This window comes from Sebastes fasciatus, chromosome 20 (genome assembly GCF_043250625.1).
Source record: "Sebastes fasciatus isolate fSebFas1 chromosome 20, fSebFas1.pri, whole genome shotgun sequence".
NCBI lineage: Eukaryota > Metazoa > Chordata > Actinopteri > Perciformes > Sebastidae > Sebastes > Sebastes fasciatus.
The window spans coordinates 16,274,702-16,418,880 of NC_133814.1; the positions used below are offsets into that span (position 1 = coordinate 16,274,702).

At 40.1% G+C, this 144,179-nt stretch overlaps 8 protein-coding genes across 14 annotated transcripts in view; 1 reads left to right on the forward strand and 7 right to left on the reverse strand.

The window, feature by feature from the left end:
• Nucleotides 1–5,596: 5,596 nt before the first annotated feature.
• Nucleotides 5,597–11,002, reverse strand: LOC141757954 (endoplasmic reticulum protein SC65-like). Its single transcript, XM_074618884.1, has 7 exons — nucleotides 10,088–11,002; nucleotides 8,590–8,739; nucleotides 8,272–8,443; nucleotides 7,448–7,576; nucleotides 7,220–7,365; nucleotides 6,819–6,902; nucleotides 5,597–5,783 (listed from the first exon to the last, which is right to left on the reverse strand). Exons 1-7 carry the CDS (start codon nucleotides 10,562–10,564, stop codon nucleotides 5,637–5,639), a joined length of 1,305 nt encoding a protein of 434 aa, XP_074474985.1. The 5' UTR covers nucleotides 10,565–11,002; the 3' UTR covers nucleotides 5,597–5,636.
• A 1,231-nt stretch (nucleotides 11,003–12,233) lies between these two features.
• Nucleotides 12,234–19,614, forward strand: fkbp10b (FKBP prolyl isomerase 10b). Its single transcript, XM_074618883.1, has 10 exons — nucleotides 12,234–12,639; nucleotides 13,274–13,419; nucleotides 14,718–14,907; nucleotides 15,116–15,261; nucleotides 16,397–16,586; nucleotides 16,853–16,998; nucleotides 17,099–17,288; nucleotides 17,389–17,531; nucleotides 17,663–17,826; nucleotides 18,675–19,614. Exons 1-10 carry the CDS (start codon nucleotides 12,437–12,439, stop codon nucleotides 18,867–18,869), a joined length of 1,713 nt encoding a protein of 570 aa, XP_074474984.1. The 5' UTR covers nucleotides 12,234–12,436; the 3' UTR covers nucleotides 18,870–19,614.
• A 2,969-nt stretch (nucleotides 19,615–22,583) lies between these two features.
• On the reverse strand, nucleotides 22,584–33,942 carry LOC141757955 (7-methylguanosine phosphate-specific 5'-nucleotidase-like). 2 transcript variants are annotated; one of them, XM_074618886.1, is made up of 10 exons: nucleotides 33,697–33,942; nucleotides 28,042–28,116; nucleotides 27,527–27,625; nucleotides 27,011–27,080; nucleotides 26,206–26,252; nucleotides 25,494–25,579; nucleotides 25,091–25,180; nucleotides 24,098–24,260; nucleotides 23,665–23,865; nucleotides 22,584–23,575 (listed from the first exon to the last, which is right to left on the reverse strand). In XM_074618886.1, the coding sequence occupies exons 1-10, from the start codon at nucleotides 33,697–33,699 to the stop codon at nucleotides 23,456–23,458; spliced, it is 954 nt and encodes a 317-aa protein (XP_074474987.1). In that variant the 5' UTR covers nucleotides 33,700–33,942; the 3' UTR covers nucleotides 22,584–23,455. The 2 variants fall into 2 exon arrangements, with proteins under 2 accessions (XP_074474987.1, XP_074474986.1); XM_074618885.1 differs by lacking the exon at nucleotides 33,697–33,942 and having other exon boundaries at nucleotides 28,042–28,122.
• LOC141759006 (zinc finger MYM-type protein 1-like) lies at nucleotides 29,868–32,363 on the reverse strand. Its single transcript, XM_074620898.1, has 3 exons — nucleotides 31,183–32,363; nucleotides 30,784–30,883; nucleotides 29,868–30,456 (listed from the first exon to the last, which is right to left on the reverse strand). The coding sequence occupies exons 1-3, from the start codon at nucleotides 32,361–32,363 to the stop codon at nucleotides 29,929–29,931; spliced, it is 1,809 nt and encodes a 602-aa protein (XP_074476999.1). The 3' UTR covers nucleotides 29,868–29,928.
• A 1,154-nt stretch (nucleotides 33,943–35,096) lies between the features above and the next one.
• klhl11 (kelch-like family member 11) lies at nucleotides 35,097–43,452 on the reverse strand. Its single transcript, XM_074619488.1, has 2 exons — nucleotides 42,675–43,452; nucleotides 35,097–38,741 (listed from the first exon to the last, which is right to left on the reverse strand). The coding sequence occupies exons 1-2, from the start codon at nucleotides 43,238–43,240 to the stop codon at nucleotides 37,154–37,156; spliced, it is 2,154 nt and encodes a 717-aa protein (XP_074475589.1). The 5' UTR covers nucleotides 43,241–43,452; the 3' UTR covers nucleotides 35,097–37,153.
• A 7,870-nt stretch (nucleotides 43,453–51,322) lies between these two features.
• Nucleotides 51,323–76,835, reverse strand: aclyb (ATP citrate lyase b). Its single transcript, XM_074619261.1, is given in 31 exon segments — nucleotides 51,323–52,693; nucleotides 52,773–52,849; nucleotides 53,109–53,191; nucleotides 53,735–53,848; nucleotides 54,071–54,214; nucleotides 54,366–54,516; nucleotides 54,612–54,766; nucleotides 55,877–55,970; nucleotides 56,061–56,188; nucleotides 56,289–56,399; nucleotides 56,501–56,582; nucleotides 56,679–56,875; nucleotides 57,005–57,033; nucleotides 57,036–57,108; nucleotides 57,205–57,373; nucleotides 58,409–58,550; nucleotides 61,220–61,249; nucleotides 61,846–61,902; nucleotides 62,150–62,243; nucleotides 62,647–62,801; nucleotides 63,074–63,191; nucleotides 63,855–63,916; nucleotides 64,247–64,383; nucleotides 65,010–65,128; nucleotides 65,390–65,520; nucleotides 66,487–66,566; nucleotides 67,894–68,084; nucleotides 68,566–68,628; nucleotides 70,104–70,226; nucleotides 70,812–70,993; nucleotides 76,673–76,835. Coding segments are annotated over 30 exon segments (3,363 nt in total). The 5' UTR covers nucleotides 70,971–70,993; nucleotides 76,673–76,835; the 3' UTR covers nucleotides 51,323–52,598.
• A 2,520-nt stretch (nucleotides 76,836–79,355) lies between these two features.
• LOC141758141 (dnaJ homolog subfamily C member 7-like) lies at nucleotides 79,356–94,369 on the reverse strand. 2 transcript variants are annotated; one of them, XM_074619264.1, is made up of 14 exons: nucleotides 94,232–94,369; nucleotides 90,178–90,266; nucleotides 88,874–88,998; nucleotides 88,144–88,257; nucleotides 87,886–87,960; nucleotides 86,687–86,805; nucleotides 85,339–85,492; nucleotides 84,523–84,687; nucleotides 84,344–84,435; nucleotides 84,179–84,252; nucleotides 83,266–83,412; nucleotides 83,027–83,179; nucleotides 81,086–81,190; nucleotides 79,356–80,784 (listed from the first exon to the last, which is right to left on the reverse strand). In XM_074619264.1, exons 1-14 carry the CDS (start codon nucleotides 94,300–94,302, stop codon nucleotides 80,747–80,749), a joined length of 1,521 nt encoding a protein of 506 aa, XP_074475365.1. In that variant the 5' UTR covers nucleotides 94,303–94,369; the 3' UTR covers nucleotides 79,356–80,746. The 2 variants fall into 2 exon arrangements, with proteins under 2 accessions (XP_074475365.1, XP_074475363.1); XM_074619262.1 differs by having other exon boundaries at nucleotides 83,024–83,179.
• Nucleotides 94,370–98,090: 3,721 nt separating this feature from the next.
• Nucleotides 98,091–144,179, reverse strand: part of LOC141758565 (zinc finger protein 385B-like) — a 77,401-nt gene continuing 31,312 nt past the window's right edge. For 3 of the 5 annotated variants that reach the window (XM_074620105.1, XM_074620107.1, XM_074620106.1), the window contains exons 2-9: nucleotides 139,738–140,016; nucleotides 108,810–108,964; nucleotides 107,004–107,114; nucleotides 102,944–103,127; nucleotides 100,331–100,699; nucleotides 100,045–100,247; nucleotides 99,762–99,860; nucleotides 98,091–98,627 (exon numbers count right to left, since the gene is read on the reverse strand). In XM_074620105.1, the coding sequence (XP_074476206.1) occupies nucleotides 98,397–98,627; nucleotides 99,762–99,860; nucleotides 100,045–100,247; nucleotides 100,331–100,699; nucleotides 102,944–103,127; nucleotides 107,004–107,114; nucleotides 108,810–108,964; nucleotides 139,738–140,016 (1,631 nt within the window). In that variant the 3' untranslated portion in view covers nucleotides 98,091–98,396. Of the gene's footprint in view, nucleotides 98,628–99,761; nucleotides 99,861–100,044; nucleotides 100,248–100,330; nucleotides 100,700–102,943; nucleotides 103,128–107,003; nucleotides 107,115–108,809; nucleotides 108,965–127,366; nucleotides 127,754–139,737; nucleotides 140,017–144,179 lie in introns of those variants that run through there. The other 2 variants (XM_074620108.1, XM_074620109.1) reach the window with 2 other exon arrangements.

Genomic DNA, 144,179 nt, shown 5'->3' on the forward strand with positions numbered 1-144,179 from the left:
TGGGTTTTCTCCTCCTGGAAAGTCTAATTAATATTTGATTAACTGCGGTATGGAAGCCCTGAGGACACATTCCCAACAGATCTGAAAGGCTGTCGGGGATTGTCGACGTTGTCGGTATCGCCTCCGGTTTCGTGCTCATTTTTTATTTGCTTCATTTTGCCAAGGACACACACACACACACACACACACACAGCCCTTAACTGAAGTGTGTTTACTCAACTTTTTGGTTTTCCTTTCACTTCCACTGGTTACAGCTGATCTTCTGCCACATCGACTGTTATTGTGCTTTACCCCTTTAAGTGATTTCATGGAGGAACGCCATGTACTTCTCCTAGTGTGGACTTTCTTCTGTTTTAATACATATTTAACCTCATGGAGAACACATTGGTGTGACTTTAACGGCAATAGAAGTGTATAAATATCACCAAATAGTGAATGTTGACATTACCTGTCTAGATGAGGGTTATTTTTGTGTGCTAAAGGCTTTTACATTCCACAGTAATAGCCATACTTTCTCCTCTTGTGCTGCCTTTCATTATCAAACACGATAGTTCATCCTAAATCAATGCTTCTACATAATATGCATTAATGTATGAATGTATAGTTCAGGCCTGCAAAGATAGCTCGTTGTGTCTCTGCGCCGATGACGTCCAAGTACTTTTCGGTACCACACACTGGATGTTTTATCCTGCTGTATGATATGTTATCCATATACAACCAATATGCATACTAGTATGCTGAACATGGGTGCTGATGTACATAGTGTATCATATGGTTGACTCGTTAAGACAGCAGTGACTCACTGCCGCTCTGAGTGGAAGCACAAGTCTGGAGAGAGAAGCCTCTTCCTGCCTCAGCGTCAAACTGCTCATTTTGAAGATTCAATTAGTGAGAGAGGGTTTGAATCTTTGCAGTTTAGTCCAAGATTGTTGGATGCCTGATTATTTGGGCCACAGAGAACGATGTGCGAGTGTTGTACATGCCTCTGAGGGATTTTCAAGCTGCGAAATTTTGGCATAGATCGAGGCTGGTTGTTTTCGTCTTAGTCGACTAAGATTTCTTTAGTCGATAAGTCGTTTTTTATGCTGAATGACTTATTTCCAAGAAGCATATGAGCACATCTCAAGATTTAAAGTGGTGCTTTTATGTGATTCTTTGTGGAGAAACTCAGTTTTACAGATCTGGGGCCTCATTACAGAAACTTCCTAAGTCTGAAATCCTATCTTATCTCAATTTAGGATCACATTTAGGATTTTTTGGTATTACAGAAACATGTTTCTTAACTGCATTTAGAAAAAAATCTTTATGTTAGGATACAAATTTAGCTATTGCAGAAGCTTTAGGATGGCATAGACCCCATCCTAAATTCAAAATAGGTCTGTATGGCAATGACAATAAAGATGGGGAACAACATGAACACCAAAATATAATGATTGAAAAGCTACTCAAACCGTATGATGACGCTTTAGATTTTATTTATTTATTTAATTAAAAAGATGGTGTTTCCTCTCCTCCACCGACACGATTAATGCCTCCGACTCCTCGTAGCTTTAATTGAACGCCCGTCTTTTTTATCCATCATTGCAAGCCTGCTAGCCAGTGACAAGTGAGAACAGTTGATTTTATGGCATATATGGTCCTTCTCGAGTAGTTTACCGGTACAGTCTAAACATAGATACAGGCATGACGAGACAAGTGCTGAATGAAGAATCAAATGTACAGTTATAGTTAGGATTTCTTTAGTTAAGATAAGATAGGGGGTCTGAGATAGGATTGGACTCAGTCATGACTTTAGGAATTGCTTCTGTGATATGAAGATAGGATTTCTCATCTTTGAAACTTAAGTTAAGATAGGACAAGCAGTTAGGATATTTTTCTGTAATGAGGCCCCTGTTGATTAAAAAAGTCTTATCAATTAGTCGACAAAATCAAATGAGTGTTAGTCGACTAGGAATCTCTTCAGCTCCACATAGATCACAGATTTCCAAGCTCAGATTTTGTATATAGAGATAGTACATAAATTATAATTTGGCTTCTCTGTGCTCAGTCAAGCTGAGGTAATACTAGAAATGGCAATCTCAAATATGCTTTATCTCTAAATGGCATCAGATAATTTAATTCTGACTGAACAGATCCATATGATAAGCAATAAATATGTACATTTAACAAAATAATGTCAGAAACATGTTCTCCCTTAGAAAAAACTGCAGCTTTCATGTGCATCACTCTCGCCGTTTATCCTCTCTGGATGTCTTAAATCAGGTTTAGAAGATATCCTCCTGTGGTTGTTATTATGTACAAAGAAGGCTTGAGAAGCTTTGTTTCACTAAATAACAATAAGGAACTGTGCAATAGCACAGGTGCCACAAGAGATGATCCAAGTTACACTGCCAGTCAACCCACAGTAGCATTAAAGGAATATGTTGACATTTTCTCTGCCTCTGAAATTAGAAACAATTAAGGATTAATGACATTCCTAATTGACTAAAATGAGTGAAGTTAGTCACAGAACGAGATGCTAAACTTATTTTGACTTTGAACAGCAAGTGAGATTAAAAATGCAAATTTTCTCAATTTAAAATGTCAATGTGTGTCCCTTTAATCATACTTGAACTCTTTATTCCGTATACACGCTGTATAAAATGTAATACTCAAGGACAGACTTGGTTGAAAGCTCAGGTCACACTGTGTTTACCACCAGCGTTTGTGATCTCACATTGTAGTTGGACTCATCAAAGGATCAACATTGAAGTCAGCATTGTTTAGTCTCACAGGACGGGAACCAGTTTTAGCTTATAATGTAAATACTCATATTATTGTATATTAAAATACGTATTAAACATATCTGAATAACAGTGACTGTGTCTTCCATTGGACATGTGTCCAGTTTTTAAAAAAGATAGAAGTTCTGCAGTTGGTTTATTGTGGACAAAACACAGTTTTGCTGTCTGGATCAGTGATAAACATGGTGGTGAAGAGTTAACTTGAAACTGGCTTGTAGTTCATCCCACAGGTTGTATTTGTAAATATTTTTAAATATTTGCTGGACGTCAGCGATGTTTCTACAGGGTTTCATGAGGACTGGAATGAGATTTGTGTATCTGGGCCTCACACAGTATTAACACAAGTATTTTGTCCATAAAAGTAGAAAATATATTGACTGGTAATAAACAGTATTTTACTCAAGCTGATTAAATGTTTTCTTTCCTTTCTTTTAAATCGACTTGAGTAAAATAGTGTTTTCCGCATAGCTCTGGTTCTGGAACCAAACTCCTGGAGAGGGGCTGGACTCTCGGCTTTTCTGGAGTTGCTCAGGGTGAGAGGCGCCGGGCGGATGTGGGGATACTCACAAGCCCCCGGCTGAGCGCCGCTGTGTTGGAGTTCTCCCAGGAGAAGGAGAGGGTCGCCTCTATGCGACTGCGAGTCGCTGAGAGGAAGTCTCTGACTGTTGTTTGTGCTTATGCACCAAACAGCAGCTCAGAGTTCCCGGCACCAGAACACCCTAGGCCAAAGGTCGATGGTCGACTTTGTGGTCGTATCATCAGATCTGCGGCCGTATGTCTTGGACACTCGGATGAAGAGAGGAGCAGAGCTGTCAACTGATCACCACCTCGGGGTGAGTTGGATCAGCTGACGGGGGACGCTGCCGGACAGACCTCGAAAACCCAAACATGTAGTGAGGGTGAACTGGAAACGTCTGGCTGAGGCCCCTGTCCGCGAGGTTTTCATCTCCCACCTCCGGAAGAATTTTTCACACATTCCAGGGGAGCCTGGGGACATGGCCTCTGAGCGGGCCATGTTCAGAGCCTCCATTGTGGAAGCGGCTGCTAGGAGTTGTGGTTGGAATGTCATCGGTGCCTGTTGTGGCGGCAACCTTTGAACCCGCTGGTGGACACCAGAGGTGAAGGAGGCCGTCAAGCTGAAGAAGGAGGCCTCTAGGACTTGGTTGGCCCGGGGGTCTACGGAAACAACAGACAGGTACCGGTTGGCCAGAAGGGGGAGTGTGGGAGGAATTCGGGGAAACCATGGAGAAGGACTTTCGGTTGGCCTCAAGGAAGTTCTGGAAAACCGTTAGACGACTCAGAAAGGGAAAGCAGGGCTTGACTCAGGCTGTGTGCAGCAGGGGAGGAGAACTGCGGACTCGGACTGGGGATATTGTTGAGCGGTGGAAAGAGCACTTTGAGGAACTCCTGAACACGTCCTCCGTGGAGGAGGCAGAGTTTGAAGACTCGGGAGAAGGCTTGTCCATATCCTTGGCAGAGGTCGCTGAGGTAGTCAAAAAGCTCCTCATCGCCGAGGCGCCAGGGTTGGTTGAGATTCACCCCGAGATGCTGAAGGCTCTGGACATTGTTGGGCTGTCTTGGCTGACACACCTCTTCAGTGTCACATGGAGGTCCGGGACAGTGCCTGTAGAATGGCAGACCCGGGTGGCGGTTCCCATTTTTAAAAAGGGGGACCAGAGGGTGTGCTCCAATTATCGGGGTATACTGCTCAGCGCCCCCGGGAATGTTTATTCTAGGGTGCTGGAAAGGAGGCTCCGACCGATTGTTGAACCTCAGATCAAGGAGGAGCAATGGGGATTCCGTCCTGGCCGTGGAACAGTGGACCAGCTCTTTACCCTTGCGGGGCTGTTTGAGGGGTCATGGGAGTTTGCCCATCCAGTCTACATGTGTTGTGTGGACTTGGAAAAGGCTTATGATCGTGTCCCACAGGGAGTCCTGTGGGGGGTGCTGCAGGAATATGGGGTTCCAGGATCAGTGCTACGAGCCATCCGGTCCTTGTACACCAAAGTGAAAGCTGCATCCATATACTCGGCACAAGGTCAAACGCGCTTCCAGTGGGTGTTGGCCTCCGACAGGGTTGTCCCTTGTCACAGATTCTGTTTGTGATTTTCATGGACAGGATCTGAAGGTGCAGCCAGGGGGAGGAGAGTGTCCGGTTTGGGGACCTTTTGCGTCTCTGCTCTTTGCAGATGATGTGGTTCTTTTGGCTTCATCAGACCGCGACTTTCAGCACACACTGGGGCAGTTTGCAGCCAAGTGTGAAGCGATCGGGAGGGTAATCAGTACTTCCAAGTCTGAGGCCATGGTTCTCTGCTTGAAAACGTTGGACTGCGCCCTCCGGGTTGGGAGTGAGTCACTGCCCCAAGCGAAGGAGTTTAAGTATCTCGGGGTCTTGTTCACGAGTGAGGGTAAAATGGAGCAGGAAATGGACAGGCGGTACGGTGCGGCGTCAGCTGTTATGCAGGCGCTGTACCGGACCATTGTGGTGAAGAGGGAGCTGAGCTGGAAGGCAACGCTCCTGGATGCCTCCCTTTGGAGGTTTTCCGGACACGTTCAACCCTTGGCCCTGGTGTAGACCCAGAACATGCCGGAGAGATTTGTTAAACCCTTGAGCACTTGTATAGAATTAAAAACGGTTATTATTGACTTTCTTTTATTTCTTAAAAGCAGAGATTAGATGGATACAAATGAGAATTATTCAACCAAACTATGAGGACAGAAGACATGAAAGTGAAACGTGAAAGACCTGCACATCTTTTTCTGGTTACTGGCTCTAAAATTACTGACTGACTAATGATCACTGACATTTTTCAGATCTACTGTTTAATGTCAAATCCTCCCTTTCAGCTCTCTTCAGATATTTGGCTCCCCAGCGTCTCCTTTGCCCTTTGGCTGCCTCCAGTTAGCGTAGATTGACTCCTCATAGTCTCCCATCCCTTCAAACTCAACATCGGGAGACTCAGAGGCCAGAAGTGCAGCTTCCTGTGGTCCAAAGAAATCCTGAGGGAAAAACCCAAAATTATTGACTATGACAATTCCTCTTAGAGGTTTTACAGTTTTCCATAAATGATTTATACAAACATGACATTCTTTAGAATATTTTAAAGGATTTATCTTAATACTGTCATTTTCTTTATTTCAACATTAGCAAACAGGCCTTTTGTTTTCATGTCACTGAAGAATCGCAGAGCTACAAAAAGTCCTATTTTTTATTTTTTTTATTTAGTGAAGCAAGACAAACAGAAACAAAACAAGAGAAAAATAAGTAAATAAAATACATCGGGGGACATGACAGAATAAACAGGACAGGGCAATTCTAACAAAATGAACAAAATGAGACAAGTAAATAACAGATGTTGGTGAAGGGAGGGGGGTGTTATTGACAGTGCAGGGCAGTCTGTTGTGTGAGGTTCTAGTGTGTGTACAGTTGTGTTTGTATGTATGCAGTATGGGGGGGGGGGGGGGTGTAGGGTGTTTGTTTGTTTGTATTTAAAGAGGAGAAAGGAAAGAGAGAGAGGGGGTGGGGGGGATGAGTATTTTTTGTGGCAGGGGTGGCTTATATCTCATCGTCCGACAATGTTATGTTATAATATTCTGTCTTTATATATTGGTCTTTATTTGTATTTGCATTTGTATTTTTTTATTTCCTGAGAGGTTACCCTCCTTAAGCTGTTCCGTGTTGGAAGAGGGATTTTTTTTTTCTCCCCTTATCTTTCCCTTCCTCTTTCCCAATTCATTTCTTTAATTTTTTTTAAAATTTCTTTTAAACCGGACGTCAGGCCTGCCAGGAAATGGGGAAAGAGGAAGGTGGATGAATAAGTGAAGGAAAGGGGGGAAGAAGAGAAAAAGAAAAAGGAGGAAAAAGAAAGGTGGGAAGAGGAGTGGTGATACTTGATGTGGGGGGGGAAAGGAGGGGGAGGGTGTTATGTCAGAGGGAAAGTCATTCTAAGTAGCCTAAAAGTTTTCTTCCTATTTTTTGGGGACATCAAAGGTGCTTGTTAAGAAAATATGTTGTAGTTTTTCTTTTAATCTCACCTCAACATCCAACTTTAAGTACTCCTCTGCAGATGTCAGCATCTGCTTTTGAGTGACGGTGCGGTTGTGGTGTTTGAGAGCCTCCTGTTTAAACAAGACAGACACACAAAAAAGTATTGGAACAACAAACTAAATTAGCTGAGAGCAAATGATTGATTAGCGGCTTTCAGCAGACACAGTACATTAATTGATTATTGATGGATGGAACATAAACCCATGGGTTGAACTGCCTTTTTTTCCCTTTAACCAGACAGTATAAGTTTATATCTCAGCCAGTGTTATGATGTTCCTGTTTTGAAAGTAATTTTGTTCACATAGAACTGAATATCTTGGCATGAAATATAAATTGTAGAGTTAGATATGAGACAGACAACAGATTTGATATTTATATTTCCTCTCACCATCCTGGGTGTGAAGTGGTCGGGCTGAAGCCCCCACTGTTCACTGTAGGCTTTATAATACTGCAGGTTCTGCTTCATGACCTCGTCCTCAGGTTCAAACAGGAAGTAGCTGTACGCACAGGGCAACGCACTGCGGCCGTCGTTCACTGGATAGAGAAAAAACAGCAGATGAGTGTTGATATTATTCCAGAGTAGTGATGGAAAGCTTAGTAGCAGTTGGAAACTTACACTTATAATAGGTATACTGGAGGTAGTGGTAGATAGTGGCCACAAAGTTCTCCACAAAATAACCACCAACGTTAGGCATCAAGTTTTCTTCACACTTCAGCTTACAGCGTAACACGTCAATGTAGACATCTGTGGAGAAGCAGAGAAGAGATTTAGTAAGAGACTCAAAATGAAACCAGGGGCCAGTGGTGGAAGAAGTAGTCGGATCCTTTACTTAAGTAAAAGTAACAATACATTAATGTAAAAGTATTCCATTACAAGTAAAAGTCCTGTATTCAAAATCATACTTAAGTAAAAGTACAGAAGTATTATCAGCTAAATATACTAAAATATCAAAAGTAAAAGTACTGATTTTGCCGAAAAATAACCCCTGTGACTGATGTATCATATCATATACTGTATGACATTAAATGTTACTGTTGTAGCTGGTTATGGTGGAGCTAGTTTTATCAACTTTATATAGGTAGTTAAGTCCAGTGGTTCCTAATATAGGGGTCGGGCTCCTCCAAAGGGTCACGAGATAAATCTGAGGAGTCGTGAGATGATGAAACAACTGATGGACATCTGAAACATGACAAAGGGCCCCGACAGTGTATTTTTGTGGTCCCAAGCCAAAAAGGTAGAGAATCATTGGCTTATTCAGTAACTATGTGTTGTATTTGATAAGCTTATCATATGTCTTTTTATGTAAAATCATATTATAAAAAGTTACAGCTGGCAGACAAATGTAGTGGAGTTTTGCTCTCTTTTGCATCTCCTGGATGCTCAGAAGTCTTATCTGTTCATTTTGACACTCTTGTCATTTTTAAAAACTGCATACTGACCTGCTACGACTGTGTAGAAGTCGCTGTGTGGTGAAAGCGGACTGATCCCTTCACAGTCGGCCTGACAGAGGTCGTACTCGTGGAGGTACAGCCTCAGAGTTTCCTCCATGTGCTCAATACTGTTGCTGTAGTCACCTGAGTTGATGAGTTTCACTCCTCTCAGAAAGGAGGCCTATAGAGAGGAAACGATTGATCCACTTTTTCACTTCAGAAACTGAGATGGGAAGTTGATGTAGTGCTAAACTGTGTAACTCTCTATTGTGCTGTGTATTCTACAGAAGGTGTTTTATGTAAGGACAGAGTCTAGGTTGTCGTCACCTCGTGTGGCTGTTCTTCGTGGTCGGTGAGGTAGCCGCTCAGGTCGTACTGGCGTTTGTACTCCTCCATCAGCTGGTGCATCTCCTGGTCTTTAGGGTTCTTCTGGAGGTAGGTGTAGGCACATGGGACGGCCTTCTGAAGGTTATTCAGCTAGGAGAGAAACACTGAATTACCTCAGGTGTTGTTGAGAAGACTAGTGACGTATACATTTTGTTTCTCTTGTCCTACAACCTAAACTAGGTAGGATATTACAGGTTCACTGTCAGATAGACATTACGAACACTCTCTGACCCAGTGGCTGATGTTGTATTTGGCCAAAAATAAAACTTGCAGATGTTTGCATCAGTATTTTCTGTTTATTAATGGTTATTTTAGGGCGGTTTGCCTTTGTTAGATTTAAGTATAGAGGGATTGGAGAAAGGCTAGGTGATCACAAACGTTTGTAGTTCTCATTTTCATGTACGGTATCCCCAAGGCACAACAATCCTCCATTTAATTGTTCTTTAAAAGCACATTTGCCCAGTTTTTGTTGGTCATTTAGTACAACTGTAATTCCTATTGATTCTATAATTTCCAGTCAGTTGAATTTGAATGCAACTGTGTCATTGCTCACTTTGCTGGTGACCCCTAAAGTACTCCTGGCACACTTCTAAATCCACTGGTGTTGCCTTCATTTTGTCAGCAAATGTCATGCACTTTGTGTTGATTTGTCATTGCCATTTGTTGCTTTTTTTAACCCTCCTGTTGTCCTCGGGTCAAATTTGACCCATTTTCAGACTTCATTAAATCATAAATATGGATTTTTTTTTAATCTAATTGCCCCAAAGGAACATGGATGGTTGCCCATTGTGGTCTTTGCAAAAATTGTCATTATGTGCTGCTATTAAAAAAAAAAATTGAAATGTTTTCAAAACAATATTCTGACAAAGTTTACATATACCAGTATGTGATAATCCATCAACATTATGTTCCTCTGATAATAACTATAGTCAAAATAATTCATAATATCTGCTTTTTTGTTGTTTTTTTACAAAAAAAATTGGTATAATTTAACTGAAATTAGGTTTATTAACCTTAATTTCCCCCCCAAAAAAATTTAAAATTGAATAATTAGGAATGAAGTTGGCCAAAAAAATGTAACACAGAATTGGGTGATAGTTTATGCTGTATGCTTTATAAACAGTCAAACCAGACCGGGTACATTTTTACCACAGTTGCATGGTCGACAGGAAGATTTTAATCAATTTGAATGTATTCTTGGTTTAATATCACTCTACAGCCATAATCGGTTCATTTTTTTAGTCTTTTCACACTAAAAATAGTCCTGTAGTCCACTACAGTGGACAATACAAATAAAGTTTAACAAGCCTAAATTGATAAGATTTTCTTTTAACCCTGAATAGAAAGGAAATCACAAAAAATAAAGTAATTGGAAGACACTTTTTTAAACTTGGTTCCCAGGAGGATATAAGGTGTCCTGAAACATAGTGTGTCTCACCCTGGAGTGTGCAAAGTGCAGGTATCTGTATGGAGATCTCCTTTTGAACTCCTCCAGGATGTCTCTGCTGGGAGGAGGCATCTGCAGCATGGGGAAATGCTCTCTGCACTTCTTCTGACAGGATGCAGTCACCATAACGTGCCAGTAGACGCGGAGGTCCTGGTTTCCTGTAAAGGACGGTTCTTCTATCGGTTTGCTGCTACTATCACAGTGCAGCATGCAGTATCTCACACTGTCTTTAAGCAACCGGTGCAAGCGCAAACTCAGCTCCAAAAATGTGATCGCCTCCGTCCACTCCTCTGCTGCGTAATGATCCAAAGCCAACCCATACGCCTTGGTGAGAGGCACCAGCTCCTCTTTCGGGAAATTTCTGAAATTGTAATTCTCATATTGTGCTGCTGTCATACAAAAAACAAAAGTGAAACAAAAACAAAGCAACGTCAACAACGCGTCTCCTTTTGCGCAAAATGCAACCATGATAATAAGATAATATCCCACATATTATTAGTCTGCTTCCTCTTGTCTGCTCCTGCTGGTTTCGCGTCTGTGTGGTGGTCTGCTGAAGTGCTTAAAGGGTCTGTGGGGATTCATGGATTGGGCCTTTCAGAGTTGCTGTCTCAGGTTTCTCTGTGCGGACTTACAGCTGTCTTGGTTTCTTTATTTGGCACAAGAATACAGCGTGCGTAAAAGTGACCGCTTGTGCGCATTGTTGTCCACTTTGTTCTGGTGTTGCTCATTGCTCGCTCAGTTAACTTTCACAATAAATCCCAAGTACAAATATAAACTACTGCAGCCAACAAAAGGTTATATAACATTCTTACATTTGCTGCTAGGAAAAAGTATATTACTACAGTGGATCAGTGATAAGAAACCCTCTGTTCAAAGGTGGCAAAAAGTGATATTTGAGATGGTCCCTTTGGAATATCTCACAAAGAGTCTCTTGAACATGAACTCACATATCCTGTGACTTCCCTGCACTATGGACTATTTCCTATGATCTCCTATATACATTTTTTTTTTTTTTATCTGAGCTGCACCAGTGTTTGTTGTTTTGTTTTTTGATTGTGTTTGTAAAAATAAGAAAACCCAATAAACATATTAGTGAAAAAAAAAAAACTTTCACCATAAATGTGATGAATAATACTGCATGAGATGAGATTTATAAAATTAAGTCCTATAGTTCTGAAAGAAATGTCTTCTATATGGTTTTATGATATAATAATTATGTTCTGTAGTGTAACTTAGAGGATTGTTTTCAGCAGTTTCAGCAGCCCACAGTAGTTTTGGATCATTAGACATATTTGTTCTCCTCTTATAAGTCATATTGAGATGTCTAATCCCCTCACAGACTAGACTGGATCTCTTTTCATCCACTTCAGACGCTCCTTGAGTGCTTCTTGATGTTTTCACGGCATTAGTGGAAAATCTGAAACTTTGGGACCTCTCTCTCAGGCCACTTTACGGCTCTTGGTGGCTGATCCAGAGAGAGAGAGAGAGGCGGATCTCTGCTGGTTTGCAGTGATGCTGAAGGGTCAAGCCAAACAATAGTGGGCGACATTCCTTTCAAAATAAAAGCTGAAAATTGTCAATTTTGGGGAGAAACAAAATCCCTCCACACAAATCCACCTCAAAATAGGCCAACACCAATTGAAATTACAGTTTAATATGAAGTCTTTTTGTGTTGTCTCTCTCCCCCCTTGTTTTAAGCTGTGACATTTTGTGTAAAAACAAAGACAGCTGTAAAATGAAAATACAGTGGTAAAGAATGTGATGATGATTGTATTAGTTGCTGAAACTGCAATAAAAACTAAGTTTAAGAAAAAAAAAATAGGCCAACACTAAATAGATAAAATACAATCATAGACATATTGTGTATTAGATTGTTTTTTTATTTATTTTTTAAAAACTTTTTATTTATTTATTTTTCAGTTATTATACTGAACAAATGTCACATCAAACATAAAAACAAAGATGAACTCAAAAAGCAAAAACACAAAAAAAGAAAGAGAAGTGGGTGCACTACTCTGACATTAGTAGTGACAATCTGTGATTTTCTTTTATTTTTGAAAGGAAGTAGTGCTCTCTGGTTATTGTGGTTAACTTGACAGAAGTTTTTCCCCACTCCCCAAACTCCCACATTCCTTCCCTCTGGTAAAAACTCCTCACTGCAACCTGGAGATTGTCCACGTTTACAGCATTCAGACACCGCCGCTGCTCCACATCTGCAACCCTCGGCCCTCTCTGCGTTAAAGAGCGCACAGGCCTTCAAATTGATCCATTTTATCCAAATTTATCCATTATTTTTATTGTTTTGAATCCTTCTAACTTATTTGACCTAAATCTGTAAAGATGTTTGTCTGCTGCATTGTCTTTTGCCTCCTGGCTACGTGGTTTTCTTCTGCTGTGGAGAGTAACCCCAGTCCTGTGGTAGGAGATGTAGTCGTGGACAGACACTTCATCCCAAAAGTCTGTGTAAGAGAAGCCAAAGAGGGAGATTATGTTCGCTATCACTACAACGCCACATTTGTCGACGGGAAAACATTTGATTCGAGGTGAGTTTATTTGCATTTTTATCTGAAATGCATTGATTTTTAGTTAGTTTAACTAGTTTTTTCGCTTTCAAAGTTGGTCATTTGGCTGCAGAGGCCATACACGTTCAGTTTTTATGCACCAAATATTTGGAACAAGCTCCCAGAAAACTGCAGGACCAACTCTGAGCTCTTTTAAATCAAAGCTTAACACTTTCCTGTTTGCTGCTGCCTTTTATTAAACCAGATAATGCTCTTATACTGCACTACAGCTCTTGTGTGTTATATTCTATTTTAGCTTCTATCTTATTGCTTTTATTTTTAGCTTATTTTTATTTTCTAATCTTTAATTTTTTTCATGTTTTTATAACTGTTTTAATTATGTCTTAATGTTCGTTTGCACTTTGAATTGCACTGTTGCTGAAATGTGCTCTAAAAATAAATCTGCCTTGCCTTGTCTTGTCTAAAACAGGATGCAAAGTTTATGTAAAAAAAGCAGAGATTTGCATGTTAGAATAAGTTTGCAATAGTCTATTAATACATATCTGTATGCATGCCCTTACAAAATGTACTCCTCCTTTTACTACATCCTCTTAAAGTCAACCCACTACTGCTGACGTATTTGTCAACCTTTTGGTGTTTTTTTCCTTCCCATCAGCCATACGAAAGGAGATGCTAAAGTGGGCCTGCTGGGGGAGGGCCGGCTCATTGCAGGGATTGATAAAGGTCTGCAGGGCATGTGTGTGAATGAGCGAAGAACAATCACAGTCCCACCTCACCTGGCCTACGGAAGCACCGGTGCAGGTAAAAATGTGAAATGTCATGACTTGTTTGGTTGGAGTTGTGCTGCCAGATTTTTAAAGACCCATGAGTATGTTCTAGTTCTAGTAGACACAGCACAGCAGATTCTCTTTAGACCCTCAGGGCCCTCCAGGTTGTCTATGTGGCAAATTACTCTGTAGTTACTTTAGTTGTCCACATTACCTAACAGATCTGTAATCAAACAAGTACATCATATACACAGGCCCTGTGTCAACATGTAGTTTTAATACCTTTTATATTGCAGTGGATATTATGGTGCATATCCATAAAAACACATTTGTGTTTTATCAAATTATCATAAACTAGTTGATATGTGTCAAACAATACTGGATAATGGCAGTATTCCAGCACCGAAATGTTGGTTTCTGGGGCTAAACGGGGACACACAGCTCATTTTAGCCCCCTGGGAACCAGGCCTTTCAGGGTTTAACTTTTCATAGCATAAAAGTGTTGAGGTCCTTAATGAAGTAGAGCTGCAATGATTAATCGATTAGTAGTCAACTATTAAATTAATTGCCTACTATTTTGATAATTAATCAGTTTGAGTAATTAAAAAAAAAAAAAAGGTATTCCAGCTTCTTAAATGTGAATATTTTCTGGTTTCTTTATTCCTCTAGGACAGTGAACTGAATATCTTTGAGTTGTGGACAAAATAAATATAGACTACAACTGAAGTGCAAAAACAAATATTAAATCAACAGCGTAATAACAAGATATAATACAAAAATAAACTTAACAATACTGTACATTTAAAAAAATATCAAGAAGAAAATATTAACTTAAATGTGCAATCGAAAACAAATAAATAGCCTAAATAGTGCAAAAACAAATATTAAATTAGAACATAATTGACAAGATATAATACAAATATAAACTATTAACAATACTGTACATTTAAAAAAATATATAAATATATATTAATTTAAATGTGCAATCAAAAACAAAATAAATAGCCTAACTAGTGCAAAAACAAATATTAAATCAAGGTCATAATTGACAAGATATAATAAAAATATAAACTATTAACAATACTGTACATTTAAAACTAAACTGAACTGAGAAATGAATGCATAGTTTCAGGAAGTGCTTTGGTTTACCTTGTTCACCCAAAAGGTCTCAACTGGGGTGCTCATTTAAGGAAATAAGATGATATAAGGTGTCATTTCACAGAGGCTTTCAGTTAAGATGGATGATATTGGTGTTTTCTGTAAACAGTTCTTAACACTGATGTCTTTTGCCGTAGATAAGTCCATCTAACCTTCATCTAACCGTGTTTACAGGTGACGTGATTCCTCCAGACACCACCCTGGTGTTTGAGATCCATCTGTTGGATCTGTGGAACAAAGCCGACCTGGTTGTCACCAAAACCATCAGCACTCCCAAAGACTGCAAACGCTCCGTGATGCGCACTGACTTTGTGCGTTACCATTTCAACGGCACTCTGCTCGACGGCACCGTCTTCGACTCAAGGTGAATTCTGGCTTCTTGGATGATTGTTGTGATTAACAATTGTAGCCCTAAAAATATAAAAAGAAAAAAACAACAGTCAAAGAGGTCCTTATTTGCAGCTCAATCTCATTCTTATCTCCATGGTCTGGATGACAGCTCTTTTGTGTTTGTACTGTGTTATCCAGGTGTGTTGTGTATTTGACTTTGCGCCTTTATGAGCCCTACGTAGCTACACCAAAAAGCACACCCTGGACTCTTTAGTGGGTGAGGGCTGGCTGGTTAAGGGCATGGATGAAGGTCTGCTGGGCATGTGTGTGGGAGAGATCAGAAATATCGTCATCCCGCCCTTCAAAGCCTACGGAGAAAAAGGATCAGGTGAGCATAAATGATAGTTCACTAAAAGGGCTAAAAAAAAGAGGTTTGAGGTGAGAGTTTGGTGTTCCTGCTTTACAACTGAACTCTGCTTCTCCAAACACCCGGGAGGTCAGAGGAATGAAATAATGTTAGAATAGGCAAATCCTTGAAATAACATATTAAAATGCATACACATAGAACATACTTTTTGTCATAGCACGTAAAGCTCCCCAGTAGTTTTTTTTTTTTTTTTTTTTACCACTTGTAGCGCTAATATGGAGCAATGTTTATAGGAGCAGCCCCCGTTTGTTTACATGTACGAGGAAGGACACCTAGTAAACGTGGATTTAAAGAATGCACCATCTCTAAACATGTGTTAGAACAAAAATACATTGAAATTTCAAGTTATGTCATATTTAATCCAAGAAGTTACTTGTTCAGCATCTTGTTTCGTGTAAATGTACACACATCTTCATCTAAAATTTCAATATTTAGATCAGATTCTCATTTGTTTTGTATGTATAGCGCTTACCGTCCTTTGCTATCCCAAAAGGCTTGGGAAAAACGCCATGGTGACCCAAGGTGTCCCGTGGTTATATGCATCCACAGTAATTTGTATAGCACATTTCAACAACAAGGCAATTCAAATCACTTTACTTAAAACATCAAATGCATCTAGACAAAGTGCAAAAGAAACACATTATAAAAGAACATTTAAATATAATTAGAAACAGAATGCAAGAGAATAAAAATGACAGTGTAGTGAAATGATAAATAAAAAGCAGCAGCAAACAGAAAAGTCCTCAGCCTTGCTTTAAAAGTAGTGAGAGTTACAACTGGCCTGCAGTTTTCTGGGAGTTTCTGGGAAACTGAACGCTGCTCAGTCCTCACCCCTTTTTAAAAACAAAATAGTTCTTTAATTGCAAGTATCCTTTACCATATTTTACCTTTAGTGAAATTAGTGATTATTATATTCTGATAAATAAATCGATCAGATGGAAATAAGCCAAGATTCAAGTAATTCATAGTGTAACATAAAAAAAAGAAAATCACCAAAATAAAACCCTCTATATAAAACCACTTGTCTTTCATGTTAGTGTTTCTTTCTAGTGTCGGTAGGTGTGAAGTTTGAAATTCTCCGTCCTCTGCCCACCAGGTACAGATATTCCCCCCCAGGCGACCCTGGTGTTCGATGTCCTGTTGGTGGACATTCACAACCCAAAGGATAACCTCACCGTTGAGGACCAGGTGGTGCCCGAGTCGTGCTCACGCAAGTCTGTGGCTGGGGATTATGTCCGGTACCACTACAACGGTACCTTCCTGAACGGAGTCACCTTTGACACCAGGTGAGCTCCGGTCACACTGACAGTGAAGCTGATTGTGACTCAGTTTCCAGTCATATTGCATTTGTACTGTAAATATAAACATGCAATCCTATTTTAAAACCCTGCTCTAAATGTCAACCCATCACTTCAGTACAATAGTGCTGCCCTAATACTGATGTATTTTGAGGTTTGATACACGACAGATGTGTATTTCTGGCCTCAAGGTGTATAACTCTAATAAAAGCCACACTTTTTTTCAATTAAACCATGCTCATTACTGCCAACAGCTACCAGAGGAACAGCACATACAACACCTACATCGGGATGGGGTATGTGATTGCAGGCATGGACCAGGCCCTGCTGGGAGTCTGCACTGGAGAGAAGAGGAGGGTCATCATCCCTCCACACCTGGCGTATGGAGAGCAAGGAGCAGGTAAATTACTGTAGCTTTTCCTGCAGCTTGCATTAAGTTGTCTGCCCGAATTGATTTTAATTGATTTTAATTGATTTTGATAACTGTTGGTTCGTTGTAGGTGGTGTTATCCCCAGTTCTGCTGTTCTGGTGTTTGACATTCACGTCGTCGACTTCCACAACCCCAACGACACGGTGAGCATCCAGATCACCCACCGACCCGAGGCGTGTAAGGAGATCACCGCGGAGAACGACCTCGTCCGCTATCACTACAACTGCACCCTGGTGGACGGCACGCCGCTCTTTTCCTCGTGAGTTACCCAGACATTGCCATATTTTTTAACACTGATATTACATTACCACTTGCATTTATATATAATGCATAATGTGTCCAATCAACGTTGTCCTCAGACACGACTATGAGCACCTTCAGGATGCAGTGCTGGGGTCGGACAAGGTGATCGACGGGCTGGACGAAGGCCTGCGTGGCATGTGTGTGGGAGAGAAGAGGGTAATAACGGTTCCGCCTCACCTTGGCCACGGAGAAAAAGGAGGTAAGACTTACAATACTCGCAATACCAGTGTTTTAATAGACTTAATCTATTATTATTTTGAACCCCGACAGGCATCTTTAAGTGCTGATTTACAAGTTTGAATTCACTAAAGTAAGTTTTCTCTCCGTCAGCCACTGGTGTGCCAAGCAGTGCTGTGTTGGTCTTTGACATTGAACTGGTGAGCTTTGAGAAGGGAGTGCCACCTGGTTACCTGTTTGTGTGGCTGGAGGACAGCCCAGCAGATCTTTTCAAAGCATTGGACGTCAACAAGAACGAAGAGGTGCCCGAGGAGGAGGTACGTTACCGCTGACATTATTTCACATGGCAGATGAGGGCCCCTAAAAGTATTTATTTACCAAGTTTTACTGAGTTTCTTTATGGAAACTGTAGACGTACTCTGCAAACATATTTTAATAAAGACCACATCGGTGGAAGAAGTAATCAGATCCTCTCCTTAAGTAAAAGTAGCCATATCACAATGTTAAAATACTCATTACAGGTCCTGCATTTATAATTTTACCACAGTAAAATACACAAGTGTTAGTAGAAAAATGAACTTAAAGTATCAGAAGTACTTGTTATGCAGAACATGTATTAATTATATACATTATATTATTGGATTATTAGTTACTGATGCTTTAAAGTGAAGTAGCATTTTACGGTTGATTTAATTTTAGTACTTTACCACAAATAACAGATGTTTTCTGAATGTAAAATCATAATCGGCAAAGTAACTTAACCTCACTATACATAGAAATGAAGTGGAGTTAAAAGTACAATATTTCCCACTGAAATGTAGAAAAGTAAAAGTATTAAGTAGCATACAATTAAAATGTAATGTGTAAATACCTAAAAAATATCATAAAAATGCCATTAAAAGTAATAATATAGTATGCTTTATTAATTATGAATGAGGGTCAAACCTTCATCACATGTTGATCTGTTAATTCCCTGAACTCTGTGGACACCACAGGTGAGACAAAGGTGAGATTTGAGTGGGTTGTGGCGTTTTGACTGCACTGTTTTCTTTAATGCTAACATCTCAAAGTCTATAACTCTAAATTCATTAAATGTATTAAATCAATTCATTAAATTACACTGTTATTGATTGATGATGCTCTTTTATCTCTTAACACATTTCAGTTTGGGGAGTTCATCAAGCTGCAGGTGGCGGAGGGCAAAGGTCGCATTAAGCCTGGAATGCTCATCGAGCAGGTAATTACCGACATGTTCAGCAACCAGGACCGAAATAAAGATGGAGTGATCAAGGCCGAGGAACTCAAACTGAAGGTAGACGAGGACAAAGAAAGAGAAGAGGGGAGGCACGAAGAGTTGTGATGAGGTCAAATACTTTTATTCTCTCTCAGGGATAAACCCCAACACCTTAAAAACAAGCAACGAGAGACTATTTCCATACATTATCGTTAGGGTTGTAATGGTATGAGACTTTTACGGTATGATAACCGCCTCAGAAAATATCAGTTTCACGGTATATGGTATTACACTATTATTATTATTATTATTATTATTATTATTATTATTATTAGTATGTTACAATGGCCCTTAAAGGAATAAGAACATAATTATAATATAGTAGTATTATAAACTTGATAGCATATAACTATGTTAGTTTACATGTTAACAGCACTATAGCATGTAATTAACTACTAAATGAAAAATAACATCAGCTATGAGCTTATATAGCTAATGTTCTTTTATTCATAACAATTAACATATACTAGGTGTGCGACAGCGCAGCCAGACTGCTCCTGGCTGTCTTTAACGCACACACTCACGCAAGTCAGTTTTTTTCAATGCCGTAGACAAGCAAATGTACTCGTTATGATAACCGTCAACTTTCAAATTATACCATTACAACCCTAATCATCATGGTTTAATATGTTCTGTACCACATTGGACAATCTTTTTGAAATGACAAGAATATAGTGCAAAGGGTCTTTTTTGTGGAGTTCTGTGTTGTATGATTGTTTGTATTTGATAGTTGTATTTCAGAAAACCAAACAAGCACCTTCTTTTGTCTTTGAAAGTCACATTAATTAAAAGGTTTTTAAGAAAAAGAAAATTGTTTTGTTTTTTTCTGGGACATTTTTTTCCCAGCTGAAGCAATCATCTGACATCTGAAATAACTGCACCTATATTTATGACAAAAAGAGAGGTGCACAAACAATATGACAAACTATTGGTTGTAGCTGATGTTTCTTTATAAACTCAACTGACTTGCGGCAAGTCACGGACTCAATGAGGTGAAGTTTTGAAGTAACGACTAAACGAGCAGTCACGTTACGAAGCATAGAGAGACAGAATAAATGAGTAAAATTATCAACGTAATGCTTCATCCACAGTCTTGGAAAACACATTGCTATCACCAGATGAGTGACAACTTTGTTCGGTTTATTTTCTGTAACCAGTGTAGTAGTAATGCATGGCGGAATTGGCAAGATAAATAGCAAATTGCTGGCTAATTAACTCTTGGGATAATTCCGCCATGCTTTAGTAGGATACTGATTACAGTAAATGAGCCAAACAGCGGGCTGAAAGCCAGCGGCTTCGCTGGCCGTGACTAGAAGGTAACACGCAAATTGCGAACCTCTCCAATTTTTCCGAACTACTAAACTTTTATTTTTTCGTCATGCTATACTATGACTTTTTTTCATGAAATTTTCAACATACTATACTGTGACTTTTTTTTAATACAATTTTCGACATGCTATACTATTTTTTTTTTTTATAAAATGTTCAACATACTATACTATAACCTTGCATTTCAACATGCTATACCATGACTTTTTTTTATTTTTTCGAAATACTATACTATGACTTTTTTTTCATTAAATTTTCGACATACTATACTATGTCTTTTTTTTAAATTAAGATTAAAGTCAATTTTTTTTTTTTAAATTTATAGTATAGTACATCGAAAAAAGGCATATTATAGTATGTCGAGAAAGAGTCATAGTATAGTATGTCGAAAAAAGTCAAAGTATAATATATCGAAAAAAAATAAAAAAGTCATAGTATAGTATGTCGAATCTTTTTTTTTAAAAAGTCATAGTATAGTCTGTCGGAAAAAAAGTCATACTATAGTCTGTCGAAAAAAAGTCATAGTATAGTATGTTGCATCTTTTTAAAAAAAAGAAAAAAAGTCATAGTATAGTCTGTTGAAAAATACTACGGTTTTTAACTAGCTACAAACTGGAGGTAGATGAGGACAAGGAAAGGGAAGAGGCGAGGCACGAGGAGTTGTGATGAGGACAAATGCTTTTATTCCCTCTCAGGGATAAACCCCAACACCTTAAAAACAACCTACAAGAGACTATTTCCATACATCATCATGGTTTAATACTTTCTGCACCACACTGGACAGTCTTTTTATAACTGACAAGAAAATAGTGCTGACTGTTTATCTTTGATAGTTGTATTTGAGAAAACCCAACAAGCAAAAAAGAGGGTGCCTGGCACCGATGTGACTTCAAAAAACAAACATCTCCACATCCTGCACCAGAAATTCATTCATAACAACTTCTATGAGCAGCTCTTAAAAAGATCAGGAATACTCAACAGTTATTTGCAGAAACAAAAATGCATTGGTTTTGGTTGATAATGGTGGGAAACTATTGGATACTAACTTAAAAAACTTAAAAAATATTAATATAAGTATTATTAATATTGACGCATCATAAAAAATAATTTAAAAGCTACAACATGATTCGTCAGTTTAACGACTAAGTCTTTTACTGTCATAAGACTACATTGCAAGAAATTATTAGTAGCATAGAGAGACAATGTAAAAATGTTGATTAAAAGGGATAGTTCACATTTTTTAGATTCCCTTATGAGGTATTTCTTTTGGAGTCATGGGTCACTAAAGGAAATCAAGGAGCAATTATTTTCTTGCAACTTGCTGTTTTTTTTTTTTACTGGGATTTAAAAATGTGAACTATATCTTTAGCTGAGAAGAGCACACTTACAAGTAAGTCCATATTCATCTTTTCTTCAACTACGCCAAGAGTAAAGTGAAACTAGGTTAATGTTACGTCCTACTTTCTAACAGACACAATGTTTCAGTTGAAAGATAACACACATCCTAGATAGTACCTCTTAACAACTACAATAGCTTAGAGACAGATAGCATCACTGTCAAGTTAGCTGAACTCTGCAAGTAAACCAATGATACTTGCAGTGTATGCAGAGGTAATTATACAGTACACACAAAACACAACAGAACAGTGTAAATATGAAGTAGAAGACTTAAAGGGACTATTTGTAACTTTCAGAAATGCTTCTTAACAGCGACACCTGTGGCCGTGAAATCAACGAAAGTCAGCGTCGGGCTCGCGCCTGCTCGCTCTAAATATACCTGAACGAGCATCGCTCAAAACAGTGAGGCGACACACGTCAGCTAAAACCACAATATCACTCTATATTTCAGCTGCTTGGCAGTAATGTTAGCTGACCAGACGGAAGTCTCTCCATGAACATGATTTAGATCTGATCTTAGTGTTGGCTTTTACTGCCTCAGCGCAGGCTGATGCAGCGGGGCTCTGCAGCGTGTCTCCCTGCTCTCTCCGCCCGCAGCCGAAGAGAGCAGGGAGACACCGGCACCCGGTCGGTAACGAGACGATAACGTTACTAGCTTAGGAGCTCCGTCACTTCACAAGACACGGGAAACCTCTGTTGGTCTGGAGGAGCTGCAGCAGTTATTTCTGCAAAAACGTCCACTAGATATTCTCAGAGCTAAACTAACTCTTCTGCAGTGAGGAGTGAGCGCGCGTTCACGTCTAGAGGTGGAGCGAGCTGAGAACGCGCGCGCTCTCTGAGTGAAGGCAGGCAGGCGGAGGAGGAAAGGCAGCGGCCAAACGCGAACGCACATATGCGAGCGCGCATGTGTGGCGACCCGCTACATTTATACGCTTAAAAGGTTACAAATAGTCCCTTTAACAGATGAGATAGCCATTTATAAAATGTGTTTTACGTCTTTGCTCGTACACAAGCGTAATGTAAAATATATTTAAAAAGCATCCTCATTTTGTAAAAACCACAAAGTAAACATTTTAAAGTTGTTTTGTGCTGAAAAGCGAACAGAAATTTAGAAATGCACCCTGTAACTGTTCATTTTGATATTTTTAAGAGGTTGATTTGTTTTCAGAGGAAGGTCTGCTGGTACTGTACTGTATGTACTGTACACATTTGAAACAAGATATTATAAATTCTCCCTGCACTGAGTTTTGTTAAGCCTCGTTTATACTCCCAAACGGACGCGTGTTCGGACGCGTGCACGGACGCGTGCACGGACGCGTGTACGGCCGCGTATACGGACGCGTATACGGATGCGTATACGGACGGCTGCGGACACTGTGGACGCATAGTAGTTTTGTTTGTTCGGTTGGAGGACAAGACACATGCGCAGTAGATCGCTACGCTACGGTCACAACAAATTGGCGGTACGCGGACGACCGTACAGAGCCTACGCGTTCACCTTCTGATGACGAAATGCATGCTACACGGCAGACACCAGCGGACCTTCACAGAGGCGCAAAGTATAATATACACTTTAACGTTGCACATTGCCATTCTGCTGTTTCTATCAAGACATCCTGAATATTCATTCAAACAAATTAAACAGCAGGAAGAAAAAGAGTTTAACTCAAACCCAGCCCTCTAATAGTCTGTGACATTGCAATACTGGTATAAATAACTGATTCTTCTAAACCAAGTTGAAAATGCATGACCTAATTTAGATCTTTTAAACCTTTGGACATAGTCAGGATAGCTTTGATATACACTGAGTCTAGCTTCAAGTTCCGGTTTGAGGTAAGTGGTTACGTGTGATTGTCCAGCATGCAACATGGTGACTGGAGTGAACAAGTCTGTGTATGTTGTCATGAAGTTCCCCCTTGTGCCTCTTACTTGTTGTCTCTTGATGAAGTAATGTATCGGAGGATGCCGTTGGGAACGTCCATCGTCTCGTCCTTCACCAGTACGATGTCAAAGGAGTTGATGTACGACTCTTTTCTCTCGTCCACCTGAGAAACGCAGAACACAGACGCTGAGAACCCAAATTCTTAAAGTCAATGTGTCGATATAAGGACTAAAACTAGACATCTAGTCTGACCTGGTCGTTGAGGAAGCCGATGGTGAGGATGTTCTGGTGCTCAGACACGCCGTCGGCCATGGTCAGGTCTCCTAAAGAGTCTCCCAGCAGCAGGACGTTGGGTCGACCCTGCAGCTCCCTGAGGCCAGCTGCATGTGACAGAGCACCTTCCCTCTTGTTGAAGGTGTGGATCAGTTGGCCTTTGAAGGCTCGCAGGACCCCCTTATTAACAACACCATGTTCAGTTAAATACCACACCAGCTTGCTTATTAGCTTGATATAATTCCTTTATCCTTTTCCATGCCTTGAAATCAATGAACTGATGGGAAAAATGCTTTTTGTGTCATTTGTATTTATCAACAATCCTGACAAACCTACACGGATATTGTTTTGCTGTGGGACAAGAAGAATGTTAACTTCTCAACAGTTTAAATATTCTTCAGGGCAAACTCACAGTTTGGTCAAAGTCCATGTAGTTGGAGATGACGTGGACATTGGGGTAGAAGACGTGGTTCTGTCGAATCACCTCTTCCAGGACGTCTCCAACACCAGCCGAGAAGATCAACAGAGGGACCTGCTGCTCTGTCAGACGGTCAAAAAACACTTTGTAGCCGTCCCTAAAGAAATCACACACACACCACCCAAGAACCAATAACTATCGGAGAAAACATTGAAATACATTCAACATGTATTTCACTTTATTAATGCACAGCATACCCAACTGTGAAAATACTTCACTACAAGTAAAAGTCCTGCATTCAAAACCTTACTTAAGTAAAAGTATGTAAGTATTATCAGCTAAATGTAGTATCAAAGTAAAAGTACTCATTATGCAGTAAAACATTCCCTGTAAGCGTTTCACTACTGGTGCATTAATGTGCATGTTGCATTTTACCGCTGTAGATGTTGAAGGTTGCACTAATTTTAACTCAAAGCATGGAGAAACTAGGATAACGACACACGCAGAGGGAAAGTGACTTCATTCTCTGCTCAGGTAGTCATTACTCCTCTATAGCTTTACATAGCAAATAGTTATTCGCTGCTATTTTAATGCTCTGAATATCAAACAGAGAACCTTTAAATAGTTTATTTAGCTTATGAAATAGGAGAATTTTCTCAACCCATAAAGGAACACATCTTTTGGTTTATCAGAAAAATTTAAATAAAAAAAAAATCACCATATTTGGAGATACATGTTTTCACTAGTCAGGAAGGGCATGAAAATCTAAAAAGTGACTAAAGCTGTTAGATAAATATAATAAAAAGTACAATATTTGCATCTGAGATGTAGTGGAGTAGAAGTATAAAGTTGCATTAAATGGAAATAAGTTAAGTACAAGTACCTCAAATTTGTATTTAAGTACAGTACTTGCATACATGTGCTCAGTTATTTTCCACCACTGGAACCAGGGCCTTGGTTAATATAAGATTTGAGCAAAGTGCATACCTGAGCATAGCACCGGATTCCTTAACAGCCTGGGCGAGCATATCCTTCCTGATCCTCTGCTGAATCAGTAGCTCATGGACTTTAGTCCACCTGCAGAGAACAGCACAACACAAATGCAACATCTCAATCAGGCTTGGGTTTTATTCACTTTTCTTTAGTCCTTTTCAGGAATTGGAGCTTCAAATACTGACAGTTTAAAATACTGAAAAATAATATATATATTTTGGGAATGTTATTGTGTCTGAGTTCAACTGGTCCACACAACACTGGGAAAAATCACTAGTGTGTGATTTGTCATTGTCAAATTACAATTTAATTTTACAGTATGTGCTGAAAGAGTTAAATCAAAATTAGATTCAAATAGACAGCTGTTATTATTTAGGTCAGTCCGTTTGTTTCTTACCACTCCACCATGAGAGGCAACTTTTCTTCAGTAGCCCTGCTAGCATCAATCTCTATGGGATAGTAGGTGTTCAACAGCTCCTTCATCTAGAGTGGACCAACAGAAAACAATGAACATATATTTACAGACTATCTGCAAGGCATGCATCAGTATGGACTTGCTGGTCTATATTACAATGATTTACAGACCAGTGAACAGTATTTCATATAGCACTTCATGGTCTTAAACAAAATTGGTATTTGTAAATGTCATCTTGCACAAAAACAATAAGCCACAGTTACTGCAGTGGGAACAATTCTACAAGTGTAATATGGACCCATTATCGATTAAACTCTAGAGTACAATCTTGTCGTGACGACATGATTGGGCGTGTTTTTAAAAGGTGCAATCTTGTCGTGACAACATGATTTTGATTTGGAAGAGGCAGACGGCCGCCTCGCCAGGAGGAGACGGTAAAGAAGAGAGCGAGTGAGAGAGTGTCGGTGTGTTGCGCTAATTGTGGTCTCATTTGTGGTCTGACAAACAGTAAATTCATCTAAACTGGTTTCATCTAAACTGGGTTGAAAAACGACACAATATGGTTGCCGTGGAAATGAATTACGTCTGACTATTAACCACACTCCTATTCTCTTTTTGAGAAAGAACGTTAAGCAAAAAACAGGAAGTAAAACTGTCTGGGGCTTTAATGACCTTGTTCCTGTAGCGCATTTACCCTTTTAGTGCAATCTTCATCAATCAACAACCGGTTATCAAGGATGTCTGGACAAAGAAAGGAAAACAGGTTTGTAGCAGTTTCAGAAGGGCACAAGACAGTCAGACAAAAAGTAACAAATAATGAAAAAAGCAAAGAATGCACAAATGCTTATCAAGTCAATTAAAACTTCAGTACTGGGCACAAAGTTGTTGGCATCATTGGGCAAAAATTCCATAATAACCTTTCAGCATGTTGTAATTAAAGTGTTCTGAGAGAAGACTAGACATCTGCACCTCCTCATGGCTCTGTTTTCAGGCTTTAAAAAAAATCTAGCCCATGCCTGGAGACTTTGGCCAATCACTGGTCATTTCAGAGAGAGAGAGCGTTCCTATTGAGCGTTCCTATTGGCTGTTCTCCGGCTAGTGGGCGGTGCTTGGTATTTCCTCAACAGATTTCAACACGGCTGCCTCACAAACTTTCTCATTAAAGCTAAACAGGACACTACAAGATGTTTCTGAAAACATTTGAGGCCAGAAATAGGCATTACAGTAACAGGATATTGATTAATGTTTGATCAGCGCTTCCTAGTTTGACCATGTGGTTGGAGTTTGCGAGTGATTGACAGCTGCTCACAGATTACCTGTCTCATGCACCACTGTCAGGACTTTTTTAAATCACATTTGCTCCATTTCTACCCACTGCAGCTTTAATAAATTATTCGGATCTAATAATGCAAATGTGCAGACTCATACCAGATCATGAAAACACTATTTGGCCAAGATGCAGATAATCTTTTCAAAGAGTGAATTATTTGTGTGCTTACTGTGCGTGGTGGGAACTCTCTTTCCGTTGTGGGCAAATCTGGTCAGTGTCATATCGAAGTCTGAGATTACCTGAGGAAATATGACTATTTAGAACAGAATAATAGTACTCTATCACTCAGCAAAGACAAATGTATATTGCAATCGCACATGAAGTACAATTTTCTTCAGTTTATACCCAACGTTTATGAGCAAAAATCCCATGAACAAACAAGCAGTCTACTAACAGGACAGATCAGTAATCTGTCTGTCTGTAAAGTGTAAGATTTTGGCGATGGTGCAGTAGTCAAATCTAATTTCAGTCGCTATAACTTTAAAAGGAATGCACTTGTCAGGACATTTTAGCTGAACATGAGCATTGGTTCCAACTGTGGCAAACTATCCAAGCAGGAGTAACTGCTGGCTTTAAGTGTCACTATCCACCTCTTTACATCCACAAAAACCTTATTGTGTTTTGGTGTCATTTCCTGTATTTGACTCAGAATATATTCTGATGAAATGCTGCATAATTCACTCACCTGCAGGCTGCCTGCACCTGCTCGCTGCATGGCGTGGATTGTCTCTTCCACTCTGCTGCGTTCCCTCATCAGCACTGAGCCCTTTGCCAGCTCTGAGATCTGAACAGAGAAGAGATTAGTCTTACAATGCATGTTTATCCAGACACAGAGAGCAGAAAATAAGGGGAGTAATGGGGGGGCAAAAGCAGAAATATGTTACATGCTTGCACTTTAGTTCATGTTTTTCAGACATGTGCACAGGTCTCTAAAGTCTCAAGTCGGGCATCATGTTTCTTTTAATGTGTGCATGTAAATACATTTAAAACCCAGCACAGTTTCTTTATTACCCCAAACCAAAAATGTTTGATTATTATTGATTATACTGTAATGTCCCAGTCCTCGCCTGTTCTATGTTCACAAAAACAAAACAAAAGTTGCACACGTGCACAGATACTGTCAAGGTAGAATTATGGTTGTGTAAGGTTTCTGAAAAGAAATTAAACTATATCGTCTAATATTCAGGAGAGCTTCCTCACCTCGGTCTTGGTCAGCTGGTGCCAGATTGCCAGTACAGTCCGCACCGGTGTGTAGATCCAGGGAATATGGTATATCTGCATGTGAAACCAAGGAGAGAACATTTTTTGGTTATCCTTAATTTACAGTTTTTTTTTTTAAAAGAGTTTTTCTGGACACAACTGGTAATTTAGTACTCATTTTAGGGAAAATATGTACAATTCCAGAAAATTAAATCCTATGACAACCCATTTATATTAGTTATATATCTATAGATATATCTATATCTATATAGATATAGATATATCTATATAGGACATGCAATAATTGTGACATTTGTTCACAGGCAAGCATAAGATTCAACATTCCCCTATAATTACTTCTAACTTGCATATATGTATTCACTTTTTTAGCTTTAGCTACAGTCTAGTGCAGGGGTCAGCAACCTGCAGCGCTGGAGCCACATGCGGCTCTTTAGCCCCTCTCCAGTGGCTCCCTGTGGATTTATTAAAAAATTAGTGTAAATGAATAACTGTTTTTTTGTTTACATTTTCATTTTTATTTATCGACGGTACGACAAAGTATTAGGGCCACATTGAGGAAAACAAATAAATCTGAGTTTTCGAGAATAAAGTCATAATATTACGAGAATAAAGTCAAAGGTTTACGAGAAAAAAAAAAGTCGTAGTATTATGAGAATAAAGGCATAATATTATAAAGTAGTAATTTTACATGTTATTTTCTTTTTTTCTCGTAAAGTTATGACTTTATTTTTCGTAATATTACGACTTTTTTCCCTTAAACTTCTGACTTTTTTCTCGGAATATTACGACTTTTTTTCTTGTAAAGTTCTGATTTTATTCTCGTAATATGACTTTATTTTTGTAATACGACTTTTTTTCTCGTAAACTTATGATTTTATTCTCGTAATATTACCACTTTTTTCACGTAAAGTCATGACTTTATTCTCGTAATATTGCGAATTTTTACTCGTGAAGTTATGACTTTATTTCTTGTAATATTACGACTTTTTTCTCGTAATATGACTTTATTCTCGTAATATGACTTTATTTCTCGTAATATGACTTTATTCTCGTAATATGACTTTATTTCTTGTAATATTACGACTTTTTTCTCGTAATATGACTTTATTTCTTGTAATATTACGACTTTTTTCTCGTAAACTTCTGACTTTTTTCTCGTAATATAACTTTATTTTAGTAATACGACTTTTTTTCTCGGAAACTTATGATTTTATTATCGTAATATTACGAATTATTACTCGTGAAGTTATGACTTTATTTCTTGTAATATTATGACTTTTTTCTCGTAATATGACTTTATTTCTCGTAATATGACTTTCTCGTAATGACTTTATTCTCGTAATATGACTTTATTTCTCGTAATATGACTATTTCTCGTAATATTATGAATTTATTTCTCGTAATATTATGAATTTATTTCTCGTAATATGACTTTATTTCTCGTAATATGACTATTTCTCGTAATATGACTTTATTCTCATAATATTATGAATTTATTTCTCGTAATATGACTTTATTTCTTGTAATATGACTTTATTCTCGTAACATGACTTTTTTTCTCGTAATATGACTTTATTCTGTAAATCTCAGATGTTTTTTCCCTCAGTGTGGCCCTAATACTCTGTATTATAGTAGCTCTTGGTCCTCACTGCATTAGACTTATATACTATATACCAGTGGCGGCTGGTGGATTTTTTTTTGGGTAGGGCCAATCAATTTCAACAAACATCCTAGTACGATTCAATGCAAAAAAAGGTATCAAAAACGCATTACTACTTTGCAGTTACATTTTTATCATTTATTCCAACACTGACATAAGGACATCTTATTCATACAATTCAGTATGTTAATATAACATACGACAGATCATTTATAAAGGAACTTTGCTCTTCTGTCCTTCTGAGTGGCAAACCTCTCAATGACCTTCTTATTGAAGTCAGGCATGTTCCTGACAAGTTTCTTCTCCATGGAGAGCATAGCCAGAGCATTAAGGCGATCCTGTGTCATGGTGTTTCTCAGGAAGGTCTTGATCCTCTTCAATGTAGAGAAGCACCTCTCGGATTCAGCTGTTGTCATGGGTGTGGTGATGAGGATGCTGAGGAGACTGACAGTCTCTGTGAAGGTGCTCTGAAGGTTGTTCTCCATGAAAAGCTGGTACATGGGCACTGCACCACTGCAAGCCTTGAACTCACTGTTCTCATAGATATGGGACAGTTCTGTTTTGAGCTTGTCCTTGTTCAACATGGGGTAAGCCTGCACTGTTGTTTCAAGCACCGACTCAGGGAACGTCTCACTGTGTTGTGGGAACAACTCTCCATGCAACAGTGTTGCGCTGACGAGGTGCTGGGTGAAGGAGAACCGCTCCTTAGCTTGCATCAGGATAGTATCACATACCTGTAAAAGATAAAATCAACTTAAATTTGCAATAAAGCTATTTTGATGAAAGTGATTCTGATTGAACACATGCTTATGTCCAAGTCAAGTATTTCAAAAATATAATGTATGTAAAATCTTATAAATAACTTTAGATGATGGGAAATTATAACTACATCATCAAACTGTATCAGATGGTCAGATGTCCTCCCCTTTTCAGGAGACAATCGACTATGTTATTGAATATTTGACTACTTCCTGTAATTAGCATGTGCTGTGCATACACACCCACATAGTATATGCATGTGTGTATAAAGTATTTATATTGACAACTACATCACAACTTACCTCTGTAGCCAGCCTCTGTAGCTCTCCTGGTCCCAGCATCCTGCGCTTTCTGGGCTGCTGGTCAGATCCACTGTCCGCACACAGAGAGGAAATGGAGGCCCTGGTCCAAAAAATAAAGTTTAAGTTGCTAACTTGCCATCTTCAAAAACAACTAGGCCTCTTCTAGAAATTGACTTGGTGGACACCTGAATAAGCATGTTATTGCAAATTGTGTTTAATAACTAACTGCATTCTTTTTCCTTTTAAAATATTTAAACAAATATCATTGTGATGTTTTCTATCATAATCATTCACTTTGATGACTAAGCCCATTTAGGGTTTTACAGATTGTTGGACATGAGCAACTCATCTTTCTAACAACAACAGCTTTATCAGCTAGTAGTAAATATAGTTATTTACCTGATTTTTGGAATGCTGTCTGTGAACCTCTGGACAAGTCCTTTGATGAAGACAGGGTCGATGTTCCTCTTCTGCAGCTGGTTGAACAGCACGTCCACATTTGGCATGATCTTGTGGAACAATGCCAGGAAAAAACAGAAAGTCTCGTCTTCAAGCAGCCTCACATAGCTCCCGGCCTCTCTGACAGTTGTGGGATCAAATTCCGCAGAGTCTATGATGGTCTGGAAACACTTCAGGAGGTCATCCTTGTGCTCGTACACAGTGTTTACAACGCGACTCTGGAAGTTCCACCGTGTTACGCAGGCTCGAGGAAGTCTATGCGCTACCACCTGGTCCAGCACGGTGGTTCGCTTGGGTGACTTGGAGAAGAAGGCAGAGAATCCACCAAGTTCAGAAAAGAAAGTGTGGATCCTGGGGATGCGTGCTGTTGCCTTTTGCATGATTAGGTTCAGCTGATGCGCGTAGCAGTGGACGTAGTGAGCGTTTTTGTAGACATCCAGTATCTTACGCTGCACACCGCCGGTAGCTCCCCTCATGACGGCAGCCCCGTCGTACGCCTGGGCAATAAGTTTGTCTGTTTGTCCGGGTGGGAGTATGGTGCTCAGCCTCTCCATAAGCGCTGTAGCGATGGTGTCAGCGGTCGCGTTCTGGATGGTGATGTACTCGAAGAACCGCTCTTGTACATTACCGCTAGCATCTATGTAGCGTAGCACGAGCACCAGCTGGCAGTGGGTGGAAATGTCCGTCGTCTCGTCCGCTTGAATGGCGATAAAATCCGCGTTTTTGACTTCCTCCAGAATGTAATCCCTTACAACCGACAGCATGCAGTCCAGCAGCTCGTTCTGTACCGTCTTCGACGTGCCTTTGAAAACGCTGGCTGTCTCGAGGTGCTCCTCCAGCACACTGTCGAGGGACGCTACAAAGTCCACAAGTCCCTTGAACACGCCGGGGTTGTCCGAGGAGTCAGTCTCGTCACGCAAGGCTAACTCAAAAGCCCCGCAAAACTTGACACAATCAATTATTTTTGATAAAATGTGCCGATTTTTATCCACCTCCACATTGTGCTTCTTTACCGCAAGCCTGTGTCGCTTCTTTACCGCAAGCCTGTATCCTTCGTCCAGCTGCATTGCAATGTTCACTCTGCCTAGCATAGCTAGCTTCACGGAGTTATCTATGTGCATCCTGGTGTTCTCGTGTTTTCTTATTTTTTCAGACAAGTGTTTCATGTCTCTTACTCCCGTCTCTGCCCATGCTGAATCTGACCCTGTCGACTTAAAAAGCACGCATGGGAAGCAAAATACAGCATTAGCTTGACTGCATCCAGCTAGCCAGGCCTTCCTCGTGTACCAGTCTTTACAGAAGCTCCGCATGTGTGGCTTGCCTTGTACGCCGGTCTGTTGTTTTATGCTGAGTCCAGGAGGTTGATCTGGGCCCAGTTGTTTCACCAGGAGTTTCTCCGCCAAAGTCCTTCTCTCAAACGGGTCTTGGAGGAGAGATTTGATCGAGTTAGGGTTGTGTCTTGCAAGAGTAGCGCAACTAGTGCTTGGCTGTTCCATTGTCAAGATCACGCGAGAACTGACATGAGCCCTGACGAGAACAGAGAGAGACACACGTGAACGTGAACGTGCGCCATGGGCCAAATCAGTTTGGCCCTCCCGGAAGTCTTTTTTACGGCGCTGATTGGATGAATTGTATGTCATTCATGCTTGTAATCATATATCTTTAATCAGTGATTGGCTGTACTGCTTATTAGACCCGCCTTCCTTGGGCCAAATCCATTTGGCCCCAGAAAGTGCATGTGAGCAGCTGAGAGGTGCACTAGCAGAGAGTTCAAGGAGGAAAGCAGATATTTGGCGCAGTTATCCTATTTTACAAATATTACGGGTATATTCCATAGGTCAAAAACACACATATTGACAATTTTTATAATTTTTATAATTAATAATTTTATAATTTTTTATTTTTTTTTGGTGGCTCAAGGTGGGTGGGGCCAGGCCCCGTGGCCCTCTATTGGCCGGCCGCCACTGCTATATACTTAGACTATAAACTGTTACCTTCATCACAATGATAAAATGTTTTGCGGCTCCAGACAGATTTTTTGTTTTGCCTAAAATGTCTCTTTTGATAGTAGAGGTTGCAGACCCCTGACAACCCATTTATATTAGTTATATATATATTGGGGATGCAATAAATGTGACATTTGTTCACAGGCAAGCATAAGATTCAACTTTCCTTTTTTATCTTTATCTTTAGCTACGGTCTCCAGGGTAACCGTTGCTAAGCTGACACACAGCCTGACTGTGCAGCTCAGTACGATTTTAAATGAGTGTTTTCACACCGTATTTTATTCGCTATACAAAAGTACAACAACATATGAATGAAACACGTTGTTGTTTCGTTGTTTTACCATCAAAACTATGAAGAATATGTCAACTTTAACAGCCTATTTTGACTCCTGTGTGTGTGATTAACGTTACACTGATTAGCTAACAGGTAACAGCCGTTACAACTCACCATGTTCAAACGGACAACTGACGTCACCGCGAGCTAACTGCTAGCCGTTAAAACCGTTAAAAGTACATCAGCCTAAAGAGATGACATAGCGTCAGTTAATTCAAATTATGTCAACCGTCGACCAGCGGTTTGAATGACTTGTTTGTGTTCTGTTTGTAGCACCCTTAGCATTCCCCCGCTCCTACAGTAATAGACATAAAGGTTCCGAGGCACTTTGGTTCCTACTTCTTCTTCTTCTTTGGTGTTTATTCGCGGTTGGCAAACCAGCTTATAGGTGCATTACCGCCATCTATTGGACTACTGGAGTGTGGAAGAAAAAATAATAATTATTATTATTATTATTATTATTATTATTATAATTATTATTATTATTATTAATAATAATAACAATAACAATAATAATAATTTATATTATATTATTATTGTTATTATTATTAATAATAATAACTAACTAAAATAATAATAATAATAATAATAATAATTAAATTATCTCCATTATTCCTGTTGCCCTTAAGTAATTAATTAGAAGATTGTGTACATTCTTAGATGTCTTTCCTAGCAGATTCCCCATTGTAATATTTCCATCATCTACTCCTGATAGCAATTCCCTTCTTTCTTTGTTATATTTGTTGCACTCTATAAGAACATGCTTGACAGTTTCCGGTTTATTACATTGCGTGCATAGTCCAGTTGGGTGCTTGCCTGACTTTCGTTCCTACTTCGCTGAGGGCAATGTCACCGTGGTATGGGGGATGGGATGGAGGTCACACTAATTAATTGATAAAAATGGTGGTGATGAAAATGCATGGGAATTGAAAAATGGAGCCGTAAAAATGGATATGACTTAAAAAGATGGAGTGATAAATTATCAAGTGATGTGATTAATTTAAAGATCCCAATTTATGCTCATTTTCAGGTTCATACTTGTATTTTGTGTTTCTACTAGAACATGTTTACATGCTTTAATGTTCAAAAAAAACTTTATTTTCCTCATACTGTCAGCCTGAATATGCCTGTATTTACCCTCTGTCTGAAACACTCCGTTTTAATGCATTTCAATGGGCTTGCAACAGAATTGTGGGTTTTATAGTTTCATATGATACCAGTATCTTCACTCTAGCCTTAAAACTGAGCTACAACCTAAAAATCACAAGTTGTGTTAAAGAAATTAGTTGCATTAAAACAAATTTGACTTGACGCGTTATTATCGCGTTAACTTTGACAGCCTTAATCTATATTATGATTTCCTAAAGTGTATTGTGACATATATTACTTGTTTAAAAAAGTCCTTTTGTCGTTGTTACTCGTGAAAGTTATTTGTACATATATACCACTGAAATCACCGTAACTTGTGGGGTTATCTCTGTCACAACAAAAAGATATATTTCAAGATATCTATATAACTTTAGAGATTGCAAACATTCTCTTATTTATTATTTATTGCAAATGTCTGTACACTTTCTTGCTCTTGCACATACAAATGGAATGACATTATATGGAACACAGAAGTGCGTGAGGCTGCATGAAATATGACACTGGCGAATTATACTTTCATCCAACTCTCCAATGATCAAACTGAAAAAAACTTGATACCACTGCCAATGTTCCTGTGGTTGTGTGCATGATTGTGTGCACTTTACATGAGAAAAATGGCTTAAAACCAACTCTTGAAAATTCAAAACCTCCATATACAACTGATCAAATTATTTCCATCCATCAATTAATACTGTTCATATTATGTACAGTATGTTCACGCAAGCTAAGATAATATTTATAGAGAGCTTGGCTGGGGATGCAACTGGTCAAGGATTCCTGTGTTATAGGATTGTAGTAAAAAAAAATAAACCAACACTGTACAATGTTTAACATTCAAGGTCCTTTAGTGCAGGGAATGCAGTTAATACAACTATATCAATAAGGGGCAGCTGGAATTTTATGGCACAGTTGGGAACATGGAGAGAACCATGCACAAACACATATCAGCCTCCCGGTTTCATGTGTTTCACACATTTCATAGTGCAGTGAGGCAAAGTAAGAGGCAGAGCTAATTCTGCCAGAAGCACAAAGGCGGAACAAACCAAATGAGTCCACCAAAAACCAACAAACTAAATAACTCCACAATAACTCTTTAAGCACTGGAGCATTAGTCAGTGTCCTAACAACATGGAATGGGACAAGAGAATATAAATTAAAATAAAACATAGAGCTGCTTTTGCCAAAAGTGGCATCACATCATTATTATGTTGGTCTATTGGTGCCTTCAAGTGAATCTTGTGAGCTTGTGTTTACAACGTGGGAAGTCGTGTTCACGTGTTTGGCGTTCAAGTGGTAAAGTCGAGAGAACATCGCTGCTAAGAAACGGCAATATTAACGTTACTGTCGGCATCTAGAAGACCAGAGGCTAACAATTTAGCAGGATAGCAAGTGGGTAATATAATGCAGTAAATGCAAAGGAGGCAGTTGGGAATATCAACATTTTTCTCAGACATATTATAAAATTAAATAATATTTAATTATATTAAAAACTATTTCTGACAATGTCAACAAACACATCGCAACTCGTGAAGCTTTCACAAACTCGACCCCATTTGAAGGCACCGTATCTTTCAAGCTACGCAACAATCTGGGAAATCAAATAAAGCAATTTTTGACCAGCTGAAATATTTAAGAAATAAATCATACACATTTTATACATATCCATTGGAATTGCAAAAAAAAAGTGTTGTACAACCTGTAAGAAAGTGCACATATTTTCGTGCAATACAGTATTAAGCAGGCTCATGATTTAATGAGGGGGGAACATATAATCACTGAACACCCTGTTCCCCAATATATGCTTTGCTCAATACTTATGATTGTCTGTTTCAAGTGCGGCACAAACAACATAGATAATTTAACCCCTACAGTGCAAAAAAAGCATGATGGAAACTGGAGGTAGAAGAGAAATTAGATGCAAGTAGCGAGCGAGGAATAAGAAGTTAAAGCTCAGCTAGTTGTTACGGTAAGTTCATTATCCCCACACTTATAATTTAGCATTTTCTTCTAACTTACATCACAATAAACGTAGACATAATTTTACTTTGCTAAGTTTACATCTCAACATTGAACTTGACCGAATTTCACCCAAAAGTTGTCACTGATATACAGTATGTTGACATCTTTAGGTGTCAGCCCACATATAAAAAAAAAGCTAAGCTAAGTTTAGCAATGAAATCAACAATCTTTTTTCAGAAAATGTCGCATCAATCACAGTTTCATTTACTGGCGGAATAAAAGTAAGGCATAAGCTAATAATGTAAGGCCAAAAATATAATTTAAGACTGATAATTTAGTAGCATTTTCTGGCTAATTCTTCATTTTTTTAAAATTCAAACAAGCCCGAGGAAAACCCGTGCAGACGTTTCACCTCGATAAAAGGCAAAAAAAATAAGACTTTGTGATAACAACAAGGCATTTATCAGCATTCGATTTGAGACTGCAGCTGTCTGCGCAGAGTGAGGGTGCGCCGATGGAGCTGCTGCATCTGTTGCATGCGGTCTCGCTGGCGAGCCAGGTTCTGGGGCATGGGGTAGTGCTGGCAGCCGTGGAGAAAGTGGTACGGGATGCGAACGTGGCAGGCTGCGGCCCTGCAGCGTGGCTGGGGTAAGGGTGGCAGCAGCATCCAGCGCTTCCTCTCAGCACAGTAACGGTACCCTTCTTTGCGGTACTGCTTGTCCATGTTGTTGCAGTTCCTCCACCCGCCAATGATGAATATGTCTTCACCCAGGTAGCAAACAGCAGCGCCCTCCATGCTAAGGACCTCTGGAGGGAGGCTGTCGAGGATGTCGTCAGAGATATTTCTGCTTATTTTCTCCTGAGCGGCCTCGGCTGTAACCTTGTAGCTCTTCGCGCAACAAGAAGCTGTGTGGTAGAAGTTGGTGGACGCGACGGCCATTTGAAAACTACAGTAATTATCGATAAGCGGTAAGGAGTCCACTTCCTGCCACTTGTGACTCTCCGTGTCGTAGCAGGTGGTCACAGTGCTCAGTCCATCCTCATTGTCCATGTCTACAGGAGTCCTGGCCATCACGTATATGTAGCGGTCCTCTACGCTCACTGTTTTTACATCTCGCAGAATCTTCGGCGCCGGCTCCAGATTGTGCCACTCGTCCTGCTCGGGCTCGTAGACGGTAACATCCTTAAAGCCTGGGCTGAAGTTGCCATGACCGCCGATGATGTAGAGTAAGTCTTTGACGCACGTGAGGCCGAAGGAGTGCTTGCGGGTGGTCAGGCTGCTGACCTGCTCCCAGGTGTTGAGGTTGGGGTTGAAGCGCTCCACCGTCTTGGCGAATCCTGGCTCCATGGAGCCTGCCACGTAAACATGGCTGTCACTGACGGCGATGGCGTGTCCGTCAAGGTGGTTGTGAATGTGTGGCAGGTTTACCCAACGGTCCTCAGCGACAAAGTAGCCCACACACTCGCTCAAATAGTCTCCACCTTCTGAAACACCACCCACCACCATGATTACATCCATGTTCTGGCCGAGACGAGGCTGGATCGCCGCCATGTAGGTGGCACCGAGCTCTAAATCAGCCGACTGGTTGAGGTTCTCGAAGTGAACGGCGTGGACCTCAAAGGCTTCAGACACCAGCTGCTGACAAGCTGCATTGTTCGCCACTAAGGGCTCCTTTCTCACCACCCGTGTCAGGTACGTAGGAGAAATCTGAGACAGCCTTAAAAGTTTTAACAGCTCCTCAAAATGTTTCTCTCTCTCCTGTTCGTTTTGGTGCACCCATTTCACCACCGCCTCAAACAACTCCTGTTCAGAATCCACAGTGATGCCCGAGTCGGACAGCCAGTCCCGCACCAGGTGAAAGGGCAGCGTGAAGAATTCCTCGTTGCGGATGATTTTGTGGAAGTTTCTTCTGATGGTCTTGGCGGCTCCCTGGGCCAGCTGGTCCAAGGTGTACATGTGGGCGAGGCTGTGTACGGCTACACAGTTGGACAAGTTCAACTTCTTCATCAGAAACTCTCCGCAGAAGCTCTTCAGCTGGGCCAACAGGAACCTGTGTGAACATGTCGTAATTGTCAGACCAGTGATGTATAAAAGGATGTTTGGACTTGACAGGATGAACTAAGCAGTAATTAAGGTGGATGGAACAAAAGCCTGCATACAGTACACTCCTTGCCATCTAAAATAATAATTCTGTAACAAACTGTGTAGAAACATGGATTCCCAAGAGAAACCAAGATGCTCTATCTGCTAGAAAATCCTTTATGTACTATAGTGGTTTACTTTTGAATGTTTTGATCAGTGAGACCATAGAAATAGACGTGTGAAACATATTGCCTTTGCGTTTCTTGCAGTACCCGGCTTCTATAACCTTTATTGCAAGTCTTTAAAAGGAACAGTGTGTAATATTTCAGTGGATCTTTTAGCAGTAATGGAATATAATATTCATTAGGGATGCACTGATACCGATACCAGTATCGGGTATCGGGTCCGATACTGTGCTCATGTACTCGTACTCGCAAAACGGCTCCGATACAACGGCACCGATACCACTTTACGGCAGTGTGACGTTAACATCTCGTCACCATTTTTCAGGTCCTATCACACTCGCTCACGTTCCACCTCCCCAACGGTGCGGGCAAGACGGGCTGGTGGTGCACCCGACCCCGTGGGGCCGGGATCCCACCTCAGGCGGCGTGCGCCTGCACTCACTTTCATTGCGCCACGGGGTTTTGCTTGCACCCTCTGACTCGCATGTGCGTTAGACTCCTTGGTCCGTGTTTCAAGGCGGGTCGAGTGTGTTGCAGATATCGGCGCAGACCCCTGGCGCCTTTTTACGTGGGCCGAGCCCGCCCTGGGGGTGCATTAAGGATAGTCCGCCCCGGTGACACTTTGGCCCCGGGAAGCACCTTCGCCCTGAGCCTTTCCAAGCCGACCTAGAGCCGGTCGCGGCGCACCGCCTCATATGCGGGACTCCCCAGCCTGCCGTGTGTCGCTCACACCCTCCAGCTGCTGTTAACGAGGGTCTTTTGGCACAGAGAAGTACTCGTATCGGTACTCGTATCGGTACTCAGTATCGGCGAGTACCCAAATGTAAGTACTTGTACTCTGTCTGAAAAAAGTGCATCCCTAATATTCATAACTATGTTTTCATTAGAGTATAATCACCTGAAACCAAGAACCGGTGTGTTTTTGCTAGTCTTGGAGAGGGAGGAGTGAGCAAAGGGGTACTCAGTTGGTTGCAATCTGCAACCACACCATTAGATGCCACCAAATCCTACACACTGTACCTTTAAATGTTTATACTTGGGTTGCAAAGAATATCTCTTGTTTCATCAGTGCTTATTAAACTAACCTACCAAACAGTGTGTACTTTTGGGGGTCACCTCAAACTGCTGCTTAAAAATATCATTTAAAAAAAATGCAGTATTATCAAAACCATGTCTTGATGATGAAATCCAATATTGTGATTCATTATACGCAACGATGGATCAATGAAAAGTTTATAATAAGTCAGACATTTTGACTTGTCGCAGTAGGAAAAATACAGGTAAAAAAAGAAATGGACTTGCATTTATATAGCGCTTTTCTAGTCTTCCGACCACTCAAAGCACTTTACACTACATGTCAGCATTCACCCATTCACACACACATTCATACATTAATGGCAGAGGCTGCTATGGTGCCAACTTTGCCCATCAGGATAGGATCTGATCTAGATACTCATTCACACACCGATGGCTGTGCTTTTGGAAGCAATTTTGAGGTTAATTCTCTTGCTCAAGGACACATCAACATGTGACCCAGAGCAGCCAGGGATCGAACCACCAACCTTCCGATTGGTGGACAACCTGTATTGCTAATTGCATTAACAAATGTCCCAGTAACACATGACAGTGTCACAGTGTGAGCCAGCATGCAAAAACATGATGCATAACTTGCAAATATGAGCCACATCTATTACCAGTAGGCTCACTCTGGTAACAGTGTGGCTTATTTTGCCATTTTATGGATTAATTAACAATGACAGTTGCAGCCCTACATCACACAGACCAAAATGTAGGCCATTGGCAACGAGGATCAATGAACAGTTTATAATAAGTCAGACTTGTCGCAGTAGGAAAAACACAACATTAACAATTGTCCTAGTAACACATGACAGTGTTACAGTGTGAGCCAGCATGCAAAACATGATGCACAACTTGCAAATATGAGCCACATCTATTACCAGTAGGCTCACTCTGGTAATAGTGTGGCTTATTTTGCCATTTTATGGATTAATTAAAGGTCCCATATCGTGCCCATTTTCAGGTTCATACTTGTATTTTATGTTTCTACTAGAACATGTTTACATGCTTTAATGTTAAAAAAACCTCTTTATTTTCCCCATACTGTCAGCCTGAATATACCTGTCTGAAACGCTCTGTTTTAGCACATTTCAACGGAATTGCAACAGAATTGCAAAGGAATTGCGTTGCCTGGCAACAGTTTGGGTCCATGTTTACTTCCTGTCAGCTGATGTTATTCACATAATCTGCAACCAGGAATAAACTGGGACACATTTAGAATGTTTGTTTAAAACCGTGTAATGGTCTATATATTGTATATTTGTGACATCACAAATGGACAGAAATCCTAACGGCTTGTTTCAAACGTACACTTTCTAAATACGGGCTGTGTGTATTTCTCCGTATATTGAGCGTTTTGATAGTTCAACAGTATTTATATAGCACTTAAACCTGCTTTATAATGTAAAAGACCTGAAAATGTAACTTTTTACAATATGGGACCTTCAATGTAATAGTGTGGCTTATTTTGCCATTTTATGGATTAATTAACAATGACAGTTAGTTGCAGCCCTAGATCACACAGACTTATTGGTGAAGACTTCATGTACCCCAAAATGTAGGCCATTGTGGCTGAAAATTAGGCCCATTTATCTTTGTGTTAGTTCCACAGGTGACAACTCCAAACAAGTCTCACCTGCTGGCGCAATGAGGACACAGACAACAAGGTGTGGCTCATTTTTTTTAACCTGTAGAAAACAAAAGACTTCCGTGTTATGAGGAAGTGTTAGTTTAGATCTTTCTTTATGTTAGTTTAGATCTTTCTTCCTTTTTTTGTTATAGTTTTTTTTCTCCTGGTGTTTGGGAGGGAGGTCCTTTGTATAAATAAGCCTGTGGCTTTCTTGACCTCTGTTTACATTACATCTATTTTTATATTTTTTATATTTTAGACTTCTAGTGTAACACTTCTGTTTATATTTATTTATTACATCTACTTTACCTGTTTTATATTGCTTTATAACTGTGTGTGTGTTTTACCTGTTATATGTGTTTATCTGCCTCGTTTAATCTTGTCAAGTATTTGTTTTAAAGCACTGACCAGAAGTGGCAACGAGTGAATCTCGTTGTATTTAATACAATGACAATAAAGCTTTCTATTCTATTCTATTCTATTCTATTCTATTCTATAAGCCTGTGGCTTCTTGACCTCTCCTGACACATTTCTTGTTTCAATAAAAGAAAATCAAAATGTATTTGTATAGCCCTTCACAATAACCAAAAGGTACCCAAAGTGCTTTACATTAACATCAAGAAATAACAGGAATAAAAACATAACATATCATAAAATCATAAAAAGGTGCATAAAAAGCACAGGAAAAATGTAACCGGGCTACTAGGTATTAAAAGCCCATCTAAATAAAAAAAGTCTTGAGTTTAGATTTAAAAAGGTGCTAGGTCAGTCAGTTACAGTGCGTATGTCAGGTTTTGTTTTTTTCATTGACTGGATTTTGTGCAGTTTTATATTATGTGCAAATAAATAAATAAATAAAATAAATACATAAATAAATAAATAAATAGATAAATAGATAAATAGATAAATAGATAAATAGATAAATAGATAAATAAATAAAATAAAAGTGTGTCAAGTTATAATGTCCTTATTCTGATGTATATGGAGAAAAAACCCCAATAATTTGTACCTGTCAGCCAGCTCCAACACCTCATGCACATTAGCAGTGGTCACCCTGATCTGCCCGGTGTACATGAACTGAATGACGCTCTCCACGGTCTCTGGGTCCGGTCCTGTTGCGGAGCTCCACTCTTTGAGCTCCACTCGACCGGACACCGACTCCGAGAATTGTCCGCCGAGCAGCAGCGTGAAGTACTGCGACGCCGCGGACAACACGGAGCGGTGCGCAGATAACGTCTGGACCCTCTCCGCCTCTTCTTCCTCCTCTTCATTATACACTCCACTGCTGCTGAAGAAGACAAGCGTCACGTCGCAGAACATGCCCGACTTCCTCTGCTCGTTCTGCCGCCTGGAGAGCTCCGAGCAGTAGGCCGAGCAGGTGAACTCCTCGGCCTCCTCCGGTTCTCCGTCACCTGTTAGCAGCGCTGCACTCTGCTGAGCACCGCTGCTGCTGCTGCTGCTGCTGCTCCGGTCCTCCGGTGCCTCCGCCATACCGGGTAGACTCAGAGGCAAATGAAAGCTCTTTGGAAATAACTCATAAGCGTATATAACACACGTAAATAAACATTCAAACATGCATGCGTAAGCAGCGTTCACAGCCCTTTCTGTCTGGAAGCAGACGAGGAGGAGTGCTCACTTCCGTCTTTAAGATTTCTCTCCTGTGTTTTTTTTTGCTGGAGAGTCAATGAGAGGCTGTCAGATTAAAGATCATATCTACCCTCACACAAGAGACACATATCCTGGGTGCTAATACAGAAAAAGTCCAACATGTTGTGGGTTTTTTGATGTTGTTATGACTCATTATGATTTTGTATTTTTAGAGAATTTTAACTTTGTTTAAAGGATGCACCGTTTTCGCGCATGCGCATTGCGGATTATCTGATGGGTGATGTGGATTTGGGAGTTGTTGCATCCTATCAGCTGATATAACTGATGTGATGTCCTACCTTGGCAAACATAAATCATAAAATCAGGACATGCATGAGTTATCAGTCATATTATGACACATTACTCATCGTGTTTATAGCTTAGTAAATGGCTGCACACTTTATTAGGCTACTCTATCGAAAAGTAAACACAAGTACAAGTCAAGTATACTTGATTATAGACCTATAAGGCAAGAATACTTAATTATACTTTTCTTAAAGGGGACATATCATGCTCATTTCAAGGTTCATACTTGTATATTGGGTTTCTAATAGAATATGTTTACATGCTTTAATGTTCAAAAAACACATTATTTTTCTCATACTATCTGTCTGAATATACCTGTATTCATGTTCTGTCTGAAACACTCCATTTTAGCGCATTTCAACGGAATTGCGTTGTTAGAAAACAGCTTGGGGCCATGTTTACATACTGTCAACTCATGTCATTCACATACACTGCAGCAGGAAATAAACTGGAACACATTTAGTATGTTTACATTTAAAACTGTGAAATAGTCTAAATATTGTAGATTTGTGACATCACAAACGGACAGAAATCCTAACGGCTTGTGTCAAACGCTCAGTTTCTGAATACGGGCTGTGTGTATTTCTCCATGGATTGAGTGTTCTATTTCATCCTTACTGACCGCCAGAGGCAGTGCTTCAACACTGAATATCTTCGTCTCGCGCATGCGCAGGTCGAGTATTAATATCAACAAAGTCACGTGTGACCTCGGATGACCCTGGTTAGGTATAAGTTCCGGTGTCATCCACGAGATCAGTCCTATTTCATCTTCTCGCTTGCCAGTTTAACTACTGTGGTAGCATTAGCTAAAAGCTAAATTACCTATTTGAGCTCGTCGCCGGTAGCCTTGTGACCACCGGTCGGAGTTGCGGAGTTTCGCCCTCCAAAGGCTGCGACGAGCCGCCCATCAAACTGTGTTGTCCGCCGTTCGGTCCTCCGACGGCGGGTGCACCTATCCTGATCATCACCAGCGTGATAAGGACATCTTCCAATGTGTACATCACCCGGTGAGATCGATTTACATTGTTTTCTATAACAAGAACGTCTGTGCACAGTTAGCAGAGCGTTAGCTCATGCTAAACTAGTGAGATACTAACAAGAGCGTGTCCGCTCAGTGTTTACCGTTTGACAACGTGCTGTCAGGGAGGAGGCGTCCAGCTCTCCTCTCTGCTCTGTGTAGCACTATAACGAACATTGCTTACAGCTGAGTATAGTGGTAACATTACTGTATGCATTGTTTACTATAAACTTACTGCCTTCTTAACTAGCAGAGTGCTCTCGCTCAGGCTAATTTCGGCATTGTTTTCACAACGTTACCGCCTTCACAGTTAGCGGAGTGCTCTCGCTCAGGCTAACCTTGGCATTGATTACCACAACGTTACTGTCCTCGCATTAGCAGGGTGCTCTCGCTCAGGCTAATCGGGTAGACTAAGACATTGACAGTTACTGTACTAGTGAAAACAGTGTGCTCGCTCTCCTCTCACTACACAGACTGTTTCTTGCACGTTCTCCTCAGTTAGCAGAGTGCTCTCGCTCAGGCTAACCTTGGCATTGATTACCACAACGTTACTGTCCTCGCATTAGCAGAGTGCTCCCGCTCAGGCTAATCGGGTAGACTCAGACATTGACAGTTACTTTGCTAGTGAAGACAGTGTGCTCGCTCTCCTCTCACTACACAGGCTGTTTTTTCTGCACGTTCTCTCCAGTTAGCAGCGCGTTCTCGCGCAGGCTAACTCGGCGCGACACCAGCAACAGTTAAGTATATTGATAACAGTTACTGTGCTAGTGAAGACAGTGTGCTCGCTCTCCTCTCACTACACAGACTGTTTCCTGCACGTTCTCTTCAGTCAGCAGAGTGCTCTCGCTCAGACTGACTTCAGCAGCAACTGACGGGACAGAGTTTCTCCGTGGCTGTCACGATGCTCAACTCTCCAGGCTGCTACACCTGTATGGCTCCTCTTCAAACCTCCTGATGGGTTACGCTGTCCCCTCAGGGCAGCTGGCCCCAGCCCAAACTACCCGTTCCAAACGGCAGGCCACAGAGGCTGCGGGTGCGCCATCCAAGAAGCAGGCTAAGTCTGGCAAGCTGTCTTCTAAGGTGGATCTGCTTACGGCTGAGCTAGCCCAGATGAAGTCGCTCCTCCTGGCCCTCCACTCTAGTGCGGGTACGGAGGACGCAGGTACACCAACTCTGCCCATGGCTGAGTCATATTCGGAGGAAGATGCTGTCTCGATGGCGGCTTCGGCCACCCTCTTTAATGAATACAACGTGGAGGAGCCCTCCCATTCCTCTGGGCGCGGCTCCCGTTCCTCGGCCCATAGTTCTTCCGATGGGTATACGGCAGCCAGAATCGGCGCCTGCGAGCGCTTTCTTTAGGCGCGCGCCGGCCCCCACCACCTTTACTGTCCCTCCCTCCAAAGAGTATCTTAGGGAGTTACAGGCATGCTGGAGGGATACTAGGGCTTTCTCCCGTCTCCCGTCTGATGGCCGAACCCTGGCAGCCATGCAGGATGCGGCAAAAAATTGGCCTTGACCACATGCCAGCTATTGAGCCTGCCATTGCTTCTCTCATAGTCTCCCCTGACGAGGCTCTGAGACCAGAGGCAAGGTGCCCTCGACCCCAATGTCGGGTCACAGACAGGCTCCCGACGTTTCCTCCACCAGCCTCAGTGACGCGTCATTGCAGGCGTTTGCACTGATGTCGAGGGAACTTGGACGGCTGATGTCCATGCTGGTTCAGACTCGTCGCCAGGTTTGGCTGGCGCAGTCGCCCTTGTCTGAGACATGTCGGAGGACCCTCCGTACTGTCCCAGTAGAACCAGGGCACCTGTTCGGGACAGCTGCCCTACAGGTACTTGAGCGGACTGTCCAAGCTGACCAGACCAGGCAGTTCTCTGGTCTTCGAAAGGGCATGCCCCCCCCTGCCAGGCCGAGGGGCTCCATGTCTGCCCCCCGAGGCCGCTCCCGGCCACCGGCTCAGCCTAGTGGCCACCACGGACCTCAGCGCTCCACCGAGAGGCAGGTCCGCTACCGTGACAACCCCGCCCACTTGCCCTCCAGGCAACCTGGGCCGTGGAGCCTAACCGCCGCCCCCCCAGAGCCTTCAGAGGCCGGGGGGCCCGCTACTGAGACCCTAGGGCCGGCTGTCGGTTATTTCTCCCAGCAGCAGCTCAACTGCTGGGCAGCTCACACTTCAGACCCCTGGGTGGTGTCCACCCTAACCCGGGGGTACAAACTTCAATTCCGGCGCCGGCCCCCATCCTCCAGCCGGGTCATAATGAATGCTGAGCACAGCGGACACTCTTCGTGCTGTCACCAGGTGGGAATGGTTCACATCTGTCGACTTGAAGGAGGCTTATTTCCATGTTCCCATTGTACCTCACCACAGGAGGTTTCTTCGTTTTGTTTTCCAAAACCGTCAATTTCAGTTCAGGGTGCTTCCATTTGGACTCTCCCTGTCCCCCACGAGTATTCACCAGGTGTGTTGCGGCGGCCCTCTCGCCCCTGCAGTCACGCGGCAGGAAGATCCTGCCGTATCTAGACGATTGGCTGATCTGTGCGCCATCCCCGCTTCAGGCGGCCCGGGACACGGCCCTCCTTCTCTCCCACAGGACCCAGCTGGGTCTCAGGGTGAACTTGGGGAAGAGCTCTCTGAACCCCTCCCAGAGCATAACCTTTATTGGTATGGCTCTGGACACAGTCACTATGAGGGCTTGTCCGTCACTTCAGCGTGTGGACAACATCCTCCACCACCTTCACATCTTCCAAGGGGGCAGGTCGTTGCCCCACATTCTGTTTCTTCGCCTGCTGGGCAAACTGGCAGCTGCCTCAGCTGTCGTTCCCTTGGGCTTGCTTTCACTGCGCCCTCTGCAGAGATGGTTGAACAGCCTCCACTTGGACGCCAAGCGGCACAGGCACAAGAAGATAAAGGTGTCTCAACAGTGCTTTCTCGCTCTATCCCCATGGAGGGAGAGAGCGTACTTGGAAAAGGGCGTGCCCATGGGCTCCGTTCCATCCCGCAGAGAGACCGTCACAACAGATGCCTGCCTCTCTGGGTGGGGTGCAGTGTGGCAGAACAAGACTGCTCGGGGACAGTGGTCTGCTCTGGACCGCACAGAGCATGTCAATGTGCTGGAGCTACGTGCAGTGCACCTAGCGCTCAAGCACTTCCTGCCATACCTGAGAGGGAAACATGTGCTCGTCCGGTCGGACAACACCTCGACCGTTTTTTTATATAAACCACCAAGGGGGCACCAAATCTGCAAGGTTGCTGCAGACATCCCAGGCTCTCCTGACATGGGCAGCCTCTCGCCTGACCAGCCTACGGGCAATGTAATTGCCAGATTTCCTCTCCCGTCACAAACCCCCGCCGGGGGAGGGGCGCCTTCACCCACAGGTGGTGCACAAAATATGGAGTCTCTTCGGCAGAGCAGAGGTGGATCTCTTTGCCTCAGAGATGTCAACCCACTGCCTCCTCTGGTTCTCCTTGAGGGAGAAGACCAGCCCTCTAGGTCAAGATACTCTGGCTCACACGTGGCCAGAGAGTCTCCTCTATGCCTTCCCACCGTTCCCTCTGATCCTACCAACGCTTCTCAGAGTGTTTCAGCAGGGCCACAGACTTCTCCTGGTGGCCCCCTTCTGGCCAGCAAGGATAGGGTTCTCACTGCTGCACAGACTCTGCTGCGGGACGCCCTGGCGCCTCCCCAGCAGGACAGACCTCTTATCTCAGCTGGGGGGTCAGATCTGGCATCCCGACCCCAGCCGCCTTCAGCTGTGGGTTTGGCCGCTGGAGGGTCCGACCCAATGCTGACTGATTGCATAGAGCCCGTCAGAAAGACTATTCTGAATGCCAGAGCACCATCTACCCACCTGCAGTACGAGAACAGGTGGAAGTTGTTCTCTGAATGGTGTACAGTTCAGAAAGAGGACCCAGTACATTGCTCGGTGCCTACAATTCTGAAGTTTCTGCAGTCCCTCCTGGAAGGTGGCCGGTCTCCATCTACACTGAAGGTGTATGTGGCTGCTATTTCATCGCAGCACGATAGGGTCGATAATAACACTGTGGGGAGCAACAGGCTTGTGTCTCTCTTCTTAAAAGGGGCTCTGCGGCTGCGTCCCCCGAGCACTCCGAGGGCTCCCGCATGGGACCTGCCCCCGGTGCTGGACGCTCTATGCTTGCCTCCCTTTGAACCCTTAGTACAGGCAGAGCTGAGGTGGCTGTCGGCCAAAACTTCATTTCTCCTTGCCATCACTTCTGCAAAGCGTGTAGGCGAGCTACATGCCTTGTCAGTGAACAATTCACGTCTGAGGTGGAACTCAGATGGCTCAGGTGTCACTTTGTGGCCAAATACAGCGTTCCTCCCTAAGGTGCTGTCACGATCACATCACAATCAGCCTATTCGGCTTGCCCAGTTTCAACCCCCTAAAGGAGATGGGGAGGAGAGGGCAAGGCTGTTATGCCCAGTGCGGGCCCTTAGAGCCTATGTAGAAGCCACCGCATGCATACGGCGGTCAGAGCAACTCTTTATCTGTTACGGCGGTCCCAAGAAGGGCTGTGCGCTCTCAAAGCAGCGCCTGTCCCACTGGATCGTGGAAGTGATTTCCCACGCATACAAGGTGAATGACCGTTCTCCTCCATCCACAGTAAGGTGCCACTCTACCAGGAGTGTTTCCACATCATGGGCAACCCTGAGAGGGGTCCCCTTGGAGGACATATGTGCCGCGGCCTCAGGGACGTCACCGAGCACATTCTTCAGATATTATAGAGTCAATGTGGCCACCCCCCATCCACTGGGCGTGGTCCTTCAGCCGAGTTCCTCTGCTTCATCTTTATGGGGTATGTACTCGAGGATTCCTCGTGACTCTGTTGTTATAAGTCATCCAGTGTTGAAGCACTGCCTCTGGCGGTCAGTAAGGATGAAATAGAACGATAGTTACGAATGTAACTACGGTTCTATGAATCCTGGATGACCGCCAGAGTTCTTAGTCACTCAGAATCTCGTGATCCCGCGAGAAGATTCTGTAGGACTGATCTCGTGGATGACACCGGAACTTATACCTAACCATGGTCATCCGAGGTCACACGTGACTTTGTTGATATTAATACTCGACCTGCGCATGCGCGAGACGAAGATATTCAGTGTTGAAGCACTGCCTCTGGCGGTCATCCAGGATTCATAGAACCGTAGTTACATTCGTAACTATCGTTTTGATACTTTCACAGTATTTATATATCACTTAAACCTGCTTTATAATATAAAAGACATGAAAATCTCACTTTTTACAATATGGGACCTTTAAGTATATCTCGATCAAAAGATTAAGTACAAGTAGGCCTATAAGCTTGACTTTTCTGTATACTTGTCAGTATAAGCCAAGTATACTTAGATTTTTCTGTATACTTGATGTATAGGTGATAAGTGTACTTGCTTATTTTAAGTTTAAAAGAAGTATATTAATAGCACACTTGAATAAATGTTCTTTTGGGTAAGGGCTGACAAAGCCCGGTTTTACTTCTAACAGTTGGGCGGCTGTGGCTCAGAGGGTAGAGCAGGTTGTCCACCAATCGGAAGGTTGGGGGTTCGATCCCCGGCTGCTCCGGGTCACATGTCGATGAGTCTTTGAGCCATCGGTGTGTGAATGAGTATTTAGATAAGATCCTGATGGGCAAAGTTGGCACCTTAGCAGCCTCTGCCATAAGTGTATGAATGAATGGGTGAATGCTGACATGTAGTGTAAAGCGCTTTGAGTGGTTGGAAGACTAGAAAAGCACTATATAAGTCCAAATCCAACAGTTATGCTGTACAGCAGTAGTGGAAGAAGTACTCAGTGTAATATTACTATTATGTTACTGATTTCCATTACTTTATATATTGCGAGGTAGTTTAATCTATAATATATAATAATGTGTTAGTTGATTTATATTTTATATTATTAATCTGAATCTGTAAAGTAACTTAAGTTTTCAGATAAATGTAGTAAAAAGAACAATATTTACCTCTGAGACGTAGTGGAGTATTAGTATAAAGCAGCAGAAAATAGAAAGTCAAATAAAGTTCAAGTACTACAAAATTGTACATAAGTGCAGTACTTGAGTAAATGTACTTAGTTACACACCGCTGTACAGACTGTAATAGCCTACTGCATTAATTGAGAGGAAATTAATTTAATTAAGAGTTTTGTCATTGTACATGTGCAATAAAATAATTAATTTGTGTGTATTTCATGTGACTTTTTGAACATGTTAATTTTTTTTACGGTGAAATAGTTGGTATTTATGCAAACACACCCGCTATTAAATTGTAAAAAAAAAGCTGCAAACAGATGAAAAACTATATTTTCAATAAACATAATGAGTCATGCAAGTGTAAGCCATATTTATAACTACAATATTTACCTTTTTTTTCATTTTAAGCAGTAGTACTACTCTTGAATTAAGGCTTTCTGTACTGTATGTGCATTCGACCTGAATGATGACCCTGGAAACATAAACCCAGTTGTTCATTAGCAATTATTTTCCCACTTAATATCAAGATTGAACAAACCTCTCATAACAATTTTATAAAAAAGTACAATTCGTTGAAAAAGATGTTGATGGAAAGGGGGTATATATGGTAGATAACGCCCATCACAGGATTTGTTTTTAGGCTCACCCCCTCTGTTCAAAGCTCACACATACAATATACTGTACACTTCAGCCAAAATGAGAAGTAAAACAATAAGTTCTTTATTATTATACTATTATATGACAGCATATTACAAAAAGACAAAGCATTTTTTTTCACAGTTAAATAGAAAACAGCAAAACAAAGATCAAACACAGCAGGCCGTACAGTGGGCGGTTACAAAGCGTTTTGAGTTTGTGTCAAGTCTTCAGTGAAAGTTGGACAATTAGCCATATTATTATTATTTTTATTTTTATTATTATTAACCGTATTATGTGCGATCATTTCCCCAAGTAAAGCAAACTGCTTTCATGGTCCCTGTTTCCAAAGACTCATTCATGAAGCATTTTGTTATCCCCTTTTGATGCTGTTTTCTGACAGTTATTCAGAATAGAAAGGCAAAATAGTTCAATTCAGACGAAAGACTTGAACACCTGAAACCTGCATCTAATTTACATTAGCTGATGAATTTCAACCACTAGTTTACAACCAGGATTGTTCTAGGAAAGGCAATAGTGGAGTGACACTTAAATCATCATCTGTTTGTTAAATTCCTCTAATCCCATTACGATGCCTCCTTAGATAAGATCTTAGATAAGCGCTGTAATATCAACCAATAAGGGACCGTTTTTTTTACTTTTAACAAAGACAACAAATTCTTAAATATAACTTTGGTTTTTCTTGTGACGACAACGACCTTTCACAGTGGGAGGGAAACTTGGAGAAGGAATTTGAAACCGACATGATTTGCTAGTGTTTGAACTAAGGTGCAATACTCAGAAAGCCAGAAAGCATCATTAAGCACACTTCCTTGTGGCATAAAACAAAGTTTTGTGAGTAGTATTAAAAAAAAAAAGATATCTTATTGTATGGTTGAGCTTGAACAAATTTCACACCAGCAGCAGTTACTGCAGATGACCTAATGAGACTCCGAAATGCAGGAGTCGGGTTTGAAATGTGCTTTGAATCCTGCCATTTTTCTTTTTTTTTTTAAGAACCAATTGATTTTGTGCTTCTGCAATTGCTGCAGTTTGCATTGGTTTGAGTCAAAACTGAATAAGTTACATCTCGGACTTTAAATAATTTGTCAAAAACTAAATCTAAAAATATACTTCCCCTTTTTTCTCCGTAAAAACTACATCGAAAACTTCTACCCTGATTCCTCATACAGACCGTACTTCCATTTTTCCAGAATCACCCTGCTCAGTTTTCCCAAGGACGCTGTTGTCATAACCGAAGTGTACGTATACATTAAGCGAGATGTGTAATGCCAACTGTCACATCTGGAAGCGCGTCCCGTTCTGTGATGTGAGGATTACATGGACATATGTTCAGGCAGCACGTAGGAGATGTCGTCCCAGGGGTGGCGATACAAACCCTGTTTCAGCCTCTTCTGGTCCAGGTAATGTCCTAATGTAAGACAGACACTAGTTAGATTTAGGTTTTGTTTTAATCAAGACTTAGTGTAATGGCTCTGAATGGGACTCACCAATAAAGCCCATACTACGACCGAGGACAAAGATCCCATTTAGTGCACCGATCTCCACAAACTCGTCAGCCTCGTCTCTGGAACCAGATCAACATTCATGTGAGAAACAATACTGGACAGTGTGCTTGTTTTCAACACTCAAAACACAATACACTTTTGGCATCTGAATTTTTCAGTTTAATAAAGGGTTTATAACACTGTGATATAGTCGTAAGTGTTTATTAATGTATTTGTCAACAACTATAACTCCTCCTGTGGAAGCTTGTGTATTTACAGACAAGAAAGTAAAACACAGTTGTAATAATATAAAAATATGTCTTGCAGATTGATTCTTACCGTGTGAAGCCACCGCACGTCCTGAGCAGGTCCACAAAGGCAACACCGATAAAGCCGTCTACGTTGAGGATCAGGTTGGGTTTCTGAAAACAAGAAAGGAAATTAATTTAGCTAAATGTCAGAGGAATATCAGTAAGCTAACCAACTTGGCCAATTGTATGTAAAAAGGAGGAATGGTTCAAAGTAGAGCTGCAACAATTAATCGATTAGTTCTCAAATATTAAATTAATCTGCAACTATTTTGATAATCCATTAAAGACATTTGAGGACGTCATCTTGGGCTTTGGGAAACCCTGATCAACATTTTTCACCATTTTATAGACCAAACAACTAACCGATTAATCAAGAAAATAGTCGACCGTTTAATCATCAATGAAATCAATCGGTAGTTGCAGCCCTAGTCCAAAGATGTCACATTGAAATGTGTGTTTGTCAGTAAAACTTTCTAAATGGAGGATTTGGACACCATGCAGGATCCTCTACTTATTTCATTGTCCTGATGGTGGCTTTTGTGACTCACCTGTCCTTCAAGACCATTTGATTTCATTTTTTTTTTTTTTTGCTTTTTCAAGGGAGAAAGTCTTCCCATGTTTTGCTTCACTCTAACTAATTCAGGTGACATGTACCTTCGAGGTGGTGATCTTCTCTACGTCAAGGGCGTAGTCGAGCACCTGGGTGGAGGTGAAATGCTGCTTAACAAAGTCCTTCAGAATCTGCACCCGCATGTCAGGGTTGTTGATCTGAAAACAGAGACAGACTGTGTTACGGCTTTGTCACTTGTTTCTTGTCATAAAAGCTCTCAACTGCAACTGTAAGGTATTCATTTATTTTCATTCTAATCTAAAGAATACTTATTCAGAGGTAAGATCTTAACAACTGTCTACTGCAATCTAAAAATGTCACATCATTTATGGATCTTGATAGACAAATTGAGGTAGAGTGAAAAGCTGAGCGCTTCCTACTGATTTGACTCGGTGGCCGATGCCCATGATCAGCTTGCCATCCTTCTTCATCTTGTTGACAAACTCCATTGGCAGCATGCCGCTGTCAAACGCCTTACTGAACTGCTTTGCAGCTGCATCCAGAGCGCCTCCAAACCGGTCCCCCTGGAATTTATGAATAAATCACATTTCAGTACAGAAACAACAGTTTTAAACACACACGGTCAAAGTGGGCAGTAAAAGAGAAGAGATTGGTGGAGATGTTTTCTGGTTAAAGATGGCGGCACAGTGTATGTGCGTAAGCGTAAGTACTGACGATGGTGAGCAGGCCGGAGGTGAGGCATGAGATAAGGTCCTTGCCAGCACGAGCACAGACGATGGTGTTGTGTGCACCGGAGACGGCGGGCCCGTGATCAGCAGTCACCATCAGGCACATCTCAATGAACTGGCAGGCATAGCGCGGCAACCTAGACAGAAACACAGCACCGCTTATTCCACTGAAAATATATATTTGTAATAAAGTTAATCAGCCAACACGTCTTCTCGCTGTCGTCATACCAACCTGCGTTGGAACCAAAGCAAGCCCAGCACTCCTCCTAAACCCATCTCCTCTTTAAAGACCTCGGTGATGGGCATGCCAGCGTAGATGAGCTCCTGGCCTCGCTCGTCACAGATGCTCGTCATGAATGAGGCCGGCTTACGGATCAGACCCAACTCCTGGAGGAAATCCAGTGGAGAGTAAAACAGGTATAAGACGGGTTCTAACACACAGATGATAAACAGAGTGAAAATGTTTCTACAGAGTGAAGCAGAGATCAGTATCGGCTTATACGTCGGCTGATAAGTAGAAAGGTTGGAGGTAATACAAACAGTCAGAGGTGTGGACTAAAGTCACTTGGACTCGAGTCACAAATTTGATGACTTTAGATTTGACAAAATAAAAAAAGACCTATAAACTCGACACCAGTGACTTGTGATTTCACTTGGACTTGAGCCTTTTGACTTGAAAATACTTGATACCTTACATCAAGCCCAAAGATTCAAAGGTAAAAAAAAAAAAGGATAAAGTCCTAAAAAGTGTGGGCACAAAGACGATCAGCTGCCCGGTACCGGAGGTTAACTCCTACAGCGTAAGAGATGTTGAGTTCATTTACTTTTTGTGAGATCTTTTATTGATTTGTTTGGTAAGAGGATTTACACATGGGGGAAAAACTGAACTGAACAAACTGGATTTATATCTCGGGACTTGAGTGCAAAGACTTGAGACTTACAAAACAGTGACTTGGTCCCACCTCTAAAAACAGTGGCGCCATTACATACTTTGTCCACCAGAGAACACTGTGTCCTGCTAAGTAAATACCTAGGTCTTAATTCTGTAATAAACAAACTGACCTTATCTGAAATGTTTGTTTATGTCATGTGTCAATGCTAAAAATAAATATATGCCAATATAGATGGTTACTGGCCTTAAAAATCTATTTTCTGTTGGCCGCTAGTTTGAATAATAGAAATAAACTCATATTTGCATGAAAGTCATAACCTAATTGTTCCTATGCCTGCATTAAAGAGGACCTATTGTGTTTATTTTCAGGTGAATATTTGTATTTTGGGTTTCTAATAGAACATGTTTACATGCTTTAATTTAAAAAAAAAAAAACGCTTAATTTTTCTCATACCGGCTGTGCTGCAGCACCTCTTATTCACTCTCTGACTGAAACACTCTGTTTGAGCTCCTGCCCCAAAAGCATAATAGGTCCTCTTTAATTCTTTAGTGGCTGAGACAGATGCTGTTGAGGTTTACTATGGAGTAATGATGAAGGTTCTTACCCGGGCCCAAGAGTAATCCATAGGCACTGTTGGGGGAGGCACCTCCTGGGCAGGAATGATGGTACCATTGGCCACCAGTTCATCATAAACGGTCCTGTTTCATCATATAGTCACAATATCAGTGAAACATCCTAAAAATAATTCAATGACAAACTCTGGTAAGACTGTGTGATGAATTTCTCACTTGATGACGTCCCCCAGCTCATCAAAGCTCTTTGGTACATAAGCGCCAGCGTCCCTCAGAGCCTGGTTCTTGGCTACTGCCGTCTCTGAATCCTGGTTGGCACAGGCCCCTGCATGGCCAAACTGAACCTGAAGATGGCAGTGACAGGTTGAGTTTTAAAATTCTGAATGGTAACCACAACAGCAACAAACCAAAGCAAGTTTTTTTTTTTTAACACAGCCAACAAACCTCTGAAGTGAACATGGTAGCGCAGGTTCCAATACACCAGGACACCACAGGCTTGGTTATCCTGCCTTCTCTGATGCCTTGGCAGATCTTGTACTCCTCTGTGCCTCCAATCTGGATTGTCGCATTTCATTAAAAACATATGAAATAAATTAAAAAACAACATTACATTGATGTTAATTTGAAAATATAAACATTCGTGGAGCTACTCTCACCTCTCCCAGCACTATTATCATCTTAACCCCTTCAGTGTCCTGGTAACGTAGAACGTGGTCCATGAAGGTGGAGCCTGGATATCTGGACAAAGAGACAGACAACATATTTCTGTCAAACTAATAGTTTCACAGCAGGCTTAAACAGGACAACTGTCTCTCGCAAAATAAGTTCTTGTACCTGTCTCCTCCGATGGCAACACCTTCGTAGACGCCATCTGTGGTGCGGGAGACGATGTTGTTCAGCTCGTTGGACATGCCCCCTGAGCGTGACACATATGCCACGCTGCCAGGGCGATAAAGTTTGGACGCCAGGATGTTGTCCAGCATGCCACCTGTGTTGCCGATCTTAAAACAGCCGGGCTTGATGCCACCAACCTGGGGGACGAAAAAATAAAGGGTATCGAATTAACTTATGCGAGCCAGTTGAGATTGATGATTTTCTGCTTACAGACACTGATGATTAAACACATGTATACATTCTGTTGGTGAGATATGGCTGCATACCGTAGCGGGGCCGATGATAGTGACACCTTCTCATCAGCCATCTTGATTATCTTCCTTGTCTGAGCTTCAGGAATACCCTCAGCTATGATGGCGATAGTGTGGATCTGAAAACACAATCAGATAAGAGAGCTGACTTTCATGCCTGGCTGAATCTCACTGGTGTATGGGCTCATATGTAAACATCTAAAACGTCTTTCTACCTGTGGGAACTGCATGGCCTCCATAGTGCTGTCGAAGGCTGAGCGCAGTGAAGCAAAGCTAATAAGGACGTCCACCCCAGGGTGCTTCTTTGTGGCATCTGCCATGTTCTTATAGACCGGCACCAGGATCTCCTTGTGGCCCCAGTAAAACTTCTGCTTGTGATCCCCACTGGGAAACACAGAAGAGGAGATTCTACAGTCACCACTGATGTTACATATTTCCTGGCAAAGTTATTACAAAAAGTGTGAGTAGGATAATAAAATTAAATTGGTGAATTACTAATCTTGTCTTCAGATCTCTAGCAGCCGCGATGCTGGTATTATTTTCACCTTGTGAGTCTGTGGACAGGCTGGTGTGATCCCATCACAAGATGGTCTCTGTTTAGGTTTGGTTTCCTACTAGGGCTGCAACTAACAATTATTTTTCATTGTTGATTAATCTTTCGGCTATTTTCTCGATTAATCGATTAGTTGTTTAGTCTATAAAATGTCAGAAAATGGTGAAAAATGACAATCAGTGTTTCCCAAAGTCCAAGGAGAACGTCCTGAAGTGTCTTATTTTGTCCACAACTCAAAGATATTCAGTTTACTGTCATAGAGGAGTAAAGAAACCAGAAATATTCATATTTAAGAAGCTGGAATCAGAGAATTTTTTCGTTAAAAAATGACTCAAACTGATTATCGATTATCAAAATAGCTGGCTGATTAATTTAATAGTTGACAACTAATTTATTAATAGTTGCAGCTCTAATTCCAACTCAAAGAAAGTCGAGCCGAGTTCAGGTTGCATGTTAGTGAATTGTCAGAACATGTAAACTCAAAGATAAAAATCTAAAAGAAATATGACTTAATAAAAGATGTGAAGACTTGACAAGTTAAGACAGGAAATGAGGATAAACATCACAACTACAAGTTAATACTTGCTCAAAACAGATGCATTATCCTCCATTGTATGGGGAAAATAGATGTTTCCGTAGTTATTTACGCCGTGAAAAATAGTCTGTGTAGTTTTCCTATTAATATTTGCATCATGGATCTGAATTGCAAAAACCACACACACATTGACAAGACAAAATCACATGATATCTGCAGTGAAACAGTATTTGGGATGATCTGTTGTAATACAGTAGAGATGTCTTTAAATCAGTGGAATATCAAGTCTTGTAATTCAACACATTTCAACTTGAGATCTCGGGGAACCTACGTGAAGGGGTAGACCATGGCTGCCACAGAGGGTTCGTCCCGGGAGCATACGTAGTCGAAGTCCATCATGCCTTGCACGGCACGTGTCTGCATGCCCCAGACTATAGCCTTGGTTTGTTTTCTGAAGAGTGTCGTGGCTTTTGCTGAAAGAACGAGAAGTCAGATAGATAGATAGATAGATAGAGAGAGAGAGAGAGAGAGAGAGAGAGAGAGAGAGAGAGAGAGGAGAGAGAGAGAGAGAGAGAGAGAGAGAGAGAGAGAGAGAGAGAGAGAGAGAGAGAGAGAGAGAGAGAGAGAGAGAGAGAGAGAGAGAGAGAGAGAGAGAGAGAGAGAGAGAGAGAGAGAGAGAGAGAGAGAGAGAGAGAGAGAGAGAGAGAGAGAGAGAGAGAGAGAGAGAGAGAGAGAGAGAGAGAGAGAGAGAGAGAGAGAGAGGAGAGTGAGAGAGTGAGTCAAGTCAGAGCTGAAAGCAGAAATAAAAATCACCACAGGCGAGAGACGGGGGGGTCAGGCTCAGGAAAATAGCAGGAATGGGAGGGTAACAAGCAGAGAGAACTCACTCTGAGGACAGATACAGGAGGTAGAGAAATTAACTCTTCACCACCGCAAACACCACTTCAAGAGGAAGGTCATGTTTGTCTTTGTTGATGCACTTTGCCTGCATTAGGCATATGGCAGGGTTTTGTTTTTTTTACAGAGGAATTGTAATTTGGGCACCACAAATCTGTTTTTAGCTGACAAAGGCTGCTGTTGCATTCAGAGAGTCTATTATTTTGTCCATCTCCAGGTCACACACAGTTAAAAGGGATAATTTGGGGACTCACAATGTTAAAATTAGAAATGGCACCAGTGGTTGTGGTAGAAGATTTGGAATAGTGGACATACAGTATATTTTAGATTAAAAACTCTTTCCATTCTCACATGATACTAACAACTTTAAGTTCTGCACAAGACCTGTGCAGTTTTTTTTGGCAACTTGGTTTGAACATCAAGGGGCCAATGTATTTTTACAGTGTTTTTTCTGACCATCTAAATATGAATAAAATAAAAATAGTGATTGTACTTCATTTTTTCTCTCCATTTTTTCCAGTCGCTGTGTGCTTTTACTGTAGAAACATCACCCGACTTGCCCATTACCAAGCAGGAATACCACACAAGCCTTGATTGTTGATGACAAAGCTGTTCCAGTTAACAAAGCAAAAAAGTATTCAGTTCAAAATGCAGAATGCCATCATGTTAGTGTACAATGTGGTTTGAAGCATTTGTTGTCAAGTTAAATCACCAGTCTTGCCACCCATTTGTATCAGTCCTCCCAAGTCTCTCCTCTCTGTCCAAGACTCACTGCCTTCTGTGGTTCTCTGATCTGATCCATCCAGCACTAACACTGCCTCTTTGTCAGAGGGCTGTAGAGTGAGGAGTAATGCTTTACAGGGTTTCTGCAGGGTTCACGAATTTAAATTTAAGAATTTAGACAGAGATTTCAATTTAATACCTGTGTGACGGCCAAATTATGAAACTATGATGGAAAACTAGTGCGATTCTTTAGACTTTTCAAGACCTGCAGATACCCTGGTTTTAGGATGAAGCTGGTCTCAAAAGAGAAAGCGGTAACAATTTATAATAAATTATCATTTATAAATGGTAAAGTGATAATTCAAATTTAGTTAATACTCATTTTACTGTTAACAAACCATTCAATTTGAATTAATAATGTTCATTAATTATTAGTAATGCTATAATTTCTGTTATTTTAACATTTTATTGTTGCACACATAATAAACTTGTATATACTATATATATATATATATATATATATATATATATATATATATGTATTTGTATTTGTTAATGATTATGAAATTATTTGTAAACCTTTAAGAAATTATTTGTAAAACATATCTAATCATTACATATAGATAGACCAGATATTTTTAACACTTTGTTAATGGTTAATAATTGGTTTGTAAATGATCTATAAACATTTTTTGGATGGCTATTATAATGTTGCAACTGATGATTATAATACCTTGTTAAATGGTTAATAAATACTTTGTAAATCATCTATTAACCTCGTTTAGATAGATAGATGGACCACAAACCAAGTATTAACTATCTATGTAATGTTAATAGATGTTTTACAAATCATTTCTTAAAGGTTTGCTAATCATTTGGTAATTGGTAATCATTAATGAATATTTAATATAATATAGAAAATGTTCTAATGTGTGCAAGAACAAACTTTAAATAAATATTTCATTAATGTAATCAGAATGTAATTGTTATTGTCTCCTATCAGCTATGATACAATATATAGTTTATATATTAAGATTACACAAACTAATGATAAAATAACAGAAATTAAGCATTTCATATTTAGTAAAGATTATTAATTATCATTTCATTGTTTAACATTAAAATAACTATTAACTAAGTTTAATTAACTATCAATTCACCATTTATAAATGATGGTTATTATAAAGTGTTACCGGGAAAGCAAATGTTGAAATGATGGATTTCTTCTGGCTGTGGTGGGTCACGGTTTTGTCTCGAGGTACCCCTACCATTTCATCCTAATAACAACACTTATATGTCGTACCAAGATGATTCACCAATGTCAATTTGAATTTAAATTTGTCGTAGAAGCATCTCCACCCGGAGACATTAAACAGCCCCCGTTAACGTGAGTACGCCACCATAAGAATGCGAAAAAGAAGGACAGACTGCGGAGAAACATCAGCGAACACACAAAAATGGGGAAGGCAGGGGGAAGTGTGGACAGAGGGCGGGAGGACAGGTTTTTCACACCCTTCCATACCTGCGCTGCAGCCTGAAGAGGCTTGCGCTTCTGTGACCCCACGGGGACGGGAAACACAAAATACGACAAAATGAGCACAAAAGAAAAGAGACAATAATGAGTGCATCTTCATTAAACAGAGTTCAGTGCATTCTGTGAACTGTTGGTCATCTCTCATAAAAAGCACACCAGAGGAAAGACCATGCAAAGTTCAACTTCTACAGAGCATGCCTTTACCATGAAAAGCAAAAAGGTATAGCCACGATCAAAATCTCATTTCCACATGGCATGTGCTGAACGCTCTAATACTACAATAAAACTAGCCCTACACAACAACACACAGTCTAAAGATGACAAATCGTTTCTAAAAATCCTTTTGTTTATGAGTCTTAGCATTAGAAAATTAATTAATTTGAGGATTGTGTACAATTCTTTCTACAGTTTTTACAATACAGATATCATATTGGTGTAGAATATAATGTCCCTACTGGACTACTGCGGCACGGAGGTGATGCAAGCATGTATGTAGGTGTCACACACAAAGACACACTCCTCTCTAGATTAGGAGGGCGAGGGGTAAGAAGAAAAAAGAGGCAGGGTGTGTGAGCAGCCGAGCGCACCGTGGGCATGGCACACCTATCGCTTACCTTTCCAATCGCCTGTGACCACATTCTTCAGAGGCCACAGTATAGAATGAAGAGAGTCTTAGAGAAACGAGCATGAAAAAAAAGACGAGGGTGAGCGGACAGTTTGTGAAGCAAAACAAGAGGAGGAGGAGGAGGGAGAAATAGAAAGAAAATTAAAATGCAGAATAGCAGCATTTAGGGGGGGGGGGGGGGAGAAATACAGGACGCAAAGATAAGTGAAATGAAAAAGCAGAAGTGTATGAGTATATATGGAGTCTTGCTGATAAGACGCAGCGGAGAGGTGAGTGCTAACTGTGTTGGTTACCTGCTGGAAGACCTCCTTTACACTTTTTGGCCGGGGTGACATCGTTGGGCGTCCTGGGTTCAGAGAATGAAGCTGTCCTTGTTGTAGCTGGAGTCTGGTACAGAAAATAGAAAAAAAAAGTGTTATTCAAAAGCCTTACAGAAGCTTCCATTGAGAAATGATGCCACGTATGAGCTTATCACCAGGTCTATATAACCTTGACAGGTATGCATTTTTTAAAAGAACCTTGAGGACCACAGTTAACAAATAAAAAGAAGGCTAAAGAGCACACAGACTATATAAAGAAAATCATGTAAGGCTGTACAATAGAGTTACTCAAACAAGTTCCAAAGTGCAAACCTTTCAAAGCTTAGTGTCTGAACATGCAGGACTGAACTGCATCTCAAGGAAGTGAATGCCCTTAAACACGCAACACCTTTTGCTACATGTGAACAAAGGCTGCATATATTTGTGCAATCTCTAACGACCTGCAGACCATCCTAATTTTCCTAAAATACCTTTGCATTGTTGCTGGCGTTGAGGAGGAAGTTGGCCGTGTGTGCGTCCATCGGGGGCTGGTTAGGGATTGGCCGGTGGCCCATAGCCATTCCAACAATGGCCGTCATATGGGTCTCGGTACCAAACACATGGATAGGAATACCTGTGGTTTTCCCTGCAGAAAAGAGTTAAACAACTCAACTTAAAACAGTTTCTACCAATTTGACTTGCAAAGAAAACTTTAGCTGGCATCCATGCTCTCTTATCACCTGTACATGCATTCAAAAACATTATCATCCCTTTTTCCATTCATGTGTAGTCCAAAAAAATCACCTGAAATGGCTTGACGCCAATTACTTTCTAAGTAACAAATGACATGCTACAGTCATAATTAATTTGTTCTCAGACTGGGCTTTTACTTGAGACCTTCAGCTTCATCTCACTCACCTACTTCCCCCATGACCCTGAGCCCCTCCTGGTAGTTTGGACCGCCACGTCGAACAAAGATGGTGACCTCGTGCTCTTTCAGAGGACCTTGGTAGTCTTTGATGGCCCTGACGATGCCCTGAGGAGAGAGACAGGCAGGTCAGCTACGTGGATCACAGACTGTGAATTCTTTAGAAACATCTGCATTGGTGTGTCAGTCATTGTCATAGATTGAAAATGTTGTTTAAATTAGGAGAATTGGACGTCCACATAAAAAAAAAATTCTCCTAATTTAAACAACATTTTCAATCTATGACAATGACTGACACACCAATGCAGATGTTTCTAAAGAATTCACAATATATTCCTCAGTGCGTGCTATATTGACCGAGAAAGCAGAGTTCTCCTGCTGGAGATGCACATGCTCTAGATACCGATCAGGAACGGAACTTTCTAAACCTGTTCCATTGTGTAAATAAAGTTAAAAAAACAAACAAACAAATAAAAAAAAAAAACGTCCTTGTTCTCTTGACGTGTTCTGCAAACTGTTTGTTTCCAACAGTAAAAAATAGCATTCCAAAATATGAGTACGGAGGATGTTATTATGGTGGTGCCTTTGCTCAAATTGCGCTCCGATGCCAACAGAATTGGAATCATTCACACCAACCCAAAATATTGTGTTGGAGTTCTTGTTTTCTCTTACTAAGAATTATTAATACGCATTTGAAGGTCTGTGATATCATTTAGACTTGACATCATTTATTTTCATGGTGTTTCAGATAAATACATTAATGTGTTTCACCTTGAATGTGGCTGCTACGTTGGTGAAGTTGGCAATACTTCCTCCGATGATCAGCACTTTCCCTGCGGGACACAGAGAGGGGAGGGTTGATAGGTTAAGGATATGTTCATGACTGAAATGTGACACCCCAGTAAATGTTTGGTGAAGTCTATTGCTGGCAACATACACACAGTAAACAGAGGCCTTAAGACACACTAAAGGAGTGCAAGCAATAGTCTCTAGCAAAGGATTGATCCAACTACCATGCTTTAAGAAAACTCGGCCAAGTTCAGAAGAAATGTCTAATTTATGTGAAACAGTCAAGATTGGTTTCCACAAGCGTGTCTCCCCACTTTCACCTTTGACCTAAGCTTTGACCTTATTTGTGCTAATTGAGTGTTAGCTGTACCAACCTTGAGCATGTTTCTCCCGTGTCATGAGAGAGAGGATGGTTTTAGCGTAGTCATAGGTCTGCTGCTCGCTGGGTGCGCCAGAGTACTCGCCATAGTTGGCCAGTTCATCCACCCCGCCAAGGTCACAGATGGTGTCGCTAAAGAAGAGGGAAGGTGGACCGTTAAGTTCTGTGTCCTGATTCTAGTTGGTGCTTTTAGTTTTAATCAACTGAGTTTTCTTGTTAACAAACGAAAGTTATGTTTACATTCACCAAAACGCATTGTGTGTATCCTTGAGGTCTAACAAAAGTCACAAAGCCTATTTATTTATTTTTAAGTATTTTAAGTCTCGCATTGTTTGTATCCATGTTTACTAGCTTGCAGTCTTCCTCTTCACTGCCTTTGTTGGCACATAGCTGCATATCTTGGCATGTTACTGCCACCTGTACATCAGTGGAATCGGGGGGGGGGTAAACCATTGGCAGGAATGTGTATCGCGTCAACTGCACACACAAACGTTTGCAAGTGGGCCCTTGCGCATGAGGACAAGACAAACAAAACGGGGACCTACACCTAAAAAAACCTGCTCTATAGCGCTACTAGAGATGAATATCTCCACAGAAAAAACTTGCTTTGCATCAGCGGCTGCTACGTGAATCAACGAGCTTTTAAATTTCAAGCCATAGATCAATGCAAGTGGCACACAATATTAAATATATAGCATGCATTTCATCCACCATAACACTTTGCATAGCTTTTATTAGCTCAAAGGGCTAATCCCTACCTGTAGACTACAGAAGCCCCTCCTCCAGCCACCATGGTCCAGATCCTGCCACGAGGGTTCAGCAGGGTCAGCTTCAGACTGGCACCACTCTTTGCATCCAGATCAGCTATATATGCCTCCTATAATAGACAGATGGTGGTAATAAGGCCAAGGATGGTGGTATTATAATTGTTCTCAGAGGCAGTCAAAAATAAACAAATTACTTTGAAGGGTAACTTTTTTCTTTGGTCTGCGTATCTAATGTGCAGAAAAAGAAAGAAAAAACATACTCCCCCAAAACATAACATTTGGACATCCATTATGATTAATCTGTGAAAAAGACCCAATAGACTTTAATACATACATCAATAAAATCTGCTTTATTGTGCTTCAGATCTCACCTCTGGATATGCTTCTCTGCCAAAGGGTGGTGGAAACTCCACATCACCCCATTTAGCCTTGCAGATGTAATCTGCTGTGGCATCAATCTTGGCTGCCATGTCGAGGACGTACACTCCCTCTGTGGTGACGACTGGTAAAGAGAATAAAAGTTGTGTTATCCATTAATTTGACTTTGTACGGTGGTGCAGTGGTTAGCACTGGCGCCTCACAGCTAGAGGGTTGCAGGTTCGAATCCGGCTTGGGACCCTTCTGTGTGGAGTTTGCATGTTCTCCCCGTGTTAGCGTGGGTTTTCTCCGGGTACTCCGGTTTCCTCCCACAGTCCAAAGACATGCAGGTTAGGTTAATTGTGGACTCTAAATTGCCCGTAGGTGTGAGTGTGAGCGTGAATGGTTGTCTGTCTCTATGTGTCAGCCCTGCGATGGGCTGGCGACCTGTCCAGGGTGTACCCTGCCTTCGCCCAATGTCGGCTGGGATCGGCTCCAGCCCCCCCGCGACCCCTAACGGGATAAGCGGTTGCAGATGGATGGATGGATATTTTCCTCAAATAAAGATTTTTTATTTTATTTTTTTATCTCATCTTTATTTTTAATCAGGCCGTCTGTTACAGAAGAGTATGTAACAGTGGTAAATGTGATCATTAATGTGCACATTGTTCCCATTTAACTTTGATTCAGTCCTGGTACCTGGTGCTCATTTTTAATGTAGCTTCTAATTGGTGTATTGCGCTTTTATGTTAATGTGTTTTAATGTGTCCTGTCTGGATGTGAAATGTTGTGTTTTAATGTACCTTTTTATTAGCAGATTTTGCACAAGCAAACCAAAGACAAATTTCTGCCTTTAGTACGTGAAAAGCAGACAATAAAGTATTTTCTATTCTATTTACTATCCTATTCTAAATTAATAATGAATCCCCTCAGAATACTTAATGCATTCTCTTGAATTAATAACGCACAAATGGAGCACTACTACTAAAATACTACCCATATTCCCAAAGGTAAGAATAACACTGGATCTTGCTTCTGAGAGACATAACGTAGAAATGAATATCAATATGCACAGTTGAGATGTATTGTGTCTGAAGTTTTAAAAACATACCTATAGGGTTGATCTCAAGGTAGGTGAAGTAGAGGTCCTCATATAAGTTGAAGAGGCCAACTATAAAACTGGCCAAGACTCTTCAAGAAGGAAAACAAACAGTCAATTAAAATCAAAATGCAACATATCTTTCAAGAAAACCACATAAAATAAAATGAGTGTAGACCAGTGCTGGCTTTCTATACAATAAATCAACATTAAAGGGATAGTTTGGGTGTTTTAAAGTGGGGTTGTACGAGGTACTTCTCCATAGTAGGTGTATTACCTACAGTAGATGATGGTCAGCGTGCCCCAAGCATTGAGAAACAAACAGAAGCACCGGCACAAAGCAATACAGTGATGTGGACGGGGACGGCAGAAATACATAATTTAGCCATCTAAAAGAAAGGCTCACCTAAAAAAAATGTATATCTGTTTAAGTGTACGCTATATTTAGGATATTTTCACCGCTTTATCTTGCAGTCAGACAGACCTTTCCGACGGGGAACTGAAGTTAAACTTATCTATGCTCTCTCCAAAGCCAGTAGGCTCAGATGACAAAAACAGTATAGATACATTTCACTTTCAGTTCAGTTTGCCATCAAAATATTCTAAATATAGCGTACACTTGAACCAATATCAATGTCTTTAGGTGAGCCTTTCTTTTAGGTGGATAAAATACGTTTCTGCCATCCCTGTCCACAGCACTGTACTGCTTTGCTCCGGTGTCGGTCTGTTTCTTGATGCAAGAGGCGTGCCGACCATCATCTACTGTAAGTAATACATAATACACCAACTATGAATAAGTACCTCAAACAACCCCACTTCAGAACTATCCCTAACCCAAACTATCCCTTTAAATAACATATTTTGTTGCCAAACAATTAAGCTAAATGCTGTTACTTATAACAGACAGTGCAGCAATGATAGGATTCACAGTGGATCACACTTTGCTTCAAAGGGTCGGGCTTATGACGAAACAAGTCAAACAGAAATGTCATGCTGCATAAAAGAGAGATCAGCATGTTCTTTGCACACCGGGGGGTGGTATTTGGAAAAGGGAAAAGCAAAACAAAAAAATAAAAACACACTGCTCAAGGTCACAAAACAGCAAAGGACACACAAACTGCACTGAAGAGAGAGAGCTAAGAGCACAACCAGGTTTCTACTGACAGTAAGAAGTGGGACAAAAACTACGTATCATGATATAAATGTATATGACTGGTTATCACTGTGCTTTTCCTATTAGAGTGACCAAGAATGTGTCACATATGGTTCTATCTAGTGGTATTATATTGAATTTTAACATTTATGTAAAAAAAAAAAACATCCTTAAGTCTAATTTTCAATCAACTTTGTTTGTTTTACTGCTGTAGATCTTTCCGTGTAGATAAAAATAAACAAATAAATAAAAGGATGCGTCCGTACTTTTTCTTATCATCAGGAACATGTTTGAGGAGCTGCTCTGTGACTTGGTCCTCACTCAGCTTCTCATCCACTGCGACCATCAGCCTCTCGGCCTTGTCGTCCACATCACCCACGTCCACTCCGCCCTCGTGGTGGAAAAGCACGTGGTCGCCCTCGCGCGTGGCGTAGATGCACACATAAAACTCATCCTCCTGGGTTGACAAGTAGAGCGTTAGGGCAAATACAAGGATACACAAACACATTTTCACGTGTTTAATTTGCAAACAGCAGAGCATGCATATTCACTTATTTACAAAAGGCTGACAAGCTGGTTTGAAAATCCAGAACATCCAGTTCCTCATTTTAAGACAACAGACTTTCACACAGGCACGTTTTCTCTCAAATTTATGGGTGACAAACAAATCACACTCATACTTCTGCAACACTATTCACCCTCAGTTAGTTCATTTCACAAAACTGTGACGATCAACCAACTAATCACATGCACACTGACCTAAATACAAAACACAAAATTATTTTTTGCATCCTGGCCCTGGGGGTTTCATTGACCTGCTGAGTGGGTTGACTATTTGTTTGCGTGGGTCTATCTATGATTAAAGCATAAACTTGACTTGGCTTTCAAACAGGATGTGGAATGACGAAACACAAGCTGACGAAACGAGTATGCATTACCTGTGGGTGTGGAACAAACGGCTCGATGAGGAAGTTCTTCAGCACTCCCTTTGCTTTTCCAACCTATTCAGGACAAACACAAACAACAAGCATGTTAGTCTAACCTACTTATAGACTTGGAAGTGGAGTCTGCACATTACATTCTGCTCCCAGGGTTTTCTTGTCATCTTTACTTGTATATATGTGCACCTTCTGTTTTAATTAAAAAGGAAAGCACATAGAATGGCAAATTATATTAAATAAGCAACAACTAATGGCACGTAAATTCCCTTTCATATGTACTGGAAGTATGCCGACAGCCTGTTTGAAGTGCTTCACAGCATGTTTTGTATGTATGGTGGACCAGAATAAACCACCCTCCTCCACTGGCATTATATAACCTTTGACCTGGCAGATCTAAACATAAGCCCATGGTCTCTGGCACTGGACACAGCAACCTCCTACATATAACATATGCTGGGACAAATGGACAAGGAGGAATGCTGTACAAAAGACAATATGGCAGTCATGTGATTTACTACATGGGTCAGACTGTTAGACTGCATTGTCATCTTCATTTACGACATAATAAGTCAGAAAAATCGCACTGAGGAGCAGGGACCATGTGCTAAACATGTCTAAGATGCAGTACATTTTCATCATTTAAATGTCTTAAATGTCTGTTATTTTCACATCACATATACCAATAATGCTAGGTCTGCTGTTATATCCCGAATTTCCATCATGGGGAATAATAAAGTTGTATTTCACAAAGACAATAAAGTTATTGGTGAGCAGGTAGTACACTGGCAGAGTAAGTACTGGATGTTTATCTGGGTACATTATTAAATAATGTCAATTTGAATAGGGATTAATTTCACTGTTGATTTATCTCATGATAATTTTTCTCGATTAATCAATTAGTTGTTTGATCTATAAAATGTCAAAAAATGGTAAAAAATGTCAATCAGTGTTTCCCAAAGCCCAAGATGACATTCTCAAATCACTTGTTTTGTCCACAACTCAAAGAGATTCAGTTTACTGTCATAGAGGAGTAAAGAAACCAGAAAATGTTCACATTAAAGAAGCTGGAATCAGAGAATTATGACTTTTCCTTAAAAAATTACTCAACCCGATCAATCAATTATCAAAATAATTGCAGATTAATTTAACAGTTGACACCTAATCGATTAATTGTTGCAGCTCTAGACTGACTGGTCTTTGTCTGGATGGCAGCTAAGGGACCGGTAAAGCTGCATTCAGACTGACATTAGACCTGCATGAAAATAATGCAGTGCATGTAAGTGTTGGCCAATTAAGTACATATTCCTGGAGATTACTTTGCAACAGCATATTTGTACTGAGAAACTACTGTACAGAGAAGTAAAATCCTTCCTCAAAGTATTATACATTAAATAACTGTGCTGTGTTTTTGACAAACTTTTTGATCCATTACTCCAGCTGGGCTTCTTGGATCATATTTCATCGTCTTAAAAAGGTAATGCTGGGATGATTTTGGGCTGAACGCTCACTAAGACAAACAGAGAGAGATTACTCACAGTGGTCTCTCTCATGAAGCGGGCTTTGAGCCACTCTTGGACACCCTGCAGGTCTAGGTTGATGCCCACCAGCCCGAGCTTCCCGCGCCGCTTGATTAGTTGATCTGGCTTTACCACCAGCCGCTACAGGGGAAGCAAGTGGAAGACAGATTAGCCACAGATTAAACAAAGGCCACAGATTTGCACAAATACTGGTGTGTGATCCAAAACTGATATCAGGCTCTCTGTGTGCAGGTATTACTTGCCAGTAAATTTTAATAAAAGTACACACACACAATTATAGCTCAAACAATGGAGAAGATACCCTTGTTTCAGCTATATGTTAATGGCTAGAGCACTCTTTATCCATTCATTTACCCTAGTTCAATTCAAAATATCACCTCAGCTTCAGAGATATGTGATATCTGCTTATGCTACTAAAACGATAATAACATGATGCAAGTTGAATACTTTGCTCTTGCTAGCCTAGCTCTAATTTCCTCAAACATTTCCACAAGTACAAACAAAGTAATAACAGTCACAGTCACATGCCGCTGTGGTGGTAATGACATAATGTCCTGCAAATCGTGCACACAGAGTTACAGTGACGTATGGTATGTAATTAGCCCCGTGACTTCAATATTCCTTTACCAGCAGAGGAAACAACCTAAAACTGGGACCGGCTAGTAGAAGCCTGAAGCTGTGTCGAGTCTGTCTCAGCAGCCTCACCTCTGTCAGCAGCCATGGGTGCTCCTGTGTGAGGCGTTCCCAGTCGGTCTCAGCGGTGACGTTGGCGTAGCGGAAGCGGTTCTGCACGGCCGCCGAGGTGCAGATGTGCTTGTACAAGAACTCTTTCCCTGTCTGCTCTGAGATGGCTTTCGCCGACATGGCAGCGCCGGATAGCACAGGACCTTTGGGAGAGGGAGGTCCTCGGTTAATTTCACGGAGTTACAAAATCATCATATGCGTATATATTGATGGATAAAACAAACAAAAATCCAAGCATTGGTGCATTTTGAGCACCTAGGAGCTACAGGCCAAGTCAATTCTGATTTTCAACCAAAATAGAGCTATTGGTGCCTATTGCATGTCTGTCGTAATAGTGAAATCCTGCTAAATAAACCTAGGTTTTGTGTACATACTATGTGGGAAACTGGTATTGCTTATTCAATCAATCACACATTATTGTTTTACAAAGCCAGCCTGACTAGCTTTATCTAATGGGTTACATTGGCTATTTTATTAAGTGGCCCTCAAAAGCTTTCTGGTGCCTTAATAGCAACTTTTATCTGTGTTTGATATTTCCACAGCGACAAATCCTTTGCTACAAACTGAGATAAACTGTAAAAGTATTCCCTATCTGCTGCCACATATTTATCCAATACACTCAACTAACAATGAGAGTAGCTGCCAAAATATAAATATATAGATATTTGTCTTAGTCAGGGGAGCTAGAGAGCGTTATGGTCTATGCACCAGACCTTAGAACTGCTGATAATGAGCGTGTCTTAAAAACTGCATGAACTACTATCCTTTGGGCATATTTTGTTAGTACGTAGTGTGCATAAATGCCATCATTCATCTAAAAGAATAATTTCTCTGATAAGGCTGACACAGCTGACCACCGGAAAAAGTGCAGATTAAACATTAACAATGCTGAGTTTTAAGGTTCTTGTATGTGACTGATGACAGCTCAGTTACTCTCTGATACAGTCTTAGAAACCTGAGATCCACATTTGCTCCATTTCTCCTCAGATTTGTTACACGTTTACCAACTGAGCTATAGATTGGTGTCATCTCCAGTGATATCACACTTTCATCACATACTTTCACATATGATATGGGGTTTGGGTGCTGCTCATGACTCGTATCTAGAAGGCAAATGTGCAAAAACTCTTACTAGACTCGCTGCCTGATGTAACAGGTGTTGCACGTCTCAGCAATTTAACTTTTATTTGTCCGTCCTAAATGTTTTGTTGTTGTGAGATCACAAAAAAGGAGATCCTTCATTTGTTTATTGCAACTTATTCTTTGAATATCCCTTCATAAAGACCATATAAACAGTATAGAGTGCTCCAGGGATGACGTATTTTTGTAGGCTAACCAGGAAGTTAACATCGCCCTATAAAAAGCCAATGGGATTGTTCCATTGGATTTTGGATTATTGCAGAAAATAAACTCTGCGGCAAACAAACATTTACGATACTTACACATTTTGTTCAGCAAGATAATTTCCACAAATCAACACCACTTTTATGATTTTTAAGGTGTGAATGCAATCACCAGAAGTAAAAAGATAACGTTAGGCTATAAACAACCTACACATGAGCTTGAGTATACACAACAAGGCTGTAAAGGCTCCATAATTCACGATTATGTCGTAAAACAAAACGTTAAAACCTCTTAAGCTTGTGTTAGCCACAGACTTTATTTCAGGCATCAAACTAAAAACCCATTCAAAAAATCTATCGACAGGCGCCTGGGTTAGCTCAGTTGGTAGAGCGGGCGTCCATGTATTAAGGCTTGGTCCTGACCGCGGCGGCCCGGGTTCGAATCCGGCCTGTGGCCCTTTCCGCATCCACTCTCTCTCCCCCCTTTCAAGACTCTATCCACTGTCCTGTCATAAAAATGGAAAATGCCCCCAAAAAAATAACTTAAAAAAAAAAAAAAAAAAAAAAGGCAGTTGCTAATAAGTGGCTAAATGAGACTACACAACGTCATCGCGCCGACTCCTCCGCCTTTACAGCCTCGTTGTGTATACTCACGCTAATCCAACTGTGGTGTAGTCCGTTTTTAGTGAGCTTTTTACTTCTGCCGATTGCATTCGCACTTCAAAAAGGATAAAAGTGGTGTTCATTTGTGAAGATTATCTTGCTGAACAAAACGTGTATTTATCATAAATTTTTTTTGCCTCAGAGCTATTAGTGCCTGAATTTGCATATGTTCTCGGCACCTAAGCACTTCATGCAGGCTGTTTTTTGCACTGTTTTCATTTGATGTGATCTCGCTTTTTGTACCGTTTGTCCCTGTGATCTGTCTGGCTTGTTGCATTATGTGGTTTTGTTTTTATGATTTGTACACCTAGCTGCAACCAAATGTCCCCTGGTGGGATAACATAGTTTGACTTGACTAGAGGGAAAAGGTAAAGTGTATTCAAAAAGATTAGTCCCCCTTCATTCAATCAACAAACCAGCTTTTGTCAAACATGGATAATAAGAAAAGAGGAGAAAACAGAAAAAGGTAAAATCCCACGGTAGTATTCAGAGCAAAGATGCAGCTCGAGCTGAAATGCTCAGTCGATCACCAGAAAAATCATCTGCCAATAGGTCAATTGTTTCAGTCATTTTCCAAACAAAAGAAAACATGATTTTCTGGTTCCAGCTTCTTAATGTAAAGATTTCCTGTTTCTTTTCAGTTTTATATTGCTGTAAATTGAGTATCTTTTGGGTTTCTGAGCAAGCAACATGCAGCAACAACTATAATAGTTTAGATAAACCATTATCAGCACCTGGATTTCCTGAGACATCAAGCCAAAAAAGATAACCACACACATCAAGTGAACCAGTGACAAAAATAAGATATGATCTACAAACACTGACAAGACTCTTGTGCTACTATTTTATATCTTTATCATAATAACAGTCTCCAATAAAAAAAACTACCACATGCCTTGTTTGGGAATTTCACAACAGTACATGTATCTGGGGAAAGATCTGAAGGATGAACTAAACAAAAGACAACATCAAGTTGCACTGATGGTTTTGACATTCCTGTTTCAAACATCCCTGCATGTTGTCAGACCTGCTATGCCAACTCAGATCAGTAAAACATGGAAAGCAGCGTGTGGAACTACCCCAACAGGTCCATGAGCTAACTAAACCGAGATAAGGAGTGAGCCCTGATAACATGCATCCTATCTCCTCTGCTTTTGTCTAGCTGATAACATTTTATGGCAGCAGCTTCTGCATCAGCTGCCAGCACTTCAACACAGAAAGTCAGATTTCCCACCTGCTCAATTTCATTCCCCTGAATATCTATCAGTTTTGGGTTGTGTGTCGTCTTCCTAAGATAAATGATCATGTCCTTGGTTTTTGACATGTTTGACACGCAATATTATTGGCTTTTTTTGCAAATTACTTCATTTATCCTGATTTTAGTGCTATAGAGGCTGTCAAAGTTAACGCAATAATAATGTGTTAACGCAAATTCTTTTAACGCCACTAATTGCTTTAACGCAATCAACCTTTTGGAGGTTGATTGCTCAGTTTTAAAAGGTAGGAATCCATTGGTACCATCCACGTTATACTAGCTTGTCGAGAAGGAGGCTAAATAACGCTCCAAACTTGCGCATTTTGGTGAGGAAAAAGTCGTAGTCAAGTCAGCACACTGAATTAAAAAGAAAATACCACTAATTTGTAAGGGAAATGCCTTTATTTTTTTATTTTTGGGTTGCTGGAAAAAATTTAATAAATAATGCCTGACAATGACTGATATATTTGACTTCAGGACATCTCGAGACTACATACATGCTGAAATTCAAACAGTTTAATGTATTAATTTAGATATTTTTCAAATTAAAAGTCCCTAGAAGTGTATGATTTAACTTTTTCCCATGGCCAAGTGTTAAAAAAGTTAACAAAAATTGCAATATCGAATCACAATACTTGTAGAATCGCAATACTTATCAAATCGGCACCCAAGTATTGTGATAGTATCAAATCGGGAGATGTATCGTCCCAGACCTAATACACAGCCCTATCTGCAAGATGATATCTGACCTGGGGGTGAGACTGGCCAGGATTTAGCACTTAGCACGCTATCCTGTCATGCTTTCAAAGCCAGATGTCCCAGTATTTAGCCTGCCATAATCCACGGGTCCACTCCATTGTTTGAAGCCATCTAGCCGTGAAATATGTGTCACTGAATAGAGAGTCCTGAGAGGAAGGAAACTGGAGGCAGCAGCATCACAGGAGGCCAGAGATGGGGGGGTTTACTGCTGCTTCAGACACATGTCCTGTTTGATCAACCTGGTCTGTGCTCTATAGCATCACTTTTTGCCAGCAGCTACCACACCCACTCCACAAACTGACTAGCTAGCCAAGCAAGTTCAATAACTTAAGCTTGGCTTGCTGTGCGTAGATAAGGAACAACTTTCTGGAGAGGTGACAAGATGTAGTAGGTGTAGCAGCAAAACATACGGAGAGAGAGATAATCTCCAACATCTAATTGGAGAAAATAGTGTCATCGCCATAGAAGCTGCAGGATATGTCAGTGCATGTCACAGCCTAAGAGACAACCACAACAACACATAATAGATGTAACTCACACTCTGCCTTTTATTTACTCCTCTACTTCATGTTTTTTTTTTTACATTTATCTTTTGATATTGCAATATATTGTTATTAATTGTTTTTATTTTTTATTTGTTTGTTTATTGACACAACAAACATTAATTACTTCTTTATTGTTTTCTTCCATTTTACATGCATGTTCTTTTTAAATATATACATTTTGTAATTTGCTTAATGAATTGTGTATATGTTTTTGTTTTTTTTGTATTATTATTATTATTATTATTATTATTATTATTGAATTGACGCTTTGGCAATATTGTTCACAGTCATGATCAATAAAGCAAATTGAATACATTTACATGCATGTTATTTTTAAATATCTATATATTGTAATTTGCTTAATGAATTGTATATATGTGTATATATGTTTTTATTTTGTTCTTTTTTATTATTATTTATTATTGAATTGACGCTTTGGCAATATTGTTCACCTGACAGTCATGATCAATAAAGCTAATTGAATTGAATTGAAAAGGTGCAAAAGAACATTAAGAAATAATTAACAGTTATAAAAACATTAAAGATTAGAAAATAAAAACAAGCTAAAATAGAATATAACACACAAGAGTAAAAGCTCTAGTGCAGTTATAAGATCATTATCTGGTTTAATAAAAGGCAGCAGCAGCAAACAGGAAAGTTTTAAGCTTTGATTTAAAAGAGTTGGAGTTGGTCCTGCAGGTTTTTGGGAGCTTGGTCCAAATTGTTGGTGCATAAAAAACTGCTTCTGCATGTTTAGTTGTGACTCTGGGGACACTAAGCAGACCTGATCCAGATGACCTGAGAGGTCTGGATGGTTCATAACATAGCAGAAGATCAGAAATGTATTTTGGCCCCTAAACCATTTAGTGCTTTGTAAACCAGCAGGAGTATTTATTATAGAAATCAATTCTCTGAGAGACAGGGAGCCAGTGTAGAGACCTCAGAACTGGACTGATATGATCCACTTTCTTGGTCTAAAATGATAAATTAGCCTGTGTTTGTGATTAATAAGGTGTTCCTCAAGGAGTGATGAGTCAGTTAAATCGATTTAATCTCTGTTTCAAACATGCACAACAAAGAAAAACAATGTAGGAAGCAGTTTTTAGCAGACACACCTAACAGCATCTCAGGAAGTCCTGTATGGTTAGCTAGCTTCAGCTCCACACAGCTGCTGCCTCAACTAGCCTGTTTAAGCTAACTGGTGAAGATAACTCACATTTGGAGTTAAAAAACAAGAATTTAGAGCAGTTGTTTTACCTTGTCAATGAAAGTAGCACCTCTTAGAAGTGCAGGAATGTCGTCCCAGTCGAAGAGGACAGCGTTAAACTCGGAGTCGAGCTGCTGTTGTTGTTGCTAGTTGGTTGTCAGTTCTCTAGTCTCTCCTCTCTCGAGCTGTCTGTCGCACCATAATCTGGAGACCGATTACACGTCGGTGTGCCGCCTCCTGATTGGTTCAAACCACGGTCACGTGATGACGTCAGTTACACCCACATCATTAGAATAAGATGCCGCCTACAATAAATCACTATAATAACTAAGATGAGATATGATAAGATGAACCTTTATTAATCCCTAGAGGGAAATTCAGGTGTCAAAGCAGCAACATCAACAAACATCAGCAAACAGAATGAAACACAGGATATATATATATATAGATATATACATAGATATATCTATATATATATAGTAGACCACTAACACACCAAAAAACTGACAATAACCTGATATTTTCAGGTGGAATTTCATTCATTCATTCATTCATTCATTCATTCTCACTGTGCAATATCATTTTCCACTTGTGCAATTTTGTTAATAGTCTGTTTATTGTCAATACTGTATATACTGCTCCTATTTTTATACTTCCTTCTATTTAAATGGTTCATATTTTGTTACACTTTGTTTAGCTCTTTTTTCACTGTGTTAGCTGATGCATCTTGTTTTTTTGCAATATCCCCTTTGATGCAAATTTCCCCACTGCGGGACTAATAAAGGAATATCTTATTTTATGTGTGTATGTGTGTGTGTATGTAGGTATGTACATATATACATTTTTTTTTTTTTTCTCTTCTTCTTATTATTTCATGACTTATTTGTGGATACTCTCCCTGTGTTGTTTTCTCTACAATTTGAGTTTGATGTATCCATGATTGAGAATCAGTTAGGTCCTTTGTGGCCAGCTGTTTTTGTTGTTGTCAGGTATGATTGATTGATGTGTTGTGTCACGGGTGAGTGTTGTTCAGAAAAACAAAAATGAACTTTCCCTGTATAGTGACTGTTCTATTGATTTTTGACAATTAATAAAAAGACCTTTGAAGAAGAAATAACACATGAACGACAGGACAATTTCCTAGGATTTTTTTTTGCTTAACTTCATTAACCCTCTGAGACCCACATAGACCCACTTTTTTGTTTTTTAAAGGGGGTTTTCAGGGGGAGATAGCAGGTCAACAGTAGATGTCACATAGAAGTGATGTACATCATCTGAAAGCTGGGAACCCGAAGATTAATTTTACTGTGTCAAGTTGTTCCAGTCATAAATTAGAAATAATCATTCATGAATTCATTATATAATGGCCATTTCCATGCTCTATCATGTCTTATAAGTTGTTGCAGCAATTTTGGGGTTGATACCCTTATGTTAAACAGATTCTGTGCTAAATTTAACCATTTTTTACCAATCAAAACTTAATAAATATGATCATTAATCCCTCCAAAATACCACATTAAAACACCAAGACAAGAACAATCACTTTCCAAAACGTATCTTTCTTTAAAGGTGCTATACTATTTATAACACTGATAACATTCAGCCACTAGATGTCGCGCTCTCCCGCCCCCGTTCCCTTGCTTTCACTTCACAACAAGTCATTGCCAGTTCGTTGCACAACCTGCATATTTTATGGTTGAGTGGACTGAGACTCAGACGATGATGAATCAGTAATGATTCTTTCGTGGTAGAGTAAGGAATATTTTGCAACATGTCTTGTAATGTACGCCTACATTATTTCATTAATGCGAGCACACCTTTTAATGTTATTGCTTTTAATTATTTTGTATTGTTGTAACCGTCTTTTTTTTTTCATTGCAGTCTTGAAATGTGTTTGTCCTGTGTGCTGTATAAATAAATTTCTTCCTTTTATATAGGAATCTATAGATAGTACTGGAAAAGTACTCAGATCCTTAACCTAAGTAAAAGTATTCTAAAAAATACTCAATACAAGTAGAAGTCCTGCAAAACTAGTTAATTTTTAAGTGCATTAGTATTATTAGAAAACATATATATCAAAAGTAAAAAGTACCCATTATTAAGAATGACCTCTTTCAGAGTTTTCGGAGCTAATTTAAACTACTTTAAAAGATACTATTGGGTAGTTTAATCTATAACGAATGCACACAAATGTAAATGAGCTTTTATTGTCACAGCACAGTGAATTTTACTCTCTGCATTTAACACATCCTAGTATATTAGGAGCAGTGGTCAGCTACTATATAGCTGCTCGGGGAACAGTTTTGTGATCCAGTGCCTTGCTCAAAAACACACCAGCTACCAGTTCATAGTCCGACTTGGTCCTTGAACCAGCCACCCTCCGGTTTCCAAGCCAAGTCCCTCATGGACTGAGCTACTGTCAGCCCAAGATATGTTTATTTTGGGGTTATATCAGGGTTATTGTGCATCACCCGAGTCTTGGACTCACAACCTTCAGCATGAAGGGCAAGCCATGATCCTGTTGAGCTACCTGATGAACCACAGACTGCTTGTATGTAAAAAAAAACAACTTGAAAATAACTAGTAACTTTGGCTGCCAAAAAATGCAGAAGCGTGTAAAAGTACAAGACAGTCTAAGTACAGTACTTGAGTGAATGTACTTAGTTAATCACTAATGGAAAATATTTGGTAAAATTATTCCATAAAAGAGTTTAAGGAAAAAAAGTCCCAACATTACAGTAAAAGACGAGCCTTTATTTTTTTCGCAATAAGAAAAGCATGTCGTTAATACTGTGACAAGTTTTAAAAATGATACACAGATCAGTGACAGAACAATTAACAATAGAAGCTTCCAACCTACCATCAGTGCCACTTTAAAAAACGGGTGGAACAAGTAGGGGAAGGGCCGTACTGACAGAACGTGCATGACAAGTATGGGTGGATGACAGCTAGGTGTGATTGGCGATGACATGAAGTCTTTTGTGTTCGACGAGATGAGGAATTCACTTGCAAAAATTCAATTTCGTTCACTGTCCGGATATGAAAAAAAGTCCTGTGAAAGAGGATAAAAACAAAAAGCTGCAAAAGAGTAGCTGTTGCCTTTTGCAAACAGGAATGGCTCTGCAGCTTTTGATGTAGGTTTGACTGCAGGAAGATTAACTTAAGTGCTCATTCTAGTAAGGCACCACTTGAATTTGAAAGGGGACAGATGTGTGGTCGGTGCTTTCAAGAGAAGAAAATCTGCGGGTGTGCTGATTTTGGCCGGTGTCAGAAAAATAAAATAAAATACTTTGCGCAATCTGAGAGCAAAGAGAGATGATGTGGGAAACATTTACAAATGAGTCTCTTAAAAAAAAAAGGAGGAAGACGAACACTGGCATTCTGCTGTATACAGGTTAGAATATACAGTACAATAAATATAAATAGACCGAGGGAAGACTGAAGAAGAAAAACAAATTTATGGACACAAAACGCTTTACATTCGAGTCAAATATACAATGCAGCATGGAGAAGAAACAAAAACCCTGCACGTCGATTCTATATTTGGCAAGTGAGCCAATAAAACCTGAACACGCACTTGCAAGAGACTGGCGCTGTGCTAAACAGGCTGTCCTGAGGTCAGTTTTCACATTGAACTCCCACAGTACATTGACTCTTGCTCTATAAAGACATGCTGTCTCAGGAGAACCTTAAAAACGCATGTTATGTCTTCTAAAACTAATTAACCATGTTGCTTACCAATCCATTTCTTAGTACTGGTCACCTTTATTAAGGTTGAGGCCGTTTTTTTTACAAGATTTCACCTAATATTTTGATTTTGGCAACAGGGACATGCTCTGATCGGCCGATCCAAACCCCTTTAAAAACAAAAAAGACTTCTTAAGCACTTCTTTATTTACAATGTTAATTCTTAACTAAAGTCTCTCAATTATCTTTCCCACTGTTTGTTAGCGTCAGTGCGAGGAGTAAATTTGGGAGTGAATGCAATAATCAAAAACCTCTTGAATAAGGAATAGTGGGGAGATTTTGCGAGACACTCAGGAGTATGAGCATCAGGAGGTGACTGTGGGTCCAACTTGATTTTGTCCACTGCAGGGCTGCATTTTCCCGCATGATCCTTCACTTTAACCGAATTGGAAAAAGAAATTTCCAGGTCCAGAGTCTTGGGGGGGAAAAAAAGCAAAAAAGAAGTTGGTTAATATCATGCATGTTCTTCGATTGATTTCTCTGTGCTTCAATAAACTTAAACCTGCAGTAGGCAGAATATTTTTGGCATCATTGGGCAAAAATTACATAATAACCTTTCAGCGTATTGTAATTCAAGTGTTCTGAGAGAAAACTAGACTTCTGCAACCTCCTCATGGCTCTGTTTTCAGGCTTTAAATAACTTTTTTTAAATCATATTTGCTCCAATTCTACCAACTGCTGCTTTAATGATGTCTAGACTGGGGGGAAAAACATACCTGGACTGGAATCAAAACTAAATCCTCCTCCTCCTCCTCCTCCTCCGTGTCCTCCACCACCATGGCCACCAAAGAAAGCCCTGAAGATGTTGTTTGCGTCAAAATCTAGTGAAAAAGTAAAGGCAAATATAGAGGGATTAGCTGGAGATTCAGGAAAAACCAGATGGAGAAAAAAGATGACAACTTGCTAAACTAAACACAGAAGGGCGCTGTTTGACATACTGTACAATAGAGCCGCAACTAGTGATTATTTTCATTGTTGATTAATCTGTCGATTATTTTCTCGATTAATCGATTAGTTTTTTTGGTCTATAAAATGTCAGAGAAATGGTCTTGTTTTGTCCGCAACTCAAAGATATTCAGTTTATTTTCATAGAGTAAATAAACCAGAAAATATTCACATTTAAGACTGTAGTCAGAGAATTTTGACGTTTTTTTCTACAAAGATTACTCAAACCCATTAATAGAATATCAAATTAGTTGGTGATTAATCTAATAGGTGACTAAAACTAATCATATAATCGTTGCAGCTCTACTGTACACACATTTTACAACAAGTGTCATCAATAGAGTGTGTATTTAGAATACAGAGAGAGAAACAGGAACCGATACACCACCAAAAAGACGTTTCTTTTTTAAGCACAGGAGACTATAAAATTGTTTATTACACGGCTGTGTTGAATACTCGATTCTGATTGGTCAATCACGGTGTTCTGCGGTCTGTAATTTCTGTATAACAGACCGTTGCTATGGGCGCAGCTCTGATGTCAGACTCTGGCGGACCGTTTTTGTGTCAAAATATTGATTTCTTCAGTAAGCAGCCGTGTAATAAGCGGGATAATGTACAGCTAGCGGGTCATTGTTGTGTCGCCCTGTCGGGGATTCTTTCACAACACTGACCGGCTCGCTGTACATTATTCCTTACCTAAATTATAGATACAGTTGGATTATTGGGGCTCATTGACTTCAGTGTAAAAACACAATAAGTATGGACAAAATTGAGTTTCTACTGTTTCCATAGGAGTTATAAATCTGTCAGCGATTCTGTGAGAATTAATGGAGCAGAAAGTTTGAATGTCCACCAAAACTTCATTTTAAGATGTTCTGTGTACAGTATTGTGGCCTCTTTCATACACCAGATTGTTTATAATCTGTGAATCAGTTTTGGCGGCATTTGAATGAATCCCTTTGTAGTCGATGGAGATTTCAATTTAGCAAATTTTGAGTGATGGATTTTGTCATTGACCCAAGTCAGTGACGCAAAGTGTCTCTCTTCACACATTTCAACATGTGTTGGAAAAAGACAGAATTCTTCAAGAGAGGACTGGTGATGTGAAAAGTTTTGTTTTGTTTTTGAGTGAAAAAACTCAGGTTATAAACTCTTCTCACTTCCATTAATCACAACCGATGTCACATGGTGACTTTGATATAGCCCTCGATCACATCAACATCATTTTGGAGAAAAATGTTGTCGCCATTGTAGTATGTGTTACGGTAAAAACTTTTTGAATAGCCCTTTTTCAAAGCAAACATTTAGACTTGTCAGAGTAGGAAAAGCACAGATGTATTAATAAGATTAAAGGTGGTTCTGTTCTATTGAAATGTCCCAGTCAGACATGACAGTGAGCCAACATGGACAATACAGGACCTTGAAATTGATGCAGCTAAATGGAACACAGCCATCATTCAAGTTATTATTTACACCTGTGCTTTTCCTGCTGTAACAGGTCAACATGTCTGCTGTGAAAAAGGTCTTTTCAGCCACAAACAAAGGGTCTTTCTATTCTTTAAAAGCACCTAATAGTTGACTCTCTAAAGAAGCGTATGTTTTGAAATGTATTCCCTTATAATAAGTTGTGTGAAAAACTGATATGTTCTCTCTGATCCCACTAATGTCCTGCTGGTTGAATATAAATCTGGCCAAAGAAAAGATTTTACCACCGCCATCGAAGGAGCCTTCATCATCCAGGTCATGTCCATTGTCGTAGCGGATCTTCTTCTTCGGGTCGGAGAGCACAGTGAAGGCCTCGCCAACCTCCTTGAATTTCTTTTCCTCCTCCTTCTGAACCTCTGGAGTTGCCGCACTGTGACGGTCTGCAAGATAAAAAATACAACTAAGATAAATAACCGTAATCAAAGTTGGGTTTCCTGCATGTCTGTGCAAAGACCGAGAGGTGTACCTGGGTGGTGCATGAGGGCCCGTTTGCGATAGGCTTTTTTGATCTCGTCCTCGGTGGCGTTCTTGCCGACCCCCAGCACCTTGTAATAATCTTTCCTCTTGCTCTTCTTCAGCTCCAGCTGTGCCGTCTTCAGCAGATGCTTGTGCTCTAGAGGGATAAAATGTGAGTGTGTGAAAACCTGACCGGCTAGAGTATCAGTTAAGACAGGTACAAATTAGGGCTGTCATTCCAATGAAATATTTAATCGCTTAATCATTTGTTATCTGTTCAAAATGTACCTTAAAGGGAGATTTGTCAAGTATTTAACACTCTTATCAACATGGGAGTTGGCAAATACGCTTGCTTTATGCAAATGTATGTATATATTTAATATTGGAAATCAATTAACAACACAAAACAATGACAAATATTGTCCAGAAACCCTCACAGGTACTGCATTTAGTATAAAAAATATGTTTAAATCATAACATGGTAAACTCAAGCCCAACAAGCAACAACAGCTGTCAGTGTGTCAGTGTGCTGACTTGACTATGACTTGCCCCAAACTGCATGTGATTATCATAAAGTGTGCATGTCTGTAAAGGGGAGACTCGTGGGTACCCAGAGAACCCATTTACATTCACATATCTTGAGGTCAGAGGTAAAGGGACCTCTTTGAAAATAATCATGCCAGTTTTTCCTCGCAAAATATTTAGCGCACGTTTGGAGCGTTATTTAACCAGCTAGTATGACATGGTTGGTACCGATGGATTCATTAGGTTTTTTAGTTTCATATGATGCCAGTATCTTCACTCTAGCTTTAATACTGAGCCTGCTACATCCTCCAAAAGATTGATTGCGGTAATGTGGTAAAGAAATAAGTGGCGTTAAGCCCTGGTGTAAATGCAAAAAAGAAAAAAAGACAGCAGCTTACCTGATGTTTTTTCTGTCTGGTAAACTTTTTCATAGTCCCGTACGGCCTCCTCATACTGCTCTGTGGTCATGTAACTATAGGGGGACAGACAAAGTCACTGAAAAACTGCTCAATGCTGAACACACACATTAGAAAAAATATACTCCTATTAAAAGCGTAGCATACCACTGAGCTCTTCTTAAGTAGGCCTTGATGTAAGTGTCATCTAGTTTGATTGCACTGGTGCAGTCTTCAATGGCTTCATTAAGTTTCTTCAGCTGTTGATGAGGAGCAAGTTAATGACCTTATTGAACAGCCGAAGCATTATTGATCAAATGCCTGACTGGTAATATGTGGCCTTTTACCTTTAATCCTGCCGTGGCTCTGTTGCAGTAGAGTTTAGCGTTGGTCTTGATGTTGTTGGGGTCTATCGTCAGGGCCTCAGTATACAGCTGGTAGGCGGCTTCATAGCTGCAGCTCTTAAATGCCAGGTTGCCCTCATCTTTCTTGGCTTTTAAGGCTTTGGCGTTCTGATTTAGGAAGAGAACAAATCATCAAGTTTCTTATAAAACATATACTGAAACTTGCAGTGAAATTTAAGCCATGTCGTGTATTTGAACTGTAGCAACAGATATTCATAGTGCATTTGTTTTAGCCGTCTTAAAAGGTGCCCTGAGGAGTTTTCTTGTAAACAAAAAAAAAGTTCTGTTCAGTTTTTCTCATTCAAATGCATTGCGTGTATACTTGAGGGCTAAAAACTATGTCAACGGCATTTTCTTCCTCAGAAAATATTTGCAAAGCCGTTTTTTTGAATATTTAAATCCGACATTGTTTACATCAGTGTTTACTTGCTAGCAGACTTCTTCTTCACTGTCTTTGCGAGAACGTCGTTAAGCTTTCTTGCACTTAGCCTTTGTAATTTTACATCATGCCATAAGAGATTGCAATTGCAAGAAGCGAACATATAGAAAAACTGCAAATGTGTTGCACCGCGCCCGAACATTAATTTATCATGTCACACCCCCCGGCAGAATTAGTCATGCAATTTGAGTTATTTTGTTTTTTCGTACACATTTGTCTTACATACGAGATTTCAAAATACTAGATTGTTAAAAATAAAATTTTCCAGTACAAATAAATAGGTCTGTTTATTTCTAGACGACAAAAAATGACAATCTTACTCTGCAGGCTAGCCGGGCCTTCTCGTGGTCAGGTGCCATGCGCAGAGCCTGGACAAAGAACTGTACAGCTTTATCGATGCAATCCTCGTAGTAGAGACACAGGCCTCGGACGTAGAGCGCGTCTGCGTTGGTGGAATCCATTCGCAGGATATCACTGTGAAAGAAAGTTTTGTTAAAAGACCTGCCGTGAAATGTTGGTAATCAAACCCATCCTCCTTATTGGAAAAATACTAAAGCAGACCCCGTACACAGTATTTAAAAACTTATATGAATCCGAGAAAAAGTTGCATCACTGACTACATTTACATGCACGCTAATATTCTGCTATTGTTCTGAATTTGATACGGGTCATGTAAACTGCATTATTGCGTTTGGATATTCTGAATTAGGCCTTATTCCGAATGGAGCATTTTCCGATTAAGACACGTGGGATATGCTATTACTCAGGTTTTAGGAGCATTCTTTTTACATGTGTACGGAGCATTCGGAATATGCGTCTTAATTGGGATTTTTACCGCAATTTGCGACACACGGCCTCTTTCCTGTTTTATGGCATTGCAGTCTGTTCTCGTGCATAGCTATAAGAAAAATAGCTTGCAGAACATGGTTTTGCAAAACTTTTAGAACGGTAACAACAAGGGTACACCACGGGAGTAGGCTTGCCGTGGTATGTCAGTGTTACCAGTGTTACACGGTGTTCAGGCATACACCGATTAAGTTACTTGCCCATCACCCCCACTGTCGTTTTTTTTTTTTTTTAAAGCAATAAAACCCATTTAGTTCATTTTGGCGTATCAGACGGACGATGGACGCTACAATATTAAAGTGTGAAAGTGTCTGCGCTGTATTGAGTCTCAGCTCAGAGCAGCAGGAGTCAGATTTCACACACGGGACGGGAGAGAGTTGACAGACAAGACAATGGGGGAGGATTTGGTGTCAAAGCCAAAAGCGAAAGCGCCTATTTGGCAATACTTCGGATTTAGAAACCAATGCTATCAGGGAACTATGACGTTAATGAGGCAATAGGCGTGCGGAGGACAGAGCATTCACAGCCGTTGTGCGTGGCGCAGTGGCGTCAGGTGGAGCTCGGCTGGAGAGGCCAGACACACAGCGATCCAACCTTAAAGATGTGTGGTGTTTAACATTAATCGGAGTATATGCACTACTGCATGTATGCATGCAAACGGGAAATATTAGTGGAATATTCATTTTCATTAGCCATGTAAACAGCTTAGTAGGAATATTGTCTTTTTCGGAATAAGGGCAAAAAGCTGAATATTCTGCACGTAAACATAGTCACTGTAACGAAACAATCATACACCATGAACCGACTATCAGTTGTTCCTACCTTGCTACAGACTGGGCTTCTGGATAGCGTCCCAGCAAAGCCAGACACTCGGCCTTGAGGATTTTGAAGCGGTGACAGGCAGAAGCCACACCTAAGGCCCGGTCCATGCAGTACACCACCTGGATCAGGATAAGACACCTGTTACACTCTATCGTTGCATTCATTCATGAAAGAAATGCAGATATTTGGAGCTTTGTAAAGTCAAATATCTTAGTTATTATTAAAGGACCAATATGTAATATATTTACTGTAATAAATCATAAAATGACCATTATATGTCATCAGAGATTAAGGAAACATGCTAAATTGAAATGCTGGCTTCTCCGACGACAATGCTACAGTCAGTATGTTCTCCTTTGAAATCTCCATTCCGGTCATGAACGTCTGTTTTTGTTTTGAATCAGTGTGATCCCGTTCACTGCCCATTTCAACACCCCGTTGCCACATATGAAACAAATCGGTATACAAACAGCCTTCTGTAGCCATGGAGGCAAGCAAACGAACTGGATCAACAGAGATAAGGTTCATGTTAGATTCTACCCGACCTAAACAGCCTCGGCACATCTCTCTGTGGTCCGTGTGCAGCTGGGTTATCGAGGCAGCCAGTATTTGAGACACAAAGACGCCGAAGTGATTCCGACTACTGCTGGCTAACGCGGTCGTGTCTAGAAGGTAACCCTCAAATTGGGAAAACGTGCGCTAACTGCTATCAGCCACAACAAAGGAGCGGCTGGGCCGCGGATCCAATGTTTTGAATTTTGATTGCCGTTACCCATTTTAAACACTAGATGTCAGTGCGACATATTGCTCCTTTAAATTATTTACAATGTCAAAAATTTGGAATTTCGAGTCAAACAAGCTGTTCGCAGTGTAAACTGAAGTATGTAAATAGGCTTCTTTAACTACTGAACAAACTCTTCGTCCGAGTATTTCTTCAACTAATCAAGACGACTGGACAAATGGATCTGTCAAATTGTGCTTAAATCTGATGCTTATTACAAACCAAAGCATAGTCATTAAATATATTAGATGTTTCTTATATTTTCCAGCTATGAGTATGACCATCAGGCACGAAATACCTTTAAAAACAAACAAAAAAGAAACTTTTCAAGTCAGACCAGACTAACAACTGATCACATGACACCATGGGGCTGTGTTGTTTGTGAGTTTGGTAAAAAAAGAAAATAGATGTAAAGTACCTTTCTGAAATCCCGCTTTTCAAAGCCAAAACCCGCCATGTGTTCATACTCCAGTAGAGTCGCTGCAGTCTTATTCTGAAAACGTATAACAACAATCATTTATCAACGCTTTCTTTACACTGTTAACAGACAGGTACGAGTTGCATGATTCAGACTTTGGCTCCAAGACGAAGATGTGCTTAGTATGTAATTCAATTCAATGCTTTCTCTTACAGTAGTTACATTAAATAAAATGCAAAAAGTCCAGGTGATGCTCACCTCCTGCTGGGCCTCTCTGTTGCTAGGCTCCAGCTCCAAAACCTTCTGAAAGCAGCGATTGGCCGCCATGGCGTTTCCCAACAACAGGTGACATTTGCCCTCACGTAGATGACCCTGTGGGACAGGAGGGGCACATTTCCTTCTTATGACTGGGTAAAAAAACTCTACATTAGGGCTGGGACGATACACCTATCTCACATTTTGATACTATCCTGATACTTGGGTGCTGATTCGATATGTTTTTTAAGTATTGCGATTCGATATGATTTATTTTTAACACTAGACCACGAGGAAAAGTAGAATCATAAACCTTTAGGGACTTTTACCTTGGAAAATATCTAAATGAATATAGTAAGAATGTGTAATTTTCAGCATGTATGTAGTCAGAGATGTCCTGAAGTGAAATATATCAGTCATTGTCAGGCATTATTTATTACATTTTTTTCCAGCAACCCAAAAATCAAAGAATAAAGATATTTCCCTCACAAATTAGTGGTATTTTCTTTTTAATTTATAAGGGGCATGTAATATTTTATACTTCTGGTAAATATAATTCAATCATTTTTATTTCCATATATGTATTTTGTATATAAAGTTCACGATATATATGGAAGTGAATCAATTTTTTCCCCACCCCTAAATGTTACTCTCTACTCTGCAAGTGCAGCTGGCGGTTTTGAGACAATAAGTGGCGGGAAAAGCTGAGAATGAAGAGGATGTTGTCACTGACCTTCATGAAACAGTCATCCAGCCGCACAGCCTGCTGGGAATCTTCTAGGGCCTCTCGAAAGCGACAGAGCATCATCAGCGTGGCGGCCCTGTTGCCATAATAACTGGCAGTTTTGGGGCTTACATCTAGAGATAGAAGAAAGAAGATGAGATGTGGGTTCAAATTACAGATAAATACTGCAAATATACTGTAAGAACATACAAATGTCAGAAGTCAAGATGTTGCTGATGCAGTTTTAAAGTACATGGAGGGAACACGTGTTGGAAAATATGTCAGGAATAGAAATTTCACTGTTATTTGTTTTGCCAAAATGATAATCACGATTATTTTGATCAATATTCAGATCACGATAACTTATCACAATTAATCACTGATTTTAGCGACAACATATTTTATTGCACTTTCACATTAAAATAAACAGAGCACTGGTTTTTACTTCCTTGCTGTGCTACATTCCTGATCTGGTGCACTTTGAGAGCAAAATTAGCAACATTAAGAGGCTAGATAAACAATTTTATGCTCTTAATTTAATCATAAACACATTGGTTGTATGGATAATATCTATCTCCAAAAGTGAAGCCAAAACATCTCGATCTGTTAGTTTAGGAAGCGCTTGATTTGATATGCAGCAGAGTTTTCTATGAGCAGAACACACATTTTAAATGTCAATATCGCAGGCGATCATGTTCATTTAATTGTGGGAAACCAAAATCGTGATCGCGATTAATTGTGCAGCCCGGGTTTTGGATATTCTTTCATATGTTACAGGTGTACGGTTGACAGTATGTCCTAAACTATGTATCCATGGAATTTTTCCTGCAAATTGTAAACTAAACAATACAGATAACAAAAATAAGCAAAACATATTATAGCCAGGTTTTGGAAATCAGTTAACAGACCAAGCTTACAGATCTGGCTCGAGGGTCTATTACACTCTCTTGCTCTTGAAAAACTCACTCTGACTATAAAGGGGAAATACTCTACCTTTGAGAAAATATGGAGATCTTTTATGGTGTTTCTAGAGAGGGAGAAATCTGTAGAAGACTGTTTGCCTTGAATATTTGCGAATATCATAATTTATGTGGATTATTTGTGTTTTAGTGATTTACTTATATTTACACAGGTCGTTTATTCTTTTTATCGCTTTTGTACTTCGTAATGTATGTATTGCCTTGTCAAAACATAGCATAATTAGAGAGTGCCTTGAGGGAAATGTTCTTACTTGTTTGTTGAAACACTGGAGGAGTTATGTTGAGAACTCAATAAATACACTTGTTCAAAAAGATAGTTAGTGGTAATCTCACCTATGGCCTTAGTATAATAGTTGAAAGCCTCAGAGTAATCTTTCTTGCTGTAGAAAGCATTTCCTTGCTCTTTGAAGCCTTCAGCCTGACTGCAGAGAGGAAAAACACAAACCAACGTCAAGGTGCTTTACAAAGTAGAAGAAGTAGCCGATACAATAAAAAAACAAGCAATTCAGCAATAAATCAGTCAACCAATAAAAGCCCTCTACTAGTCGAGATGTACAGATTATGTCTGCTTAAGTCAATATCACCGAACCTGACCAGCTGGTTTGCTGGCACCTATTTGTATCCATCAGAGAATTTCTTGCAAACGAGCCTGACAGGACTGGACTCTGTGGTGTGTTACACCTGGAACTGGGACAGCAGAGCAGGGCACGCGCAGCCCTGATAGCTGCAGTACTAAACATAGCAGTGAAATTCACCTGCTGCAGTCCATTCAAAAAAAGTGCCAAGTGTTAAAGGGTAAATCAACAGTGATACAATTAAGGAAGCAGCTGCTGCTCTCTGTGCGTTGAAGCATTTACAAGTGTCGCTATTCAGGCCACACCCGAGTCAGTGACATCTCGGTAAGTGTTTTCCATCAGCCAAAAAAACACCTATAACTGAGGTTGTGTGCAGAAGGGAAACACCCTTAGGCAGGAGGAGATTCGAGATTCAAGATTCAAGATTCAAGTTTCAAGATTCAAGATTCAAGATTCAAGATTCAAGATTCAAGATGTTTATTGTCACGCCGGTTGTACAGGTACAAACGTGTGAAATACTTTTCGCTAGGAAGCTCCATTAAATAATAAATTATATTACATTACAATTATAAAAGGAAATACTTTATACAAGGGCATATTAAGAACATATGTATTAACAATATATACAGTATAAGAAATATTTTTTTTTTTTTTTTTTTCAGTGCAGCAACAATTTTCTGCAATGCTGTGCTCCAGTAGTCATGCCACACAACTGCTGCTATAAGGATTATCTGTGTAAAAAATGTACAAGTAAAGCTGAGCATTCTCAAACATGATTGAATGTTATAAATTAAGGGATGTAACATCTGCAGCTCCATCGTCAATTTGTATTAGGGCTGTCAAAGTTAACCTGATAATAACGCGTTCATGCAAATTAGTTTTAACGCCACTAATTTCTTTAACTCATTAACGCAATCGATCTTTCGGAGGTTGTAGTGGGCTCAGTTTTAAAGCTAGAGTGAAGATACACATGCTATCATATGAAACTACAAAACCTAAGGAATCCATTGATGTCATAGTAGCTCGTCGTGAAGGAGGCTAAATAACGCTCCAAACTTGTGCTAAATTTTGGCGAGGAAAAACTGGTACGGCCATTTTCAAAGGGGTCCCTTGACCTCTGACCTCAAGATATGTGAATGAAAATGGGTTCTGTGGGTACCCACAAGTCTCCCTTTTACAGACCACTTTATCATAATCACATGCAGTTTGGGGCAAAAAACATGCCGTTTTTTGAACGCAGTATAAATGTGTTATTTTCTCCTATTCTAAAATGGTGTATTTGATTATTTCTGCATACTGGGGTCCCTAAACAGTCTTGGAATTACATAAATTGGGTAACACTGTAAAGCTGAGACTCTTGTGGATCCAATGAGCCTGATTGTATTCATGTGTGATGATGTTAGTCTCCATAGTAGACATTTCATTGTAGCGAGACTATTTTATTTTATTTTTTTTTTTAAATTTGACCTCTAGCATAATCACAGCCTCATGAAACTTTACAGCCACAAACTAGAGACCTAGAGCATTCAGAGGATGGATGGCTTTCCTAGGTATGTTAACAATAAGGGGAGCAGTTTCTATGCTGTTCCTCAAGGTCTTGGGAGTCTTAATGTGGTATTTTGGAGGGATTATTGATCATTTTTATCAATTCTCGAGTGGTAAAGCATGAGCATGGCCATAATTTACTTATAACATTATGTTCTAAACCCTTATACACTTTTACAATTTGTTTTAATTAATTGATTATGATTATTTCTTATGTATGACTACTCGACACAGTGCTGAGCTGCATCTCAAATTAATCTTCAGGTTCCCAGCTTTCAGATCATGTACACCACTTCTATGTGACATCTACTGTTGATCTGCTAGTTTCCCCATAAAGACCACGCTAAAAAAAGACAAAAACGGGTCTATTTTGGGCAGGGTCTGAAATTAACCTTTTTCCTAACCTGCCACTGTGGCAGGTCACTGAACATTTCTACTGGCCCCTCATGTTTTTTGTCTGCCACTTCTTAAATATAGGTAGAACGCTTTAAAATTGTGAACACTGAGTCAGTGGTACCAGACGGTAGAATTATGAAATATATCATGTAACCTTAATGCATGACTATATTTGGTAACACTTTCTTTTACAGGTCCGCAAATTTCATGGTAATTAGGTGATAATTAGCAAGTTACCTATTTGAAATTTCTTTGGAATTACCCAAATATTTACCAAATATTTACCTCCAAAACCCAAACTAATAGAAGAAACTTCTGATCAGCACATATCTCACCATTTATGTGACTTATTGTCAACACAAATGTAACCTGGTAGCTACAGTAATGTAATGATTCAGGGAGTTTTTAAAGAAATTTCAAAGAAGTTATTTGCTAATTATGATCTATTTACCAGCAGACATGGAAATAAAGCATATCAATTCACGTTGTATTCTTTTCCTGTAAATGTATTAAATAAATTACCAGCTATTGGGGAAATAGCTAAATATAATTATTAAATAATGTTTAGAGTTAAGTCATTTTTAATAAATTTTGAGGTAAATATTGGGATAATTTTTGCAGTAATTCCAAAGAAATTTCAAACAGGTTACTTGCTAATTGCCACCTAATTTCCATGAAATGTGTGGACCTGTAAAATGAAGTGTTACCATATATTTAATTTAGGCTTTAGAATTTCTAATTATATTTCTTAATATAATGAAAACCTGTCTGCTAAGGTGGCAGGTGACCTGGAAGTTTTACTTTCATTCCCTGATTGTGGGTCTCAGAGGGTTAATAAGCAGCAGCATTTTGTTTTGTACAAAAGTTATGGCAAGAATTCAAATCTCTGAATTAGCCAAACTAATTTTTTCACAGTAGAACATATCTCTATTGTGAATATTTCTCTCCACATCTGCAAATAAAGCACTAAACCTCTAGCAGGAATTAAAAATACTGGTATGTAAGGTTCAGGTTTAAAGTGTGAATAAAGAAACCACACACAGTGCTTTGAGCAAATAAACTCAGATGATGATGAAATGTGTCTTCAACTATGGAAATCGTCATAATCATATGACACTGACGTTCAAGTATGTGAGGAAAGTTCTGGAGGTTTGTTGGATAACTGCTGTGTCTCTTATCTGATGGTTTTAGCACCAAGTCTAGCTAGATAAAGCTAATCTGTCTGCTTCTTATGGAACTTTCTGGAAAGAGGAGAAGCACAGACTGCTTCTGTCCTACAACAAGACGACTACTGACTTCTAACCTCGTGTTTACATACATAACAATATATGAAACAGGTTTATTAATTAACCAACAAGACTGAAATATAAATAGATCTGATAGCTTTAAGCTATCTGAGCATGTGTGAAGACATGCTAATCACGTTAGCTCTTGACAATAAACGTGAAGAATCCTCTTTTAACTGAACCGTTGAGATTATAACAACACCAACGTCTGACGTTTATGAACAATAATTAGGATTTAGCTAAATGAGCCATTTCCCCCCCAACCACCGGAAAGATAGCTGCTAGCCTTTTAGCTTGTTAGCTTGTTAGCCTTTTAGCTTGTTAGCCTTTTAGCTTGTTAGCTTGTTAGCATGTTAGCTTGTGAGCTTGTTAGCTTGTGAGCTGGTTAACTCTCCAGCTTATTAGCTTGTTAGCATGTTAGCTTGTTAGCCTGTTAGCTAGCTAGCCTGGTTAGCTTGTTAGCTTGTTAGCTTGTCTCCGGGGCTTTGTCAGCTAACGGCTGTTTGAGTCAGTGAATCCCGGGTTATTTTCACGTTATATTATACACTCGGCACAAGGAGACCCGGCGGTGTGTTGTGTGTTTACCGTTCCATGTCCTCCGGATCAGGGAGTTGAGGTTCTGTGTCCACCGGCACGTCGATGTCAACAGCAGCCATGTTTCTCTGGAAAAGGACGAACAAGAAGTGACGTCACTTCCGGGAACGGATCAAGGACCTTTTTTTTTTTTTTAGTGAAATAAAAAAAACATTAAAAAAATAAAAAACATATATATATATATATATATATATATATATATATATATATATATATATATAAAAGCATAAAAGTATAAAAGTATAAAAGTATAAAAGTCTAAGTATACTTGGCTTATACTGACAAGTATACAGAAGAGTCTAAGTATACTTGGCTTTTAGGTCTACTTGTATTTAGTCTTTTGATCGAGATTTACTTAAGTATAAGTAAAATACTAAGAGTATAATTAAGTATTCTTGCCTTATAGGCCCACAGAAAGATATACTTGGCTTGTAGTTGATCTTACTTTTTGATAGAGTAGCCTATTAAAGTGTGTATTATTTTAGCTTAGATTTAAATTAATAAAATAAAACACAAAATATCTTAAATTTTGAAAAAATAGCCTGAAGTCCTGCTTTGGGAAAGTTACATTAAAATATATGTTATATATATATATATATATATATATAATATATATTTGGGAAAGTTACATTAAAATATATGTTATATATATATATATATATAATTAGTTATGGCAGTTACGGAAGGCCCCCCCCTTCAATAACTACATGGACTAGATGCACTTTATTTGTTGTATTTTGCCATGCACTTTAACCTGACTACAACTGCTCTTTGAACTGCATTTGTTTACAATATTGCACATGCCGACTGATTATAGTATTTATTATGTATTTACTTATTTATTATAATCATTGTCTTTTATATTGTTTTAGATTGACTACTTACCTACTGCCCTTTATGACAGTTTGCACATACGACACTGGTCACTAACCTCATAGCTGTCTTTATACAGTCCCCTATATTTATAGAATGTCTTTTAATGCATCGTGTATGTGATGGGGAGTTGCAAACTCAATTTCGTTGTACCTGTACAATGACAATAAAGGATATCTAATCTAATGTCACTTTCCCAAAGCAGGACTTCAGGCTAGTTTATTTTATTAATTTAAATCTCAGGCTAAAATAATACACACTTTTATTTAAAGTTAATGTCCTCCTAAATATGCTACCTACAATTGAACATCATTATAGGAAGACAGTATCAAAATCATGGTAACTACTCTGATTCATAATTTGTTGTTTGTGAGATTAACATAAATATATATTAGAGCAGAAAATAGCATTGACATCTCCCCGTCTATCAACAACCTTATCCTATCTTGCTCTTGTTTGTAAAATACCACTAGAGGGCTCTAGAGTATCATAAAGTATGGAGTATACACGGTGTTGGGGATACTGTACATCAGCAATGATCACTGTGTTTTGTGTATTTTCCCTTCTCAAATCCTCAGGAGTTCAGTGACTCACCACAACTCATGATTCATATTTTTTTTTCCAAAATAAATGTTTTTTTTTCTTTTCCTAACGATATTCACTGACTTTTGAGTGATCTGAAATATGAACAGTATCAACAGTACTGATGATACAAGTTATTACCGAGCGTATGCCAAAGACCTTTAAGTGTTCTTGTTCATAACTGGAGCTGTCAATTGATTACAATATTTAATCGTGATTAATCGCATGATTGTCCATAGTTGATCATGATTAATCACAAATTAATTGCACATTTTTTTATCTGTTCAAAACGACCTTGAAGGGAGATTTGTCAAGTACATAGGAGTGGGTAAATATGCTTGGTTTATGCAAATGTATCTATATATTTATTATTGGAAGTCAATTAACGACACAAAACAATGATGAATATTGTCCAGAAACCCTCACAGGTACTGCATTTAGCATAAAATAATATGCTCAAATCATAACATGGCAAACTGCAGCCCAACAGGCAACAACAGCTGTCAGTGTGTCAGTGTGCTGACTTGACTATGACTTGCCCTAAACTGCATGTGATTATCATTAAGTGGGCATGTCTGTAAAGGGGAGACTCGTGGGTACCCATAGAACCCATTTTCATTCACATATCTTGAGGTCAGAGGTCAAGGGACCCCTTTGAAAATGGCCATGGAAGTTTTTCCTCTCCAAAATTTGGCGTCAGTTTGGAGCGTTATTTCACATCCTTCTTCTCTAGCTAGTATGACATGATTGATACCAATGGATTCATTCGGTTTTATAGTTTCATATGATACCAGTATCTTCACTCTAGCTTTAAAACTGAGCCCACTGCAACTAAAAATCGCAAGTTGCGTTAATGCGTTAAAGAAATTAGTAGCATTAAAATGAATTTGAGCGTTAATATCGCATTCACTTTGACAGCCCTATCTAAAGCTACATTCATACATGAAGTAAGCCTATATTTACTGTAAGTCTATAATCAATGGTAAAATGACTCATTTGCAGATGAAGAAAGAAACTACCACAACTGTGTAAAAAAACAGTACTATTTATAAGTTCATATAGAATACAGTATAGACATTTTTAGCACATAATCATTTACATTATTGCAATTGATGCACAGTTACACTAGTCATTAATTTCACCAGGTGACACTTCAAAAATACATATTGCTTGGGATGATTCAGCACAATCAGGTGGGAGGGGGGTTTCTAAAGTGAAAGAACGTTCTTCTTTAATACAGCAAAAAAATAGCAGGTTTAATAAAGACATCGACGACATATTGTGGATAAATCATTTCAATTTCGGGGAACACATCAGTCTGTTTCTCCATATTGCACAAACAGCATCAAGCTGTTGCTAAATTGGACCGTATTTATCCGCACACATTTAAAATTGTCTAACTTTGAAGGAAACCATCTCATTGTATGCATTAGATGTGGTCTGTGTCCATATGGTAGGTATTCTTGGCATCATAACAGGGGGTGGTTGATTGTCACCTCATAACACAGAGAGAGAAAGAGATAAACACAGATGCAGAGATAAAATGAATGTATGTATTCATCGAAAATAAATTATAAAGATGAGATTGTAAAGATATACATTTGTTGAGATGCAATATCCTCAGCAATCCAAAGTTATGGATCTCCTTTGTCTTCATTGGTTATGTGAAAATAGACACTTTTATAGGAGATTTTCTTGATTTTGGTTATGAAGACTAAAGCAGGAATGAAGTGTTGTACTTGGTCTCACAGAGTACAACTAGAAAGCTCTGAAATTGAAAGAATTTTGGCAACAAACACTAACATTTACACACTATAGTGTATTAAGTCTATTATTGTCTTATAAATAAAAATCGAGCGTAGCGTTAGTTCAGGCAGGCCATGAAGTCAAGCGCTGCTCATGTGACAGCTGTCGGCTGATGGCGGCCGATCTTAGGCCGGCCAATCAGCTGACGCATCATCTGACAGATCAGCTGATTCCCTTCTAGGCATTCATTGGCAAATTTCATACAGGGCGCCTTATTTAAGCTCCTTCAACCTGGCCACCTGTGCTGCTTCTTCTACAAAGCCGCTCGCAACCCACCTCCACCCCACCACCTCCTTTAATAATGTGTGTGACTAAACCAATATCATTCTGTGTTATTGATGCTGGCTCTGTTCTGCACCCGGGGGGGTCTTTGCTGCTGCTCTCCCTGCCTTTGGCTTTCCATGTGTGCACATGGAAGGGCAAGGAGGAGTGCTCTCCTTGTCTCATGCTACCACATAGGCTCGTGGATCCACGTATGCGCGTGGATGGGCAGGGAGATCCCAGAGCAGAGCCATACCGCCAAATATAAATGTATATATTACTGCATGTAAATAAAGTTCTTTGACTAAAGTGGTCCTGACTGAACTAAGAGATGCTTGTCATTATGGCTTCCAGAGGGGGTCCAGACCCCGGGGAACATGCACTCAAACGTTTGTTGAGGGGAAACAGCTGAGCGATGGTCCTTCCATTTTTTAAAGGGGGGAGACACTGGTCAGTCAGCGCTGAAATCTCAATCCACACCAGAGGATTGTGCTGCTATGCTGCTCTCGCGGTCGCTGCATAGTGTCCTGGTGTCCCTCAGGGGATCCCGTGCTTTGTCCTCGCCGACCAAGCTATACTTTTTTTGCTAGTCTGGCTCTGTTAGGACGGTCCTCCAGGCTAGCGTGGCTCATTGCTAGTAAGGAGAGAAGATAATAGGTGCATGTGTGGCCCTCAGAGGTCCTGGGGCAGGCCTGAAGAGCGTGGGGCTGATCAGGGGATGGTGGATGAAGCCTGTGGGACACTGAGGCAGCCGTAGTGCCAAGGGTCCAGACGCCATGGCGCACAAGGCAGCTGGATTGAGCTGGCTGGTCAGGAACCCTGCCGGCAAGGCCTTAGCGAAGTGCTTCTGCAGGGCCAGTTTAGTCTGAAGCCAAAGACAAGACACATATTCAGTCTAAACAACACTAACGGTACGTGTCCACGGGGGCGTTTTTGGTCGCGAGGGATCGCCTCGCTTACCAGCTACACTTAATGAGCTGCCACTAGGTGCTACGCACAAGGCACCTGATGGGACTAAAGCTCTCCCTCGTGGGCTGCTGCCACCAGCTTTCAAACCGGAACCAGCATGGCGGCTAGTTTAGAAACTTTTCTCTCTTATATTATGAAAATAGATCATCAATATGTGTTTCTGAAAACATTTTATGCGAGAAATAAGAAATAATAAGAACTATTTTCATAATATAAGAGAAAAAAGTTTCCGAACGAGCCGCCGTGTTGGTTCCAGTTTGAAAGCCCACGGGGGAGAGCGTCCAATCAGGAGCTTTGTGCCTAGTGGCAGCTAATCAAGCGTCCAATGCTGGGAATCGAGGCGATCCCTCGCATTCAAAAACGCCCCTGTGGACACGTACAATAAAGCCATGTTAGCAGCTCTGTGAAGCTGTACTTAGACGCAGTGGTGCTTTGAGCTAAATGATGAAATCAGCATGCTAACGTGCTTACAAAGACAATGCTAACATGCTGATGTTTAGCAGGCGTAATGTTTACCGTGTTCACAATCTTAGTTTAGCATGTTAGCATGCTAACATTTGCTAATTAGCACTAAACGCATACCAAAGTAGACAAAGACAAATACAAATTTTGACCTGATGGCGCTATAAAATAATTGGTTGTGTCTAGAAGGTAACCCAAAAATTGTGAAAACGTGCGAAAACTCTCGCAAGACTCGCTACCCGACGACCTATCCTAACCTTAACCATTCGAGATCAATGCCTAACCTTTACTATTTGAGGTCAATGCCTAACCTTTACCATTCAAGGTCAATGATTCAACATCTGGGAACCATGAATGTCAGTCTGGACCAAAATGGTGGCGTTCACATAACAAATAGAGGCCCTTAGCAATTATTTATATGTTTACATTATTTGACCACTAAGTCGCCATCAAACTTGCACATATGTTGAACAGGTGCCAAGCAGAGCTTATTATATGCATCTATTGAGTATGTATTGTATATGTTCTTTCAAATGTGTGTGCGTGTGTGTGTGTGACAAATTCTCACCGCTAAGATAGCACTGGGCTGTAGTTTATTATAGGGTGTGAACTTCGCCTTGACAGGCTTCCCAGCCAAACGCTCTTTGTGTCTCCTGCTGCTCATGTGCTAAAAGGGGACAGGAATATTAAGTGATTCAGTCAGGACAGCGCTGGCTAACAAACCAAAGAGACAACAAACTGGGTAGTTTCCTAGAGAACACAATGGTATTCCACATGTTTAGGTTTTTATACAGTGGTCAGTGGTTTAGTAAAATTAGCCACATTTATTATATCAGGAGGAACCCACATACCTGCTTCAGCTGTGTCTCTGAGTTGACGGACACCTGGCACATTTCACAGTGGAAGGGCTGGCTGGATGCACCCACAACCGCTCTGCTCTTGCTGCCCATTCGCTGCTTCATCCGGCTGTTCGGCCTGGGCGATGATGTCATCTTGACCCTGCGTTGTGACTGGCTGCTGTTGGGCCCATCAAGCATCTGTTTGTGCTTCGAGCCTGAATCAGCCAAACAAAGAGGAGGACTGAATGTCATGTCGTGAGCATTAACTAAATGATATCAGTAGTATTGTTGAACATACCACTACAGTGAGCCTCCAGCTGAGAGCTGGAGTTAACCGTCACTTTGCACGTAGGACAGTTAAGAGTTTTTTTGTCGCTCTTGGCCTCCTTAGCCTCTTCCCCCTTCACCACCTCCTCCTCCTCACCTCCCGTGGAGCTGCCCTGAGGGTCAGAGTGTGGGGCTGAACCGGCGGCCAGGCTGCTCCCTTCCACAGGCGGACTGTCTGAAGGTAGATCAGGAAGCTGAGGGGAGGTTTGTGGGGAGAGCTGAGGAGAGCGGAGCGAAGACGAGTCTGTGGATGAATGCTGTGAGGACGGAGTGGGTGCCAGAGAGCTTTCCTGGACCTCTTCTGGTTGCTGCAGTGCAGGTTGAGAAGAAGTACTTGGGCCTGTGGACAGATGGATAAACATAGAAGTCGCGATATGAGCCCATTTACTGTACACTTGGTATTACAATATGATATTTGTTTTGGTATTTTATTGGATAAGAATAAATGTTTGTTAAAGCAGCATCACTCATAGGTAATACCACAACAATACATGAATTCTACATAAATATATCTTCTTGTCTAGCGTGATCCTCTGTTTCCTTCCTGTTTTATCAGTGTTTTTGTGCAGCCAATGTGTCATTTACTCCTTTGTTCTATTCCTTTTATATAACCTTGTTATTATACTTTTTTCTTATCCTCGCCTATTTACTTTTCTGCTCTATCATCTCACTTTAATTTTCGTATCTTTTCCCTGTTTTTTTCCTGCCACCTCAATCACTCTTCCTCCGTCTCTCTGTCAACTGTTTGCTCCCTCTGCTGCAGCGCCCTCCGTCACCATCAATCAAAAACCATGGCAACCGCCGAGTGTGACAAGCTTATCATTGTGTGGTTTGAAGGAAATTGATAGGTGCTGGAAGAAAATGGGAGGATCAATAATTAAAAGGAAAGCTAGACAGAGGACGGAAAAGAAGATGGTGACATTTCTTTAGTCGGGCAGAATGAGAAGCGGAGTGAGTAAAAAGACAGCAAAGTGGCAACAACAGCTATAACATTAAGAATATGGAGAGGATCAAGGGCTGTAGCCACCAATAAGGACACTCATGCCCTTGGTATTTTGTCTGGGAACTGAAGTGCAGTTCTGGGGGGATTTTAACAAGCTAAAGTACAGTTTACACCAACAATAGAAAGTTACACATGGAGGGTTTATAGTGTTTTTTGACACAATTATAGCGACAAGTGCACAAGGACAGCAAGGGCATATTCTAGCACGTCTTCATTTTTGTGCAGTGCGCCATGCACTAAAAGGTTTGGATAAAGTGCAATATAAATTGGGCGCCCTTCGGTTTATACTTCAGACCCAAGGGGACCTGGTCCTCACATGTTTATTCTCAGTGTAACTTCAAAGACCTGATTTTCACCCAAATGCCCACACCTGGCCCCGAGAGGCCTCTTCTGCTTGGAATGCACTTTGTTGCACTTCTTCTTCTTCTGTCTGCGTTGGGCATCCAAGTAACTCGCAAAGCTATTTTCAAACTTATTTTAGAGCTGAAACTATTAGTTGATTAATTGAAGAAAAGAAATTGACGACAACTTTCCAAATCGATAATCATTTGGGTGTTTTCATCAAGCAAAAATGACACAAATTAGCTGGTTCCACCTTTTTAAATGCGATGATTTGCAGGACATTAGAAGACATCACCTTGGGCAATCTAACATGGAATAAGCATTTTTCACTTTGTTTTTATATTTCATAGAGTAAACAATTAACTGAAATTGTTTTGATTTAGATTAATCAAAAGTTAGCCAGTAGTCAGTAGTAGTTGCATTCCTACTTTATCTTTTAAAGCCAGTGATGAATTCCTCGTAGACTAGAGGTCTGCTTATTTCCCTCTAAAAAATCAATTATGGAGCCGGGGTACGGGGTAACATTCAGAGAAAAAACTCTGAGATTAAAGTCGGAAATTTACAAGAAAAAAACGTGGCTATTTTCTGAGATTAAAGTGGCAAATTTACAAGAAAAAGCTCACAAATTTACGAGATTATAAAGTAGTAAATTTACGAGAAAATAACTCTGGAGTACAAAACTGTGATAATAAAAATAGTGTTTTGTTTGTTAAGGAACCACAGCGCTTCAATTTGCAAAGTTGGATCAACCTCATCACACCACATAAAGTATACCACCGTTAAATTCTGGTCTTCCCGTCTTGACCTCTCCACGCTTTTAATCTACCGCCGTTTAGCGTGATTTTGACAAGAAAACATGTATGTACACACGCCTCATACATCTGTGGCCGTTTTACATAATCTTCTACACCCTTTGACACATCCATTAGCAAAGCGACAACGCATTTCATAACAAGGAACTGTAAGTGGGAGTTGTGTTGATTTACAACTAAAATCAAACTCAAAGTGAGTAACACCACTACACCCCTCTCAGGATAGCATCTCTTTAAGGCTTCTCATCTTTGCTTGATGGGAGTAATTACCTATCTGACAGAGCCAATGATAGCAGGACAGGTAATAGCTGGTAATTAGCCGGCTGAGTGGCAGCTACCCAAGCCTTAGTGCTTATGTCTCCCCAATTACCACTAATTACTCAGAGGATGGAGAGAGGGGCGCCTTTAAAAAAAGAAAGATTTATACCTGTTATGTCTTTCAAATGTGAGTCTGTGGGCACCGCTCCTCCTCCCATCACCCCCCTCTCTCGCTCTCTGTCTTTCCCTGTCGTGGCTGGGCTGTGTCCGTTCTTCTGCCGGCTCCTCTGGTTCTCCAAGGCCTTCAGCTTGCGAGCATGTTTGTGACCTTTGTAGTGGGCCTCCGCCTGGGTCTAAACACGACACACAACCACACACACACACACACACACATGAGCAGAACAAGCAGAGCAGAAAGTCAGTGTACAGTATATGAACAGAATCACTGACATGATTAGATTAATGAAGGACAGCATGAAGTCAGTAAACTGTAATATTTCCATCTGTTCCGTCTCTTTGGCTTCACATGCTTCCATGAGGGAAAAATTATGTGATGTGTGAGCATTTGACCGGGAGGAAGAGTCACATCGCCATTTTGATCATCATCGTCGTCACGGTTGTGCACAAATGAGCATCAGTTGGACTCATGGCATCTCATGACCATCCTCTGAGCTCATCTTTCCACTGATTCATTGTGACAAGAAATGGCCCGTGTCCGTTATTCTGCAACACAAAATGACCCTTGTGTCTTCCTCTGTGAGAGAAAACACATTTGTGGCAGTGCGACAACAGATGCATGCAAATTTGGGATCCCAAAATGGCTCTGGATGGCTCTAGATAAAGCAAGATCCAGCAACTGGAGGTGCACCAACAACAGTGAAACAAAACAACTGAAGCAGAACACATTTATCTGGTGATCCATACAGACATTAATATCTCCATACAACACAGCAAATCTATAAATCTTATATATGCTCTATTTAGCTTTAGGAAACAAAATAGTAAAGCATTTTGTTGATTGTTTTGTTTCTCACTTTCTACAATGCTGTAATATGCAATAACATTTTCTACGATGACTGAGCCATTTTCAAGACAAATGACAAAGTCATCAAATTTTGTGACTTGAGTCTGAATCGAGTCCAAGTGATGTAGGAAGGGAAGTTGGACGGAATCAGGCATTGTTGGTTTTGTTTTTTTTCATGGGATTTGTTAACAATAAGAAAAAAATAAAACATACCCAGCCTCATCCTTTAAGAGCACACATTCTTTGCAACACTAATGCCTTTCTGTATGTATGAAAGACACAAGTTCACTCCATAATCAACAGAGAGTCTGAGTTTGGAACAGTGTAACACAACTTCAAGTATCCAGCTTCACACGAGGCTGTTAGATAATTTGTCGTTGCTCAAATTATCACAGTACAGCCTCGGAGCTCAGTGTGCAGAGGTGATCTTTTTAGTGTGCACAGAGCGGTGGGGGTACGAGTCTCCCCATCAACACTTTGCATAAAGCTCGGGCTGCTACACAAACAGAAAGGATACCGCGGTGGGTCAAAGTGTGTGGCGGAGGGACACAGGGCTGAGCAAAGGGTGAACGACCCCTTTGGCTACGTTGAATGTCAGTGCACACTAATCATTCAGCGTGATTTACAGCTGAGTCAGAGGGATGAATCTGCATCCCATCTGCATACGAACATACTGTCTGGCATGCCAGTGTAGTATGAGTTCACTATGTTCAACCATAGTAACTTAAAGAGAGAATAACATGTGTCCCAGGACGGCAAAGATCCTCCGTTAAAGACGCCAGAAGGAGACGGTCAGGACTGCTTGGCCTCCCGCTGACCTCGATTCAAGCTGCTTTATGCATTTTGTCACACCACTTGACGCCCAAACGCTTCATACACAGTGAGCAACATCGTTCCACCACATAAAGGGCAGACACATTCAAATATCACGTGTGATCCTTCAGGCTTGAATCGTTCATGCTTTTTTCTCAGTGAGTTTAGCAGCCGTAAAGGAATAATATGAAAATCTTCAAGTCTGTTCCTTTTTTATGCACACCGCCGGTTGTGTAATATAAACAGTAGTTATCATTTTCACAGCCATCCATCTTTGTCTTCATACTGAACAAACAGATCCAGCTTTCCATCTTTTAGTCCACATTCAATGCAATAAAGATCTCGACTGTAGAAGCAACGAATAGCTGTAACTAGCTTCATTTTATGAGCAACTAAATACTGTAGATAATATCTTAGTATTGCCATTAACTGCAACATATATTTTACCTACTGCAACAGATGCACATGTTCATACTGTTTATATCTTACGCCTTAAGGTTTATTCTATATATTACCACTATACATACAGTATAGTATGTACATTACTCTGCACTTTACTACTTTTCGCACTATTGTTTAGATGGTAAACTGCATTTCGTTGTCTCGGTAATTGAAAATAAAGTTGAATCTAATTTTATTATTGATATTTTGTTTATTTATTATTATTTGTATTTATTAATATTATTTACTTATTTTAATTTATTCATTATTATTTTATTTTTTCTTTATTTTATTTAAACATATTGGTTTTGGATTGTGGATTGATTGTGTTGTGAAATGCACTTTGAGCTGGTCATTGGTGTGATGGAGTTATTTTTGTATTTTGGAGAACGAATCGCATGTTTTGTTTGGCTGAGTCAATAAATAAAAAGTAAAAAAATAAGAAAATTCAAAAAATAATTATTAAATCTAACCTAATACAAAATTGTGAATTTTAATTATTACTGAATAATTGATATTGAATTGAAATATTAAACTTTGGAACACATCTCTCTCTATTTATCTGGGATGAAATTCTGCATTTCACAAACTTGTTTTTATTAGCCTCGCCAACGGTGCCGGTCTGTCGCTCCACCACTTTGGTCCAAACTATCTTGACAGCTATGAATTGTCATGGATTTACTTTCAGACATTCATGGTTCCCAGAAATGTAATCCTAATTACTTTGGTGATAATGACTTATGGCCATATGTCTTCATCATAGCAATGAAAACATGGTTAATGCTTCAAACAACCACTCAAATTCAGCTTCATAGACTACTGTTAAATCATGTCAGAAATCACATTAGCTTTGGTTGAACTTTGAATGGCAACCTGAAGCTGTAAGTCCAATATAAACAAAATAAATAAATATGAATGACTGTGAAAATGAAACGGTTTACTACACAAGCAGTGAGTATAAAAATATGAAAAGACTTGAAATATTCTGAACTATTCCTTTAGACAATTTTCTTTGTCGTGTGCAGATTCCAGCCGCTCAGTGGAGCCCCCTACTGGGACCTGGTACCTGCCTGTAACCTGGCATCCAACTCCTGGGTCAACCAGCGCTCTCAGCTCAGCTGCAGGTGACACAGAGGGGAGGAGGAGAGAGCCTGTTAGCTAGAAAACAGACTCCTAATAGCATCACTGTGTGTCCAGAGGTTCAGAGCAGAGAGACAAAGAGACAGATGAGGAAGTAATGGCGGTATAATGGGCTCGCACCAGCGTCCTGCTTTCTTCAATTTTCACAGTTCATACAAAGAAGAGTCATTGTCATTCCACCAGGTTCCTCCTCACAATATAAATGCAAATATGTATAAACGAAGTCCATAGGAATGAGAGCCAAATGAATATGAATAGGGAGGTGTGATAAGGAGGAAACAAGCTGACTGGTTTCCTTTTAAGAACCCATTGGACGATTAAAAATAATGGAAGCTGTGGAAATATACTGATTGGACTGATAAGAAAAATAGCCTAGTTCAAGATTATTTTTAGACCAATTGGATACATAAAAGATATTAAACATGTTACAAATATGTGGATGCTTGGCGGCAAACATAATTAAAAAAATGTCCTGTTCATGAGACAATAAGTCGTGTTTTAAAGTATGAACATCCAGAGGGTCACACGGTGAGATAAGTGAGATAATGTTGATTCAACACTCCACTTTATCATATACAAATGCATCACAGGTTTATGTGATTTAACTAAACAGACTGGCAGAAAAGAGCTGAGTGGTGAAAGGTATTTTTCCACCTTCCTGCGGTGAATTCAAAAGAAATCCAGACCTGTCTTTGAGTTTTTATTCCATTCAGTTTACCAGATGAAAGCTCAAAGAAAGCTCAGGAGAAGAAACCCAAACTTTTTCCTGTGTGATATCAGGGGAAAAACACTGAAAGTGTGTCTGACTCACAGTGGAGTTGAAGCGCAGGTGGCAGATGTTACAGGAGATGATGGGTTTCTTCTTGGGCACCGGAGCCACGCCAAAGGTGTGGTTGATCACCGCCTTCTGCACCGGGTCCATCTACCAGGTGAAACACGCAGACATAAACACACATACACACACATGAACATGTTAGTCCTGCTACAAGTAGGTAGAAGGAAATTACTGCTTTCATTGTTGTACTCAGAGTAACGTGACGTCATATCCGTTCCGTATCCGTCACCAAAACAAACCGCAGCTGGCCGCAACGAGGACGTACAAAATAGCGGAGGGTCTGCGTGGATACGACTTGAACCCTCACATATTAAATCCAAAGTGGTAAACACTACACATACAGCAAAGTATGGAAACACTTTGGGTTTAACACATTGCCAGGAAAAGCAGAGCTAGACATCACGGCTAAAGATGCATGCTAACTCTGTCATGGACAGGAAACGTTATCGTATTGCGGTAACGTGAGCCGCAGAGTGCAAAACCCTGGTACCGCCAGCCGCCGTCTGACTTCCGTTGCTCCTAAAGTAGTGTTATTATGGTAAGGATGGCCTCTGAGCGAGGCGAACGGCATTACCACGGTTTTGCACTCGGCGGCTCACGTTACCGCAGTCTTGGAAAGGGAGGAGTGAGTGGAGGGGTACTCAGTTGGTTGCAATCTGCAACCACACCACTAGATGCCACTAAAATCCACACTGTGCCTTTAAAGAATATAATGTATAATATAATATAATAACACAGTCATCCTGTGATTTAATAAAATATTGCCTGGTGTGATATTAAACATGGATTTCTTTGGTGAAGGGAGATTAGTTTGACTTCAACATCTAGTCGACATAAGTCAAAAATCTATGCCACATCATGCTAATAATGTTTTGAAGAATCAGACATTTACAGTGAAAGACTGAAGGCAAGCGGTGTTTATTTTTCAGAATAAACTTTTTACATAACCCTTTTTGATAACGTCTTCTGTTCATATTTGTAATCTCGGCAGTGCAGCTGTTAGTTGACTCATATTTTTAGCATCAGGTGTTAGACTCGCTGGGAATCTTTTCACAGCCTCCCACATGCTACAATTTACATTAAGTGCATTCCTCTGAATTGTCTCATTAAGGGTTAAAGCTAAATGTAGACTATGAAAGTCTGCCGCTTCATCATTTAGAGCCAGACCAAACATGCATCTGTGTGTGTGAGAGAAGTGTTATATTAGGGATGTCTCAATTTTATTTTTTACCACAGATTGGAGCCAAGTTATATTTATTAATCTATTAATAGTTTCCTATATAAAATGTCTACTAAATGCACATTTCAAGTTAAATAAAGTTTAAGTAAGACATGCTTTATAGTTTATTAGTTCTGCTTAACAGCTTTCTGTTAATATATTCTTTTCTTAAAGGGACTGTATGTAAGTTTTTACACGTATTTATTGCCAATGTGTGAACAGGTTGTCACCCAACCTAAAAAATTAGACCTTCCGTGACATTCTGGGTTTCCTCTATCAGCCTGTAGACTGCTTTTAATGTGAAGAATGCAGGATGTTTTTTCTGGGAAAATCCAACGGATGTGACATTTGTTCATTTTTATTGGTGGTTTTGACAGTAAAGAGATGACAGGAAACAAGGGGAACAAACCCCTAAGCGAGGGGGGGAGTTTAGTTTGATGTTACCGAAATAATCTTCCATCATTCCTTGTGTTTGGAGGGGAAAATGAAGGTTGTGTTTGGGGCTGGAATCCCTTTTTGAGTGCCCTCGTGTGTTTACGAGAAAATGGGATACGGTATCTTACCGTGTTGAAATTGGGGAAGAGGCTGAGCGGCGAGGAGCTGTTGACCCTGAGCGGCAGAAAGTGCTCCAGCTGGGCATGAGTCCGCGGCTGGAGGGGTCGACCTGGCATAGGCAGGGAGCCCAGGAGAGGGTGGACCTGGCTCTGGGAGAGGGCACCTACAGCAGGGAGGATCACACACCATTATGACAACTGTTTTACTGCTTCTTCCTGTTGAGATTCTCCATCTTAAAACGCATAATGTGGAGAGACAAACACTTCACCACCAAAGCTGCACATCCTTGTACGCTCAGATGGATAAAGACAGAGTGTAGAGATCAAGACCCATTCCCACAGTGAATGATTCACTCAGTAAAGCTCTAACGACTTCAGTAATAGCAGGGGATAAATGATGAGAGGCGTTGTGTGGCCTTTTCCTGCTTTACAAGTCCATAGTTTATCTTGACAAATGTCTCTGGCCTTTAAACGCAGCACTAGAGTGTGTAATTGTGTGGTTTTGTTCTTCCTCAGACTCTGCATATTGGTCAGTCAAGTTAAAGAGAAAGAATTGCAAGGAGGTTTCAAGGCCTAATAGTCTTCTTGCATACATATACTTTACCTATAAAGTGTTTGTTTTGAGCAACTTCACCATCACATTTCGCTTTGAAATCTCATTTCACATGACCTCCCATCTCATCACGCTTAATTCTGGTTGGCCTAAATGCTTTCAGACTGCTCATGCTTTAAAGAGCAGCGCGGCACTGACCTTTGTCTAGACCCAAAGTAAACACTAGCGCGCTCACATTGAAATGCAGTGTCTTACATAAGCTTGGTGATTATTGTAATGCCTGCATGCTGAATAGTCATGAGGTTGTGAAGTTAAAAGGTCATGTGTTAAAAGGTCATGTGTTTAAATGAATAAAAGTAAGCAATGGATCTGGATTCAGTTTTGAATGTTCTGTTTGTTTGTTTTAATTGAATATTGATTATGAATTAACATACAATAGGTGAGGATTGACTTTTTCAAGGGCGGTTCTTTTAGATATCTATTAGATATTTAGTAATAGAAGTGGTAATATTGAAGCAAACATGAGCGTTTTTGGTAGAGATTCAGGTATAAAGGAATGAAACTAGAAGCTTGCGCTTGGGATTCTTGACGTTCTTTCCACTAGCAATTAAAAATGATAGCCATAACTGTGAGTGTTTAACTTAATACCTGTACATACATTCATGTATACTACATACTTGTACATTCCTATTAATTTTTACAGACTTGTATATAACTGCGTATCTAACTATAAAGAGAGGAATCTCAGTCTGTGTGTCCTTTGCATATCTCAAGAACCGTTTATCTGATCAACTTCACAATTGGCGGGTACAAGCAGCCACAGCACTGTTCTCCACAACGCTGCAAGTATCTGCTAGACTTGCACTCCTTGGACAAAATATTACCACTAATTGTTGCACTATTGTTCCACATATTTCTTTCTTTCTTGTCTTATATGACTGACATGATGAATGATAACTTCTAGAGAATAGGGATGAATTTTCTGCCTTCATGTTGTTTGTGCATGCAGGATGGGTGTTTCTTGAATGACTAAATTATAAGGACTCGACTTCAAAACCTGTTGGTTACACAGCCAATTTTCTACTTAAAAGTAAAGTTTACTCAAAGTTGATTGAAGTATTTTTTTTTTTTTAATTTTACTGCTGAAACTCCTCATTAATGTTTTAGGAAACACATTTTTGATCAAACTATCTAGAGGTAAAAAAAAAAAAAAAGGAACAAAATATGGAATGAAAAATCAGACATATTGCAGGTGGCTGTCTTTTTTTCCTACACAATACAATACTGAGTGTTTTTCTTCCATTTGAAAGCTTGACTTGGTATGGATTCCAGATCTGTGGTTACTGGGGGGTGGAGAGGAGGTTTGGCTTTAGCGGGACGGAAAATGTCAAGAGGAGTTTGATGAGACAGCTGAAGGGAGCATTGGCTGGTAGGAGGACACTTCTGCATAGAAAAATTTAATAAAATTGACTGTTGAAGCCAGAAGTATGAACATACCAGATGACGACTGGAGGATGAAGACAGATGACTCACTAACTATTTAGGAACGGTATGTGAGGAGATACGTGAAGCGACATATAGCACTAAAACACAGATTATAATAAAATGTATTGTGTTTTCTCTAAATACGGCAAAGAGTGAATACAGTCTTAAAGTTTGAGTCTAATAATATACTGAAAAGCACAACAAGAAAGCATTTTTTCCCAATTTTCTGCTTCTTTCACCTCTGGATTTCAGGTTTTATCTCTGGGGATGAGGCAGGTCTGAAAGTCCTTGAGCATTAGCATGATTTTACTAATCTGGCCCCATATACAAAATGGTTCTTAAAGCCTGAGCAGAGCAGAGAGGCATAACAGAGGAAGGGGAAGGGAAAATATAAACAGCATTTGCAGATCCAAAACATGCTCAAAAGAAATGTTATGAACAGTATTGCAGAGGGAATACTTAATAGGCACATGATTTTACGAGTCATATGAAATGAGGTTTAGAGAGATCAAATAGGTAGAGTTGTTCCAGGCAGGTGAGTCGGTGTTGGGCAAAAACTAATAGAGCAGCAGCAGTGGATGTAACACCACTGCACGTCTTGTTTTATCATCGCCTGCAGCGACAAATGCCTCAGGGTGCTTTTTTTCTGGCAGTCAATAGAGCGAAAGCCTGCCAGAATTTGTTGTAAATCTGATTCAAAGAAATCCAAACAGACACCTTATATGGAAGTGTAATATGACAATGTATTTTGGAATATTACACAAGACTAAAGGCCTTCACACACCAGGGGTGTGACGAATAAACGGCACAAAATTGCAAAATACTCACCTGTGAATATTAAATGTACAGGGCTTTTATTGTGAAAGGTAAGAACAGATGAGTGAATCTGGTCTGCGCTGCCTTTGTCAAGATTAAAGGAGTAATAAAGTTTGCCGTCCTGGTCAAATCAAAATGTTCACCTAATGATGGTGCTGGATGGAAAGTAAAGGAATCACCAAAGTTATTACAATTCATCCCGAGGAGGACACAAATGTCAGAATTTTATAGAAATCCACCCAATAGTTGTTGAGACATTAACCTCACAGCGGCGCTACAGGAAACATCCGGTGATCACCAGATTCAATAGGATTCATCTGGAAGGTCTGTACAAAATTTCATGACAATCCATCCAATAGTTGTTGAGATATTTCAGTCTTGTGGGGGACCAACCGACCAACTGTCTTTGTCATCCCTAGAGGCATGCTGCAAACCCGGCGAAAAAGCATTCACAAAAAGAATCAAAAAAATTGTGGACAGTAGAATGGAAATTTTACATTCTGGGAAGCGAACCATTAAAAAAGACGAACCACTAAAAGACTTCATTCCCTCAGCTGGTCAACAGACTGACCAACCAAATAACTCCAGCACAACAACCTCAGACCAGTGTTTTGTCACAATCTCAACAAACTGAAACTGCCTGTCTGGAACTACGAATAGCAAACGTAAAGACAAGTGAATTTCTATCTGAGTCAAAGCCATGAATAGAAATTGAAATGGATGTGACCAAAAATACAGCCTGAACCACCTCAGTCAAAATACAAGAGAAACGACAAACAAGTCCTGGCTACCAAAAGAGGAAAGACTACAGGTCCAAGACAGAGGTGTGAGAAATGATTAACATGTGAAGAATTTTTGACTCAATAATCTGTATCTTTGGAGTAAAAAAACAAGACATCCGTTAGAATGACATCACTAAAAAACATCCTAAAAATGGGGGAAAGCCAATGCTAACAGTAACTCCATCTTAATCTTTATCAAATATACATTATATTACTTGTTATCTTGTCTTGTTTTAGCACAGTTTACTCTGTTTATTCAGTGATTTATAGGCACTCAAGCATACCGTGTACTCTCTGGATTAGAATTTGAAATGATCAAAGCTGATTATTACTGTTTATTTGATCCTGCGTGTGTAATGTGCACCGCTGATCTCTGTGGGAAAACACACATAACACACAGAGGTAACGTGTTTACTGATTTGATTTTGTTTCTGATGAATTCCAATTTCATTTAAATGCTCCACCAGGACCGTTCATGTACCACTGATGCCAGCAAAGTGTATTGAATTGCGTTACAGTGAATCGGGGGCGAATGACAGAGTTGAGAGAAAGTGAAAGAGAAGCAGAGAGACAACCGCGGGCAGATGAGAGACTTTTTATCCTTCCGCTAGGCCGATGTGCTTAATCTGCCAGTCTGTATGACTTTTGGGGACATTGATTCCCACTCCTACACAAATCTGAAATTGATCTCATTAATCTCCCCACGCATATATTCACAAAACACAGCAGGCCGATGCACTTAATTAACTGCGTTTTCGCACAGAACAAACTAGAAACTGGCATCATCTGTGAGAATTTGTACAAAAATCAGGCGACAAGAGGAACTCGGTTCTGACGGGACGGTCCCTTTCAACTTATACCCATCTCGTTTGCAGAAAGTGTCACAAAAGCTTCATTACAGAGACTTTGACAAGATGGACTAAAGCTGGAGAGGTTATATAAGTTTCATCCAATCAAGTTTCATCCAATGGGAATGTGTTAAGGCCTTGATTAGTTTTTATAAATAGTCACTTCAGAACTTCATGAACTCGAACTCATGAACTCAATTACTATACCCATAACCTAAAATAAAAAGGTTGAGCAGAAGGATTTAGTTAAACATTTAAGATGGAAAGTAACCTCACATAGAAGGGGGGAAAAATAAACAGAAAACAACATAACCATTTAAAAAAACAAACCATTTATGACACCATTGTATTCTGTAAGGTTAACTATGCATCTAATCCTCTATTCTGTGTGTTTCTACAGTGTCGTCTGTCTGGTAAACTACCCCTTGACCTCCGCTTTGCTTTGCTGTTTTGGTGGACTCTAAAAATGAATTTAATGATTCAATTACTGCATAAAAAGATTGTACATAGCACTATCTCGGGTAACATTGGCAGGAGTTGCTGGAGTGTAAACATCCCAAAGTCCAATAAAGAGCAGCATAGAGCTGCTAATGTTACCCTAAACTAAACTGTAGGTAAACTATAGCCGGACACGCAAACTACTGCAGGTAAGAGCAGACAAACACACTGTTTAATCCATTACACTTTTGCCCTTGGTAGGGATTTAGCAAACAGTCAACTGAGCGGGGATCGTGTCACTTTTGATTTTCCTTTTTCTTTCTTTCTACAATAAAAGTAATTCCACATTTTAAAAAGGAGCCGGTTCCTGCTCGCTAATCTTTCTATGCAGGAAGATAGCTTCTTCATGGAGGCTGGGGAGTGTAGGTCACAGCAGCCAACCTTCCCGTATTGAGAAGGGATAAAAGATTATGAGCTGGAGAAATTATAGCACCTTGAAAAAAAAAACTGGGGGAAAAGCTTAATCTCTATTATTTCCAGGATTAGTCTCTGGGTGACTCAACATCACAGCAATCACAGAGGGAAGGAAATGGCATCTTTTCATGGAGGCTGGAAAAAAATGGGGGGGATGAGAAGCTTTCATAGCGGCGAATCAGAGAGAAAGCATCAGAGGAAAGGCTGCTTCGGTTCCTTTCATGGTGAATGCATTTTTCCGGGATCATCTGTCTGAGCCAGTCTTCAGTGTGAACCAACATGGCGGTGTGGAGGCACGCTCTCATTTCTGACGCCTACCAACATCCCCTGATGAGCTTCCTCTCTTTGCTGTTAATGCTTTGTGACATTAACAGCTGAATTAGGGCGGTGTCTTCTTTTCACTGAATTTAATGTGGAAAAGCATCAAAAATACTTAAAATAGGTTAAATGAATTTTGCACCTCTGGAGACTGATTTAGTGACAGAGACCAGAGACATTCTGGTGTAAGCTTAATCTACAGCAAGACGAAATGCAGATGGAAAACTGGAGGAAAATGCAGATCATTTTTCACATTATTGTAGGTGATATAAATATATTAGAGCTTTGATTCAGACTGACTCGACCCCACAGGTTGGGACTTTTTGGGCTCTATACTCCATTCCTTCAAGCTTCAATTGAGTCAAGACTCATATTCGTTTCATTTGTTTTCCCCTCTAAATGAGACACATGTATGGAACAATTAGGGCTGGGTATTGTTTAAACAAGACTTGCTCAAAACCAAGTATACAGTATGACTGGACCGTGTACGATCTGTGAATTTGTGGCTAAATTGTTATACAAATAGTCAGTGGTCATGTCTATAATGTTAAATGCAGCAGTACATGTCCACCAGGTTCGGCGAGGACGCTAGGGGACGCGCTGCTCCACTCAACTGTCCGTTCAAAGGGTGATGTACCCTATCATTGAAAGCATGTGATTGGTCCCTGGTTTTATTGCCATTTCAAACAGGTAACAACATGGCGGCCTGCTCGTAAACTGATCTGTTATTGCGTCTAAACAATCCACCAAAATCTACTTCTGAAAACATTTTAAGCGAGAAATAGGCGATGCCACTGCTTAATCTCGTTTCATTTTAGAACTAGATTTCCTCGGTGTCAGAATCTACAGTCAACAGATATAGTTGTAATATCACTGAAAAGAGTTATTTAACAAAACTAACTTTTTAAATTTTTTAATAAAAATACTGTTTATTAGGATTTTTGCAAGGTTTGCACCTCATGAAACGCTCCAGTGGTTTAGCTCATGTCGAGTTAAAACTGAATACACATCAGGACAAATATAATCTGTGTTTTGGGAGGTTTGTATGTCCTCCCTTTTGGAAACCACAAATCTGGTAATGTGTTCATATAATATCTGGTGTTGACATCAGGACATCGACACATCATGAATCTAAATTTGACCCTAATGTGTCATTTTAACAATCTGTGTTAAACTGGTTGACATTAGCACTGACTGAAGAGTTTCTAATTACAAGACGTTACATTTTACAACTCTGGTTAACACTTCATAAAAACGTACAGTATATTATATAAGACATGATGAGTATTTTAGGCACTTGGAATATTATGTTATACTGCTGATATTTATTATATATTATATATTATGTATATTATATTACAATCACAGCATCAGAATACGCACTTTAATAAACATATTTAACATAATTAATATTTACATTAATTTAAGAATATTAAAGAATTACATGACTGTTATGATGACTATATTAAATAATTGTTGTTTTTCATTGATATAACTGAGCTGCTTTGACACATAATATTAACTGCTGCACAGTGTATTCTGGAGGTGCAGATCAGAAAATCCCACTCACTGTATCTTTAACTAACAGTAATCTTTCTATTTGCAGAATAGCACTCAGTCATAACAAACGGTTTAATCAAATAGGCAGGATTAAGCCCTGAGGAACGTGGAATTGAAATGCTAAAAGTGTTGCCTCTTCTGACAGGGTTTCGCTGGTAAGCCTGCAAAACACATTGTCAAATGATGAAAATTGAATGGTATGTTTTCCACTTCATAATAGCATGAAGCGCACAGCTTTTCTGAGTCATAAAACAGAAGTGGTTAGTGCACTGCGCTTCTGCAGTAATGATGATGCCATTCATTGCTTACACAACAGGCAGGGAGCTAGGCATTTATGATGAGCTCTGGAGGATGAATTAGCATCCATTAAAGCTGCCAATGACAGCTCCGCTTAGCTCCATCCACTGGAAACAAAGCGGTGGAAGTGAAGGCCTAATTTCCATGATGGCTTAAAATGCTGCCCCCGCCTTGCACTGTGTGGTCTTTAAATAAATCATCTTTATTGTGACAAAGTACATTTAGGCCACGACTGGCGGCCAACAGGCAAATTCTCCCGCTGGCTGTCACCGTCTATTTAAACTCGCACAGACGCAGCTGGCGGAGCCGGCAGCTCCGTGAGAATTTCTACCTGCGGGGCACCATCCAGCCCAGATCAGGCTCCCCGCGGTAATCTGTCCTACTTTCAACTGGAGCACTGTGGGCCCATTTTCACCCCAGGGTCCGTAAACTTGTATTGAATTTGTTCAAGGTGAAATCCAGGACTGGTGTCCTCTGGTCAAAGAAAAATCACAGGGTATTACTCTGCAAAGGACACGAGCTACAGCAGCGTTTAATGTGCACATCAAGTCAAAATTCATCATGTTTCCACAGACTTTTCATCCACACTGCTGGCACCAAACAGCAGATGAGATAATGCGATGCATATCTCTTTAGCTTAACAGGAGGCTGTCGGCTTTCTGGAACTTTTTATTTATATTATTTCCGCAGAGTTTCCACAAGGCATCATATTTAGTCAAACTAGTGCAGTGCCCATTTGGAGCTCGTGCCTGTCCGGAATGGACTGATTGCTTGGCCCCCAGAAGTGTTGCTTGTAATTTTGTTAGATTTATGGTTAAAAAGTTATAGGCCAAAACCTAAATTTCACTGCTATAGTGCCACCATCTGGCCAAACTCTACCACATTCAACACTGCACTCCCTTGGGTCCTGAGCAATACACTCGCCGAGTCTGTTCTCAAGATATGTGGAGGACATACAGAAAGACAGACAGAAAGACTGGCACCAAATTATATTCAATAACTGCCCTGTCTGGTACATTAGGAAAGTAATATTCTTGGTATGTTCTGGTAAAGCAGGATCTGAGTTACTCTCACTGTGATCTTCCATTCACGTATCTCGCTTAGGCCTATGTCAAGAAGAAAACAGGTAACCACCAAATTCAAATTGAATGCACATGATGTACTTTGATTCAGTGGCTATAAAGGATAAACAAACAGCAGGAGATAACGTTGATCTGCCGGGAAATGAGCATGAATGCACTATCAGTGCAGCTCAGATAGAGGAGTGTTTGTTGTGTTTTGTTTCCTTTACCGACCCTCTGCCCTTCCATAACGTTCTGCACGTCTTTATAAAGCTCACTTAAAATAAACTGCCACCATCTGCTTGAATTGAGATAAGCCCGAGTCTAATCAGACCTGCTGAACGGCAGTCAGCAGATGTGCTGCACATACTTATTGATATTTAAAGTCTGTCGCAGCTTTATCCGCCCCATGAACTTAGTAATTAGCAGCTTTCTGTCTGGATGCTCCTCTCTGGCTGTCTGCCTGCTGGAGTGACTTTGAAGAACCATACATTAGCTGCTTGGCTTCAGAGCTGAGAATCACAGGATCTCTGCTTACTGGTGCATCTCCAAAGATGTTTATCAGGGATACATTAAAGAACACAAGCTAGCATCAGCAGATGTAGTAGGAGTGATATTCAGCATTTAAAAAGTTTAGAGAATTGTGTTTTTTTAGCCCTTCCAAAAACAAAAACACACAAGCAATACTGTAAGGAATGGATTAAACCACGTCAACTGTATCTGCTCTTACGTGAGCTGCAATCCTTAGCATATCAGGCTAACTAGCTTGCTACCTAGTTGTACTTCCAAGGCGGTGTGTTAGCTTATCATTAACTAACTACATGAGTTTTTGGGGTCACAGGTTATGTTTAAAAAAAAAAAAAATGTTCAAGATTGCACATCCAATGTCTAACGTTAGTATTTCCCCGCTGTGTGAAAGCCAGTCTTGGATGCTGTCCTAAAAATTAAAGGTGCAGTGTGTAGGATTTGGCAGCATGTAGCGGTGAGGTTTCAGATTGCAACCAACTGAATATACACTAATACACTAAAGAAAACTTATTTATTATATTCAATTTCTGACAATAGACCTAAATGCTACACACTGGCCCTTTAAATCCAGCTGGTTAGACTGTTATCAGGTCTTTAAATGGGAGTTATCAGTGGTTATAAGCCTCATAGATGTGTGTCAGAAGGGGCCTGCTACACCCACTAGTAGGTTTTATCATTGATTCACATGGGCGATCACCGAAGGAAGGAATAAAAGAAGGGGACAGCAACCTCTTGTGACCGAAGTTATTATGACAGGAGCAAAAGTGGAAGTGTAGTATAAACAGCATCAAACTTTCACTTTTCAAACATAGGCCTAGTTATTTTAAGCCAAAACACGATCTTTTGCCTTAAATTTAACTAATTGGTTTTGTTGCCTAAACCTAAAGAAGCTGTTTTGTTTGTGTTCAAAACTTAACGTTTCATTCAGTTTTACAACGTAGTAGGTGTAGCAGGCCCCTACTGACCCACATCTATGTGGCAATGACTGATAACGCACATTTAATGAGCTGATAACAGTTGAATCGGGTGTTAAAACATACTTTTTGAAAAAAATATGTAAGCTGATTTTTTGCCTGGGACCTGTTAGCTTAAACCTCAGTCTTTTAGCTTGTTATAGCCATCAAGTGCATATTTAAGACCCCTTTAACAGGGTTAAAACCTTTTTAATAACCAACATACTGTATTTCATTGACTGACATTCAGTGAAACAACTTTTCCTATTGACACTTAGATATGTGACAACCCTGTTCACTCCATGAAGTGCTAGCAGGGAAACATTTGATCCTACTAATAGCGTCATGTTGGCTAAAACACCCGTCATACTTCACTGCATCTAAATTAATCATGCACACATCTTGACAGTGTATTGCATGAATCCTAATAGAGAGCGCTTGAATTTGTAGTCAACATATTTTGGGCAATGTCATGTCTCCTGGCAGCTGCATATTTCAGCAGGTTTTGCATTTTCTGCTTGATTTTCAAGGCACGTCGCCGGATTTGGAAGCACAATATTTTCATTCAAGTCAGCATTTTAGCAAATACCAAAACGTGAATGCATTTTGCTGACAGAGTGTGTAGTTTGAGTGTGTGTGTGCGCGTGCTCTTAAATTGAAGCATGTGCAACATTTGAGCCATTTTAAGCGTTTCTGTAACAACTGACCTCAATCGTTTGTCACCGCTGCGAAGAGAGATTAATTCTCAAGAAAAGAGAAAATGTCCTCAGTCAGCAGCCGTTCATGTGCGGTAGGCTAGCCAGCAGGAGGCAGAAATACTGCATGTCAAAAGTTAGAAATAGTTCGAACGGGGTTCAGACAGAGGCAGAGCCACAGGCTAACACCTCCTGTTTGAAGGACATGGACGGAGTATCGGTGCCAGTGTGGTCGAGAGTCCATCCCCCACTGGTGGAGACACAGAAAAAAAACTGCTTCAACACAACAAATTGTCATTTTGCCACGGAAGCGCTGTATCCCAGTTAGACTGACTGTTTGGTTTTGTTGTTGAGCTGGATATCCTTTCTTCATTTGACACATAGGACACTAGACTTTTCCAGGTAAGTACATGAAAACCAAACAGAAATGTGATGCAGTAGGACTCTTTAACGGTCTGAAAAAAGGTACAGATTCTTCCTGGAGCTTTAATGTGCTCAGTAAATCTCATGTCAATCTGCCCGTTAGATTGTGACTATTAGGCCTGATGGTGACACTAGAAGAAAAAAGGTCATCAAAACATTCATCCTCGATGGACCATAAATATTCACAGCAAGCAAATTGTGGTTCTAGACAAAAGGTCAGGATGTCACTAAAATAATTGTCGGAGCAAAGGGAATATTCATACCAAATTTCAGGACAATCTGGAATTATCCTCCTCCGAACTGACACTGGGGAATAATGATCCCTCTACGTACACTATTACAATGTCAGACTGTAGGGTTTGTGGTGGAAAAAATTAATAACAGAACCAAAATGAAACAATAAACACCCAATCTTGCACCTTGAGAGGATGGTGATGATTATTTAGAGCTCAGTTTATCCTCCCATGTTTCTAACTACATGTTGTGCAGGCTTATGTTTTTTTTTTTTTTTTACTAGTTTATTCATACCAACACTTATTGTGCGCGGCACAACACCACAAAGAATAGAGCACATGGCACAATGAGTATGATAACAAGTCTGTTGCATGTACTGAAAAAAATTTAAAAAGTGAAAATCTGCTTTGCTTTCTGTCTGAACACAACTTAAGGGGTTTGTTCACATAACCATCAATTTGGTTGATGAGCTGCTGAACTATACAGCAGCTAGTTAACAGGTGTTTCTGTGTTATTATGTCATGTCGCAAATCCTTCTAATTGCTGCTGTTTGTACTGCCACCACAACCAAACTCTGAATATTCAATTAAATAGCAGGCCTGGGGTCTCAGAGGCAAATCTGATGGAAAAACAATTTGCCTAGTTGTAATTCTTCCCCAGTATTTTCCAGATAGTCAACAGAACACTGTCTCTACGCATCTGCTGTGCATCTCCATCATACTGTTTTGTTCTCCCAGATCTTAAAGAACTCCCTTTTCTAGTAGGGATTTAATGTGCTTTTTAATTCAGGGGTTATTAATTGGAAAAATAAAGAAATCTGATTTCACTTGAATCATAGAAGACATGTAGTCTGTAAAGTATTGAAAGAACCCTACAGTGTCCTCACTATGTGCCCAACAGACAGTCCCACGTGGCCTCCACAGACCCCTGAGACCACCCTGTCACAGTCCTGGTTACCAGATATCTCCAGGCCACATGAGCTCTAGGCAAATCCAAAAAATAATAATAAAAATCCATGGCATGTGCCTAAACCATTAAAATGACTTAATGTAGTTGGCCTTGGCATGCAGCTCCATTCCCAGGGCACATTTGGAAAATGTTTGCCCTCATTTTGATGCATGATGTGAGTCACTCTGAGCTTCTACTTGTACCACTAGACATTTGAAATTATTTTGAAGAGAAAATTACAGCATAAATCTTCATATTTTGATGTTTTAAAACTCAATTATGCCACTATGAAAAATGATTTTTACAGAGTCTCGTAAAACAGCTCATATACAGGATCATTCAAGTGTGAGTGCGCCCCACATCATTTTAACTGTACAGATCCTAATCAGAAAATGAAGCAGACATTTTCTCAAGATAAACTCCATCTAAGGATGAATTAAATTTTACTGAAATTAATTATAATTGTAAAGAGTCCTACTAATCATGCCAATCAAAATCACGTCTTTTGTACGTTATGAACTTGACCCTATATAAAAAATAATGTCACTTATGTCACACTGCAGGGACTCTCCTCTGATGTGGGAACAAAACTCAGGTCCCCACAAAGGTTATATTTAACATTAAAATTACGGCTAAAAATTGTTTTTTTTATTAGGATTAGTTGGGGTTAGGCTGCATTCACCCCAGATTCGGCAGTGCGGCGAAAACGCAAGTCCTCCCATTCATTTTGAATGGGGGTGCCAAAAAAAGAGCAACCTGTGGCGGATAAGTAAAGAAATGCAACCCGACGTCACGCTGTGGTGGCCAATCATGTAACCGGCGATCCTGAGCTGTACAAACCAGCCATGAGGGAAGAAAAAAAAGAAAAGGTTAATTGTCGTGCAGTTAATGGTCCATTAAAGTGACACTTAACCGCCACACATCCCTGCGGCGAATCACTGCAACGCCTGGTCCGGTGTGAATGCAGCAATTAGAAATGTAAAGAGTCCTACTAATCATGCCAATCAAAATGATGTCCCCTGTACATTATCAACTCAACCCTATAAAAAGTAGTGACTGAAGTCACACTGCAGGGACTCTCCTCTGATGTGGGGACAAATTTCAAGTCCACGCAAAAGTTAACATTAAAATTAGAGCGAGAGAGTTTTTTTTATATAGAATTAGATTTAGATTAATGTTGGGGTTAGGCTGCATTCACACCAGATTTGACGTGTGGCAAAAATGCAAGTCCTCCCATTCATTTTGAATGGGGGTGGTGCATTTGGACCTGCAAAAAACCTGCAGCGGCCTGCAGCAGAAAAGTAGAGAAACGCAACCCGACGTCACGCTGCGGTGGCTAATCACATAAGGGATAGGGACAAAACTCAGGTCCTCATAAAGGGTTAACATTAAAGTTAAGACTAAAACTTTTTTTTTTTATTAGGAATAGATTAAGGTTAGGGTTAGGGTTCATGATATGGCATGTGGTTTGGACAGGAGTAGTAGCATTCAGGGACTGTAAATCAATACAATGTCCTCCTACAGGTAAGTGACAGAAACAAGTGTGTGTGTCTGAACTGCCACAGTCGTTACCAGTCTGGCTGATCAAACTCAAGCCATCAACACTCTACAATGACTGATTGGGGCTGTCAGTCTCTTTTAGAAGGGTTGAGGTAAAGGAGGGTACGTTTTTTTTTTTATAACACACAGAAAATTAGACAGGATGCCACATTTATTCATTCATATTGTATGCATACTGTATTGAAATGAGTTCCTGAAAATAAAAATAATTTGTAAAATGAGCATGATGTGTTCAAATTAGGGCTGTCAATGTTAACCTGATAATAACGCGTTAATGCAAATTCTTTTTAAATTTGGGTTAGGGTCAAAATTGTTTCTGTTATGGATTCTGTAACAATAACAGTTTATGTGATTTGTGTTTGTGTTATTGTCACGACACAAATAAGTGTGTGAAATCGATGTCTGCATAATATCACAATTTATATTCTCTGAACTTGCAAACACCACCGACTGATGACGGCTGTTTCAGATGCTGCTGTGGTACAAATAAATTAAAACGCTCTCACCGACACAAGGCACTGAGTCAAAGTACAGTAGCCTAATTAAATTTGCTCTCTATGATAATCTGCACTATCAGTATTGCAATTAAAACCATACTGTGCCATACTCATTACCCTATGATTATAATAATGAGTCATTAACGCTGCTGGATAGTGAATTTGAGCCCCAACAGGAAAATTAATGGTCCCATCTAAACTGACTCATGAACTTCTGTCTCGTCAAACATTTTGAAAAACTTTTCCATAAACATAACAAGGAAATGCTTTCTCTCTCTCTCTCTTTCCATCCCCGCATAACACAGATAAATGTCTCATAGCTAATATGATGGGTCATATTATCACACTTGTTAATGTTGTAGGTTCCTAATAAAATGAGTACTTCAGTCATGCACTGAAAGATTTTGTTTTTCTACCGTGTTAGAAAAATGAACCGCTAGTTTTGTATTTTGTCACACAGACAATTTACCTTATTATGTGTACTTCAGGTACACTCTAAGAAGATAATCCACTGCAGCAAAGCATGACGCTGTTTAAGTGGTTATTTCAAGCTGATCAAACAACTACCAATTATTGCAATTTAAAGCAATTCTGCGGCGTTTCTAACCTCGGCTGTACAGTAAACGCATCACAGGGTTGTATCATGAGAATGCACAGTAGGACTTTTATTTGACCACCTTTTAAAAGGGACTAAAGAGGCCTGTGTCACACTTAATGATAATGTATTCATTCTAATCACAATCCATTTCCTGTATTTCTTTTTTAAATTAATATGTTGACATTTTCCAGCATGTGTTAGTTGACAGTAGAGGGCAACAGAAAAGATGTAGGAGGGGGAACAGAGGGCTGATGACTCAACTCAGAACTAAAAAAAGAGTGCCTTAAAACACTGAAATAAAATATTCTACAGTGTCATAATGAATGCATTTGTTACTGTCTGTTTTAAATATTGTTAAAAAGTCACATTTAAAACCTGTTTTTTTTTCATCAATTTAACCTGTTTTATTTGTCTGTCCTGTTTATTTTATAATTTTTTTTTTTTTTAACTATTTCTACAAAATGTTTACGCTATTATTTTATTGTTTTATAACCTGGTTAGCTTTTAGAGATGGAGGAAAAAATTTATACAGCATAGTATCGCAATATTTTGTGTGGGAATATTGTATCGATACATGGACTTTTATTATATAAAATATTAACCTCTGAACAATCCGATGGCCTGCTCAGTCTTAAAGCTAGAGTAAAGATACTGATATCCTAAATAAACTAGAAAACCTAAGGAACCGATTGGTACCATGCGAAGTTAGCTTGTCGTGAAGAACGCTAAATATCCCAAATTCCGCTAAATTTTGGCGAGGAAAAACTGGCAAGGGGTCCCTTGACCTCTGACCTCAAGATATGTGAATGAAAACTCTGAGATAAACAGAGTGCAAACTGTATCTAATTAGATAAAACAGAAGTTGACAAACTGCATAATTTACAATTGAAAAAAAAGTAATCAATCGCAATATATCTTATCACAATACTCAGTATATTGCAAAATGTTTAAAATCACAATATGATCGTATCGTGACTTAAGTATCGTCATAATATCATATCGTGGGGACTCCGGTGATTCACACGCCTTTATCATTTCAGTTATCCGTTTCATGTTTCCCACTGTGTTATAGAGCAATTTGGAATATTATGTTTTTAAAAAGAGCTAAATAAATATTTTTTACAAAGATCCCCAGCCAGACGTGAACCGACCATGTGGCAATCACATCTTACACCACTGGACGCAGTTAATTTCCAATTGTGGCGCGATTGTTCTTTGCCCATCTGAAAACGTAATTACCAAAACCAGTCACCATGTCGTACCGTGGGTGGGATCGCTGACTGTGCGTCATGTGGTATGACACGGAAACAGAGCTCGTAATGTGTATTATTACACTATTGTGATCCTGATGTGCTGTATTAAATAAATTAAATAAAGGTTTTATCCCGTGCACTAAGGCCTCCTCCAGTTTCTGCTGTGCTACGTATCATTTTATGTCCTCAACAAAAGACGTATAGAAGGATATAAATCTCAAAGCTGAGAAATATGTTCTTTATTCTAGGATTTGTACACATCATTACATCTCTTGTTCGTTACACTGAACAGAGAATGAGATTTATATACATAGGCCGTCACTGCAGCCTCCACACGGAGCTCAAGAGACGACGGGTGGAGGGATGGAGGGGTGGGGACAGCTGCAGCATGGCCACCAGGCACAACTCTACAGTTATCTCCTCTCCAACTGTTTCCCTTTGATCTCTCTAATCTGCCATTTAAAGAAGACGACATCCAGAGCTGCCACACAGACAACTCTTAGTATCCAGGCACACACGGCACAGTGTGTATGCGCCCAAAAGCTACTGTAGTATATCACGAAAATACAAATGTATGCGCGTAATTTAAACCTGCGCCACACGTTAACTCTATGAGATGAGAAATTACACGTCTTTCTCATCCTCATCATATAACAACCCTTTTTTCCACAAAATGACGTTCCCATACAAGTAAACTGCATTCTCAATTACGTTTCAAGGGAAACATATTCTCTCCCAGATTACGTTCGCAATTTTAAACTGTTTTAAACACGTGGTCAACGTTGTAAATTTAAACAAAACATCATGGTTTGGCTTAAAATGACTACACAAATACGGACACGAACAGCAGTGTTCTGGAGGAAAGCCCTATGTTTGTTTGACCCATCCACCTGCCAACCCGCCCGCCAGTAGTGGACTTTCTCGCTAGTTATACTCGTTATTATTCTACGTAACTTTCATTAACGCTCGCTCGATATACGTCACCTGCTCTGCGCGTCATTCGTTGTACTACGTCACTTGATGCAGCCGTCTGCGCACATACAAACGTATTTGTGATACGTTAAAGACAAACGTAATCTGCCACAAATATGTTTCCCTCCGAACGCGATTGAGAATGCAGTTTTAGTTGTATGGGAATGTTATTTTTAGGAGACAGGGCTGCATATAAAGACAATAAGAAGACTATAAAATCTGTAAGAGCCTTTAGTAACCTCAGTGTTCATCCAAAATAAAAAACATACATATAGGGCTGCAACTAACGATTATTTTCATTATCGATTCATTTTTCTTAATTAATTGTTTTGTTTATAAAATGTCTAAAAAATAGTGAAAACTGCCCATCACACTTCCCAAAAGGCCAGGGTTACATCTTTAAATTCCTTGTTTTGTCTAATCAACAGTCCAAAAACACAACGATAATCAATTTAAAGTGATAATAAAACAGATAAACGCAGAAAATTCCCACATTTAAGAAGCTAAATTTGGCATTTTTACTTGAAAAGTGACTGAAGCGATTAATAGATTATCAAAATAGATGCAGATTAATCATTTCAGCTCTACATATATCCATATTGAACTCTTGTTTACTCTTTCATTTGCATCCATTTATCTAGAGGTCAAACAACTTGAGGCTGGCAAACTGTCTACGTGTGCTGGTAAAATGAAAGAGTTTAACTTGGCAACACTAAAGTGGTTCTAAAATTAAACCCCCTAAATGCAATCAGCATTTTGCTCCTTAGCTGAAGAAGAAAAAAAACAACAACAAACACAAATGACTAAAAATCCCCACACTGCCTTTATCTTTAACAGGCTCCAATTATGCGAGCTAATCTGGGCATATTTCCCTCGGGAAGCAAAGACATAATTGCCAGCAATCTGCGCGGCGATATCAACGCTGTTCTTGTGTGGCTTTAAAATGACTTGACACATCTGGGAGCGACAGTGTTGCATCGGTCTGAACTGCACTCTTGGCTTCATCAAAAGGGGTCAATTAGAAAAACAAACAGGCGAGGGACTCGTTGTGGATGCAGAGGAGCTGAAGGAGGGCAGATGGTAGGCAGGAGACTGAGCCTGCCCTTGAGCAACGATGTGAAGTCATTGTTGTAAAAACGCACATTGACAGGGGAGCGCTCGCATGCATTTAGGCAGATGGAAAAACAAGCTCAAGACAAATAAAACCTTGTGTGGCTATTGCATTCCCATAAACAAGTAGTCACATACTGTAAGAGTAAACAAACGCTCTTACCGAACAGCATCTCCACGTGTTTTCTGTGCTTGCCACTCTCTTCTGTGTTGGACTTTAGGCGTCTCCAGCCAGTTTATCTCCCATCAGAGAAGTTGAACAACAAAGTGCCTCCTCGCAGATAACCTTCTCTGCGTCTATCTTGATTCTCTAACACAGATGAAAAACCCTTTTCCCGGTCAACGACACATCCTGGCTGTGATCCAAACTGCCGCAGCTAAAGAACGACACATTATATGGTTCAATTAAAAAGCCTCGCGCTCTGCTGATCACGCTGCCCTTTATGAGGCGAGAGGAGAGAAACAGCGAGGCGGAGAAGGAAAAGAGTGCGATGGTGAGAGTCTGAAGAGCAAGTGTGTATTCTTCTGTGTGCATGAGCATGTAAGAGAGAGAGAGAGAGAGAGAGGAAGAGAGAGAGAGCTGGCAGAGGACTGGCTATCAACAACATGAACATCCCACCTCTCTCCCCCCTTCTTCTTCTTTCTTCTTCACAGCACCATTTTCTATTCAGGGTTCACACCTGCATGCTCCCTTAAGGACATTCAAATGTAATTTCCTTCCTGGCATTACTTGATGACAATAGGCATCATTTATGTGCTTCAAATGCAGCTGTGCTACGTTGTTCCCCCCCAAGTTATCAACATCAATTAAAAGCTTTCAATCCACATCCAAATGAGACACCTTGTATGTTTACATCTGATACTGCAGCCCTGTGTTTGTGATGATTGATTGCAAGGTCCTGTTTGATTAGAATAAATGATTTCTACACTCCTGTTTACATTTCCAATAGGTTGAGTGTGCAGAGGTTTCAATCAAAATAACCTGAGTCACTCATGCAGCACATAATCATTATTTTTCCCACCGCCACTTCAGTGTGACTGATATAATCACTATCATAATTAAACAGCAGTGGTTTCAGCCCAAGTAAGTAGCAGTAGAGTAATATTGAAATTAACTGTTTGTTCTACAGTTAGTTACTGCACAGCATATCTTTTCGGACCCCCACACCGTCTCATTTATAGATTTTTACATGTCATTTCTGACGATCCCGAGTGGCTGAAGTGACTATAATAGCCCGCCAATTTAGAATTTCTTTTCTGACCGATAGCCGACCCTCATTAACCGACCATCAACGCTACAGTTGGTAATCTTCTTCTAAAACTAGAGTCTTCCACACGCTGCAAGCAAACAGGTTAAAACCATAATTTACCTCATACCAGCGGCAGTGAATGCGCAAACAGGCTAGTTCACTCGTTCAGGGGAGTTAGCAGCCACGCTGTTGCGTGCATCGTCGTAGACACGTGCAGCCACTTTTTTGCAGCAAGTGTCCTAGTTTAGCTGCCAGGTTGTCAGCTATGTGTGTCTGCCTGGCCTACTCTGTCAGGGTTTCCGCCAGTGTATTGCAAGATCGGCGGCCCGATGAGTATAAAGTTAGCAGTAACGTTATAGCTGTGAACGTAGCAGTGCAGTGTGTGTACAGTTCATTTGTCGGTGGATAAATGCTACAACTCCTCAAGACCCAAGCCAACTTCAGCTCGGGCGTACTTAAGGTGGACTGACTGACTAACTATTCTCATTTTAGTGACAAGCCGCTTCTTCAATAATAACGCATTACCACAAAATCGTGTTGCCTCAAATTCAGTGAGGCTACTTGTTAGGACAATACCACACAGGTACATCTAATGGTCTAAAGTAGAGTCTTTCTCACTGATAGTGAGGACAGTGAGTTTGAGGACAGTGACTGTGAGAGAGAATGGATAAAGAGTTATGTAGATCTCACAGAAATCACACATTCATAATCCTTAAAGAATTTGATACTTATTTAAACAAGAATGATCTATATTTGACATTTATGATAGTATGAACGGCATCTTGTGAAGGGTGAAAAAGGGTGGAAGTAAGTATTAGGAGGGAATAACGTGTAGCCATGCAAATATATTATATTTCTTATGCAAAGGCATAATTCATTTGCATCTATCTTTTAGATAGAAGATCCCAATCTCCCAATGCGTCCATGCAGCAGAGGGTTATCACTCTGTAACCAGATACAAAGATGTAAATCATAATGGAAGCTTAGCATACTGATAGAGCAGCTCTTTCACCACTCAACGCTAATTTAAACTATTTGAGATCAAGCAAGCGACGACGTGTAGCTCCAGCAGAGTGTTTATTTTAATGAGCAGGTGGGAGAGATTATTGTTCACCTAATAGCTCGCTCATTTTCCTGACTAATCTTTCCATGATTACTGTATTGACACACTGCAGAGCAGAGTTTGAGTCTGGGTTCTGTGTTGCTCTTTTTGAGTGATATTTACCTTAAATGGCTTTTTGAGTTGCAACGTATTAACCACAGCGATGGTCTTGGCGTTACCATTGAGAAACGATGTGAAGTATAATCATTCAAGTACTGTTTTTAAACACAATTCTGGCGTTATACTATATTATACGTACTCCACTAGTGTACTCAGGTGATTATACACTTATGAAAATAGTTATGAATATTATATTCCATTTCTGGGAAGACCGTAGATCCCCCAAAATGTTACACACTGTTCCTTTAAGTGAAGAACTTCTTACAGTTTGTGACCATTTTCACCTTGGACATGCTCTTAAATAATAAAAGAATACATTATCACTGCTATGTGCTTTTAGTTGCTGAAGAAGAGGAGGAGGAGGAGTTTCAGTGCATCTGAAATCTCGACTCATTCCAGAAGCACGTAGCTGGATATTTCGTTAGAGGCAACACACAGAGGTTTGTACGCACCGCCGGCGAGGGCAGGCCTTCAATGCATTGTTATTCATTCCACAGTCACTATAATCACTTCAAATAAACACAATTATTCTCATAGACTCTGCCCTGAAACCCCGGCCTCAAATGTCATACACAAGTGTCGTCAACACACACATAAACACACACACACACACACACACACGCTGCTTGTGTCTGCCCTGTGTGCTCCTCGCTGGCTCCTTGTCCACTCGAATAAGTGTGGTGTGGAAGCACAACACTGACAAATCCTGACAGTCATACACTTGATTTCAGGCTGCTGCATTCAAATGAATGTGCAGGGAGAGACGGCCCCCAGCAGAACGGTTGCACGGCTACACACGGCATGCTTTCATCTAGCTGTGGACCTACGAAACATCGGCTATGCATACCTCTATTTACCTATATGGAGTGTATGATCGACCTGCCATTTCACTTATGGAAATATGACTTGGTAAAGGGAGACAGAAACAGAAGGAAATGATTTACAAAGCTTCTTTGCATCCAGACTAATTCACCCCCCAAAAAATGTTTCTGTATTTTAACAGTATCACAGCCCATCGCATACATACATATAGTTTTTATAATGACTACACTTCTTAAATAGTAGAGCTGCAACGATTATTAGACTAATCGATTAGTCGCTCGACAGAAAAATAATAGCCAACTAATATTTAATGCAAAAATGGAAGAAAATGCTGTTTACAGCTTCTCAAATATGGAGATTTCCTGCTTTTCTCTGTTTTACATCAAATTAAACTGAATATATTTGGGTTTTAGACTGACATAACAAGACATTTAAAGACATCACCTTGGACCCAGAAACTGGAATGGACATTTCTCACTATTTTCTGACATTTTACAGACCAAACAATTAATCCGGAAAATAATCTGCAGATTAATCGATAATGAAAAACATATTTAGTTGCAGCTCTACTAAATAGACATAAGAAATGTAAATACATGCTAATATTTACTTATTTTATCTGTGCAAACATCCAAAAACAATCTCAAAAAGGTACTCTTTCACTACAAAGATGACTCCAGCGTTCCTCATGTTTGTATTCAAGAAATCAAATATATTGACTCTGCTTCACATGCAGGATAATGACTCATGTTCTCACAACCCAAATACACTGTCACCTGAGATACTAAAAATGTAATTTGTACTTGTTTTATTCGGGTCTGAAATCCAGGTACAGCATCCTGGGTAACTTCTGTGCTGTCTCTGACCTGTAGATGACCCAGCCAGCCCCTGAGGGTTTCGGTGCCATATCTGGCAACCGCTGAGTCAAAAACAAAATTGGGAAATGGTGAACAAGCCAACATCACCCCCGTTAGTCTGTCTCTCTGTCTCCAGCTTTACTCCTTCCTGCAGGCCTGCAGACTGTGCAGAATGGCCGTCGATGACAGATCAAGTGACATCTTAAAAATGGCTGTTTTTTATGCTAAAGCAGCCTCTGCTGTATGAAATGAGGCCAAGCAGCACCGAACTCGAGCTGATAAATGTCCTATTTCACAGCTCACACAGTATGTTTCAGCGTGTCTGTGTGTGCATATGTGCCTGCAGACATACCGCTTATATGGTTGTGTCACTATGCATCTACTGTATGTTGGTATACAGGAGCAGGAACGGAAAGCTTTAAGCCAAGTCAATCTGTAGTGGAGTTCTATTTGAGAAATTTATAGATTTTCCATTAGTGAGGGGAAGCTTTGTTACAGAAAAAAGAAAGGCTTAATTTTCCTTTTCAGTGGCAGATTGTTATAAATGGTGCAGGAAACGTTGTAGGCCACCTCTCTGACCGACATTATTTTACAGGTTTGATTTTTAGGATGTGTGTTTGAACAGTTTTAATTTGAAAAATCAAATGAAAGAAGCCTGGAAGTACAGTCACACTAGGTTACACCGAAACTCGATTTTTAGCCAGAGGTGTAGTGGTGCGTATACACGGGTATACGGCACACCTAAAAATAGCCAAAGATACATATCAGTGCACATCTTGCAGAGTGAGCCTGCAGGCGATGATGTTACGGTCTTGTTCATGTAATCTGTGGTGTTAACTGTGCACAAGAGACTTTTGTTATCTGACTTTATCCTTTAAGGCTGCACCTCCTCCCAGGCAATAAATACTGCCGTAAAAACAGCACCAAACACGCAGAGGAGCGCTGTCTTTAAACTCTGTAGGTGTGACATTCAGATCGGCCACTTCAAAGGGCTCTGTGCAGAAACTAAGGGAAAATGTTTGCGTTCTCAATTTTTGTAGATGCGTATAAGATATTGTGGACTTCACAGCAAAACCTGCTGCCTTTGACTTCCTTCTTCTAATCATCACACTTCAAAGGCATTTTTGTTTGTTATTACTACATTATGTCATTACTAATTATTTCCAAATTATGTGCAGTCTCTCTAAGATGTATGTGATATGTATCTTAGAGATACAGAATATGTGGGAAGAGACAGGAGAGGAGTAGAATAAATGGATGTTTGTGTTCTTTGTCCTTGTTAAAAGTCGATATAGTTATCCTTCATTCAGTACATTATTCCCTCCTCTCTTCTCTGAATCCTGTTGGAGATAAATAAAAGGTACTTGCACCCCATCGATTTCACTGGTTGAAAAGAACAAATAAGAAAAGAGCTGCAGGAGCATTTTAGCTTGTTATAAGTTCACATCATGGGGCCGTCTGTGATGTTCAAATGAATGAATGCCGTCAGGAGGGCCGCACGTCAACAACAGCCAAAGTGACCAGCCACCAAACTCTGTGAGTTGTGTATGAAAAAAAGATAAAGCAGGCTGCATGTTGGAGAAGGTCACTGGGCAGCACCCTACAGTACAGCCTTCCTTACAAGTCTCTTACAAAACCTTTTTTTTTTACTTTTAAAAGGTTCAGTTGTATAAACTAATTGACTAAAATTTTAATCAAAATAATTGTAAAAATCAATGAAAAATATTGAAAAAATGATTATCAATATCCGTAGTTCTTGTTGTTGCTCCTGCTGCTGGCTGTAGAGGTCCACCATTTCGGACTCAATCCAAAATGGACCCATGGAAATGGGACGTGCATATATTAGTTTTCAAGTTTTGTTACAAAATAAGAAAAAAAAACAATACAATATTATATATATATTTTAATATTCTGTAATTTTTGGTGAAATATTGGATAATTTAATTTCACTTTAGTTCACGCTGAATTGCAAATTTACATTAAAAGCATTAAACATCTGGGGCCCACTATGCCCCTGTAATGGTAAATCTATGAAAAATGAGTGTGTCTGTGTGTGCAGTATACACACATATCAGAAATTGCACTTTCATTTGAGTTTACATGCATGACACACATCATACCAAACATTGTAAAACCCTAACCCCTGAAGTGAAACGACTCCACAGTGGTCCAGAAGCTTAGCGTGGAGTGCAGGAAGTGGAAACTGCTTCGGTCCGTTCCCTTTTCAAAAGGCCCCCAGTGAGAAGCACCCTATTAAAATCTCTTTTCATTTGAGCAATCACTTCGTGCAGCTAAATAAAGGGAATGTTAGTTCAGCTGTGGGAGGGTACGGGTATTATTAGGCTGGTTTCATCGCAGCACAGACTGAATTATACCAACAGTCACCTTAATTGACTCGGCTCGTCCTCCTTTTCTTCTCTCTACTTGGAAACCGGCAGCAGCGAGAATGGCTGGTGAGACATTGTTTAAAATATGCTATTTGTGTAGGAATATTCCTTCCTATTTGTTTACAAGGTTTAATAGAGGAAGTGCTTGGCTGCCATTTTCTGCATGAATCCATCCAGTAATGAGTCATTTTACAAAATGATGTAGCTTCCACATTAAGGGGTGCTTAGTGTTCCATATGAAAATACAGTTCACTTATCCATGGTGGTTTCTGTTGGCTAGATATTCAACTTTAAGGTTTTTATTGCTTCATTAAAAACAGCCAGTGATAAACAAAATACATACATACAATTTATACTGTAGGTCCAGAAATTATTATTTCAATAATATCATAATATCCAATATACTGTGACCGATTAGTTATGCTTTTGTAAATAATTAAAAAAAAGATATTAGATATTTTCAAGAATCAAAAAACACTGAAATGATTAGTAAACTAATTTAATATTTGATCGTAGAGCTGTGCAGTTTGTCCAATTTTAATTTCAATTACGATTTTGGCTTCCAACGATTATGAAAACAAGATAATTGACATAAAACAATTATTGTGCTGCATTCCGTTTCGCAATGATGTCTTGTGTTATAAATCCAGTTCACCTCTTTCCTTTACAGCGGTGCGCTTTCGCCCCACTCGGCGGGTCAGGGACGAAAGCTGAAGTAGGAATCATCTTGTAGTGTACCGTTTAGCCGTAAAATGAGAAAGTTTGTGACCCGGCAGCCATGTTGAGATCTCTTGAGGGAATACCAAGCACTGCTCACATGGCCGGAGCACAGCCAATAGGAACGCTCTCTCTCTGAAATGACCTGTGATTGGTCAAAGTCTTCTGTCACGGGCTAGATTTTTTTAAGCCTTTTTAGAGCCATGAGGAGATTCAGAAGTCTAGTTTTCTCTCAGAACACTTTAATTACAATATGCTGAAAGGTTAAATTTTGCCCAATGATGCCAAAAGATTGTTGCCTACTGAAGCTTTAATTATTCACATCCCTCAATCAAATGTAATTAAGTACTTTATGGCTACTTTAAAGTATTTCTTAATTGAATTTACAGAACAATTACTGTATCATGATATTTACAGATACCGTGATAAAATACTGTAATAAAAGATTGTGGCCGTATCACCCGCCCGATACACAAGTTAGGAATTTTTAGATTTTAAGAAATACACAAGTCACAAGTTCAAATATGACAAAGGACACAGGACAATAAATTACGCAGTCTGTGCCTTTAAAAGGATCATTTCCAGGCTCTTTTCCCGTCTGTGGTCTAGTTGCATTTTTGCTCCAAATAAACCATTCCAGAGCTATTTTTAGGCCAGGCAGTTGTTTGACTATATTGTCAATTTCACAACAACCCACACAAAAGAGGTTAAACACAGTAGGGTTCATTTAACCAGTTCAAACATGGCAGGTGTGAAATCACTGAGAGGAAACGAGAGGCCCTTCACCCTGAGGGACTGACACAAGCTGCCCATGACTGAGTCTCATCTCAACTATCAATTATTGGATGAGATAGCTCTGACACTGTGGCCTGCAGCGAGTCGGCTCTTTAAACTCTGTCGGTGCTGATGATATTGATGTCTAATCTCTTAACGCGTGCACATTATATGAAAGGCAATGATAAAATATGTCGACAACCTTTTGTTTGTAGTATCCCAAGGAGTAAATTCAGTGTTTGTAATACTGTAGAGTGTTTATTATAGTAGGGATTATGGTGGGGAAGTGTTTCCTACACAATCCTCCCCTTGTTTTAGAGAAATGTGTCAGTAAGGGCAGCATTTTATCCGAGTGAACAAATCACTGCCGTCTTGCCAGCAAACTGGAGCAGAATGGAGGTCACAGTAACACTTTCTCAGATTGTTTGTGGCACTTTAAGACACTCACATGGTTCTCTAGATGATAAATCTCTTCAGTCAAATAAATATGCCAACAGTCTAATAAATGATAGGCGACAGCTATCCACAATCAGACATAAGCTGTGTGACCCAATTCCATAAATCTAAGCAGGTTTTGAGTATGTACTGTACAAGGGGAATGTGACAAAATAAAGTCTGTAGACTGAAAATTAAAATAAATGATATTGAGATCACAGTGCGGGTACAAATAACGACAACATATTTTAATACCAGGCTGGAAGCAGTCGAATGGAATTCAACCATCATTAACTTTTTCATTTACACCTGTGCTTTTGCTCCGGTGACATGTTGAATGAGTAATAATGATGAATAAATTGTGTCAAGTCTGTCAACACTCTTTGCATCACGGAGGAAGCAGAGAGCTGCACATCGTCTGCGTGGTGATGTCATGTGGATATCAAAATCCAGATTTTTTTGTAGATTGGAGTATGGCCTAAATCTGCTTCTCAAGGACAAAGTAACACTACTGATGTGGGTGATATTTTAGCATGCTAACAATGAGCAGACTTGAGATTGCCTTATAAATATACAACACATAAACCAACTACAGTAACAACCTGATCTCATGGGAAGGCGTATAAATAGCATGACATTACAAGGTCATTGTGCGTGTCATGAGAACGCATTTTAAACTTTTCGCATGTCATTTGTACGCCTCTTTTGCACCATGCAACAAAACTACGGTAATGGCCGCAGTTATGTTTAGGCAACAAAACCACTTAGTTAAGTTTAGGAAAAACATCATGCTTGGGCTTAAAGTAAGTACATAAACTAAGAAGAATACGTACAGAAACAATGTAACAGAAGTAAGGAAAACACGCCACAAACATCACAAAAAGACACGTCACTAACGTAACTTCAAAATAACTCAACAACACTTTGGGACACAAACACCGGTCTGGAACACCGGTCTCCTGGTTGAAAGTCATGTGTCATCCACCATAATCGGTCTTTCTCACTTTTTATTATACGTCACTAGCTCTGAGCATCGCAGAGGAGGGTGCAGCGAGCACCACAGCCCCGGGAAGCGACGAGTTCCGGGCGAGGGGTGCGGCAAAGGTCACGGCCAGAGCTGCAAGCCACCTTCACTCTGGGCCTTTCCAAGCTGAGAGCCAGTCGCATCACACTTCACGGACCCCACTGGTTGAGAAGTGTAAAAATATTTTCATTTCATTATGAAACTGTGGCGGATCGCATTTGTCCACATTTGAATATTTAATGTGGTCAAAATCATGAATGAAACTCAGGCCAATGGATTTTCTGATTGCCAAATCTTCATATTGAACAGCCAAATTCCATTCAAATCAGAAATTTCTGATTCGGGTACAGCCTTTGCACGTGTTAGTGCGACCGGGCTGATAGTATAGCACCACTCTGTTCTTTCTGCTGTTGGCTTCACTTTTGGTTTATTTAAGCAGACAGCGTGAATTGACTCCAACTAGAAGACGTCTCCAATGACAAACAATCTGTCTTTATAATAACTGATGGATAGCTTTGGTTTTTATCCAATTTGGAATGACTAATTCCCCCCGGCACTGCAAATCTCTTGTCAAAAAACGGTATTAAGTGCACTATAGGGAGTACTACTGAATGAGTGGATGAGGGAGTGATTTCAGACACGGCTCTTGTGAGATGGGGGGGGGGGGGGTCATGTGTCTCCTCCTATATATGGAGTCACCAGTTGCTTATTTTCACCTGCGAGAAAAGGAAGTAACATTCACAGAGGAGCCTGTTTCAGCACCAAAAAGTTGGACAAAAGTCAGCCAATGACCCAGTTTTTCATAAAAGTTACTGCAGCTAACGTCAGAGGTCCTGATCAGAGGAATGTAAAGTTTGCTGCTGGATAATGGGAATTCAAAAAAACATAAAGTAGATAGAGCCCAAAAAATGGGTACCATGCACACACACACACCAGCTCTGTTCTTGTGCTCTGGATCAGTCTCACACTTTTAAGTATGAATAATGATCTGCGAAGGCTATTATCTGACACAGAAGAAGTCAATAACATTCTGATGATAACAAAATGAGGTTGAACTGAGGGAGAAATTAAACAATGGATATAGTATTAATTTAATTTCATGCGCTGTGTGTTAGATAGGAACAGCTAAATATGTGAGGCACGCCAACAGAGAGACAGCCTCATAAATCAACATTAAAAAGTGCCATCTTATTGGCCAGTTGTTCGTCAGAGGCTTTTTTTTCCGAGTGCTGATTGATCAAGCGGGTCAGCGTGGCAGAGTGACACAGGTGGTGGTGAGTGAAGGTGATTAATGGCCCCGCGGCGTCAAAACAGGTGTGCAGAAAATGCTTGGAAATGGCGAGGGGCTTTTCTGGAATAGTAAATATATACTGAATGCATACCAGCTCCTCGTGGTTTGCAGATGTGAACATTTACAAGAGTATACTCAAGTCATAACAAACACCTGACAAAACAAGGTGTGTTCGGTATCAGGGTACAGCTTTCGAGTCTGCTGAAAGACTATTTTCTCCACTTTTTTTAGCCAAAAAACACCAAACAGCACAACTTCTACTGGAAAGCCTGTATTTGCAGAACTTGCATATCAGTGCCAAGGAGAATCTTGCTACTTTTGCTTTTTTTTCATGCAGCATTTACTTGTAAAATCGTAAGTGTAAAAAAAAAAGAAGAAAAACCAGACCCGGTACCTGCACTGCATATCAAACTCCAACACCAAGAAGCATGAGACTCAGACACAAAGCAGCGTATGTTTCTAGCTCTTGTAAACAGACTCTCTATGGGGAAAAAATTGATTAAAACACTGACAAAATAACAGAAGCACTGACAATACAGCAGCCCTGCAGTAAATAGCAATTTGAAGAAGTTCATAATGTTCGGTTTTTGTTCAGGCTGTAAGAGTTGTTGATTAAGCTGTGGTCATTTTGAGGCAGTTTATGAGTGTTTCAGTCAGTGTCGGTCAGGGTCTATGTGTTGTTTCTCTCTAGCAATAAGTGCTTTATTACATAACGTCACAATGTTTGAGATTGAGGCACCAACAATAGACATTTTAACTTGTCATCGGATGAAAAGCAAAGGTGTAATTAATAACGTGGCTCTTTTCCATTTAGATGCTGCTTGCACTTGATGTCTCACTGGCATGGCTTACTGGGACACTTAAATGTAATGGAGCCATCATTAATGTTATTAGTTGCAAACCTGTGCTTTTTCCTGTTATGACAAGTCAAAATGTCCATTCATCTGGGACGACCTGGCCTCTTTCTGTCTCTGTAAGTTGTCTTAATATGACTTGAAAAGTAAACTGTTTAAAATGGGATTGTCTGCTAAAGCTCACACTTAATCTCATTTTATATTCATCTTCATATGACCTACTTTTGAAGCACAGAATTTAATAGCATTACAAACTACAGCCACAAAAATTAACCTCTGAGGAAGTGACGACGTAAATTACTGCTCAGTGCAGTACTTGCACTACTTGCTTTTGCAAGTGAGAGACCATAACAGTCGAACAAGCACAAACAAACGGCATTAGAAACAATTACAGACATTTCAAAAACGTCTCAAATGAAATGTTTGAATTCATACAAAGCAACAAAGAAACACTGCGGGCTTTATGAAGAGGGCCCACTCCTTATGTAGATATGAAGGGGTCATTCTAAGGTAACGAAAACACAACGATTCTTAGTTTCAGGTGATTATACACTAATGAAAATAAAGTTATGAATAATATATTCCATGTCTGCCAATAGATCCCCTAAATCCGATATACTGGTCCTTTAAATATTGGAAAGTAGTCTTCTCAAGTTCAGTTTTACTCCTGATGTGTCCAGAGTCAGTCAGTTGTGGCGGGATCTGGTCTGATGAACAGTAGTTTTAAATTTGAGAGGAGATATGATGTACTCGACAGCTTTATAGAAAAATTATGATGTGTGTAATTCTGTTCTTGTTGGTAGTGAGGGACAGCCTACTTTTAAACTAAATAATTCTCATAATCTACAGTAAATCAGCAGGTAACTCAACTTTTGAGAGAATAGGATCGGTGCCTCCCTACCTGTGCTGACAGCCTTTGCCAGTCGGCGCAGCCTCCTCTGGTGCGTCTTCCCTCTGTAGTGGATCTGGGCCTGGGCGCTGGAGTTCAGCTGGATGTTGCACACCTGGCACATCGTGGCGCTGCTGCTGCCTTGACGGCGCTCTCGCTTGGCCCTGTGCACCGCCTTGACCATCCTCTCCGCCTCATCCTCCTCTTCTTCCTCCTCCTGCTGCTGTCTCTCATGACTCTTGGGAGGAGGGCTGCCGTCCAGCAAGTCGGGGCTCTTTGGACGCTTCATATCTGGAGAAAGAAACATTAATCAGAAGTGTTGTCATGTGAAACAGGAACAATACAGCCCCCCATGTGAGACATTTCCTTCAATATGTATGTTTTTAAAGTCTCCACAGGGGGGCAACAGAGCAGCATGGCTCCAGTCAGAGCAGCTTTTTCTTTAGTGTGATTCAAACTGCAATTTTATGTGCACCACCATTATAGTGCTTGATATTTCACAATACCAAACAGAGAGATTTCAAAGGGAGACAAAAGATACTCATCACTTGGATTCATTTACATGTGTTCACTGTCAGCATGTACAAAATTGTATACGTCTTCCCATTAAAGGGCTCAAATTAAGGGGACAATACGCCACGTCATGTCTAGAATAACCCGGCCCTTACACATGCATTAGCTGAAAAGAATGGCCTATCTGTGGCACACATCACAACATTACAACAGTACAGTGTGTAGATAAGTGTCTTGTTCCAGCTTCTCTCCATTTATCAGATAATAAAAGCCGATTCCCGGGGTACACAAAGCGACTTGTTTCTTTGTGTGAGCAGCACATAGCTTTAATACCTGTAATGGCTGAGTGATTGCAGCAGCCTGACAGCGTAAATCAATCCGCAGCTATAACGCGAGCTCTGCTGTGAATGTGGAAATGGCACCCAAATTCTCTTTGTTTTGGTGCTGTTCATATGATAATGGCATCAATTAAGTCCTCATAGTGCTGGACATTTTATCCTCCGCCTCTCTGAATGCAACCCACCCCCCTCCAACCAAACAGAAACCGTCACTTGTAAAAAATCTTTGCCGTTCTGAAAATTCGATTTGACTGGTGGAAAGATGAAAGTGGAAGGGAAATGTGTTCACTGGAATTCATCAGCCTCTGACCAGCAGCGAGGACTTCAAAGCTGCAGCCCATCACCATGATTATGTGAATGATGTTTTACTACAGGCAGTGGACATGGACATGAGTGTGTCTCAACCTAACCAGGTGTAAGAAAAAAAAAAAACCTGTCTCCTAAAGATTATGTTTATGCAACAGCAAAGATGTTTTGAAGTAAGCGTAACGCAGACTGGATTACGTTTCCTAGTAACATAATAGGGAGATGTTTACTGGCTGTTCTGTATTTTTACAGAAAATCCAGATTTTCAATCCCAAATTGATGTTTTCAAATTGTTTTTTTTGTCGAACCAACTGTCCAGAAGAAGAAATTCAATTTTCGGTTGAGCGACTGATTGAGTAACTTATCCTTTCAGCACTACTTTAACTGGGCCAGTACTTTTTGATTTGATTGATCACCACCTTCCAATGAATGCAGGTGACACACGTGATTTTCTTTTTCAAAGTATCAAGATTGTATATAAGAAGTGGACGTAGTCACTGTGACGTCACCCATTGGTTTGTGGACTGCTGTTTTGAAGCCTTGAGTTCGGCATTTTGGCCGTTGCCATCTTGGTTTTTTGCAATCAGAAGTGACACGTGAGGGTGGAGTTTAGTACAACCGAACGCTGAATAAGACATTTTTAGGTGACCAAAAAGGTTATAATTAACTTCCATGAACTGAAAACACGCTGTGAAAGGGTTAAAGTTCTAAGATGAATACGCGGACAACACCCAGACCAGACAACGCCATGGTAGCGACCTGTCAATCAATCACGCCCTAAAGCATACCCTGCCTTATGGTCTATTTGACACTAAATGGGACCATAATTTACAAAATGAAAACCATACTGTATTGAAGAAGACTTGAAACTAGCGATTGAGATCAAGAAAAATCCCATTGGCTTTTTGTCGAAGGAACCAGTGTGATGCTAACTTCCTGGTTGGCCTACAAAAATACATCATCCCCGGAGCACTCTATTGAAGAAGACTTGAAACTAGCGATTGAGACCATAAACTCATGTTTACAATGTTTACTGAGGTAATAAATCAAGTGATAAGTAGGGTCATTTCCTCATAGACTTCTATACAATCAGACTTCTTTTTGCAACCAGAGGAGTCGCCCCCTGCTGGCTATTAGAAAGAAGTTTAAGGCACTTCTGCATCAGCTTCACTTCTCAGACACAGAGGTTGCCCACTGATCACAATACATTGATTGTTTTCCTGCCCAAAAATGTTATTTTAATTAAATAAAAATGTTTTTCAGCTCAATTTCAAAGCAGTGTTGATCTAACTTGTTAACTCAATCTAAAAAAACTCAAATAATTTGTGTGTTACCAATTGAATTAATGATTAGGTTGGTTAGCAATTCTCTTTTTTTTGAGTGTCATACTGCACACTAAATCTACTACATAGTTTAGGTCTATCTGAGCTGCTCCACTCACTCATGTTCATGTGGTCAGCTACAGTAGAGTTGGCACCTGACAGCTCCATTACAAAGCAACTCTTAACAGGTTGCCGGCCGGCAGCTGCTGGTTTCTGTTGGCACTCTGTATCACAGCCAGGGCTTCTCTGCCTGTCTGCCACCTGAGTGGGCAGCTGGGAAAAGCTCAGTCCTCTGCTACGGACCAAATGGCTTAAGTTTGTGGTGCTCCACAGAGCAAACTGCGGCACCTGCAGCTGAGAGGGCATTTAGTTGTGAGTTAAGAGAGAAAACCCCTTCACCAAAACATATTGTGGCTATTTTCATTGCAATAGGCCATATCAACTTTTAATTTTTACTAGTGTAATACATAGTATTTGGCTTAACATAACATTAACAATAACATAACAATCCTTCAAAATGGCCTGTTTAGATCTGTGATGTACTGGAGTGTTGTGTCGCACATGAATTGATGCATTTTCTTGTTTATAATGAACACTTACAAGAGAGTTCTTGCACTCAACTTCAAAAATCAAGAAATCCACACTGTCGATCACTTGTACTTTCTTTACGACTGAGGATAGAGAACAAGTGATTGACAATGTGCAGGATTTCTTGGTTCTTTCAAGCATTATAATGAACAAGAAATGGTAATGTGATTTCATTGTGATCTGCAAACAATCAGCACGCACTGCGTTGTCTAACACACCAACAAAAATCACAGCATACTGCAGCAAATTCTGATCTTGTTATTGTGCCAAGTTATCACATAGAGCTTTGAGGCTGATCTTAACACGGAAAGATCCATGCTGCCCACAATAATGTTTTTTATATGGAAATAAGATTACCATCATCCATGACATTAGACTTGAATGGTAAAAGTGACATAAATGATAAAAAAAAACTAATTTAATCAAGCTGATTTAACATTAACAAGCATCTGCACAAGATATCATGATGGATTCTTACTTTTCGTGTGCCTCGTACCAACCACACTACATCTACCAATAGTACACAGTACAATTAAATACACTCTACACAGAATAGTGCATCACATCAAGTCCCATAACACTTAATATAAAAAGGATACAAGGTATGTTAGATGATGTTATGTTGTTAAATTCTCACTAATACTAACCAGATTAGACAGTGGCATTTATATAAAACTGCAGGTTGGATTTTCAGTGTAAAACAAGATTAAAACTGCACTGTGTTGTAGCCTTATCCTCTGAGTCCTTTATTAATTAATTTGATGTGTCACAAGTATTTTTACAGAGGACCTAACACCTAGTAGGAGACAGGTGTGAGTTTTAAATTGTTAACTTCTCTCAGTGTTAAAATGATATCAATAAATTAAACTGAAATTGGACTTAATGGACTAAGGCCTAAATTTGGTCCATGAATCTTTCTTTCTTGGTCATGCACTTTCTGAAATAGGTGTTGGGCATTCAATCTAAGTTATGCTTGTTTATTTTCACTTCAAAAAGAGAGAAAATAATTCCATTATGTGCAGGTGAGACTCTCTATAATCTTTTAAAGCAGAAACGAAAACAAAGAAATGAAAAATTTCAGAGCACAACCGGACTGCACAAAATAAATTAGACAACATTTCTAAAGACTGAATGAGCAAAAAACAACAATAAATAAATACACGACAAAGGATAAATTACTGTTCTATGCTCATAAACAAAATAGGACCTAATGGAGCGTGATAATGAGCAAATGAACTTGGGGACTTGATACACTATCAATATCTAAATCCTACCAGCAAAAGATGCACAAACATGTACATCAGGGTACATGTCACTCAAAAAGCTATTTTGTTTTGCACTACAATATCACATTTGAATCATAATTGCTTGCAGAACATCTTTTTTG

Coding starts and splice junctions, on each gene's coding strand:
- LOC141757954 (XM_074618884.1), bottom strand. CDS start 10,564: ATGGTTGCATTTTGCGCAAAAGGAGACGCGTTGTTGACGTTGCTTTGT. Junction 8,740..10,087: donor TGCACTTTGCACACTCCAGG/GTGAGACACACT, acceptor TTTCTCTCCTAG/CTGAATAACCTTCAGAAGGC. Junction 6,903..7,219: donor ACCACTTCACACCCAGGATG/GTGAGAGGAAAT, acceptor TTGTTTAAACAG/GAGGCTCTCAAACACCACAA.
- fkbp10b (XM_074618883.1), top strand. CDS start 12,437: ATGTTTGTCTGCTGCATTGTCTTTTGCCTCCTGGCTACGTGGTTTTCT. Junction 13,420..14,717: donor CTACGGAAGCACCGGTGCAG/GTAAAAATGTGA, acceptor CCGTGTTTACAG/GTGACGTGATTCCTCCAGAC. Junction 16,587..16,852: donor GGAGTCACCTTTGACACCAG/GTGAGCTCCGGT, acceptor TACTGCCAACAG/CTACCAGAGGAACAGCACAT.
- LOC141757955 (XM_074618885.1), bottom strand. CDS start 28,122: ATGCAGATATACCATATTCCCTGGATCTACACACCGGTGCGGACTGTA. Junction 27,626..28,041: donor ACCAGCTGACCAAGACCGAG/GTGAGGAAGCTC, acceptor TTCTCTGTTCAG/ATCTCAGAGCTGGCAAAGGG. Junction 27,081..27,526: donor CAGGTGCAGGCAGCCTGCAG/GTGAGTGAATTA, acceptor ATATTTCCTCAG/GTAATCTCAGACTTCGATAT.
- LOC141759006 (XM_074620898.1), bottom strand. CDS start 32,363: ATGCACATAGATAACTCCGTGAAGCTAGCTATGCTAGGCAGAGTGAAC. Junction 30,884..31,182: donor GACAGCATTCCAAAAATCAG/GTAAATAACTAT, acceptor TTTTTGGACCAG/GGCCTCCATTTCCTCTCTGT. Junction 30,457..30,783: donor TACAGAGGCTGGCTACAGAG/GTAAGTTGTGAT, acceptor TATCTTTTACAG/GTATGTGATACTATCCTGAT.
- klhl11 (XM_074619488.1), bottom strand. CDS start 43,240: ATGTTTGAATGTTTATTTACGTGTGTTATATACGCTTATGAGTTATTT. Junction 38,742..42,674: donor GTGTTGGAGCTGGCTGACAG/GTACAAATTATT, acceptor ATGTTCACACAG/GTTCCTGTTGGCCCAGCTGA.
- LOC141758141 (XM_074619262.1), bottom strand. CDS start 94,302: ATGGCTGCTGTTGACATCGACGTGCCGGTGGACACAGAACCTCAACTC. Junction 85,493..86,686: donor GAAGCCCAGTCTGTAGCAAG/GTAGGAACAACT, acceptor TTTCTTTCACAG/TGATATCCTGCGAATGGATT. Junction 80,785..81,085: donor TAGTTTTGATTCCAGTCCAG/GTATGTTTTTCC, acceptor TTCCCCCCCAAG/ACTCTGGACCTGGAAATTTC.